The 110600-nt window shown below is 49.4% G+C and overlaps 4 protein-coding genes and 1 long non-coding RNA gene across 19 annotated transcripts; 3 read left to right on the forward strand and 2 right to left on the reverse strand.

The window, feature by feature from the left end:
* The first annotated feature begins 1778 nt into the window (after positions 1–1778).
* SP2 (Sp2 transcription factor) lies at positions 1779–40215 on the forward strand. 9 transcript variants are annotated; one of them, XM_081582374.1, is made up of 8 exons: positions 1779–2697; positions 11213–11255; positions 29103–29179; positions 29998–30972; positions 33435–33747; positions 34888–35062; positions 35292–35485; positions 38981–40215. In XM_081582374.1, exons 2-8 carry the CDS (start codon positions 11231–11233, stop codon positions 39079–39081), a joined length of 1860 nt encoding a protein of 619 aa, XP_081438500.1. In that variant the 5' UTR covers positions 1779–2697; positions 11213–11230; the 3' UTR covers positions 39082–40215. The 9 variants fall into 9 exon arrangements, with proteins under 9 accessions (XP_081438500.1, XP_081438496.1, XP_081438502.1 ...); XM_081582370.1 differs by having other exon boundaries at positions 1785–2697; positions 11213–11551; positions 29103–29183; XM_081582376.1 differs by having other exon boundaries at positions 1785–2697; positions 11213–11551.
* LOC145542799 (uncharacterized) lies at positions 2137–14514 on the reverse strand. Its single transcript, XR_014080148.1, has 3 exons — positions 14445–14514; positions 12328–12478; positions 2137–3395 (listed from the first exon to the last, which is right to left on the reverse strand). It is a non-coding gene; the product is annotated as an uncharacterized LOC145542799 (long non-coding RNA).
* A 6576-nt stretch (positions 40216–46791) lies between the features above and the next one.
* On the forward strand, positions 46792–57659 carry PNPO (pyridoxamine 5'-phosphate oxidase). 4 transcript variants are annotated; one of them, XR_014080149.1, is made up of 8 exons: positions 46792–47065; positions 49156–49280; positions 50329–50428; positions 51281–51334; positions 51585–51713; positions 52118–52188; positions 52410–52628; positions 57499–57659. XR_014080149.1 is itself a non-coding variant. In XM_081582380.1 (7 exons), the coding sequence occupies exons 1-7, from the start codon at positions 46928–46930 to the stop codon at positions 52576–52578; spliced, it is 786 nt and encodes a 261-aa protein (XP_081438506.1). In that variant the 5' UTR covers positions 46792–46927; the 3' UTR covers positions 52579–55284. The 4 variants fall into 4 exon arrangements, 3 of the variants coding, with proteins under 3 accessions (XP_081438506.1, XP_081438510.1, XP_081438509.1); XM_081582380.1 differs by lacking the exon at positions 57499–57659 and having other exon boundaries at positions 52410–55284; XM_081582384.1 differs by lacking the exons at positions 51585–51713; positions 57499–57659 and having other exon boundaries at positions 52410–55284.
* Positions 57660–58343: 684 nt separating this feature from the next.
* PRR15L (proline rich 15 like) lies at positions 58344–58792 on the reverse strand. Its single transcript, XM_081582385.1, has one exon. It carries the CDS (start codon positions 58790–58792, stop codon positions 58490–58492), a length of 303 nt encoding a protein of 100 aa, XP_081438511.1. The 3' UTR covers positions 58344–58489.
* Positions 58793–76160: 17368 nt separating this feature from the next.
* Positions 76161–85408, forward strand: CDK5RAP3 (CDK5 regulatory subunit associated protein 3). Of its 4 annotated transcripts, XM_081582386.1 has the most exons (16): positions 76161–76236; positions 76462–76507; positions 78223–78354; positions 78634–78734; positions 79118–79166; positions 79829–80007; positions 80249–80385; positions 80565–80709; positions 81095–81205; positions 81730–81808; positions 82402–82490; positions 84234–84439; positions 84811–84982; positions 85074–85096; positions 85175–85213; positions 85304–85408. In XM_081582386.1, exons 1-16 carry the CDS (start codon positions 76231–76233, stop codon positions 85314–85316), a joined length of 1527 nt encoding a protein of 508 aa, XP_081438512.1. In that variant the 5' UTR covers positions 76161–76230; the 3' UTR covers positions 85317–85408. The 4 variants fall into 4 exon arrangements, with proteins under 4 accessions (XP_081438512.1, XP_081438514.1, XP_081438515.1 ...); XM_081582388.1 differs by lacking the exon at positions 78223–78354; XM_081582389.1 differs by lacking the exon at positions 85304–85408 and having other exon boundaries at positions 78634–78738; positions 85074–85238.
* The last annotated feature ends 25192 nt before the right edge of the window (positions 85409–110600 follow it).

Here is a 110600-nt window from a genome sequence, read left to right on the forward strand (position 1 = left end):
AAGCTGTTAGATTAGATAAACTTACTCCCTCCTGCTGCAAAAGAGAACACATTCCCCCTTTCCATTCTGAGTTCAGACTAGAAAAACACATCTCCTTATTTCTTTGGACTCTCCTGGTCTAGCTGAGATTCAGTCAGCCGTGCCAGCAGCAGCTCTCCCCTCCCTCCTTGCTGCTGTCCACAGTGTTCCTGTATAGGCCAAATAACTGCCATTCTTGTTCGGGAGACCTTTTCCTTCCCCCCAAGGACTACCACATCTCTTCTTCTTCCTGGAGCCACATTGCCATCCTTAATATTGTGGCTGGACGGGGTTAATGGAATCCTGCATCCATATTGGTTTTCCAGGTGAACACATCCTTGGCACTGTCAGTGGGGGACATGTTGTGCAAGCAGCCCACCCTTCTTTCCTCATGAGTCCTGAAGTCTGAAGAGGCCTGGTAGTGACTGGCATGCTGCTAGAAATGAGGTGCGTCCAACAGGACAGAGAGATTTCCCCAGAACCTTGGCTGACCATGAGCCACCCTCCTTGGTCATGACAAGGATGGCTCTCCTTGTTGCCCTAGGCAACAATCCTTTACTTGGTTTCCGGCTTCTCCTAGACGTTGAGGTCCCTGGCAAGGCCGATTTGGGATGGACAGTGAGAATGTGTGTGTGTGTGTGTGTGTGTGTGTTCCTGGGCACACACGCTTAGGTGGGTCTCGATGTAAAGCAAAGGAAGGTGAGAGTGCTACTTTCACAAATTCTGCCATCACGAATGCCCTGTTGTAACCTCGGCCAACTCCTTCACCTTCTCAGGGCTTCAGTTTCTCCAACCATAAAATAGGGGGTTAATTGTCCCTCCTAGGGAAGCTAGCAGGGTTCATTGGGCAATGGCTCTGAAGTGTCTAGGAGGAAGGAGATCTATAAATAAAAGGGATCATTAGAGAGGATTTCACAGCCATTTTGTGGGCCCCAATGTTATTATTAATATTATTATGGTTATTGTTATCACCACTTCCCGAGTCTCTGCCAGCTGGGTCAGAGCTCCCAAGTGAAGAAGTCATGCTCTTGAGCCCAGTGTTCCAGATAATGGCCTCAACTCAGTGCCCACTGTCCACACTCAGGGGGTCCGGGAGACTCTCAGGAGGCTAGTGACAGAGAAGGAGATGGAGATTTGACAGAAGGGCATTGGGGATCCAGAAGAGAAAATGCTTGCCCAGGGAACTTCACGACTGCTCTGCGTTCCTAGGGATGTTTCCAGTCTGCTGTGGGGAGTCTGGGCTCTGAGAAGCAGACATGGAGCTGTGGTCCCAAGGTCAGGAAGGGTGGGGAGGGGCTGAGCGCAGGCAAGAGGCCGAGATGGAGAGAGGATGCTGTTACCACAGGCAGTAAGTGTAGCTGGTTGGTAGAAAATGATTCCTTGGAGAGGCAAATGGTTCTTTTCAAGGAGTCTCTGTAGAGGCTGGAACGTGCTCTGTGTTCAGGCGAATCAGGGCACAAGCCTGGCAAAGAGTGGGTACTCAATGAATGCTTCTTAAATTGAATTGTCAAGCTTGTCTTTCTGCTCCAATATTAAAAAAAAAAAAAAAACAAAAACCCAGCATCCGCCTTTTGGAAATGCCTTGGACGCCCCCTGGTGGCAACATACAAAGGCTGAGGAGCCACCAGTGCCTTCCATCCTGAAAGGATCCTGTGGGGGCTGCCTTTTGGAGGAGGTTTCACAGATCTCCTCCCAAGGGGACTGGGAGTAGGGAGAAGCCGGGGAAAGGGAAGAACTCAGTGGGGAAGGATGAGTGGAATGTCCTCGCTGGAAGATTCCACGGCAGTTGGTGGAGGACAGCCATAGGTCTGGGCAGGGGAACCAAGGGACAGAGGGAGCTAATGAGTCAGTGTTAGGACAGGCATCTCTGGGTAGTGGAGAAGGAGGGGTCGCTCTGTGTGTGCACCTGGAGTGAGGATGGGGAAGCTGCCAAAGTAAAATCCGGGAGATGCATTTTACAGCCTCTGTTAAATTTTTCATGCTCAGAAAAGACTAAGGAAATCTGGATAATTGAAACCATAGATGGACCTGGGAGAAAAAAAAACAACAATGGTTCATTTAAACTAGGTCTATGTCCCATCAAATCTTTCTCTTGGCATGTAAGAGTGTCAGGAATGGTTTGAAAAGTCTGCAACTTTAATTTTTATGTAGGTGGAAAGAGGAGAGATGAGAATATAGAAAACCAGAGGAGGAAAAGAGAAGCAGAGGCTACTGGGAAAATCCTTAAGGCAGAACGAGCAGCCTGTAAAAGGCTGAGTTGGCTGAGACTCTTCAAAAATAACAATAAAGCTTGGGTTGTAGTGATGAGTGAGGATCAACAGATGGTCAAGTGCTGGGACATTGATATTCTTCTAATTTCTGGACATCCAACAGCAGCTGCATCAGATGGTTCCTTTCACAAGAGGTCCCAGAAGGAATATGGAGCTTCTTGAGGGCAAAGACTGTGGTTCTGCCACCATTCCTCCCTCCCTCTGGTGCCCTCGGCATCCTCAGGGATAGATGCTCACAATCTGGTACTGATGAATCAGATGGGGGCAATCACATGCAGAAAAGAAGGAAAAGGAAAATGTCAGGAAGCAGGAAAAACATGGGGAAATGAAGTGGGAACAGGGTTACGAGACAGAGAGGGAAGGATAAGTGAAGTGGAGGTGGAGGAAGCCGGGACTGGAAGAGAAAGAGGTAAGTACATGAAAAATGTTAAAAGGATGCTGTAAGGTATAGTTTCGGCCGAGGCAGAAAAGGAGAGATGATCTCAATGGAGGGAGGTTACCTTTATTCAGGCAAGGAGGGGTGACAGTTGGCCTAACGACCAGGCTGAGCTCGAGAGGCATCAGGGAGGCTTCATATTTAAAGGGAGGTTTGTGGAAGCGATAAGGGAAACGTTAGTCAGGCAGGACGTTTTGGGTAATCCTTAGTTGAGATGGCATTTGTAGTTGAACAGGGGGTGGGAAGTTTCCGGCAGGGGGTGATAAGTCCCCTGGGCAGGGGGCGATAAGTCCCGGGCAGATGTAGGGGGTGGGAGGTTTTGGGGCAGGGGGTGATAAGTCCCAGGTAGATGCAACCGGCCTGAAGCATCAGGGTGGGACTTAAAGTTCGGTTTTGTTTTCCCCCAAGTTAGATGATTCAGCAAGGGCCTTTGAGACCATTGTTTTCTTTTCTAGGCCCAAGGACTCTTTCATTCCAGACCCTGAAATCATAAAAAATGGGAAAAAGGGCGCCGTATCTCTCTGGCTACTTCCTCTGGATAGTTCTGGGTCTGGAACGAAGGATCGTCCTAGGGCCCAGGGTCTCCTTTTCCTGAGGTCGGGGTGAGGCTCTCGAGAAGAATGGACTTGACCCGGTCTTGAGAGATGACCCGAATCTGTTCTTGAAGAAACCTTTGAAAGAGATTGAAGAGACAGGGTCCAAATAAGAGGAATAAAATGATAAGTACCAATCATCCCAAGAAAGGGAGCAACCAAGGGAGGGCCAGTTGGAACAGGTTTTGGGGAGTGTAAAGGTTTTGTAATTCTTTTCTGAATTCTTTTCTGCGGCGTTTGATTCTGTCTCTAAGTTCTTTGACTCTGCCCTGGACTATGCCTGTTTCGTTAATAAAATAGCAGCAGTCCTCTCCTAGGAAAAGTCAGGTCCCTCTCTCTTCCGTGGTGAGAAGGTCCAGGGCTCGCCTATTTTGTAGGGCCACAGAAGCTAATGAGTTAATTTGTCTTTGGACAAAAATGAAGGACTTCTCTACCTGCTCCATATCCTCATTAAGTTCTAGGGACAGCTTGTAGTAGAAATGGGCCAAGGTCAAGATGTCCCCGGTCCTGGTGCCTAGGGCTGCTGCTATGCCAGTCCCAATCAGGAGGGGGGCTATGACAGCTCGTTTTTTTCTGTGGGAAAGTTCCCCTTGGGGGTAGACTATTTGTTCTATCTCTTCTTCTTTGAGGAATGTTAGACCTGGGGTCAGGAAGACCAAGATGCAAGGTCCAGGGGGGTCAAGGGGGAGACATCAATATGTATAGGTCCCGCAGAGAATGAAGATTCCTGGGTTGGTGCAATTATTTGTGCTGTTCCAGAGAACCCAAGCGGAACAGAAGGAGGGAGCGGAGTTTGTAAGACCAGTGTAGTTGGGACTAGAGTAGTTGATACAGGTTAGGTCTGAAGAGGCTGAGAGGAAGACATTGTCACAGACTGGCCCAATGAGTTGTGTAGTTTTTTGTTGGGGAGGGGAGGTATAGTTGCCCTGTGACGACAAGGTTGAGGGTAAGGGAATTGCTATGTGTGGTGAGAGACATAGTGACATGCATATCCAACACTGGGATGTGTGTTGCGTGTACTGGAAGAATTCGAAAGAAGAGTTGAGAAGGCGGGTAAGGTGTTGGTTGTCTGAGGGAGGTTTTAGGAGAGGCTGTAATTGGGAAAGGAGGTCTAGGCATTTGTAAGGCTCAGGGGTTGCCTGTAACTGGGAAATTATGTTCTTTATGACTTGTTCTTGTTTCTTTTCCCGATATTAATCTAGTACCCCACTCCCATCTGAGTATCCCCAGTGGGTAATGGGATAGAAACATATGTTTCTTCCATTTGGCTTATGGCAGGTGCTCACGAAACTCCCTCTCTTCTGTACTTTAACAGTGAATAGGGATTTGGACTTCCGCCCCCGCCAAGGTTCATGGTGCATGGTCTTGGAGCCATATTATAACCTGAGGAATGACATAGGAATAAATTTCTGAGCAGGGACAGGGACTAGCCAGAAGGCAGGGGAATGCAGCAAGGATAAGGAACAGAGGAGTCATGGGTCTGTTAGTTAGGCAGTGCAGAGGAAATAGCACCCTAGGAGTAGAACACAGCTAACAATGTAGGCGATACCGACGAAATGAAGGATCGGTGACCAGTCTTGAGGGGAGACAGTTACTGGGCCCATAGCAAGGACTAAGATTAAGAGTGCAGTTATAGTTAGAGAGACGGGGAGAGGCCAGTCAGGGCGAGGGGCGGAAGGCCCCAAGTTGGTGGTTGCTTGAATCTGAGGAGGAACAGTGTTCATGTATGAGTAAAGAAATCAATTTCATCTGGACTTAGGCTGTAGAAGGTCCCCTGGAGCCATGAATGAGACACTGGCATGGTCAGATCTTCAAAGGAGGTTCCGGTTGGGCCGCTGGTCCAGAGGTCTTGTAGTAGTTGGGTTGGGAACAGTTGTAGGTTAAGGAGTGTCCAGGTCATTCAGTGTCCTCTCGGATGGTTGACAGGGGTTGTCACTGGGTGATTTTTAAGGAGGTGGATCCTGTGAGGGAGACCTGACAGGTGTCAGTTACAGAGGGTAGCGCAGGATCGGAGGTGACCTGTTTTAGGCGAGAGAGGTGTACCCAGGCGACCTTCTCGAGTTTAGCTGCAGTCGGGGTAAGAAGGATGATTTTGCATGGTTCCTGCCACTTTAGGGTTAGGTCACCCTGGGGATTATCAGACAAGTAGACCATGTCCCCAATTTGTAAAGGGGGCAAGGGGGCTTGGGGATCAGGGGTGGGCAAGTTGTTGTTGACGTATTTCCAGAGGGCATTGCAGAGTTCCATCAGCAGAGGGGAGTGTAGGAAGCTTAGTATGGAAGGGGGTTCAGGGAGAGTCCAGGAGGGAGCATGGGCCTTCAGTACATCACCTCAAAGGGGCTCAGCCCCAGGGGCTTTCTGGGCAAAGCCCGTACTTTGAGGAGAACAATTAGCAATAGTTTAGTCCAATCCATATGTACCTCGAGGGATAGTTTGGTAAGAGTTTCTCTGATTATTCATTTCATCCTTTCTACCTTTCCTGAGGACTGGGGATGATGTGGAACGTGAAATTTCCAGAGTATCTGTAAGAATTGGACAAGTTGTTGGGTGACCTTGGACATAAATTCTGGGCCATTATCAGGCTGTAGGGATGAAGGTAGGCCAAACCTGGGGATAATTTCTGTGAGGAGGATTTGGGCCACGGTGTGGGCTCTTTTGTTTGTGGTAGGAAATGCTTCTACTCATCTTGAAAAGGTGTCCACAAGGACCAGGAGGTATCTGACTCTCCGAACAGGAGGCATGGCATGAGTAAAGTCTGTCTGCCAATCCTGTGCTGGGAGGCTGCCTTGCATTTGATGGGTTGGAAAGGATGTAGGTTTAAGGTTGGAATTGGGATTAGTACATTGACAAGTCTGACAGAAGCAGGTAAGGTTATCTAAATATTGTTGGTCAGCAGTTGATATGGGGAAGTGGTTACAGAGGAACTGCTGGACTGTCTTGGACAAGGGATGAAAGAGTGAGTGTAGATAAGAGGATTTCTCTGATGGTGGGAGGGTCGGATGGAGTCAGGGCTAACATGACTGGAGGGAGGGATGGGACAGGGCTATCTCCTTTGCCTTCTGGTCTGCGGCATTGTTGTAGGCTGATATGAGACTTCCCTTTTGATGTCCCCTACAGTGGAGGATGGCGGCTTTGTTTAGTAAGAGTGCTGCCTCTAGCAGTTTGTGGATCAGGTCTGAATTAATAATGGGGGATCTCTTTTGGGTTAGGAAACCTCTTTCTCTCCATAATAGGATATTTGAGTGAAGTATGTTATAGGCATATTTGGAGTCTGTTAACCCTTATATTTTTAGCCAGAGTCAAAGCTCTGGTGAGAGCTATCAGTTCTGCCTGTTGGGAGGTGGTGTGAGGTGGCAGAGGTGAAGCTTCAATTGTCTGGGTCCCGTGACTGTGACAAAGGTCCCTCAGATGATAGCATATCCTGCCGCGAAGGGTGGGGAATTTTGAAAGCTGCCATCAATGAACCAGTGTGGGGTGTCTGGGTCTAGGATGGGCTGATCTGTTAAATGTTGGAAGGGGTTTTGGGTAAGATCTACTGTTAGGCTGCAGCTATGTAGGAGGGGGTCTGTTGTAGAGGATGTGGGTAATAAGCTAGTGGGGTTAAGGGGAGAGCAGGGGGAGAACGAGAGCTGAGGGTCGAGGAGAAAGGCATGTAGGACCTGTACCCTGGAAGGGGGAAGGGAGAGGAAAGCCTGATGTGATAGTAAGTCTTGGAAGGTGTGTGAAGACTGTTAAAGGGGCATGCCTAGAGAGTTTATTTGCTTCAGGTATGAGGGCTGCGATAGCAGCCATGGCCTGTATACAGGGAGGCCACCCCTTGGTCACCATGTCAAGCTGTTTTGTTTTGATAGATAGGCTATGGGAGCCCAGGTGTCTCCGGCACGCTGACATAGAAGTCCCAGGGCCTGTCCTTGGTTGGAATGGGCAAAGAGAAAGAATGGTCTGGTGTGATCTGGCAGGTGGAGAGTTGGCACTCAGAGGAGGCTCTTGGTGAGCTGGCGAATAGGATTGGCCAGCAAGAAGGGGTTAAAGAGGGGCTCATCCAGCCATCCTTTAGTTGCCTCATAGAGCAGCTTTGCAATGAGGGAGAAGTTAGGGATCCAGATACGGAAAAAGTTTAGGAGGCCGAGGATGGACAGGAGTTCCCTTTTTGTTTTTGGAAGCGGACAGTTAATTAAGGCCTGGATTCTATCTGGGGGAATAGTTCTTTGTTGGTGGGATATGGAGAGCCCCAGGTAGGTGGCGTTGGTCTGTACTACTTGGGCCTTGGATCGGGACACCTGATAACCCCAGGATCCCCGGGCCTCAAGGAGTTTGGCAGTATGTTGGAGGCAGAGTTTTCAGGTTGGGCTACAAAGGAGGAGGTCATCTACGTATTGGAGGAGATGACTCAGGGCTAGGTCGTGTGTCTGTAGGTCCTTTTGTAAAGACTGTCCAAAAAAGTGGGGGCTGTCTCTGAACCCCTGGGGGAGAACTGTCCATGTTAGTTGGTGGGAAACATGAGTCTCGGGGTCTTGCCAGGTGAAGGCAAAAAGGGGTTGGGAGAGGGGGTGGAGAGGGATGGTGAAAAAAGCGTCTTTGAGATCTAATACCGTGAAGTGGGTTGCAGTCGGGGATATGGCAGACAGAAGGGTGTAAGGGTTAGGGACTACTGGGAATGTCGGCGTGACAGCCTCATTGATTTTTTGCAGATCCTGGACGAGTCTCCAAGAGTTTGGTCCCTCCCTTACTGCCAGAATAGGGGTGTTGTGTGGTGAATGGGTAGGAATTAAGATGGAGGCTTGAAGAAGATGGTCTATGATAGGCTTAAGTCCCTTGTGGGCCTCCAGGGTGACAGAGTACTATTGTTGGGTGATTATAGTTGAGGGGTCTTTTAGGGTAATGTGGACTGGGGGATGATGTTTGGCTATCAATGGGTGATCAATGGGTGACCCCCCACCTTGGGGGTCTAAGGTGGGTAGATCCAAGGGAAGGTCAGGGGTGAGGGATAGGGACAGTCCAGGTGCCATCTGCATCCAAAATACAGAGACTGTATGGGGGGGGTATGGTAATAAAGACCCCCAATTTGGATAACAAATCTCTCCCTAGGAGTGCCATCGGGCACTGAGGCATTATGAGGTGTGAGTGTATGAGGGTCAATTTTCCAAATTGACAGAGCAATGGAGGGCTGATTTTTGGCCTTAAGGGAACTCCAGAGACCCCCTTAATTGTAAGTTCTGAGTCTTGAGTTGGGCCAGAGTAGGAAGTTAAATTAAGAGAGAAAAAGCGGCTCCAGTGTCTACTATAAAGGAGGTCTTTTCCCCAGCCACTACCCCGTCTACCCTAAGTTCCAAGCTTGTGTCCAGGACATGGGCCAGGGGCCTGGAACCCGGGTCCCGTCATTGGAACAACTCTCGTAGGGTTGGGCTGGGGTTCCAGGGAGAAGTGGGGATCTCTCCAGGGATGCCAGAGCGTCCTTGGGGACAGTCCACTCTCCAGGTCTGGGAGGTGGGGACCTCCCTAGGGATGCCAGGGCGTCCCCGGGGACAGTCCATCTTCCAGTGTCCCCACTGGCCACAGGTTGGGCATGCTTTTGTGGGGAGCCGGGGGTTTGGGCATGCCTTTGCCCAGTGTCCTGACTGGTTGCATCGGAAGCAGGGCCCAGGGCGGGTGGGTCTTAAGCCCCAGTCTGGGATGACTTGGGCCGGGCTGAACTCTTCCCTTAATTGCTGCCGCCAAAAAGGCATATTTAGCTTTTCTCTCACGGTCTTTTTCTCTCTTAGCCTCCTCCTATTATTGAAGGCTACTTCTAGAAGGTCTCTTTGGGGGGTCTCAGGGCCCTTCTCTAGTTGTAGAAGCTTGCGTCTAATGTTAGGGGCGGAGTGGCTGATGAATTGAACATGAAGGTAGGGTAACCCAGCAGGGGTGGTGATATCTAGGCTGGTATACTTCTGGACTGTCTCTGTGAGGCATGCCAAGAATAAGGCTGGATTTTTGTCCGCCCCTTGGGTGATTTCCCTGACTTTATCACAACTGACATGGATATGAGTATTTTTCTGCATTCCTTCTAGACGGCAGGTAATCATATGATTGAGTCTCCTGATACCTGGGTCACTGGGCTGGTACGTCCAGCGGGGATCTAATTGAGGCACTGCCTCATCAGCAATTGGGCTAGCCAGGTCTTGGTTATGTAAGTGATTCGGCGTGGGCTTTCGCTGCTTGCCAGATATGGTCTATTTCATCTGGGGTGAGAGTGGCATTTAGGATATAATATATGTCACTCCAAGTGAGGTTATAGGTCTGGGAGAGTCTCAGGAATTCTTTTCTGTATCTGGTAGGATTTTCAGAAAATGATCCTAACTTTTCTTCTATCTGGCTCATGTCTGACAATGAAAATGGCACGTGGACTCGGGTGGGGCCCTCTGGTCCTGCCACCTCTCTCAGGGGAAACGTGTTGGGTACGTGACCGTGTGGCGGGGGGAGAGGGGTGGGGGGAGGGTAAGTCGGGGAGATGGGGTAGAGGGGTTGAGGGAGAGTCAGGAGAGGTTTCAAAGTCAGTAGGTGAGTTGGATGAGGGGGAAGGAGAGGGTCAGCAGTGTGGCTGGTAGGGAGGGGGCTTGTCCATGGGATCAAACTCTGGGGGTGCAGAAGGTCGCGATCGGGCACTTAGTTGAAGAAGAAGAGCCCTTTTGTTTGGGAGGCAAGGTGCATAGAAGGACCTCGTGGGTGCACCAGGCCTTGCATAGGGAGGGCTTGCTCCGAAGGGCCCAAAAGGGTTTGGGCATATGGGACCTCTGACCACTTGCCATTCTGTTTAAGGAAGTCGGTGAGATTTTGAAGAATGTTAAAGTCAAATGTGCCAAATTCAGGCCAGCGGTCTTGACTGTCCAATTGGTATTAAGGCCAGATCTGTATACAGAGTTGTTTTAAGAGGTTAGCTTTGAGTTCAGGGAATAAGAATGGTTTGAGATTTTTGAGAACACAGGCCAGAAGGGACTCTTTTGGGACAGATTGGCCAGACCCCATAATTGAAAGGCAAGCAGAGGCTCCTATTGGGAGTCGTCACCCGTAGTCACAATAGGAGTTATGAGAAGAGAGCTCTGTGTCGAGGTGGAGCATCCCCCACCATCGCTTACAGAGTGGCCTTAGGCTGGGGGTCCCTGGGACCCAGAGAGGACTGGGTTCTAGGGCGCCTCTAGAACACCATCCGGATCTTACTTTAATCTAGGGGCCGGCTTGAGTGGAGTGTTGCACGTAGAGTGGTCGAATGGCAAGAGTTCCCTATTCCAGAGGTCGTCAGAGAGAGAAAGTGAGAAAAAGGGATAGAGCCAGAAGCCTGCACCAATAAAGCCTTAGGACAAGGCTTGTACCGCTCTCAAAGGCACTAGGCATCCCCGAGGGGAACTTATGAGCCCTGGCAGAAAGTGAGTTTGGCGGGTGTTCACGTTCCCAGATTCCGGGAAAAGGGAAAACAATGAGAGGGAGAGTGAGAGAGAGAGAGAGAAAGACACACACACATGAGTGCACCAAGAATGTAAGGTATAGTGCCGGCCGAGGCAGAAAAGAAGGAGAGATGACCTCAATGGAGGTAGGTTACCTTTATTCAGGCAAGGAGGCGTGACAGTCGGCCTAACAACCAGGCTGAACACAACAGGCCTCAGGGAGGCTTCATATTTAAAGGGAGGTTTGTGGAAGCGGTAAGGGAAACGTTAGTCAGGTGGGACGTTTTGGGTAATCTTTGGTTGAGATGGCATTTGTAGTTGAACAGGGGGTGGGAGGTTTCTGGGCAGGGGGTGATAAGTCCCAGGTAGATGCAAGTGGCCCGGAGCATCAGGGTGGGACTTAAAGTTCGGTTTGTTTTTCTGGAAGTTAGATGATTCAGCAAGGGCCTTTGAGACTGTTGTTTTCTTTTCTAGGCCCAAGGACTCCTTCAGATGCAGTCATTCAGTCAGTCAACAAGTATGTACCATGTACCTACTATATATCAAGCGATGTGCTGGGAGTGGAAGGTGCTGTGGTGGACAAGACAAATATGGGGACTTGAGGGGTGAAGAACAGGTTAACTTTACAAATTAGAAATGGGGAGAAAGTGACAACTTAGAGCAGGAAGAGGCTGAAAGTGGTTGGAAACAAGGCAGGTATCACCAAAGAAGCTATGTCCAAACACACCCATGGAAGAGATCCTTCTCCTGGTTGATGCTGAGACCTGCAGCTGGAACCACCTGCCTGCCCTGGCTCCACGGAGATCGAAGCAGGTAGGATGGGCAGGGGAGAAATTCAGGAAGAGGAGGGACAGGAATGGGTAGAAGTGGAGGTTATAGACTATTCATAGTGGTTTACCTGAGGACCCCCACCAGAAAACACCTTTGGGCTGACAAGCAGTTCTCTAATTTGGCTGCCTGTTGGAATAACCTGAGGAACTGAATATCACCAGGGTTGCACCCCCAGAGATACTAATTTTCTTGGCCATGGTTTAGAATTTATTAAACAATCTCTAGTGAATCTAAAGAGCAGCCAGGGGAAAGCAGGCATTAGGAGCTAGCAACCTTGCCTGTCCTCTCTGTAGAGTCTGGGGGCCATCTGCGGGAAGCGATCTGTGGGAAGAGAAACTGTGTGATGGCTTTAGTGTGTTGTAAGTGAGGCTCAAAGACTCCAAGGGTCCTGACAAAAGTACAAGGGGGTCCTGTCCTTAGCAGGTGCCCCTTCCTCAGCTGTACCTCTGGTGGAAACAAGAAACACGGTGGTCTTTAAAGGGAAGAACCATTTAAACTACTCAAAACTGCTGCCAAATTCTTGTTTTTGCACCCTGCCCCCTACCCACACATGCAAATCCCTCCTGCTTCTGCTGGTTTCATGATGGAGCTTCTGGGGTGGAAGAAGCACAGCTGCCCCAGCTTTCATCTCACAAGAGGTCTGGCAGCAGCCCAGCAGGAAATTCAACCCCACCTCGCCCCTCAAATCCCTGCACCCTAAAATGGCTGACTCATGGAACCCGGGTGGAGTCCTTGGCTCAACAGTGAAGCAATCTTACCTTGAATAATGGCATGGGAACAGAATGTACAGTCTACATAAACAAGTCCTATGTAGATGTAATTGTATGCAAATATTCACTCTTTAGCTCAGCATACATTTCCTGCCAGTCTTCCAGTACTGGCCTCAAAGCTTCCACTGCAGCTCACAGTCTAGGAGAGAAGTCAGAAGAATGAAAGGGGGTAAGGCAGTGTGAGAGAGTGAAGCCCTTTGCCTGTGCCAAGAACAGTCTAGAGAAGGAAAAGGATCTGGCTTAGCAGGAGATCAAACTTTGAGCAGGTTCTTGAAGAATGCATAGGAGTTTACCAGGAAAAAGGAAGGAAAAAGTAAGACAGGAAATAGATGAGTATGTGTTTAGGAATTGTGGAACCTTTTCTTGAGGAAAAAAGGTAGGATTATGGAAAGAGAATAGGATGGCAGAGGGAGATGAAACATGAAAGGTACACAAAGAGTGTGAAGGCCATTGTTTGCCCAGAAAGGAATATGGACTTTTCATCTAGAAGGGCGAAGGGAGCCAATGAAGGATCTTAACTGAAAAAGTGAATTCTTTTGAAGTCCTATTTTTTCAAAGGGGTAGCCTGGAAGAGACTAGTAACAATTATTCAACAATTACAATATACTGGGCATTCTGCTCTGTATTTTATTACATCAACCCTTCATGATAATGTTGTTCCAACTGCCAGTCATGATCAAGAAAAGAAAGTAAGGGAAGGGATAAAATAGGAGGTTGGGATTAACATATACACACAGGGCTTCCCTGGTGGCTCAGACGGTAATGAATCTGCCTGCAATGCAGGAGACCTGGGTATGATCCCTGGGTTGGGAAGATCACCTGGAGAAGGGAATGGCTACCCACTCCAGTATTCTTGCCTGGAGAATTCCATGGACAGAGGAGCCCCCCACTGGCTACAGTCCATGGGGTCACAAAGAATTGGACACAACTCAGCAACTAACACTTTCACCACTATATATAAAATAACAGCTTCCCTGGTGGTGCAGTGGTAAAGAATCTGCCTGCCAATGCAGTAGATGTGGGTTTGATCCCTGGTTTGAGATCTCATGGAGAAGGAAATGGCAACCCACTCGTCTTCTTGCCTGGAGAATCCCACGGACAGAGAAGCCTGGCAGGCTATAGTCAATGGGGTCACAGAGTCATACACAACTCAGTGACTGAACATGCATGCATATATAAAATAGATAACCAATAAGGACCTACTGTATAGCATAGGGAACTATATTCAGTATTTTGTAGTAACCTATGAGGGAAAAGAATCTGAAAAGGAATACACACACACACACACACACACACATCTATATATCTGAATCACTGTGCTATACACTTGAAACTAACCCAATACTGTAAATCAACTAGACTTCAGTATCAAAAAAAAAAAAAAATCAGTGGATCATGGGTAGGAAGGGTAAGTATTGTTTTTGTAAAATTTTATCATACACTCACAGGAGTATAAGTGTACTGGGTGAGGATGCAAATATATTTCTCACCGTGGGGTTATGATAAAAAAAAAAAAAGGAAAGTCACTGCTCTGAAGTGTAGGTGTGAGCAACCTCATTTCACAGATGAGGACATAAGATGCACGGAGTTTCGGTACGCTGCCTCTCCTGTAAGCAGGCCGTGCGAGTTTCGAACCCAGGCTGGTGTAACACCAGAGTGGATTCCTTCTCACTAACGCGTTCCAAAGTTACACATCTTATAGGGAAGATAAACCTCCTCAGGTCGCGCCTGCCAAGTGCTGTACTCACAGCGCTTCATTCAAGGAGGTAAGTGGGGACAGAGGCCAATTCTGTCCACCAGAGGCGCTCGTTAGAATGCATATTTCTGGCGTGCACCGGACACGAGAGGCAGTCCCAGAATCTTTTAGAAAGCTTCAGGTGATTCTGATGCCCGTGTTGGCAGGTTAATGCAATAACCAGGTGAGGATTATGAGGGATTTGAACTGAGACGGTGAAAATACTTTGAGAGGTGTCACGCAGCCCCAACTCCCGCTATTGTGCCTGCCGCCAATGTCTCACTGACAAAGTCGCCTAGAGGCTCACTTCCCTCTTCAGAAGCGATGAAAGGTAAAAAGTTGAATAAAAGACTGGTGGCTTTCAACTCACCAGGCAACGGGTTGAAAGACCGAAGAACAAGAAGCCCCTACCACACCAGGGCGACGCTGGATTTAGGCTCAAAGTAGATGCTATTTATAGGGCATTTGTCGGCCTCACCCTGAGGACTTTTGATTGGCTTTAGGGCAGATCTATCACTCATCTTCTGGATTAGAGGTGGGTGGAAGGTCAACCACGACCAATACAAAACCACTCCTTAGCTAAGCCCCTCCCCATCTAGCTTCCTGTTGCTGTCCATCAACCACCTGGTAGGTGGGACTTTGCCTCCCTTCAGTTGGCTGGCGGACATGTCGTTCACTCTTCAGTAAGCTTCCGGTTGGTGCCCACTACCGTCCATCAGTGACATTTCACAGGTCTATTGGCCAAGCCAACGTCGCTCTAGATGCCTCTCTTTGATTGGCTGATAGTGCTGTCGGTCCCCAATGTACCGAGCTCTTATTGGTGAACGCTGCCGTCGCTCGGGCGGTGGCGGGCTCCGGGATTGGCGGGTGCTAGGCGGGCGGTGTCAGGCTCTCGGTGGCGGCGGAGGCGGCGGAGGCCAGGGAGGAAGATGTCGTAATGACCGGTGGGTCCTGACCGCTGCCGGCGGGGTCTTCCCGGCTCTCAAGGGTCGGGAAGACGGGCAGAGGCCGCAGGGAGAGGGAGCCGGGACTGGGGGTTCCCCCCTGGGGCCGGACCTGGCGCCGGGGCCCGGCTCCGGTAGGGGCGGGGAGGGAGGATTCCCGCCCGGAGGAGGAGCGGGGCTGGCCAGCCAGGCGGAGGCACCCGGAAGGGGGCGTTCGACTCCCCGCCCCCTCGGAGCCCGCTAGGCGGGAGGGAGGCGCTTCCGGGGGCTGGCGAGAGGAGCGGGCACCCAGGGCAAGCCTGGCACCCCGTCTGCCTGGTCGCCGACCCACCTGAGTGTTTCTCGGCCCGGGTCTGTCTGGGTCGGCTCCCTGTGCGCTTGTCCTGTGTTCCAGGACCCTCTTACATTTTGACTCTAGGTGCCCACCAGCGATTCAGTGTTCTCCCGACTGCAGAAAGGGGCGGGGGAATACTTGAAATTCCGACGGCGCCAACACATGGGCACTGATGGGCGTGGAAGCCAACCTAGTTCTCTGGGTAGACAGTCGAGAGATGGTGTCAGGACGCGAAGGCGCTCCCTAAGTAGATGACCTCTCGCTTTAGACTGAGGAGTGGGCAGAAACCTTTTAATATTTTCACTTGCATCTTTGAGCTTCCAGCTAGATATCTGCCAACGCTTAGCAGAATTGTGAGACGTTTAAGAACTTGTGGACAGAGCTCCCAGCCTGTTGCCTGACATCCCGTGGGGGTGGGGAGGGTGGAACTGCCGAATCCCAAAGGCCGGGAGCAAACCTAATGAATGACAGAAGTAAAACAAAATGGATATTTACTTTCTTCCTCCACCCCACCTCCATTCCCATTGCTAGCTTATGAGTCTCAGCCTCCTACCCATGCTTCTTGGCTTATGTTCCGGGTGGCTTTCTAATTTTAGATGAAAAGGAATTGTGTCTTCTCCTCTGGGCAATTGAGAAACCTGTCCTCACGGCATTCCTTGGTTTTGATTCCAAGATACTGTCATGTTTAATTGTTTCTTAATTAACTTGATCCAGGGGGACTCAGTCTGGCTTTTCGCAGTGCATATTGTCCCAAAGTTTGTTTCTTCTTCTGAGGCTACTTCTTGCTCATTTATTTGTTGCTTTCTTAGAGAAAGGGAGGGAGGAGCTGGTAAATCTTCTTTAAACAGTGAATTGACCCATGGTCATCCATTACACGAGTTTCATTGCAGATAGAAGAGGGATGACTGTTGGGCAGTACACTGGCATGCACTAAACTTCCATGCTGTACCTCAGAAGGCATTAAGTATGACAGTGGAGGGCTAAGTGTTGAGTTGGTATTTTGGATAAGATTTTTCAGGCTAGAACATTCAGGGTGTTGGCCAGCTCACAGAGAGGCTTTGAAGGGAATGATGGTTAGTAGAATCCACACCATAGGAGTAATTTAGATTTGATAGCATAAAGAAACCTGTTGTCTGCAATAATGAATATAACGGCAGTGTCTTGGTTTGTTTTGAATTCTTGTGTGCGGTGAAGGGGGTGAATCTGTCAGACAACCTATCAATTGGGCTGATGATGTCAGTGTTCCAGTGGCTTCTAACAGGTATTAATACCTGTTGGAAATGGATTCTCATTGGCTGGGGCAATTGGTAAGTTTTCTAATTCTGGTTCTTCCACTAGGTTGTACAGAGGCTTAACCTCTTTGTTTAAAAGCAGCAACAATGAGGAAAAAAAAAAAAGATTGTCTGACATAATTATGAACCCCCCAGGCTAGGCTTGTAAAGACATGGTCTCTTTGTCAAGGAGACCCAAGTAGAGTTAGTTCATCATTGGAGCGTCACTTCATAGCTCTTCAGGGAGAACTGATGCCAGGAGGAAGAGTTTGGCCTCACTATTTGGCTTCTTATAGACTGATAGGCTCTTTTCTCTCAGATTCTATTAAGTTTGGGCCTCTGCAGGCCTGTCAGAGGAGAGAAGCAGCATTAAGAAGATTCTGGCAAATGTCTGGGTAAAGGAGCTTCCTGGCATAACAGCAGAGAGGACAATTCATTTTGATATCTTTGGCCTTGAAATTGCTAGTTCTTCTGTTGGTGAATAGTAGCCTTTTGGAGAAGTTGTACAGTCTCTTGTAGCCTAAACAGTTGCTTTCGCTATAGGTATGTGATCATTCACAAGCTTGCTTTACGCAAGGATTGCCCAACCAAGGCCTTTTTGAAAACATTTAAGCTTGTTGCAGCTAACCAGTAGACCCTAGTGTTGGCTTGGGTTTAGCAATCTTATAGACCTTGCTCACCCCCATTTCTATGATGAAATGTAACATATTCTTCTAAGATGTAATGTTACCTCTCACACAAATTGGAAGCTTTATGTCCAGAGATTGAAAAATTTAGGAATTATTTTGCAGGAGATAGACAATGGCACAGAATGAAAGGTTCAGAGAAGAACTGCTTTAAAGGGTGCAGAGTATCAGAAAATGTAGAGATGTGAATACTTCTGAGTTTAAATGATTACACTGTCCAATCTGAAACTTCGTGAGCTGCAGACTTACAGCAAAATCTATTTGGAGGCGCTGTAGTATTTTCTTATTAGTGTATTGGGTGTTATATCTGGAGTTTCCCTTTGAGCAGCTTAACTGGATTTGTGAATGTCTTCCCAGCAAGTTCTAAACCAGCTGGGCCGGAAGCCAAGATGGGCTGAGAAGTGGACATCGTTATGGAATGTATTTGTTGATGCTTTTTTGTTTTTGCTTTGCTTTTGTTTTGAATCCACATGCATCTCCTCGAGTGACTTCCTTCTATTGAAGGAAGGGAAAAGAACTTTTTCTTTATTCCTTTCTACACAGAATCAGCACTTAGATCTTTGTATTTCTGAAACATAGTTCAAAGTCACTTTTCTCTGTTAAGAACTGCTTCCTCGGTTATCAGATCTTTTCTTGGCTAGCAGTATTCTCTTGGAGACCTCAGGATGGGGAGGTCTCACTTTGCTGTTTGTCAGTTACCTGTTGAAGCTGCGTGGAAAGATGAATGAAGAAGGTAAAAACATGGGGCAGTACTAATTCAAGGGCACTATCTGTTTGAGTAGGAAAGAGGTTAGAGATTGCCCTTCTGGAGATGCTCCCACTGGTAGATTTGTTCCAGTTGACAGGATTCTGAAATGGAAAATGGGTTTTTGTATTGCCTCACTCAAGGTGAGAAGAGAGCCCAGAAGCAAGCTGAATCAGCTCTGGCAGCTTGGGGACACTGCCACTTCCACTGCTCGTCTAGCTTACACTCTTCCTGGATGTTCTGAGGCCCCCACTGGCCTGGGGGTCGCTTCTCATCAGCTTGGCCTTCAGGCTGGCGTGCTCTTGGGAGAGGAGTGCCGCTCAGGAGCAGAGGAGTACAAAGAACAAAGTGCTCAGTTTTGCTGCTCCTCAGTTTACCCTCTGTGAGCAACTCCAGGCAACGTTGAGATGTCAGAGCTGTTTGCCACAGGAAGAAGGTGTTTGCAGACCCAACTGACTGCTCCCTTTGCCCATCTCATTTCCCTGAGCTGCAGTTTGTTTCAGCATCAGCACTGTATGCTGTCTCTAAGCCAGAAGCCCCACCTCACTGGATGCATCTGTCCCCAAGCCATGATTGAGGCTGTTAGGTGGTCTCTTCATCTCAGCCACGCAGTGAAAACGGCTCAGGAAGGAGTAGGCACTGGCCTGCACACTCCCACATGTCCTCTTTCTAGAGCTTGCTCTGTGGGGTGTTTGTTATCTCTAGGGGACTCGGTGGAACCACAAAGCCGCCTTTCAGAGTATAAATAGGGAGGAAGAGACGGCAGACAGGGCCGTGTGACTGGATGTGGAGTATTCCTGCCCCCAGCTAGTGGCTAACTGGAAGTCTTCTCAGACTAGCCTCAGAACAGACCAAAACACTTCCCAGCCATTAGAAGAATAAATGGTGAGTCTCTCGTCCCAGGGGAAATGAAGTTACCACTCACTTTAACCAGTCGTATCCCAGATGAATGTGCAGAGTGACTCTCAAATGTGTCAAAGCAGAGAAAGCATGTCCATAAAGTTTGTACATGATGATATTCTTTAGAGGGGAAAAAGTGTGTCTTGGTTTCTTCTTTCCTGTTTTTGGCAGAGTTCTGAGGCCCACTATTTTTGTACCATTTCCTAGGACTGTTTCTCACCATCCCCTGCTGGCTGTCCCGTATCCCCACTCACTTCTCTAGGGTCCCTTCCAGTCTGATAGGATGCAAACTAGCAAATGATACGGTCACGTTTTCAGGAGATAGACGCAGGGTGGAGACAGATAAGAGGTATTCAGACAGCAGGGACCCACATCGGCTTAACTCACTTGGGAAAGAATTTCTCCCCAGTACCTGTTCATTGAAAGAGGCACTGAGATGCGGCACCTGGTGTGTGGTGATAAGGTGTGTGTCTGAGGTTTCTGTCCAGAAGAAAGACTCGACTGTGCTGGTCCACACACAGACTCTTGTCCCCATGTGAGGTGACCGGCAAGGTTGAGTTCCTTCTGGGATTGGATCGGCTGAGCTGACCTGGTGAGTGAATGCCAGCGCCTAGTGCCAGGATATGCAGATCTCCTTTGGTTCTTAAATTTTACTCACACTCTCCTGCTCCCCACCCTCCAGGATTCATTCATTCATCCACTCAACAAATATGTATATGAAACATCTACTGTGTGCCAATAGGTAAGGAAGGTACATCTGGTGGAAGACACTAAGTAACTAGTAGATATCAGACAATAAGAAGTACTAAGGGGAAAACTGAATAGAAGACAGGAGAACATGAGGGGTATGGTTTACATAGGGTTGTCAGAGAAGGGAGTTTGAGAAAACCCTGAAGGAGGGAGAGGAAGGATTGAGCCAGGCTTAATCTGGGGAGTCCATGGGGTCGTAAAGAGTCAGACATGACCTAGCGACTAAACAACAACAACAATCTGGGGAGGGGAGACGAGGTGGGAGTGAGAACTCAAGCAGAGAGAACAGTGAGTACAAAGGGCCTGAAGAGGGGCCTTAGCTGGCATGTACTGGAACAGCAGGGAGGCCAGCATGGCCTAAGCAGTGAGTGAGGGAGAGTGACGGCTAAGTCAGAGAGGTCACATGGACTCCTTATGTGTCATGGTGTGGACTTGGACTCTTAATTTGACTGGGAGATAGGATGTATTAGGGACTCTGAGCAGCGGAGTAACAGGATTGCATTTAAATTTGATGGATCTCTGGATGCTGGTTGAGAATAAAACCAGCAGGGACAAAGTCAGAAGCCCAGCTAAGAGACTTTCACAGTTATCCAAGCGAGAGATGATGGGGACCTGAGCCTGGGTGGTAAAAAGAAGTGGTTGTGAAAGCATTCAGATTCTGTATATATTTTGAAGATAGAGCTCAAGTGTTTCTTGACAAGTATAGAGTGGGCTTCCCTAGTGACTAAGACAGTAAAGAATCTGCCTGCAATGCGGAGACCCGGGTTCAGTCCCTGGGTCGGGAAGATCCCCTGGAGAAGGGAATGGCTACCCATTCCAGTATTCTTGCCTGGAAAATTCCATGGACAGAGGAGCCTGGCAGGCTACAGTCCATGGTTACGCAAAGAGTCCAACAGGACTGAGCAACTAACACAGTGGAAAAAAGAAAGATCGAGATGACTCCCAAGGTTTTAGGACTGAATAGCTGAAAAGGTGGAGTTCCATTCACTGCCCTGGGGAAGGTTGAAGGAGGCACAGAATTAGGGAGATAACAGGAGCCCTTTTTGGGGCTAGGGCAGGTTTGAGTTGCTTACCTGTACATCCAAGTGGAGATAACAATAGGCAGTCAAGATATGCAAGTCTAAAGATATGTTTAGGAGTCATCATGACTGGTGGTTTAGTCACTAAATTGTGTCTGACTTTTGCAGTCCCATGGACTGTAGCCCATCAGATTCCTCTGTCCATGGGATTTTCCAGGCAGGAATACTGGAGTGGGTTGCCATATTCTTCTCCAGGGTATCTTGCCAACTCAATGATCAAACCTGTGTCTCCTGCATTCCAGATAGATTCTTTAGCACTGAGCCACGACGGAAGCCCGGACTAGGTCTGTATGAACCTATATATATTATTGGTTTCTAAAGCTACGAGACTAGATGAAATCCCCCAACAAACAGGTGTCGACAGAAGAAAAACAGGATCTAAGACTGAGCCCTGGAGCAGACTAAGCATTTAGAATTTGAGAGACAGACCCAGCAAAGGAGTCTTAGAAGCAGCAGCCAGAGGGGTAAAAGGCCACCCTGCAATCCAAGTGAAGATTCTATTTCAAGGAGGAAGAGGGGCCAACTGTTAGATAACACAAGCCAAGATCTAGGAATTAACCATCCAACTTGGCAATGTGGAGGTCCCTGGCGGTGGGGGTGATTTTTGTGGTGTGGATGGGAGGGGGCATCCTGGCTGGAACAGGTTCAAGAAAGACTGGAAGGAGAGCAATGAGGGACAGCAAATATGAGTGGCTCTTGCAAGGAGTTTTATTTGTTAAGGAGAGAAATAATGGATCTTGGCTGATAAAGGGAATCTTCCTGGTGAAATTGTGGACACACACCTGGGCTGAGGCTGAGGTCAAAGTTTGGGAGAAGACTAGAGGGCTCAATAAGTGGGTGGAGACAGGATCTGCAATCTTTACTTGCCTCTGGCATTAGTCACACCTGGAACTATTCTCTTTTCATGAAAATCAATGTTATGGATCTCTTTTATAGGACTATTCTAATTGTTGGATTTTTGCTCAGAGTATTTTAGAGTCTTTCCTGATCCTTTCTCTGTCTCAGTCCATTGTCAGCTCCCTTTGGGGTCCAACTTAGTTTCCTAAAACCAGCTATGGTTTAGTCTTTCCCTTACCAGCTCTGAATTCTTCCAGGCTAGGCAACTGGAAAAGACTGGGCTTAGGAACTGTTTTGCTGGCTTCAGGCCCAGCTGAGCTGACCAAAATAGCCAACAGAAGAACTGTTTGCACAGAGTGAAATTCCTCTAGGGGAAATGCCATAGCAGACAGCCAAGAAAGCCATAGTTAGGGTGGTAAGACCCCACGACACAATAAAAACCAAGTACCCCCAAGGCCTGGCTGTGGAGTTTGAGCCAAGTTCTTTCTCAGTTGTGGTGTTTCTTTGTTTCCCTTCTCTCTCATCCCCTGGCTCAAGAGTAGTATTCTCAAGTGAAGGACTAGCGAAACAATCCCCAGTCTGATGACCAGGGCCCCAAGGTCCCGTCTGAAGCCTCTTCCTGTTACGTGGTGCTGCCTGAGTCAGCCTATGGAAAGAGCTCTAGAACGAGCTGCACTCCCTGCCCTGTTGTCGGGGGAAAGTTCTGTGAAGGGTGCCATGGTGCATATACACTGGCACAGAGCAGTGACCCTTGCCTCACTCTTGGGGAGCACTTGCCCCAGACATCAGGAAAGTTACAAATGAGCGCTGAAGAAGGACTGGAGTTGGCCAGACAAATGGGAGAGAGCGTGCTTAGGCTCCAAGTGAGAAGATGTGTTGTAGTTCCTGAAATGGAAAAATCTGAAATGTTTACAGAGAGAGTTGAAAGGGCAAGAGATAAAGTAGGAGAGGTGGGGGTGGGGGGGTCAGGGAGGGGCAGTTTGTTTTGGCCTAAGCTATTGAAGGATTTAATCTGAGGGAGTAGTTGAGTGAATTTACATTTTAAAAGATTCTTCAGACAAGATTGTGGAGGCTGGATTAGAGATGGCTAGGCCAGAGGCTAGGGAGCCATCTTGAAGGCTTTGGGCTATATTTTGGGCTGAGCTGAAGGCGGTTAACTCTAGCATAAGGCAGAAGGAGAGAGGTTCATATTTAGGAGGCAGACCCAGGAGGACTTGATGATTGGATGGTGATGAGGATGGAGCTCCGGTTTCGTTGCAATTGGAAGTACCAGAAGAGGGGCTGGTTTAACCAGAAATATGTATTATTCATTCAGCCTTCAGGCATTGGTGTCACTGTACTGTGTAATAGGCTTGATGTAGCGGCTCAGCAGTGAAAACAGACCTGAGCCCCCTGACTTCCGTGAGTGTGGAAGAGAGACATTAAGCCCATGATGATTTAATGCGTGGTGAGGTACCAGAGGTGTTAACCTCATCTCAAGGCTCCTGGAAGGCCTCTCCGAGGAAATGACATGCCATTTACATAGTGGGCTCTTGGGGGAAAAAAAAACAGCCTGAGACCTGAAGGGTGAGTCGAGTTAGCTAGTGAAGAGAGAAGAAAGAGTTCTGAGCAAGGGCAGGGCAGAGATGAGAACAGGGAAGAGATGGGGGCTCTTCAGGGGTCTAGAAGGAGGCCCGTGGTGACTGGGGACGAGCAGGCTGGGGAGAGAATGGGCCCAGGTAACAGCTCGGCATTGGCAGTTCGGTGGCCAACCCAGGTGAAAAGCCCACAGAGGGCTGAAGGTACTGGTCCACCACTCAGAGGGGAGATGTGTAGGCCATTCATAGACCTGGGACTCATCAGCCTGGGGAAGGTACTTGAAGCCATGTGAGTGGGCACAGTCACTCCTGGAATGGGTGTTGGGTGGGAAAGATGATAGTGAGGAACATCCGTATTGAAGGAGTGGCAAAAGGAGCCCCGCAAAGGGAAGAGGTGGCTGGAGAGGTAGGAGAAAATCTGTGGGGATTTCAAGAGGAGGGAATGGTCAAAGGGTCGGGGGTCCGTTGGATTTAACAATGAGGAGGGCCCTCGTGACTTGGCAAGTGCAGTATCAGCAGAGACCTGGGGTGAAAGTCCAAGTGAGCAGGTGAGAAAGGAGGGGGACGGCAGGGTGCTGGCAGCTTTTCCACTAAGTTTGGCCAAGGAGTGAGGAAGCTGCAGCTGGAGGGATGGAGGTGGAGATGAACCATCGTATGTTCATCCAGATCTGGGACACTCACGGTTTTAAATTGGAATTAAGTTGGCTCCTAGTATTGGGAAAAGGAACATCAAGGGTGGACCTGTCGGGCACTGAACACCCCCCAACCCCTGCCCGGAAGCCTTGTGTGACAGCCTTGGAAATTTTCCTTGGAGCCTAAGAGAGCTGCAATTGCTGGTATAGCAAACCACCATAAAACTTCATGAGCCAGGGAACTGGTGGGAAAGTTTTAGCCAACCCAAATTAATGAACGTCTGAATGATAGCACTCTGAAGGAAATGCAGCCTTTTCTTCCAAGAATATGCAACAGTGTCACTTACCAATGTTGCTAAAGTAGGTTTCAGTGAGGGGCTATAAACTGCTGTTTAAAGCAAATGGTGCGATTGAAACAGTGGCAGTGGTATGAAGCAGTTCCCTAACTGTGCCTTAAGAGTCCCTTTGCAGGCTTCATACATTATTTAGCCTAGCTTTGAAATAGTATGAAGGAAAAGTTAAGCACAATTTATGTCCAGATTACACATTTTAAATATAAGGTTCCAAATTAATGAGGTTCTAAAGTACCTTTGATCCTAGTCCTGCAGTTATGCATCTGTACCACTTCTTAACCACTGTTCATTTCCGAACACCAACTGGAAATGTGTCTTTCCCCTTTCATGAGTAATCCCAGGATGTCATTCTGCAGTGGCAGAGAGATGAGTCTCCATTTTGGTTACCCAGGTCCACAGCCTGGGGTCCATAAAGCTCTGAGAGACTCTAGGAGAAAAACCACTGGTTTGAGATCTAGAGGAATATTTCAGGGGCCAGCGGGGGAGGAAAATGAAACCAACCAAGATGGTGCAGGGGGAACACCCTCAGTCTGCGCTGGCGTCAGGACTGTGCTGTAACTTCCTAACTGAAAAACCACTCAGCCCAGCCAAATCTCTAGACACTTTGAGTCCAGGGTGCTAATGACCGCAGAGGAAGAGAGATGGGAAAGGGAGGTGAATAAGCACTGGGTCAGTTTTTATTTTGTTTGCACTCGGTCCTTTTCTGGTGTCCTCCTGTTTCATAACAGGGGATGTCAGAGGGAGAGTCATTCACCATTTTTAGCTAAGTGAACCTGAGCCCAGGGGAGCCTCCTGAAAGAGCCCCTGCCTGCCCTCCCCAGCCCTGCCAGCAACTAACTCATCCTGTGTTTTTATCGGCAACGAGGTTTGAGGATTATAAAAAAATTTAAATTCTCAGATCAGATCATTTCATCCACCTTCCCACCCCACCAGAGGGACACACATCCCGCCTCTGGCTAAATGACTCCAGAGAAGGGAGAACATTACCTCAGGAGGCAACTGATCCCAGCATTTCAAAGTTCTCCCCTCTAGTAAACTAAAATTTCCACCCCACAGTCTCGGTTCTTCTCATTCAGTACATGTGTGGAGTAAATGTCCTGGTGGATACTGCTGCTCTGGTGTCCTGGTCACCACCACAGCTGCCCTCAAGCTCCACTTGAAAATCCGTCTTTCAAAACATCCCTCAGGACGGAACCTGACACTCCAGGCGGGGCCCAGTACAGAGCAGACGAGGACTATTATTTTCTTCTATGACTGAACTTTTGGAAATGCAGTCCAAGACAGCAGTAGCTTTTTTGGCAACCACATCTAGGTTCTGTTGCTTCCCATTTAACTTTGAGTCAAAACCACTGGGGCTTTTTCACATGAGAAACATGATTAAGCTCTGTCTTCCTGTCCTATATGCATGTGATTTTTTTTTCTTCTTAACTCAAATGCAGTGTTTACTCAACTTCAGAGTTTAAACCACCATTTATTGATTACCCACTCTAGGCTCAATAGTTTTCATTACTGACGCCTCCTAGAATCATGCCAGGATGACATTACCTCCGTTTTACAGGTGGTGCACTGAGGCTGGGAGAGGAATGCCCCAGCCGTCCCACAGTCTGAAGGCTCATTTTGTTCTGGAGCCTCATGCTCTTAAGCACTGCACATACCGGTTTTTTTAAGTTCTCTTTGAACCCTAGTACAGACATCCATTGTGTTTACAATCCTCAGTTTTGTGACATCCATAAAGTTAATTTGCCTTCTAGGTCTTTTTGCATGGTTTCCCTAACTTGGGTGGTGGAGAGACTGCTTTGAAGCCATGTTTCCAGCCTGTAGGGCACAAAACCAATGTAGTGAGTCACAAGTGGCATTTAAAAAAATGAAATAGAGTAGAAAAATATCAAAGCCCATCAGATGTAGCAAGGGCAAATTTTATTTCAGGAAATTCTTATTGCATGAGCACAGGGCAGGGAAGTATGTGGGGGTATATGTGCATATCCTGGGTCTTGATGTAAATTGTTTTTATGATTGTGGTTCATGGTCTAAATAGTTTGAACACTGCTCTAAAGGGAAGATGTTTTTTCAGTCAACTTAGGTTGTTTTCACTGTAAGGCTGCAACCTTACTTAATTATATATACACCTCAATCTGTTTATCATTTCATAGATGTAGTTCCTATAAAATTAATTAAATAACTAAAGAAAAGCCAGTAAAATCAACAGCATCATTTGGTGGGGGGAAAAGTTGACTGAACCTAAATTGCTGCTGTCAGTATACATTCAGCGCAGATTTGACACCCTGGCTCCTTGAGTTCTGCACACCCACCCTGCAGTGTCTAGTGTCCAGCGACGTGGTCCTCCCAGGCTTCTGAAGAGCCATCGTCCCTCACTTTGCACAAATGTGCCATGAATTAAATGTGCAGGATTAAGTTGTCTTAAGCCCATATAGTTAAGAGTGTGCCACTTGGTACCAGTACAGTTGTACACACTCACAGAGGCCCAGAAATGTGCAAATCTTGGTTAAGCAGCAGTTACTCAGTCATCTGTAGTTACATGTTCTTTTTTGGCTGCCTCACGAGGCAATGCGTGATCCTAGCCCTGACTAGGGGTCAGACTCATGCCTTCTGCAGTGGAAGTGCAAAATCTTAACCACTGGACCACCAGGGAAGTCCCAGTATATGTTCATTTTTAAAAACTGATCATCGCAGTGAAAACACAAGAATGAAACATTCTGCCAGAGAAAGCATGAGCCTCCGAGGGAAACCCTGCCAACCCGGTCGGGAGACCCACCTCTAGCAGGAGACCCTGGTTGACCTCACAGCAGCACACTGCTCAGGATAGACTGGATCTCAGCACTTAGGTGGAGGCACGTTCAGCTTAGCCCCCAAACTAGACTATCATCCTGCATGTAGTTCTTTCCCTTCTTGTTCATAAGAATACTATGACCACTTCAGTCAAATGCCCTGTTGATACACAGTGAGCTTTTGTATACTATTCTCTCAGTGTAGCCATCCAAAACCCCATAAAAAACAAACAGGTTTGTTCAGCATGACTTGGTTTTAGCAACCCCATGCTTATTTCTTGAGATAACTGTCTTCCTTACCTTAGTAACTGTAGCGCTGTTCAGTCGTTTGTTCTAGGGTTTTGCTGAGGATCAGTGTCTGTAATATTTCAGGATCCATCTGTGTGATCTGCCCAGAGCTGCCCTCTGGCTCCTCACACAGTTTGCTGCAAAGTCTCTGCTTACTGTGGAGTGCAGCTCATGTGGCCTCAGGGCCTGGAAACCCTTTAAGGCATTGACGAGCCTGGTTACTAACCTGTCCTGGGCTGCAGTTCCCGCTTTACCTTTTTTTTTTTAACCTTTTCCCATTTAAGAATCATTCTCCCAAAGAGAAGCCAGAGACCAGCCACACTGTGAGTGGTTCCCGGGGCTCAATGCCTGAGCCGTTCTGCCTCTTCCCGTCTCTGAGTGATACCCTTCTTGTTTCTGTACTTCCTGAAACCTGCTTTCCAAAGGTCTGCTGTTGCTGCTGCTAAGTCGCTTTAGTCGTGTCCGGCTCTGTGCAACCCCATAGACGGCAGCCCACCAGGCTCCCCTGTCCCAGGGATTCTCCAGGCAAGAACTCTGGAGTGGGTTGCCATTTCCTTCTCCAGTGCATGAAAGCGAAAAGTGAAAGTGAAGTCGCTTAGTTGTGTCGGACTCTTCGCGACCCCATGGACTGCTGCCCACCAGGCTCCTCCGTCCATGGGACTCTCCAGGCAAGAGTACTGGAGTGGAGTGCCATTTCCTTCTCCGTTCCAAAGGTCTGAGGTATATACAAGTCTGACTCTCTGCATGGTGCTCTTTTCCTTGTGATCTATAAACTGTAAGATGGCTTAGAGTCTCAGATTCCCCTGATTTCCATTTTACCTGTCTTCTGTTAGATCAGACCTAAGTTCAGAGTAGAGATTCCTTCATTACTTCCTCAACGTTCTTTATTTTCCTTTATTTAAAACGAAAGTATAGTAGAGTATATTCATTATGGGGAAAATGAGAAAATACAGAAACGTGGGAAAAATTCTTTAAGTGGAGCAAAAATCTACCACCAGGAAATAATGGCTTTTAACATTTTAGCCTTTTTTTTTAATAGATTTTTTTCCTGCTGTATTCATATATAGAATTACATACACATTTAAGAAAAAGTAGGATTTATGATATTTTCATTCTCATTACATTCAGTTATTAACTCTTCTAGTCTTGGTGATACTATGGGGCCATGCCTATCATCCTATGTAAAACTATAAATTCATTTAAAGTAATTACTCATGCGTGCGTGCGCTCTCTTTCTCTCTCTCTCTCTATACATATATATATAGCTCAATACCTAGGCTATTGTGTTCATGTGGTAAAGGCTGAGCGTAAAGCGATCTAGACTTTTACATGGAGTGGGTGTGTCCTCCTTGTCAGAGATCCCAGCTCAGCGATGCTTCTCTCCAGACTGGTTTGGCATCTGGTTACAGCAGGAGTGAGCAGAAGCCCCTGTCAGAGCTACAGGAATAGCTGCGGGGGCACGCCCATGCCCACCATATAGGGGCTCTGGTCTAGCTGGGGAGAGTCAGCAGTGCCTGGCAGAGAGGGCTCCATTAGGTGGCACCACTTAGTTACTGAAGCCCGTGTTTTTATAGTCTCGGTATCTTTACATTATTCTAGACTTTTTGATGGTTGGAAGACGGCCCAGTGGAGGCTGGACCAGCTGTCCTCACAGCCTGGATGGCTAAGTCGGAGAAAGAGAGGTCTTTGTAGGGTTGCTAACCTTGAGTAGGGTAGTGTAGGGAAAGGTCATCAACCTCTCATGGGGAAGCAACAGCAAATAGAGGCAAAAAGAAAATCTGAGGCCAGGGGACTTGGGTTCTTTTCAAGCACCCTGGGTATCACTCCATCTCTTTTCTTCCAACAGATCCACAGACCAGCATGGCTGCCACTGCCGCTGTCAGTCCCAGTGACTACCTGCAGCCTGCCGCCTCTACCACCCAGGCGAGTGGACAGTGGGCTCTGGGGGTTGGGGGCTGCATCAGCCTGGAAGGGCTTGCTGAAGCTGACATGAAACCACAACTGAAGCTTTGTGGTGGCTCGCTATAACTCCCCAAGGCTATGAGACCAGGGAGGGTTCAGTTTTTCACTTTTTCTGACCTAAGAAACCAAGGCAGCTCATCTAAGTTGCAACAATTGAGTCAGGGGGAAAAGCAGGATGCAACTCAAGGTCCTTCCACCTGACCCCACTGACCATACAAGGAAAACAGAGACTGTCCCTGCATCCCAGAGGCTCTTTTCTTGTAGCTTCGAAAGAGCAGCCCTCCTCCATCGAAAATGTCATGTCCCAAGCACTGGAGAACACTTTTCCAAAGGGTTTATTCCTCCTGTCCCCCTCCGTTTGTCTTTCCCTCCTTCCCTTCCTCGGTTCTTCCTCACTTGATGACTCAAGGATCCTTTATCGCTGGGGTGGGGTTGAGGCTAATAGAGCTCCCTCTACAAGCTGAGGGTGATTCCAGGTCCCCATTAGACACCATTAGGCCCAGGGAGTAAGAGGTCAGCTCATGTTGCTAGTTCACCCTGTCAAGGGTTGCTTCTGGGGAGTTCCTTCCTAAGAAGGACACTTCCCACCTTTTCTCCGTTAATTCCTCAGTGGAGAAACCACTGGGGATGGGGATACTGGGCCAACTGCGGGGGAAGGATGCTGGCACCCCACTTGTCAGGTGGGGAGGAGCCTGCCAGGAGGAGAGGATCCTAAAGGGTGGGGCAGCTGGGCAGCAGGCCTCATGTCTCACTCTTGGTCTCCTCCTCGTGTTTTGCAGGACTCCCAGCCATCTCCCTTAGCGCTGCTTGCCGCGACATGTAGCAAAATCGGCCCTCCAGCTGTTGAAGCTGCAGTGACACCTCCTGCTCCCCCCCAGCCCACTCCACGGAAACTCGTCCCTATCAAACCGGCCCCTCTCCCTCTCAGCCCTGGCAAGAATAGCTTTGGAATCTTGTCCTCCAAGGGAAACATACTTCAGATTCAGGGGTCACAGCTAAGCACGTCCTATCCTGGGGGGCAGCTGGTGTTCGCTATCCAGAACCCCACCGTGGTCAACAAAGGGACCCGATCGAACACCAGTATCCAGTACCAGGCGGTCCCTCAGATCCAGGCCAGCAGTCCTCAGACCATCCAGGTGCAGCCCAGTCTCACCAACCAGATCCAGATCATCCCTGGCACCAACCAAGCCATCATCACCCCGTCCCCATCCAGTCACAAGCCCGTCCCCATCAAGCCAGCCCCTGTCCAGAAGTCAAGTACGACCACCACTCCGGCACAGAGTGGGGCCAATGTGGTGAAGCTGACAGGCGGCGGTGGCAATGTGACCCTTACTCTGCCTGTCAACAACCTCGTGAACACCAGCGACCCCGGAGCCGCCACTCAGCTCCTCACAGAGAGCCCCCCTGCCCCACTGTCTAAGACTAACAAGAAAGCCAGGAAGAAGAGTCTTCCTGCCGCCCAGCCCCCTGTGGCCGTGGCCGAGCAGGTGGAGACGGTGCTGATCGAGACCACCGCAGACAACATCATCCAGGCAGGAAACAACCTGCTTATTGTTCAGAGCCCCGGCGGGGGCCAGCCAGCCGTAGTCCAGCAAGTCCAGGTGGTGCCCCCCAAGGCCGAGCAGCAGCAGGTGGTGCAGATTCCACAGCAGGCCCTGCGGGTGGTGCAGGCAGCATCGGCCACACTCCCCACCGTCCCCCAGAAGCCCTCCCAGAACTTCCAGATCCAGGCTGCTGAGCCGTCACCTACTCAGGTACTACACTCACCTTTCTGCAGTGCTTCCCTCTCCTTAGCTCTAAACGGCTGATGCTCCATTCCACTTGGCTTGCTTTCCTAGGTGATGCTGATGCATCTTCCCATCTGACCTCAGTGTTGGGAGTCAGGATCATTTGGGATGGGTAGTAAGGGCCCATTTCTGCCAGATCGAAGGGCCACATACTGCTTATCTTTAGAAATCAGGTACAACATGCATATATACCTATATTTTGAAAACCCCCTTTAGGGGAGTCTTTTGGTAGGGGAATGAGTAGGTGGCAGATATGTAAAGTTCAGGGACTTCCCCTGGCAATCCAGTGGTTAGGACCTTGTGCTTCCACTGCAGGGGGCACAGGTTTAATGCCTCGTAGGGGAACTAAGATCCCACATGCCGCAAGGTCAAAAAAAAATTTTGTTTTTTTTATTCTAGAAGTACATACTCAGAATGATAGTAAGAGTGAAAGAATTCTAGTCAGAACCATAGAATTTGATATAAAGTAAGAAAACTAATGAGAAAAATGCTAATCATTGTTAATGACAAAAGTTCAGAAGAGGCACCCCTCCCTAGCTTTACAGCAGGAACATTTAGGATAGATCCATCTGCAATGCTGACCTAAACAGGAACTTACTTTTGGCATTTATTAGGGGGCTGTAATATTCAAATTTATATGGCTCTGCAGGGCAGCGTTTATACTTTGTGTAAATTTAGTAAAAGCCAGAGATTAGGCCCATGTTGCAGATGGAGAACCTGAAACTCAGAGAAATTATTAAGTATCCAGATCTAATAGAGCACAAATAACTGGATTCAACACAAAGAGCCAGGATTCAACTCAGATTTCAGACCCACACTTTTTCCCCTTATTCCACCCTGGCTCACTGTGTGTTATGTGTGGCAGGGACTACACTCAAAATTGTATGAGGATTTTTTTTTTAATATAAAAAACCAGCTCCTGCCATGGAGGAATTTATAATCCAGCTGTCTGTAGAGAGAACCAGGGCATCAGAGTGAGTGACGACAGTAGGGAGTTGTGCAGGTGGAGAAGCACCCTGGGGAGGAAATCTGAGGCCTGCCCTCAAGCCTCCTCCCTTCTGGTATATTGCACACTGCCAAGCGGCTTTCTATGAATCAGTGTAATTTGTTACAGCACGTGTGAGCCTCCCTTATCAGACCTACCTTGATGGTGAAGAACTGAGGCAATACTGCTCGGGTGCTGCAGCCTCCAGGTGCCTCCCTCTCTTCCCTAAGGTCCCGGGTCTTGAGACTGATGGAGGCAGGGCTTAAAATCAGGTCCTGCTAAGGAAGTAAGAATACATGTGCAGAAAGATTTAGCGCAACAACGTTCTGTTTTAATGATGGTATATTTCCTGAGGTACTGTCTATTATCCAGCTAAAACCCAGCTATTAACTATGGATCTTCTCGGCTAATTCCAATCTTATCACTAAATAAATTCCTAAAAGTGGGTCAAAGGACATGCCTATTTTTAAAAATGTACTGTACTCTCTATGAGAGAGGTTCACAGTCCTCAGTCCTGAGGTCACACCTGGCCAATTTGTGTGGTTATTCAGCATAAGACAGAGACCTCAAGACCTGTGTAGCCTAAAATATGTATTATCTTCCCTTTAGAGAAAAAGTGTGTTGGACTCTGCTCTATATTGTGGGAAAGAAAATGTCCTAGTAACAGAAATTTCAGATGTGCAGAAAATAGCAATGATTTGCAAAAGGGGCAGGCACATACCAGAAAATTGAGGATGAGATGTGTACTTAATAAGAGATAACATGAGGTTTGTTTGCTTTTAACTGAGAAATATGGTCCTAAATAATCCAAGGATCAAGAATAACCCCAATCAAATAAAATAATAACTCCAATCAAAATCATAGCAGAATTTTTTTTTAACAAATCATTTCAGTATAACTTGCCATCTTGCCCCTGTTACCCCCGAATGTTTTATAGAAAGTGTGTAATTCTTATACGCAAGAAGGACATTCTATATAATAACAGCACAACCATCAAGCATAGAAAACTAGCAAGGATGCACACTAACTTTTAATTCAGAGATTCTATTCAGGTCTCACCACTTGCCCCAGTGATTCCTTTGTGCCAAAAGGATCTCCTAAAGGCTGTTTTCATTTGTTCGATGAGCATTCACAGTGCATCTTTTGTGAGATCATCATTTAGCTGCCTTCTAATTCTTCAGTTCAGAGATTTGGCATTATATTTTTCTATGCTAAGTAAACTGTTTTGTTTCAAATCAGCAGATAACATCTGTCAGCTTAGTACAGGGATGCCATCAGCCCTGTTTGTCAGGCATCAGCGGCGGGCAAATGTAGGTCTGGGCTAGTTGAAGAAGACTTGGGTGGACAAAGAGGTCCCCGTTTCTTCCTTGGGGCAGGGAGATGGCATTGCATTGAAAGGTGGCAGGTGCCAGGGCACTGACTTTTTCTCTCTGGCCCCTCCCAGGTCTACATCCGTACGCCTTCCGGTGAGGTACAGACGGTCCTTGTCCAGGACAGCCCTCCGGCAACAGCTGCGACTGCCTCCACCACCACTTGTAGTAGCCCTGCGTCCCGTGCTGCCCATCTGAGTGGGACCAGCAAAAAGCACTCAGCTGCAATTCTCCGGAAAGAGCGACCTCTGCCAAAGATCGCTCCTGCTGGGAGCATCATCAGCCTGAACGCAGCACAGCTGGCAGCGGCAGCCCAGGCCATGCAGACCATCAACATCAATGGTGTCCAGGTCCAGGGCGTGCCCGTCACCATCACCAACACTGGCGGTAAGGGAAGGCCCCTGGGCCGGGGCGTGGGCAGCGTGCCTGTGTGTCCCACACATAGGCCTGACATTTGCCTGGTCCCTTCCAGCTTAAAAGCACGTTCCCTTGGTCCTTACAGCAGCTTTGTGAGATAGCTTAAGACACATGTTGGCCCTTCCTGACAGCTAAAGACCTTGAATATGATGGAGAGCATAAGATACACTCAGGAAAACTCTCCAGCTAAAATATGCATACAAAATAGTTTGGTGCAGACCAAAGACATGTTCAAGTGAGGCTCTGGGTAAAGGAACTTGAAGGAAGGCTTCTTGGAGAAAGCCTTGACTTAAGGTTGATAGAAGAGAAGGGAGCCTTTGGCAGCAAGACTGGCTTGTATGGCACTCAGTTCGTTGGCAATATTTGGTAATATCTTCAGTATGAAAGCCATCTTGCAGATAATCAAACACTAGTTACCAAGCAAAAATGGTGCATTGCATTCTTTAGCTGGGTGAAGGGCACTTTTCAGAGTAGTGGAATCTGTCTGAATCTCCTCTCTTCATCCTTAAATGAATTTTGGGCACTTTACGCCTTTGGTTTAGCAGCTGGCAGGAGTCCACCTGCAGGCACTCCCCTGCTTTGATGGCTTTATGCAGGTCCCAGGGGACTTGATTTATTCCAGAGCACAGAGCAGTGTCTCTCCCTCTATGAACAATAATTCCTGGATGCTTTTCTGGGAGCACAGTTGGTGTCTCACAAGGACCTAAAGCTGGAGGAGATTCTGGGAAAGCGTTTCAAGATAAGACCCAGGTGGGCAGTGTCTGGAAGTGACTTTAGCCTGTGGAGCATAGTGGTTCTGGGCATTGACTCTGAAGTTGACGACCTGGGTTCAGATCCAAGTTCTACAAGTTCTGGCTGTGTGACTGTGAGCCTCAGTTTCTTCATCTGTAAAAGGGGGACTATAGTACCTATTTTGTGGGCTTATGAAGCTTAAATGCGTTAAATACATTTAAGATCTCTCAAATGGTATCTGGCACATAGCAGGCTGAAAGCTGTTAGCCACTTTGACTCTCGACCTCACCCTGTGCAGGAGGGAAGACAGGGGTCAGGCTCCCTCCTCTGCCCCTTTGGGCTTCCTCACCCTGAACTCTGCCCCCGTCTTCCCCACAGGACAGCAGCAGCTGACTGTGCAGAATGTTTCTGGGAACAACCTGACCATCAGTGGGCTGAGCCCCACCCAGATCCAGCTGCAGATGGAACAGGCCCTGGCTGGAGAGGCCCAGCCTGGGGAGAAGCGGCGCCGCATGGCCTGCACGTGTCCCAACTGCAAGGATGGGGACAAGAGGTAATTCGAGGCGACTGGCCAGGTGGCCAGCCCAGCGTGTGCCCTGTTCCCCAAGCCCTCCCTGGGACACAGAGAGGGGACGAGGCAGCGGTTCCTGCCACTGGCCTCCTCCCCTTCCTGTGCTCTCCAGCCTGACCCCACGTCGTCCTCTCTCCATCCTGTCGTGCCCCATCTCTACCTCCCGCTCTCTCTGCCTGTTCCTCTACCCCACCCTCAACCCAATTCCCAGGTCTGGAGAGCAGGGCAAGAAGAAGCACGTGTGCCACATCCCCGACTGCGGCAAGACTTTCCGTAAGACATCCCTGCTGCGGGCTCACGTGCGCCTGCACACTGGCGAGCGGCCCTTTGTCTGCAACTGGTTCTTCTGTGGCAAGAGGTTCACACGGAGCGACGAGCTCCAGCGGCATGCCCGCACCCACACAGGTCTGCTTCCCTCCCCTGCAGCGCCCTCCAACCCACCCCCGTGTCAGCTTCCCACCAGCGACATGGAGATTCCTGGCCTGGCCACGGTACTGCCACACTGAGCGCAGGGCACAGACTGTCTTTTTGGGTGCAGGACTACCCGGGAGGTTCTCACAAGCCTTTCCTTTTTTACAGTGTTTCCCACAGTGAGGTCACTTGGCACTACATGGCCCTGATGACTTCTGCCACAGCTGCATAGTTATTTAACAAGCATTGTGCCAAGCATGTTGTTGTTGTTCAGTCTCTAAGTCATGTCTGACTCTTTGCAACTCCATGGACTGCAGCACGCCAGGCTCCTCTGCCCTCCACTCTCTCCAGGAGTTTGCTTAGATTCATGTCCATTGAGTCGGTGATGCTATCTAACCATCCCATCCTCTGTTGCCCTCTTCTTTTGCCTTCTATCTTTTCCAACACTATCAGGGTCTTTTCCAGTGAGTTGGCACTTTGCATTAGGTGGCCAGAGTACTGGGAGTTTCAGCTTCAGCATCAGTCCTTCCAGTATTCAGGGTTGACTTCCTTTAGGACTGACTGATTTGATCTCCTTGTAGTCCATGGGACTCTTAAGAGTCTTCTCCAGCACCACGATTTGAAAGCATCAATTTTTCAGCACTCAGCCTTCTTTATAGTCCAACTCTCACATCTGTACATGACTACTGGAATAACGTTAGCTTTGACTAGATGGATGTTTATTGGCAAAGTGATGTCTGTGCTTTTTAATATGCTCTCTAGGTTTCTTTCCAAGGAGCAAGTGTCTTAATTTCATGGCTGCAGTCACCATTTGCAGTGACTTTAGAGCTCAAGAAAATAAAAACTGTCACTGCTTCCACTTTTTCCCCTTCTATTTGCCAAGAAGTGATGGGACTGGATGCCATGATCTTAGTTTTTCTTGAATGTTGAGTTTTAAGCCAGCTTTTTCACTCTCCTCTTTCACTCTCCTCTTTCACTCTCATCAAGAGGCTCTTTAGTTTCTCTTCACTTTCTGCCATTATAGTGGTATCATCTGCATATCTTACGTTGTTAGTCTTTCTCCTAGCAATCTTGATTCCAGCTTGTGATTCATCCAGCCCAGTATTTCATGTGATGTCCTCTGCATATAAGTTAAATAACTAGGGTGACAATATACAGCCTTGTACTCCTTTCCCAATTTTGAACCCAGTCAGTTGTTCCATGTCCAGTTCTAATTGTTGCTTCTTGACCTGCATACAGGTTTCTCAGGAGAGAGGTGAGATGGTCTGGTATTATCTTTTTAAGAATTTTCCAGTTTGTTTTGATCCACACAGTCAAAGGAGTAATAGTCAATGAAGCAGAAGTAGATTTTTTTTTTTTAATTTCCTTGCTTTCTCTATGATCCAGCAAAGATTGGCAGTTTGATCTCTGATTCCTCTGCCTTTTCTAAACTCAGCTTGTACATCTAGAAGTTCTTAGTTCACATATTGCTGAAGCCTAGCTTGAAGGATTTTGAGCATAACCTTGCTAGCATGTGAAATAAGCCCAAGTGTACATAGTTTGAACATTCTTTGGCATTGCCCTTCTTTGGGATTGGAATGAAAACTGACCTTTTCCAGTCCTGTGGCCACTGCCTATTTTCCAAATTTACTGACATATTGACTGCAGCACTTTAAGAGCATTATCTTCTAAGATTTTAAATAACTCCTCAGGGAGGAGGAGTTATCTTGTCTGCTTCTGTTAGATCCTGTTTCTGTCCTTTATCATGCCCATCCTTGAATGAAATGTTCCCTTGATATCTCTAATTTTCTTAAAGAGATCTCTAGTCTTTTCTGTTCTTTTGTTTTCCTCTATTTCTTTGCATTGTTCATTTAAGAAGGCCTTCTTATTTCTCCTTGCTATTCTCTGCAACTCTGCATTAAGTTGGGTTTATCTTTCCCTTTCTCCCTTGCCTTTTGCTTCTCTTCTTTGCTCAGCTATTTGTAAAGCCTCCTCAGACAACCATTTTGCCTTCTTACATTTCTTTTTCTTGGGGATGGTTTTGGTCACCACCTCCTGTACAGTGTTACAAACGTTAGTCCTTTAAGCACTGTGTCTACCAGATCTAATCCCTTGAATCTATTCATCACCTCTGCTGTATAATCACAAGGGATTTGATTTAGGTCATACTTGAATGGCCTAGTGGTTTTCCCTACTTTCTTCAATTTAAGCCTGAATTTTGCAATAAGGAGCTCATGATCTGAGTCACAGGCAGCTCCAGGTCTTGTTTTTACTGACTGTATAGAGCTTTTCTGTGTTTGTCTACAGAGAATATATAATCAATCTGATTTTGGTGTTGACCATCTGGTGATGTCCATGTATAGAGTTGTCTCTTGGGTTGTTGGAAAAGGGTATTTTCCTATGACCAGTGTGTTCTGTTGACAAAACTCTGTTAGCCTTTGCCCTGCTTAATTTTGTACTCAAAGGCCAAACTTGCCTGTAGTCTGGGTCTGTCTTGACTTCCTACTTTTATATTCCACCCCTATACTGAAAAGGAGATCTTTTTATGGTGTTATTTCTAGAAGGTGTTGTAGGTCTTTATAGAACTGGTCAACTTGAGCTTCTTCAGCATCAGTGGTTGGGGCATAGACTTGGATTACTGTGATGTTGAATGGTTTACCTTGGAAACAAACCGAGATCATTCTATTGTTTTTGAGGTTGCACCCAAGTACTGCATTTCAGGCTCTTTTGTAGATTATTGAGGGCTACTCTATTTCTTCTAAGGAATTGGTCATCTGAATTAAATTCGCCCATTCCCATCCATTTTAGTTCACTGATTCCTAAGATGTCGATGTTCAGTCTTGCAATCTCATAGACATTTTACTCATTAACAATTTAATTTCCATACGACTCTATGGGAACAGTACTATGATTATGCACATTTTCTGAGGCATGGAGAAGGGGCAGGGTCCCATAGCCAGTGACTGGCAAAGCTGGTTCAACCCAGGCCCTCTGGCTCCCAACTTCCCTATTGTTATTTAACAAATGATTTTCCTTAAATCATTTCACTGTTTTTACTCTTTTATGTCCAGTGAAGGATTACTTTTCACATCACAGGCTTGAGACCACAGCTAAGTGTTTTAATGTACCGGCAAATAAATACAAAACTATAAAGTAGAAAAATGTTCATCCATCTACCACGTAAGATTGTCCTGGCTGCCTCCAGTGGTCCACAGCACATGCTTTGAGAACTGCTGTTCTGGCAGATGCTCCCAGTGAGCAGACACGTGGCCTGGGCCTGGGACATGAGGCCAGTGTGGAGGGGCAGGTCTCACCCACCCTCTGCAGCCTCAGAGTAAATACTCAGAACAGTAGCTAACCCAGCCCGGGTGGGTGGGTGTGATTCGGGCTGTTAGTGCTCAGGCTGGCAGGTCAGAGGGGAGAGGGCTTTTCCTCTGAGGGGGAGGACTTTGAGCCAGGGTTAGGCAGAGGGATACAGATCTGTGAGTGACAGGCATCTCCTCTTCCCAGGGGACAAACGCTTCGAGTGTGCCCAGTGTCAGAAGCGCTTCATGAGGAGTGACCACCTCACCAAGCATTACAAGACCCACCTGGTCACGAAGAACTTGTAAGGCCAACTGAGGCAGGAGGCCCCACATTTGCAGACCTGCCTGTGTCCTGCCTGGGCCCCCGGCAGAAAGGAGGCCCATGCTGTCATGGGCCCACCTCGACCCCCGTTCCTGTTGTGCGACTGTCCCCACAGGAAGGGACTCTGCTGCCCCCATATGCACCTCCTTCTGAAGCCCCTTGGCTCCGCCCTGGCCCTCCCCTCTCACCACAAGCTCCTGGCCTGCCCAAACCATGGACACTGGCCATGCCCAATGAGACGTTCTAAACCAGGACGAGTGGGAACCCTTATTTCCAAAGGAAAAACATGAATTTCACTCCGTCGAGGAGCAAAGTGAGCCCCCTCCCCCCAACACTGCCGGAGTCGCATCGTGCCATGCCCCTCTCCCTCTCCTGCACCTCCCTGGCCCCCTTGGCCACTGCGGATGCCTGGACGCCTGGGGCCCTGCACCCAGGGCTCCACTGGCAGCCAGTCCGCCTCCACTCCATATGCCCCACCCCATCCCGATTCTCCTCCAGCACATTCCAACTTTCTATTTAAAAAGTAAAGCTACCCACCCACTCCCTGATTCCCCTCTTTTTCTATGGAGAACGTTGCCTTATACTCTACTTCCGATGATGAACACTGTGTATTGTGTGTGCTTTAAAGAAGTTTATTTAATTGCTCCCTTCTTCCTGTCCTTTGTACTCACCTCCCCCATGCCTGCTTTTAGTTTAGGGTTTTTGGGGGGCAATGATGAGCATATGAATTTTTTTCTCACTTTAGCAATTCTCTTTTCTAAATGACACAGCATTTCAACTCAAATCTGGATTCAGATAAAACACCTTCCCATCCTGAACCTCATCCCTCTCCCCATCATCTCACCCACCCTGTCCAGCCCAAGCCCTACTTGTGTACAGTGTATATTGTATAATAGACAATTGTGTCTACTACATGTTTAAAAACATATTGCTTGTTATTTTTGAGGCTTTTAAATTAAAACAAAAATCCAACTTTATTTTTAGTTGTAACTGCTTGAGGTATGTTTTATGAATTAAGTGACAGATTTGTTATCCTTTATTAACGATGTACTTTGTTGGTCAGCGCTGGGCTGACGAAAATTTTTTCTTGCTAATAAATTTAGTTGCCTGAGGCAAAATCTGCAGCTTGGCAATGCAGCTTCCTTTGTCTTTTCCCTTGTAGCAGGGAATCCTGAGAAGGGAGCCCTGGTCTCTTCAGAGCAATCCACACTGGGACCAGCGTGGGGCCTTGCCCTGCTGACCTTGGCAAATCCAGGCCACAGCCCAGAAGGGGCCTCAGCCACACGGACCTGGCATTGGCACGAGCCCCCAGAGCACCTCGTGGGACTCCAAAGGCCTGGGCTTGGTGCAGGAGTTTCTGCTTTGTTTTGCCTGGTTTTGCCCAGATCAAAGCAGGCAGACTCTGTCCACAGACTCAAGTCAACAGCAATGCCTTCCTTACCAGCAAGTGAATTCCTCTACTCAACTCTCCAACCCCTGGAGGAGGGCTTTGGCCTCCAAGCCCGATAATAAGAAGCTTGGGAGAGAAACCCAAAGGGACCTCACCTCAGTCACTTGCAGAAGGCTAAAGAATCTGGAGAAAACAATTCCCCAAGACCCCTTCCCAGGGTGGAGGGCCAGGTCAGAACCTAGCTCAAGAGAGAACCCTGGCCACAGATTCTGTTTTTCTTCTATCCCCTCACCCCAGCACCCCAGGGAGGGCAGCAGGCTAATTTTGGTTTCAGCAAGTGCTGCAGATCTGAATTTTTGGAGGGATGGGGATGGGGCAAGGCTATGAGGAGATCAGGGTTCGTGATGGTAGGCAGGCTGAGATTGGAGACAGTTCAGTACCTGTGTTTAAACCTAGGAAGGGCCTAAAGAGCATCTGGGCTGAAGGAAGAGGCAAGTTGTTCTCAAGCATATAGAGAACAGTATGTGCTTTTCTTATATCAACAATTCCTCTTAACCAGCCTCAGAAGGATCCAGCCATGGTGGCTGTTCTGTGCAGGAGTGGCAGGGCTGGCTTGGAGCTCTCCATCCCCTTACTCGGTTTCCTCTGTCACCAGCAGCCTGCATTTTTGTAAACAAACGTCTTTAGAGCCTGTCCACCCTCACATCAGCTGAAGAAATAAAAAGATGGATCATAGGTTTGTCTGCCTTGATCACTTCCTTATTAAGATAGGGAGGCCTGTCCAACAAGCATACTTAAGCCCTTTGAGTGATACCAGACCCACCACTGACTTCCCCAACATGAAGCCTCTTACCTAGCCCAGCAGCTCCACATCTCATCGCTGCACTGGCAGGAGGCAGAAGACATGAGGTATATTCATCCACTCTCAAGCGTGGAATGTGTGACTAGAAAACTGCCTTACTGTGTTCTAGATTGGGACTGGTGGAGAGAAGGGGAATGTTAACAACTGATCTCTTTCTGCCACATGTTCCCCACCGGCTTTGCTCTCAGGCACAAAGAACTGTCCCTTCCTGGGAACTGTGGTTTATGCTTCAAGGGCGGAAGCTGACCTGACTCCTCGGCATCCTTTGGAAATGAAGTGCCAGCCCCTAATGGGCAGAACAGCATGCTGTCACTCAGGGTTTCCCTTCTCCAGTGAGACACATACCTGATCATCTCTGCCTCCTATGGGATGCCTGAGTTAGAAGGGGAGCAGGAATATGTATTCTGCTTGGCATGGCTAATGGCCTGAGGAAAGAACAGAGAGACCCAATGGCTAATTAGCCCTCATCTACTTCAATCTGTCTCTTACTGAGACTTAAGAGTTGCAGAGGTGAGGACTGTTAGAGTGATGCAGCCCAAGCTCACTCCAGGCCAGAGGCCTCCCCAGAACACCTGATTGGCCCTGGTTGAAAATGCCAACTCTAGCAGGCCACCCCCAGCAGCTTGAGAGTGGGGGTCGCACAGTTTGAGTTCCCTGCCCAGGGTCCTGTGCTCCAAGGCCACCTCTCTTGTCTGTTCAGTGATGCTCAACGCTGTGGCTCACCCATCCGATACTAGGATTATGAGGCTGAAATAAAAAGGGCCTGGGGAAGACGCTCCTCTCCTGAAGGCACATCGGGCACTATTTTTGCTTAACTAAACCAGCAAGTAGACCTCAGGAGTCCTTCAAACTACTCAGCACATCTTAACAATCACCCTTTGAGGCCCTGCACATGAGTTAAATGACGGGAGCCACCTGCAGCAGCTCAGGTCACTGGATCTGGCTCGTGGCTGAGGTCTAGATGGTGGTGGATTCAGGGAATCTAACTTGGGGGTCAGAGACCTGTGACCTGACCAAGGTCTCTGGGGCTGGAATGAAGCTACTCAAGGAACTGCAATAATCTCAGGACAGGTGACAGTTGGGTTTCCTAGTGAAGGGGCCCTCAGGGAGTAGAAGAGCAGGAAGTGATTCTGGGAGGATGGAATGAAGAACAGGGGTGTGGATGAAAAGAAAGCAAAGACTGGAGGGAGAAGCAGAGAATCAGGGCTTGGAGAGGAGCAACAGATATCTGCTCATCGGGATCGTGTGACAAGAGGAAATAAGAAATGACCACAGGTCAGGTCAAGACGATCGACCAGGAGTCCTCAAATGAAACTAAGGAGCCACCAGGTCACATCCTTCAGGCCTGCTGAGACCCCATCAGGCCTCCTCCCGCTCCTGTGGCTCACTCAGTGCCGGGGCTAAGATAGATGCCCCAGAGCTCACTCAGCCTTGGAAACCTCAACATCCCTCCAGTCCTACCAGGTGCCCAAAACCCCAAGCTCCACTCACCAGGTTCAGAGAAGCTTTAAAAAAGCAGATTATACATAAATACTACACATTAGCACTTCCTGGCTGGGATTGTGAGAAGGAACCAGGGATATTAAGGAGTCCTTCCCATGAAGGAGCTTCTCATGGGGTACACATATGAAAACAAAGGGACATATTTGGGGAGCAATCCATGAGCACGTGCAAAGGATCACATGAGGAGTTAACTCCATAACCGCAAGCGGGACACTTGGGTAAGGGTCGGCCTCCTTGCACCCCGCTCTGGGTCCCCTGGTAACCATACTCAGGGTTCAGGCATCTGCTGACAGAGCACCAAGTACCCATCTGTGTGTTCTGAGGCTCCAGGCTGAGTTCACCCAAGGCCAGGCCAGAGAATTCCTGAGATTTGGGCCCCCAGCACACCTGGGGTTGCTTCCAGCCTGCTGTTGGTTCCCTGGAAAGCTGGGGGCTGTACAGCAAAAGCATCATTAACTACTCCCCCAGGTTCCCTTCCCTTCCCAGACATTCTCATCCTCCTCTATGGCTTCAAGTGCCACCTTGGAGGCTCATGACACCTAAACCATCCCATCAGTCCGGACCTCTCCTCCAGCTTCAGAAGTGCTTTTTCAACCTGACCACACATGGTTGTCCCATAAACCTTCACACTCAACAGGCCTGATGGTGACTTCATCTTTCCCTGAAACCTCTCCTCCAACACGCCCTCACTTTAAAGAATAGCACCTTCCCTGGTGGCTCAGACAGTAAGGCGTCTGCCTACAATGCGGGAGACCCAGGTTTGATCCCTGGGTTGGGAAGATCCTCTGGAGAAGGAAATGGCAACCCACTCCAGTACTCTTGCCTGGAAAATCTCATGGAGGGAGGAGCATGGTAGACTACAGTCCATGGGATCACAAAGAGTCAGATACGACTGAGCAACTTCACTTTCACTCACTGCTCAGCTCACCTAAAGGCATGCTGCTGAGTTAAATCGTTCCTCTCCACCTCATACCCCCCAAACTAAGGCATCAGGCTCCCCACTCTCAGCTTTAGTTTAGAGAACAGCATCTCCCAATGTCTCCCTGCCACCGCCTCACCCTCCTTTGCCCATCACCTATTGGTCACCAGAGCCATGTCCCCAAACAAAAATCCAGTCACCAAGATATAACTGAAATGTATAATTTAATCAAACAATTAGACTAAAAATGGTGATTTAAGAACATAAATGCAAAAGTATTAGAAAACAGGCAAGGCATAGTCCCCAAACAAAGTCTCCAGCCTTTTGCTGCATATTGAGAAACTGGAGTGTCTCTGTACAATGCAGTATTACAATATAGCTTCTATTCATTAAAGACCTCCAAGAAAAGATTAGTAACTTTACAAAGTTGGGGGGTGGTGGGCAAAATATTTAAGAAAAGCAGTAAAAAAAAAAAACCCTCATTTCTCCCAAGCAGTCAAACCCCTTGCTGGGGTTGCAGCAGGAGCAGCACCCACAGCAGGCGTCATGTTCCCCCTCTGGTTTGCACTGCAGGGCCCCTTGATGATCTGGACACCAAATTCCACTAGGCAGAAAATCACAATACAAGCCTACTGATTATCTTCAAGACAAAGGGGAAACATAGAAAGGCAATCAGTTGCAAATTTCCACACTAACAGCCAAGGATGTAAGAGGCTGTCAGAATCTAGTACTTTTTCTGCTATCTGGCCTTAAAAAACCAGAAATTAGACACCCTAGTTCGACAGCAGCACAGTATGAAAATTGAGAAGAGATGTCTAAAGCTGGCCCTCACCACCTGTCTGATCTTTAGCAGTCACCTAGCCTCTGCCTCCTTGCCTGGCCTGTTTTCTCACCACCTCGCTTTGGCAGTATCACACTCAAGTTGTTCCCTCTTCCTGGAATGACTGTTCTTTGCCCATCTGGAGAACACTTACTCATTCAGTTCAGTTCAGTTCAGTCGTTCAGTTGTGTCCAACTCTTTGCGACCCCATGAATCGCAGCACGCCAGGCCTCCTTGTCCATCACCAACTCCCGGAGTTTACTCAAACTCATGTCCATCGAGTCAGTGATGCCATCCAGCCATCTCATCCTCTGTCGTCCCCTTCTCCTCCTGCCCCCAATCCTTCCTAGCATCAGCGTCTTTTCCAACTTACTCATTAAGACAAATCAAATGTCTGCTCCCTTTATGAAGCCTTTTCTGACTGTGTGACCCTTGGAGACCACATTCTCATTTTTGCTCCCCTTTACCTCGGAGATACATCTGTTCAAGTTCCTGTAACTCCTTAGTTTACAGATCTGCCTCCCTCTATAGAGTGTAAGGCCCCTGTGGGCAGGAACCATGCACCTTTATGTTCATATTCTCAGACTTAGCTCAGTGCCTGGTCTTTAACACATGTCTTCCCCACTACACTGAGCCCTTGGTTTTTAAATTTTAAGCAAACCATTCAAATGATCCTAGTCTTGGTGCCCCAGAATCTGGGTCCAGGTAGCATAACCCAGCAGTGCTAAGAGTGTAGCCCCACGAACAAAATCATGTGAGCTGAAGAGTACTAATCACTGCTTACCCAGGTTCAAGTGTAGGGCCTTGGGAGGAGGGAAGCAATGGTCATATGTGGAAGAACAACCTCAACAAGAAAGAAAGTCCAGTCAACTCTCTCTCAATTGTGTCGATAGAGAAAAATGATGGCCACACAAAAAAATTTCAACCAGTAGAAAATCCATTGATAAACATCATTAAACCTTGAAATGAATTATTTCTTTGCAGCAGATTTGTCTTCCAGTTGCCATTTGGCTCAAGCTATGTGCACATAATAAAGGATGACAGTCATCTAATGTAGGGCTTAATGAAGCTCGGCAGTAATGCAAACACCTGGGCAGGGCAGGGAAGTTCCCTTTACCTGACACAGTCCTGGGGTGCCTGCCTAAAAGGCTCTTGCAGCTCCCCTTCTTGATGTTCAGGAAGGACTACAGAATGGCCTTGACCCTAAACTGCCCAGCCAAATCAAAGCTGGAATGGGCACTGGCAAGAGTCCTATTATTCAGCCCCTAATCCACAGGCTGGAAGTGACTTTGCATGGCAACCTGCTCCCCTGTGCCCTTAATTATGGTTGGCACTGACCTGGGAACTAGACTCCAACTACCTAGAAGGGGCAAAATGTAAAAAAGGGGAAACAACAAAGGGGGAGGTGGCCCTGGAGCGGTGGGGCAATCTTTCTATCTACTGGAACACTGGGTAGTATGAGCTCTGCTGCAAGTACAAAAGAGGAAACCATGAGGAAAGGGAGGAGCATGCTCTGACCTGGATTACAGAAATGAGGCTGGAGAGCGGGATTCAAAGCTGAAAGAGGAAGATGGTTCTCATCTGGGATGGTTTGATCCCAAATTTCCCTCTTCCCCTTTCCCATTTGGCCATCTGCTTTCTTACCCATAGTCTCCTCCTGACCCAAATGCTCCTCTCAGAAGCCAGAGTACCTCCCCATACTCACACACTACATTCACACACCTATCCCGCGAGACCCGAAGTCACATTTCAACCTCTCCCACTCTCGAGCCCAAACTTCATCCCCCCACCAGATCGCCCCTTTCTGTGTCTCCACTTCACCTTGCCTCAGAGTCTGGCCCCTAATTCCATTTTCCGTTTGTCCTTTCCAGGCTACCAATCTCTAAGCTAGCCTTCCGGCATCTGCTAGGGGCGGGCCTCTTAATACTGACTATCTCCATAAGCCCCCAGCGGCTCCTCCCTTGCGCCTCCCGCCTGGGCCGCTGCAGTCCATATACCTTTAACAAACCTCCACGTGCATGTTAACCGCGGTGACAGCATTTCCTTGTCTCTGTTCCCGCCCCGGGAGGCGCCGTCCATTGGCTGCCGGGTTCCTCTGTTCTTGTTCTAATTGGCCTCGCTCCTGGTAAACTCCAACCAATGGCCTCTCCGCTCCCGGCTCCCTCCACCGACTCTGGCTTCCCATTGGCTCCATTGGCTCGGAGAACTTAGGCTGTCCGCTTGGCTTGGTGACTGGTAAATTCTTCCATGCCGGGAGGTTCCCCCGCTAAGAAACTGGTTCCGAACCCAACGGAACCCAGCGCGGAGCCACGCCGGGTCACGTGGCCAGCGGCCCCATGACCTTCGGGCTGCGGAGCGTCATCGTGACGTTTGGACGACTCTCCGAGTGGCCCCGCTGCCTCCGCCACCTCTGCAACCGCGGTGCTGCCATGGACCTGGGACCGATGCGCACGACTTACCGCGGGGACCCAGAGGTGCCGCTGCCCTGCAGGGCCTCCGCAGTCATCTCCCGAGGGGAGGGGCATGGAAGGGATCCCCTGGGGTTTCTGATCCACCTCTTGGGGCTCGGGGTTACCCCTGTGGGAGAAGCGGGGGTTCAAAGACAATCAATGGGGGAGGGTTTCTGGAGAAACGAGGATGAAGGTGGACTCCAGAGGCAGCTCGTTATAGGAACTCAGGGCGCTCACTCGGGGGCTGCCTGGGAGGAATCCTGCCGGTCGCTGGGCGCACTTCTTGGGCGGGTTACTCACCTCTCTGGGTCTCAGTTTCCTCACTTCACAAGTAATATCACTGACCTCACGGGGATGTTATAGACTTTGATATTTGTAAAATGCCTCTGTTGTTCAGTCGCCAAGTTGCGTCAGACTCTTTGCAACCCCATGGACTGCACCGGGCCAAGCTTCCTTGTCCTTCAATATCTCCCAGAGTTTGCTCAGGTTCTTGTCCACTGAGTCGGTGATGCTATCTAACCATCTCATCCTTTGCTGCCCTCTTCTTTTGCCCGCTTTCTCCTTTCGCCTTCAGTCTTTCCCAGCATCAGGATCTTTCCCAATGAATCGACTGTTCGCATCAGGTGGCCAAAGTATTGAAGCTAGTAAAGTGCCTAGAACAGTGATAATCAACTTGTTTAGTCGCTGAGTCGTCGCCAACTCTTTGCGACCCCATGAACAGGCTCCTCTGTCCATGGAATTTCCCAGGCGAAAATACTGGAGTGGGTTGCCATTTCCCTGTCCAACGTATCTTCCTAACCCAGGGATTAAAACATGTGTCTCCTGGAATGGCAGGCGGATTCTTTACCACTGAGCCACCTGGGAAGCTTATGTTTGTTGTTGTTGTTTTTAATGTAACTAGTTAATTTATTTTGTCTATTTTTGGTTGCTCTGGGTCTTCCTTGGGCAAAGGCTTCTCTCATTGGAGAGCGTGGGGCTCTAGGTGTGCGGTCTTCCTATAGCTGCAGCGCATGGGCTCAGTAGCTGTGGTCCTCAGGCTGCACCCCGGCATGTGGGATCTTCCCAGACTAGGGATCAAACCCCAGCGCCCTGCTTTGGCAGGTGGATTTTAAACCACTGGACCCCAAGGAAGTCCATAAATGTTTGATAAATAAATAACACTTTGAGGAGGTGTAAGAAAAGGCAGTAAGAGCCAGGAGCTCCTGGCTCTTACTGCCTTTTCTCTTCTCAGAAGAGAAACCAAGAGAACTACTTTGGAATTAGGGCCCAGAGCCTGGTTACCAAATCTAGTTGCATGTGAGCATTTCCAGAAATGCTTGTTAAACATGCAATTTTTCATTAAATCTCAGACTTGTTAGGGGAACCACTGACCCAAACTGCCTGCCCTGGCCAGGCCCCAAAGTAACCACTTGCATGAGTTATCTTAAACCAGAGGTCCTGGGAAGGAACATGGAACTAACAAGCTAACACCAACTAGAAGAATTTGAGAAAGGTCAAAAGGAGAGAGGAGACAGTCTGTATGTCCTACCTACCTCCCAGAATCCTTCTGACTGGAATCCATCTTGGCTGAGCAATGCGCGTGCCACCAGGAAGGACCCTGAGTCAGAATGATTGGCCAGAGACAACCCGGAAACCAACAACATCACCATAAAACCTGAAACTGCAACCCATGTGGCAGAGCAATCCTCCTGGGTTCCCTTACCCTGCTGCTTTCCACCCGGGCACCCCATCCCAATAAAGTCTCTTGCTTTGTCAACAAGTGTACCTCCTCGGACACTTCATTTCTGAATGTCAGACAAGAGCCCGCTCTCAGGCCCTGGAAGGGGTCCCCCTTCCTGCAATTGACCTGCTGAATGAGAATTTACTGGGTGGAGCCCAGGAGTTTTTTTTGTTTGTTTTTTAGGCTTCCCAGGTGATAGGTTTGACACCCGTGACATGAAACCCTGATTTGTCAAATTATTCACCATTTTGTACCTGTTTTCTCACCTATAAGATGAGGCTAACAGAACCTTCCTGGGGACGGGTTTTTGTTATGAGGACTAAATGAGTTAACACTTGAAAAGTGTTAAATACTATATGTGTTTGTTAAATGAAATAAAACTCTCTCTTCCCAGGCATTTGAGGAGACTCATCTGACCTCCTTGGACCCTGTGAAGCAGTTTGCTGCCTGGTTCGAGGAGGCTGTTCAGTGTCCTGACATAATGGAAGCCAATGCCATGTGTCTGGCTACGTGTACGAGGTACACAGCCGTGGGCCCTTCTGTAGGTGGGTACAGATGAAGTAGGAAACTTAGGAAACTCTCAGTTTGATGGATGACAACTTTATGATTCTAGTTCTATTATTAATATGTGGTGTGGCCTCAGGCAAGTAATTTGTCCTCTTTGGGCCTCAGTGTCCTTAACTGTAAACCAAAGACTAGACTTGACTCAGTTCCATTTAGTGATAAAATGTAGTGCCTCATTCATCTCTGCCCTTGATGCTTCCACCTCCCAGTACACACACCCTTGTCTCCCTCAGCTCCCAGTCTCCCCAGTTCCCGTCTGGGGAGGTAGATCTCCATAAAGCCATTTCCCTCTCTTGATATCTGGCACAATGCTGGTTTGTATCATTCATTTGACAATCAGTCATAAATCCCTTGAGACATAACTTGTGTTAGCCTCTTATTCAACTCTTCTTCCCCCTCCTCACTAAAGTGTAAGACTTTGGAGGCAGGGCTCTTATACTATGCCCCTGGATACCCCCCAGAGCTAGTTTGCTTGGGCCACTGTAACAGAGACTGGGTGGCATAACAGAAACTTGTTTTCTCACAGGTCTGGAGGCTAGAAGTCCAAAATCAAGGTGCTATCAGAGTTGGTATCTAGCAAAGCCTCTCTCGAGTCCTGGCTTGCAGATAGCTGCCTTTCTGCTGTGTTCTCACATGGCCTTCCCTTTGTGTACACAGGGAGAGACAGAGTTCTCTGGTGTCTCTTCCTTTTCTTATTATAAGGACACCAGTCCTACTGGATTAGAGTCCCACTCTTATGATCTCATTTAACCTGAATCATTCCCTAAAGGTCCCATCTCCAAGTATAGTCCCATTGTGGGTGAGGGCTTCAAAAATGTTAGTGGAACCCAGATCAGTCCATTATAGGGCCCTAGGCCACGGTGTCATGCTTGCACTTCTGGGACAAATTCCCATGGGCAGCTTGAGTGCCCAGAGAGTGCAGAATAAGGGGGCACAGGTGTAGGGGTGCTCAGACATCCTGTGGGGAGGGTCTCTGACCATGGTGCTCTGCTCTTTGCCCCAGAGATGGGAAACCATCTGCCCGCATGGTGCTGCTGAAGGGCTTTGACAAGGATGGCTTCCGCTTCTTCACTAACTTCGAGAGTCGAAAGGGAAAAGAGCTGGTGAGGGTTCATAGTAAATCCTTCCTGGGCCTGCAGGGTCCAGCCCTGGCTTGTTGGTCTCCTACTCATGCCACCCCTGCCCCAGTCCACCTGCCAGCCGTGCTGGGGCACTGTCCTGACTAGAGACCTTTGTACTTGCCTTCTCTCTGCTGTGAATGAGGGCAAGCTTTAAGCACTGCCACCTCCCTAGCTGTTTACCTGAGTAGCTCCTGTTTCTTTGGATCTCAGCCCCCGTGTCACCTCCTCACGGAAGCCTCTGGACTCCCAGGCTGAGCCAGCCCCTCTCACTGTTTGCAGTCACTATAATTTACAAATTTCCTTTCTGCCACTGTCTTAGTTTCTAACTGCATGTATTTGGGGGATTATGTGATTAATGTTTATGTCCTCTACTAAACGGTAAGCTCCGTGGGGGCAGGGCTGCCTCTGAGGTGTCTCTGTTATACCCCCAGCACCTCTCCTGGTGTTGAGCACAGAGCTGGCACTTCATATGCGTTCAGTTAATGAATCCAAAATGAGTAGCCCTCCCCGAGTCCAGTGCAGTCAAATGTGCATTTCAGAGGATTTGCAAATCTGAGGGTGAGAGAAATGGCAAGCTTCACTTTGGAGTCCATCTGGCTGAGGTTTTCAGTGCCAGGTCTTCCATTGACTCTGTGAACCTGGTCATGTTACTGAACCTCTCTGAGCCTACCTCCACACCTATAAAAGTAGGCCTACCTTTGAGAACTTAATGAGATGCTACAGTAAATGCATCTGCAGTGGGCCTGTGCGGTGCAGACCCCCTTCCTTCCCCCTGTGCTCAGGCATCCTCTCTCCTGTCCTGATGACTGTCTGTGGATTCTCTTCCATTTCCAGGACTCAAATCCCTTTGCTTCCCTTGTCTTCTACTGGGAGCCCCTGCACCGTCAGGTGAGTGAGCATTCCTGGGGCAGCCGGGGGTGGACTGGAGGTCAGAGGGGCCTGAGTTTATGGATGAACCTGGTGAAGGTCCCCAGGCTGGGCAAACATCCTGCCTTTCAAATGGTTCTCACTTAGCTGGGCTAACTGGAGTCAGGCGGTGGGGCAGTGGTAAAGAGAAGAACAGAGAAGACCGGGGCCAGTGCTGGTCGGGAGGGCAAGTGGCCTTCAATGCTATCTACCCAGAGCCATCCCTGGGCAGGTGCGTGTGGAGGGGCCCGTGAAGAAGCTGCCTGAGGAGGAGGCTGAATGCTACTTCCACTCCCGCCCCAAGAGCAGCCAGATTGGGGCTGTGGTCAGTCAGCAGAGTTCCGTGATCCCTGATCGGGAGGTGAGTGGGGCTTCTCCTTAGTCCTTTGAGTGGTGGGTGCCTTGGCTCAGCCCCAGAGGCTGTCCCCAGGGGATGCCAGGGCCCTCTCTCTCCAGCAAAGTGAAATGGATGGTCTCCCTGGGGGATGTGAATATGGGGAGCAGGGAACAGGCCTCCTGTGTTTGTCTGACCCTCCTGTTGAACTGTGCCCCCGGAGGTCACAGGCCAGTAGCTTTGCTCATCTGTGTCCCCAGCACCTGGCACAGAGCACATGCCCTGTAAGTGGTGATTAAATGAATCACTGACTGAGTCTGGCCCTTCATCTGTGTCCCCAGCACCTGGCACAGAGCACATGCCCTGTAAGTGGTGATTAAATGAATCACTGACTGAGTCTGGCCCTTCCTTCATTTCCTTCCCCTGGACAGTATCTGAGAAAGAAAAATAAGGAACTGGAGCAACTCTACCAGGAGCAGGAGGTGCCGAAGCCAAAATACTGGTGAGTGATACTGGGGGTCACCTAGAAAGGGACACTGGGACCCTCATGCTTCCTGGAAGCCCTGCTGTCCTTGGAATTACAGATATACTCCTCCCTGGCAACCCTTGTCAGATGCATGCCAGCAGCTGCCTTCACGGGACCCTGGGATGGCGTGGAGGGTGGTGGGGGTTGCCTGGCTAGAAAAATGCACAGAACACCAAACTGTCTACTTCTCCTTGTAGGGGTGGCTACATCCTGTACCCACAGGTGATGGAGTTCTGGCAAGGCCAAACCAACCGCCTGCATGACCGGATCGTTTTTCGTCGAGGCCTACTAACCGGAGACTCCCCTCTGGGGCCCATGACCCACCGAGGGGAGGAAGACTGGCTCTATGAGAGACTTGCGCCCTGACTCCCAATCTGTTGGCACTGAGTGGAGCTGGGGCCAGTGCCCCAGAGAGGGTATGGGATGTGGGGCCAGACCCTTCTAAACTCAAGCCATTTCCCTTCCTGCCTCTTATATTCAGGGCTCTTCAGTGTTTACCCTCGGAATTCTCCATAGTCAGCTAGTCTAGTGGAGTTTAACAGTGGCACAGACGATCACAAACGGAAAACCTTGTAATTATCTTCTCGACCTTAACTATGATTTATTGGAATAACTCCCTCTAGGAGTGGAGCTGTTGTGATTCCCCTTTCTGGTGACAGGGGGTGGGCCCCCAGCAGTCTCGTCTGTTATCACATGACAGAGTCTGGCCAGAGCCGATTGGTCCCAGCAGAAGCACCTGAGGCAATCTAGCCAATCGGTTTTTCTTTTCTTTCAAATTTGAAATTTGAAATCTAGAGCCTCAGAGCATAGGAGCTATTGTAGCCAAGTAAATAATGGCAGCCTAGAAACAGCAACTTCTGGCTGCTGCTCTTGCAATTCTCTGAACAATCCGTGGATCCCTCCTTCCCACTCCTGGGGTTGTGCAATTCATCCTTCTACCTCAGAAAACCCATTGTCTCTAAAAAAAGAGAGAGAGATTTTTTTTTCTTGGCTTAAACCAGTCAGAATTGATTTGCTTGCAACGAAAAGAACCTTAACTAACTCATTTACTAATAGGATATTTTTAAACCTCTTACCCAACTGATAGCTGCCCTCCATTATCTGAAGAAGAGCTATGTGGAAAAGAGACTAAATTTATTCTCTGTAGCTCCAAAGGACCCATAGGTGGAAGTTACATGAAGTTAGATTTCATCTCAATATGGGAAGAAATTTCAAACAATTGGGGCTGCCTAAGAGGGAGTGTTCTTGCTTGGAGAATCTCAGGGATGGGGGAGCCTGGTGGGCTGCTGTTTATGGGATCGCACAGAGTCGGACACGACTGAAGCGATTTAGCAGCAGCAGCAGCAAGAGGGGGTAGGTTAGGTAGTGAGTGTTCTGTCCCTGTCAGGCAGGAGTTTTGTAGAAGGAACTCATGCTAGTACCTGTGGGACAGGAAGATTTTCATCAGGCCTTACTTTCCACATTTGTTTATAAAAACTCGATGTATGTGAGGGCTTTCCAGGTGGTACTAGTGGTAAAGAACCCACCTGCCAGTGTAGGAGATGTAAGAGACGTGGGTTCGATCCCTGGGTCTGGAGGATCCCCTGGAGGAGGGCATGGCAACCCTCTCTAGTATTCTTGCCTGGAGAATGCCATGGACAGAGGAGCCTGGTGGGCTACAGTCCATAGGGTCTCAAAGAGTCAGACACGACTGAAGCGACTTAGCACAGCACATGTGTATGTGAAATACATATATACATACATTTATATGTATTTCACTTTCCAGATATAAAATTAAATAATAGAGCTTATACTTTTCTGACACACATCCCTTTACCTCCCTCCCACCCCTACTGATGATGACTCCTAGGTCTCTGGTTTTCACTGGAATTACCCAGGAGCTTTAAAAACCCTGCTGCTCAGTCCCACGAGGGACTTCACTTTCACTTTTCCCTTTCATGCACTGGAGAAGGAAATGGCAACCCACTCCAGTATTCTTGCCTGGAGAATCCCAGGGACGGCGGAGCCTGGTGGGCTGCCGTCTATGGGGTCGCACAGAGTCGGACACGACTGAAGCGACTTAGCAGCAGCAGCAGCAGCTCAGTCCCACTCTCAGAGGTGATTTGACCAGTGTGAGTGCAGCCTGGACTTGGGGAAATTTCAAAGGTCCTTGGGAATTCTGTGCAGCCAAGGTTAACAGCCCCTGTTAATAGATCCTTGCTACTTGCAGTGGGGCTTCCCTTGTGGCTCAGGTGGTAAAGAATCCGTCTGCAATGCAGGAGACCTGGGTTCGATCCCTTGGTTGGGAAGATCCCTTGAAGAAGGGAAAGGCTACCCACTCCAGTATGCTAGCCTGGAGAATCCCATGGACTATATAGTCAACGGGGTCGAAAAGAGTCAGACACGACTGAGCGACTTTCATTCACTTGCGGTGTAGTCCACAGGCCAGCAGCTTTGGCTTCCCTTGGGACCCTACCCCAGACCCATTGAATCCCATGCTGCTTTAAACAAGACCACCCCCACTTCCAGGTAACCAGATTAGCCTCAACCTCTAAACCAACCACTTCTGCAGCTGGATTCTTCGGTAGCACTTGGCTGAGGCCTGTGCTAAGCTATAGTCTTTGTCTTCTTCGAGCACAAGCCTGGTGACCAGGGGTAACGTGGGTGAGTGGCCTCCAGGCTGTGGAGAGGAGCTAGGCTGGGCAAATGTTTGCTGTGACTAAGCCAGGATCAGAGAATTGACTGTTTGCATACATTGGCCATTGAACTTGCAACTCTGTAAACTGTGCTTCATTCCACTGTATGGGTGCGTGCTTTGGCGTCTGTTACTGACCGCCTCCTCCAAGAGCGGCCCTCTGGGTGTTGACCACCCCCACCCCCACCAGCTTCCTTAAGCTGGGGTGCAGGAAGGCACAATGCTAGTCTTGTGGCCACTTGCAGGAGAGGGTGCTGGAGTGCCCTTCCCTACCTTGTCCTGTTATGTTATGGGGTCTGTGTATACCCCCTGCTTTGAGCCTGGTCTCAGCTGTTCCTTTCCTTTCCTCTGTCTGACAGTCCCTGTGCCAAATCTAAAATAAAAGCTTATCAGCCATGCATGATGTAAATATTCAATCTAGCCTGGTCTCGTCCCCCGCCCCCCATGTTTGAGGGGAGTTGAAGAATTTAAGCGACTCCTCCTACCTGGCTTCTCCACTTGGGGAGGTTGGGCGTCCAGCAGGGGGAGCCCGATGCCCAGGGTTGGCCCCTACTAGGCAGCACAGGCCAGTTCTAGTCGGCCCCTCCTGGCCCCCTCTTTCCCCTCTTGGGTCCTGTCCCAGTGAAACTGTGGTCAATAACCATAGCCTCTCCCGCTCCTGCTCATATTTTCATATTTGCACTCTCACTTCCTCCTCCTCTGGCCTGGTGAACACTTGCAGCTGCCTGGGCGCTGACTTCCTGGGCAGCCAGATCTCCTTTGGCTCTTATTACCTGCCCCCAGTCCATCCGTCCATCCCTGAACTTAGGGATATGTGTGGAGTTTTCGTGGGAGATTCTGTGGCCATCATTTTGGGTCTGTGGCATGCACAGGGTTGAGGAACGCGCAGACCCTCTCACCTAAGAGGGAAAATAGTGGTCTGGTGGTTGCCTGTATGAGACAGAACCAGAGGTCAGTGGCCTGGGGCCCAGCCTCTCGCCCCTCCCCACCCCTTGCCTCAGGGAACCTCAGGATGGCTGAAGCAGCAGCTCCCTATGCTTTGAGGTCTCACCCTTGAAGCTGGTTGACTTTTCCTCACTGGTTCCAGATTCTGGGCTGCCCCCTCAGAGGATGCTAGCCTCCCAGGACCCCAAAGCCTAGGCATGGCCCTCTCTCCCCACCTCCCCACTGCAGAAGGTGACTGTACTCCTTTCCTTGTTCTGAGCCTCAATTTCCCTTCCCTGTTGTTCATTTGCTCAGTCCTGTCCGACTCTGCAACCCCATGGACTGCAGCACGCCAGGCTTCCCTTCCCTGAGCAGATAAAAACCCAGTGTGAAGGGGTCTCTGCGGTCCAGCAGCTATATGCACAGGTCTGGCCTCAGTCCCAGCTCTGCCACTGGGAGCCCTGACCCAGGTCTGGTGACTTGATCTCTTAGCCTCACCTAATGCAGCTAGAAAACTAGAAAATGGCGATAATGACAGCACCTATGATGAGAGGGTTACAGGAGGAACTTAGTGGGGTACTCGCCACAGAGCTGGCTGATTATGACTCCTCTGAGTATCAGCTGCTAACTCTGGGCAGAGCTGCAGTGGGCAGAAAGTCAGCTCCTCCATGGGAGGCTTTATGGACTGAATGATTGTGGGGACCCTAGAAAGTTCCATGTGGTGGAGAGGGATGGGGAAGAGGCTTGGGGGAAGGCCATATACCTGAGCCCGCCTTCCCTCCCTCCAGTCACTGATCTCCCTCCCTCTTCAGAGTTCCCTCTGGCCTGGGTGAGGCCAGCTAACAAAGGCCCCCTTGTACAGGTCTGTTTGTTTTGGTAAATGTCCTGAGTAACCTCCCTGGGGTGGCCCAGCAGCCTGCGAGGAGCTGACCTGGAAGCCACAGAATCACATTGTTTAGTTGTCACCTTGGTCTCTCCGTGTTCCCACCACAAGCTCCAGAGATTTGGCCAATTTTTTTCCAGTTCTCAGCTCCTGGGGCTTGAGGAGGGTCTAGACCTAACAGCATAGGGAGTAAGCTCTCTCTTCATCCTTAAATGGAAGCATGAGCTGTGGTGGAGTTCCTTCATAAAAGAAAGGGAAGGAAACCGATATTCATTAGGCACATACATAGGACTACTTATGGGTCATGTAATACTGACCATGTACGTGTGCTAAGTTGCTTCAGTCATGTCTGATTCTTTGGACTGTAGCCCTCCAGGCTCCTCTGTCCCTGGGATTCTTCAGGCAAGAATCCTGGAGTGGGTTTCCATGCCCTCCTCCAGGGGATCTTCCCAATCCAGGGATTGAACCTACATCTCCTGTGACTCCTGCATTGTAGGTGGATTCTTTACCCCTGAGCCACCAGGGAAGCCCTATACTGGCCACTATCTGTGAAATAGATATTAGTACAGCCCCTTTTACAGAAGAGGAAGCTGAGGCTCAGAGGAGATTTTGTTTTTGCTTTTTAATGTTCCCCAAATCACCCAGCTGCTAAAGGAGGAACCAGAATTTGAATCTGGATCCCAAACTAAACCCCTGAGATTTGGGGGTCAGTCACCAGAGGTCTGCTCCATTCTCTTGGAGCACCTGAAAACCCTTCTGTTGCTGAGGTATAACTAGCTCCTTCCTTTGCTCTCTCCATCTCCAGATGCTAAGATGGCTTGGTGGTGAAGTTAGTGCCCCACGCACTATATTTTTTCACCTGGGGACCTTTCCTGATGCTCAAAAGGAACAGTTTGAACACAAAGTAAAAAAGAGTAAAGTCATGAAAAACAGCATCTCAGTAAATGTAAGACAAGAGCATACACAGTTTCTCTGCTTTTGCAGCATTATTTATTACAAAAAGAAACCTACAATTTTTTTTTCTTTTAAACAAAATTCAAGGCTCCAGGACTCATTCTGGGGCTGATCCATCTTAAATACTAGTAGGGGTAGGAGGACTCCTGCCAGAACTTCCCACCCCCTTTCCAAGTTTGGACCCAAGGGGCAGTGTACTTCCCCTTTGAGGGTGCATGCAGAACTTGTGGGGTCCCTGGTCCGGCCTTCTGCAGCACCTCCTAGGGAGTGCCAGGGTCCCCTCCCTCTTCACACCTGGGGGCAAAGTTCCAGGAAGTTTCTCACTTGAATTAGGAGGTGAGCTCAAGTTCATCATCTCCACCTCAGCTCCAGGAAACCACCCCCATCACGTGGCTTCTGGAAAATGCACTCAGAATTGATCCAGAGAATAATCACCGGTAGAGAAAGTAGAGGGAGCAGTAATTTAAACTCACCCTTGACCCTGTGCCTCGGCAGGGGGTGAGGTCTGTCCGGATCCCTTGCTCCATTCCTTCCACGCCCACCTCTCTGCGGGCGCTGCCAGTGCTTCGAGCAGGGCTGTCCTTCCCAAGTGGGACTTTTCAACCTTGAACTGAAGTGCCTTTGTATATGGTGGGGGAGGGCAGGAGGACCTGGGATCTCTCAGGCCTTCCAGAAAGCCAGAGCACATAAATACAAACCTAAAACCAGACATTTCCTGCCAGCAGGCATCAGGTCCCCCCACGGCTTCAGCTGTGGCCAAAGAGGCGAGCATGGCGAGCTCCTGTCTCAGACCCAGCTGATGGCAGGGAGCAGGAAGGTGCTAGTGTCCTTCTTGGCCCCCTTCACTGTCCTTTGCCCTCCCTGTCATCAAAGAGGTTGGGGTTCTCCGCCAACGAGGCTCGGACCTTTTTCTTCTCCTTGAAGCGGCCCGAGTTGGAGACTTTGACGTGCTTGCCCTTGGTGTTCTTGTCCACAATCTTCTCCAGGCGGGTGTTAAAGTTGCTGTTGGGGCTCCCACTGTCAGGTCTCGGGGGCTCCGCATCACCCTCACTCTGAGTGTAGGTGTCAGGGATCTCATACAGCACTTTGGGAGTGGATTTCTTTTTCCGCAGGAAGGTCAGCTTCCACCAACCAACTTCGGTCATGGCTTTCCCAGACCTGAAGGTGGGGCTTCCTGCAGGAGCAAGGGGTGTAAAGAAAGGGGGTCAGTGGGGAGAAGGGGTAGGGGCCTTGGAGCAGCCCTTTCTAGTCTCCCAACCAGGCTTGAAAGAATTGAAGGTGGGGCCAAGTGAACCCAGGATTCAGGTAAGCGATGCAATCCTTTCGGTGAACATGAGGAGAGAGAGGGGTCTGGGGAAGAGGCGGTCAAGAAAACATCCACGGGGAAGCCATCTGAGCCAGGCGGACGGGACAGTGGGACAGCTACACGCTGCTGCCGGGCAGCTTGGCACTCCAAGCCCCTGGGGCCGCAGGAGGGTGAATAGCTTGCTGGGTCATACAGCAACTAGGCCTTGGCCACCTTCCCAAACTCTTCCCGCTATGCCTCCAGGCCCTGCTGCCAGGAGCAGACAGGTGATTAGCTGGTATCAGACAGACAGAAATACACTATGCATTTTCTTTGGAATTCATTACAAAATTAAACAGGATTTGTGATGTTCAGAATAATTTGGACTTCCCTGTGGTCACTACCGGGGCTGAAGGAGCAGCTAGGGTTTTTGTAAGGGAGAGAAACATCAGGCTGGGAGTGGGAAGTCCAGAGAACTGTTCCAGCCTCGTGACCTCTGGCAAGGTACATCTTTGGACCTCAGAGTCCTCACCCGTCCTTTCCAGACCTAACGTTCAGCTCTATTGTTCATCCTTCCCCATAAGGCATATGTGCTTCGCAAAGTAAAACTTATTGAGGGGTGGTTCCCTTTCCCCATACAGCTTCCAAAGGACAGGAGTTCGAAGGGAACCTGAACATTTGGAAGGAGGTTTGGTGGGGCCAAGAGGTACATGTGGGGTCTGGTTATCACAGGCTGGACCCTCCATAAGGATACCCCATGAGAGGTGGGGCAGGGGTCTGAAATCCAAGCTTCTCCACTGACAACATGATGTGTCCTGACACAGTAGTGGCCTCACCTTTTACTGTTCCATGAAGTTGCTGCCTGAGCTGGTGGAAGTTTTGGCAGATGAAGTTATCTGGACACCACAAGAAAAAGAGAGTATGGGCTAGAGATACTAAGATCAATGAAAGAGCAGGCAAAATGATGAGAAATGGAGACATCTTTGGGCCTGGAGAGGTTGGTGGTCTGATTTTCAGAACTCCGTGGTATTGTTGCAGGGAGAAGTCAATTCTGGCTCCATGTTGAAACTGTTTCCTTGACTTGCTTTCCATTGCTTTTGTTATTATAATCATACATAATGGCCTGTCTCAGGGAATCCTGCCCCTCTGCCTGACTGTTAAACTAAAGTGCCTTTGTTCAGAACCCTGTCCACCCATAGATGGCAGGAAAAGAGACGCTAACACATCCCCCTGCCTGAGGCTTGCCATTCTAGGAGATACTTGCAAAATTAATGGCCTTTTTACTTTGTTTCCTCCTCCCTGCCATCTCTGATCCATAAAAGAACCTGGCATTCAGACCCCGAAATGATGGTTATTTTGAAACATTTGTCTGCCATCTTCTTGGTCAGCTGGCTTTCTGAATAAAATTGTATTCCTTGCCTCAACACCTGGTCTCTCCAATTCACTGGCCTGTCACGTAGCGAGCACAGCAAGCTTGGACTCGGTATCAGTGTGAGCTGTGCAAGTCCTGAGGAGGAGGGTGCAATAGCCACAGCACACCAGAAAGCTAGATGATCAACCAGACCAAGGTCAGGCAAATGTATCACCTACTTTTAAAAACTGATGGTCTTAACTACATTTTCTAAAAAGACCTGAAGAAATATGCAAATGGTTAATATTGGTTTTCTTTATGTAGTAGGAATATGGGATGTTTTTTCCTCTCTCTCTCTACATATATATATATTTTTTTTAATTTAATTTTATTTTTTTGATTCCCAGATTTTCCATAATGAGCCTGGAGTTGTTTAGAGGGGCAGCAGGTCAAACTCATAAACAATGAAAGAGGGACTTCCCTGGCAGTCCAGTGGTTAAGACTCCGTGCTTCCAATGCAATGCAATTTCTGGTCAGGAAACTAAAATCCTACATGCTGTGCGGTTCAGCCAAAAAAGTATTTTGGAAGAAAGAAAAAAATGAAAGCAAATGCTGACCTAAGCTTGAAATGAAGTGAGTGCCTGCATCCATGGCGTCTTTGTTGTGGTTGTCCCCTGGCCCTGCATATATCCATCCGCTTGCCCAGAGCAAGGGGATTCCTCCCCACCTCTCTGTCCAGGAAGCAGATCCTACTTTGCCAGCTCTGTCCCTCGAGCTGAGCTCAAGAAGCAAGAAAATCCCAAGGAGATCTAGTGCAGCTCCCACTTAGAAAGTGAAGGAGGGGTGAGTGGTTAGGTAAATACTTTCAGGGCACCCTGGAGAGGTGAGCGCACCAAGGAGACAGCCTGAGAGCTTTGCTTTGGCAGCCTGCCCTACCTGGGCTTAGCACAGCCTTGCACAGAACTTGGTGTTCCAGAATGGGTTTCTGGAAGGAGCCGTGGGGAGGGCCAGGAAGGATGGACAGGGTGCTTGCTTGGCCTATGGGTGCCCCAGTCACCACCTGGTCTGGGGCAAAGCCCACAACCTCACCACGGCCCATCTGGGACTGCTAAGGAACTTGGGGAATGGAGGATTCAGCTCCTGAAACAACAGTAACCACCAAACTGCCTCGCTCCATGAGAGTACCCTCTGCTTGTGCCACTTAAAATATGCCACTTTAACAGGTCTTTGAACTTGGCATGCATGAGTCTTAACTCTCCTTGGAGTAAAGGGAGCCACTTGTCAGAAAACCACAGAGAGAGGTCAGAGTAGCCCTTGGGCCCTGCCCTGGAGCCTCCACCATGGCACCAAGTTAGTGCCCTTGGCTCCTGGCCTTGAACTCTGGTCTCTCCAAAATGCTTTCTGCTAATCCTTGCTGTCCCTTCTGTCCAGGAGGACATGACACACCAGTAAGCAGGTGTTTAGCCTTTAAGCAAGGCTAATCTATGGAAATCTGAATTTGCGGGACTAGTCTTTGTTTTTCAAAACAAGGGGGCTACATACAAGATTCTTTTAAATAGTGAGCTACCTCAAAATAGTGTAAAATCTGATTTGTTTTAGAAAAAAAAACGTGACACAACAGTCAAACTTCCCAGGTATCCAAAGTTGCAAAAAGCCAGAGGCCAACAGTCACATGCCCACGCACAGTCACAGGAGGCTAGAGGGACCTGGGGGAGGGGATGTACTTGGAATTTTGAACAGATTCAGCAGTTGGTGATATATCTGCTTCTGCAGGGCCTGAGCAGGCGCACTGAGGGCAAGGCCCTTGCCCCAGGGCCTTGCAATCCATCGGATGACAGAAATCAGCCCTGAAGATGCAAGTTACACCTCCACTGTTTGCACAGCTTGGGAATCCACAAGGCCCTCACAAGATCGCCTGCCATCCCCTGCCTATTGTGATCAGCACCCTGGCATACATGTGGGCACCCCAGGACAGCTCCCACCATGCCAGCTGGGTTCTGTGAACTGCCCTAAGGGCCTTGCCCAGACTGGGTTGAGCTCCTTCTGAGCTGGAACAAGTTAACCATTGATTGGGGTGGAGGTGGAAGGCTGGAGGGGGGTTGAAGGGGCGAGTCGGCTTCCATGTAGTAAGACAAAACTCAGAACCTCCATTCCTTGCATCTCTGCACGGTGCCTGTGGTACTTCTCCACTCTGCATGACACTCAAGTACCCTGGAGAGGACAGGGATATATTCCTACCAGACAGCCAGAAACATCCTCCAGCGGAGGGAGGAGCGGGTAGCAGGTGGTAAGCTCCTCTCCAGCAAGAGTTAATAGATCACTGCTCTGGAGTAAAACTTTCCCAGAAGGAGCTCTGTTGGAGGCCTGGATTGACTCCAAGAAGCCAGTGGGATGAGTCGAGCTCTGCCTGCCCACCTAGAGAGAGATGGGAGCCAGCATGCCTGGTCCCCCTTCACAGCTGGGCATATCAGCCGTGGAAGCAGAACTGAGGCCCCCAGACAGAGGTCCATGCCTTGGTTTCCCCTCCCGCTCACCTTCTGCTGGTACCTGTGAGCCCGACTGCTGGAAGGCTGGAGGCGAGAGCGTCCCTAGAAAAGGAGCTGAGTGCAGGAGGAGGCTGGCGGAGGTGGGGGTGCCTCCGGACTGCCTTGCCAGGCAAGGCTCAGGCTGGGAGAGCTGGGTAGGAGCAGCTGTGCAGCAGGTGCGGAGAAACAGGTGCAGGAGCGGTACCTACTCCGCTGTGGCTCCGGGAGTCAAGGTGAACCTGAAACCCAGCCCCTCCCGGCTAAGTAAACAGAAGCAGAGGCCGGCTCAGCTGATGAATATTCATTACCCCAGAAATCCAATCCCAGCTCCCCTGCACCCACCCAGAAGCCAGGGTCCTCCAGGGACTGCCTGGCCAGGAGGAGGAAACCCCAAGGGACGTCAGGGGTGGGGAGAACCCGGGAGCCTCTTGCCTCATTCTGCCACTCACAGGTGCCTGGTTGCACCCCCAACCATAAATGAGGTCACCCCTACCTGTTTCATGCCCCAAAGAGGCCAGACCCTTCTCCAGCATGAACTGCCACCTGGACATTACCCCAGGCACAATCCGGAAAGGGTTAAGGGCCGCTGCTCCTGTTGGCGGGAGAAACGGGTGCACCCAGCTCCTTTGAACTCCAGAGTCGAAACCAGTCCCTGGTTAAACTGGTTGGCAGACCGGTTCTCAGGCTGTCTGCTTCCACCCCAAGCCTCAGGCGGGTGCTGGGTGGGAGGCTGTAGGTTCCCTCCTGACCCGAAGGCTTTTCCTCAAGTTCTCCCTAGAAGGGGGTTGAGTGGCACCAGCTCCTCCTTAGGCCAGGTGCTCCAGACCCACTGCAACCTCAAGTGTCTACATTCCGTCCTCCCTTGCTTAGAAGCAGTCTTCAAAGACCTTGAAATTCTGCCTTCCGTCATGGACTGTGTCCCATTCCAGGACCGAGGCAGGTGGGCACTGGGTAGAGGAAAATCATACAATTCCCCCATCCTCGGCACTCCCTCCAAGTTATATTCCAAATTCTAATTAACCAACTCTCAAACCTGCCCACATCTTCAGCACTGAGTCTACTTGGTTCAGCTTCTCAAGGCCTCTTGAGTTCATGTTTGCCTCCATCCTAAACAGCCCCTGTGTCCCTGGGCCTCAGGTGGACAGTCCTGCAGAGGCTCCCCATGGCCCATAGTGGAACCCACTTGCCCTGGCCCTCCTAGTCTGCACTTTCTCTTCCAAACTCTCCCTGAATGTGCACACAAGGCCTTTCTCTGCCTACCTTCCTTGGTATGGAAGCTGTCTAAGAGGATGAGATTAGGAATGGTCTCTCCACCCTCTGAGTAAACCAAGACAAGCTCCTATTCATCCTTCAAGGCCTAAATTATTATGCCCCCTACTCCCCCGAGTCCTACTGGGCTTACTCACATGCTTCTACTTAACATGCCATATACCATAATTGATTAAGTGTGTACATACACATATATACATACATAGTAATGTAATGATCCAGTCACATATTTGCCTCCCTTAAAGAATGTTAGCTCCTTGACAGAAATATCCTATGATATCCCTTATATGTAGAATCTAAAAAGAAATGAAACAAATGGACTTATTTACAGAACAGACTCACAGATTTAGAGAAGGAAGAGGATGAGGGGAAAAGATAGTTAGGGAGTTCAGATTGACATGTACACACTATATTTATTTAAAATGGATAACCAACAAGGACCTGTTGTACAGCACAGGGAACTCTGCTCAAAGTGATGCGGCAGCCAGATGGGAGGGAAGTTTGGGGCAGAATGGATACATGTGTGTATATATATACGTATATGTGGTTGAGTTCCTTTGCTGTCCACCGGAAACTGTTACAACATTGTTAGTCAGTTATACTCCAATATAAAATAAAAAGTTAAAAAAAAAAGAATGTTAGCTCCTTGAGCCCAGAGTTGTCTGTCACTGATACAGACTTGGCATATAGTTAGTACTTAATGCAAACTTTAAAATACAAATAAGAAACAAAAGTATTGTCTTTAAGAAATTCTTAATGCAGCCACTTGTCCCAGGTAAAAGTGAGAGAAAAGCCATTTATTTCACTTCTGGTGGTTTCAGCTACAGCATGCTTGCTGATATGTTATCAGCTCCCTGGGGATCTACGAGAATTAAGGATATTGTTTTGTAAGGTTCTCCTAAATCTTGTGAGAGGTATACACAGCTGTCCCAGGAAGGTTTCTAGATCTGTCACTTTCTCTGAAATCCTGGTTGAGAGTCGGTGTCCAGTCCAGAAGATACCCAAAGAGGCTAAAAACTTAACTGAGGTGTTGGGAAAATAGTAGAAGGATGATGGGATGAGCACTAGCCTGGGGACTGTAACCAAGGGTCAGGACACTGTTTCCATCTGTACAGGAGGAAGGGGCTTGTGCTGAAAACACTCACTCCCTTCCCCACTCTCACCCCACCCCACCTTGCTTCAAAATCCAGACCTTTCTGATGTGTGAGATCCAGAGGGGGCATAATTCTGTTTTCTCAGCTCCACTCTGGAGGAGGAACCCCAGTGGGTGGGATTTAAGCGGATGCCTACGTGACCTGTCCTTCAGAGAAGGCCAGAAGGGCCAGGTACAGGCGCAGAGGCCCGCCCCAGCTCCATATCCTGGAAGGGACCAGCCTGGGAAGTTAGGCCCAACCCCTGACCTTTGGTAGGTTTATTTCTGGGAGGAGCAGGGTTGGGAGGGGAGTTTGAGATAAGGCTATAAACTATGACTATCCCTTAAACAGATCACCCCCACAAGGCTGCTGTATTGTTTTCTAGAATTTTCCACCTTTTAACACACCTTCTTAAAACTAGGTTCAAGTGTGATATTTCAAACACGAACATGAAATGTGCAAGTTTTCAGAAATGTGTCCTTGTTGGGTCAAGCAAGTTAAAATACACCTAAGGGAGTCTCAAGGACCTTGGTGCCCTGTTAGACACGCAGCCATGGGGCCCCATTGGGTTGCAGATCTAATCTGGCCCAAAAGATCATTCCTAGTTTATTGACCTCTGCCCAGGGAGTAGATCTAGGCTCCAGAGATATTTATTTCCCAAAGCAGGGAGACGAGAGGGCCTGCCATCCTCCTCAGCATTCCTCTTCCTCTGGAAGGCCAGGAGATGAGAGAGTCTGTGGGAGGCCAGTCTAGTTGAGGGGCAAATGGGGCAAGGCCACAGACTGGTCTCCGGAAGCTATACCAGGTGCAGCCGGGAAGAGGGCAGGGCAGGTCTGAGGTGGGTGTCGAGGCTGCCACCGGAGGGGCTGCCATTGCTCTCCTTCAAGGAGAACTCGGTGAGCAGTGGGAATATGAGCAGCCAGTATTCATGCGGACTATGCAAATACTTAGAACTCTAAATCCTCATTGCACCCTAAGATAGAGCCTCTGGGTGGGTTCACCAGCTTGCATCCCCATCAGCACTTTTCCTATTACTCTTTGTATTAGTTCCCTGTGGCTACTGTAACACATTACTACAGACTCGATGGATTTAAACAACTGAAATGTATTCTCTCACAGTTCTGGAGGTCAGAATTCCAAAATCGGTTTCACTGGCTAAGACCAAGGTCTTAGCAGGGTCATGATCACTCTCGAGTCTCCAGGGACAGTCCGTTCCTTGCCTCCTCCAGCTTCTGGTGCCTGTAGGCATTCCCTGGCTTGCGGCCACATCACTCCCCTCTCTGTCTCCATCCTCACGTCACCTTCCCCTCTTCCATGTTGTCTAATCTCTATCTGTCTTTTATAAGAATACTTGGGAGAAGGACTTCCCTGGTGGCCCAACGGTTAAGATGTGTTCAGTCACTCAATTGTGTCCGACTCTTTGCGACCCTATGAATTGCAGCACGCCAGGCCTCCCTGTCCATCACCAACTCCTGGAGTCTACCCAAACCCATGTCCATTGAGTCAGTGATGCCATCCAACCATCTCATCCTCTGTCGTCCCCTTCTCCTCCTGCCCCCAATCCTTCCCAGCATAAGGGTCTTTTCCAATGAGTCAACTCTTCGCATGAGGTGGCCAAAGTATTGGAGTTTCAGCTTCAACATCAGTCCTTCCAATGAACACCCAGGACTGATCTCCTTTAGGATGGACTGGTTGGATCTCCTTGCAGTCCAAGGGACTCTCAAGAGTCTTCTCCAACTACAGTTCAAAAGCATCAATTCTGCGGCGCTCAGCTTTCTTTACCGTACAACTCTCACATCCATACATGACCACTGGAAAAACCATAGCCTTGACTAGACAGACCTTTGTTGGCAAAGTAATGTCTCTGCTTTTAAATATGCTATCTAGGTTGGTCATAACCTTCCTTTCAAGGAGTAAGCGTCTTTTAATTTCATGGCTGCAATCACCATCAGCAGTGATTTTGGAGCCCCCAAAAATAAAGTCTGTTTCCACTGTTTCCACTGTTTCCCCATCTATTTCCCATGAAGTGATGGGACCAGATGCCATGATCTTAGTTTTCTGAATGTTGAGCTTTAAGCCAACTTTTTCACTCTCCTCTTTCACTTTCATCAAGAGGCTCTTTAGTTCTTCTTCACTTTCTGCCATAAGGGTGGTGTCATCTGCATATCTGAGGTTATTGATATTTCTCCCGGCAATCTTGATTCCAGCTTGTGTTTCTTCCAGCCCAGCGTTTCTCATGATGTACTCTGCATATAAGTTAAATAAGCAGGGTGACAATATACAGCCTTGACATACTCCTTTTCCTGTTTGGAACCAGTCTGTTGTTCCATGTCCAGCTCTAACTATTGCTTTCTGACCTGCATACAGGTTTCTCAAGAGGCAGGTCAGGTGGTCTGGTATTCCCATATCTTGAAGAATTTTCCACAGTTTATTGTGATCCACACAGTCAAAGGCTTTGGCATAGTCAATAAAGCAGAAATAGATGTTTTTCTGGAACTCTCTTGCTTTTTCAATGATCCAGCAGATGTTGGCAATCTGATCTCTGGTTCCTCTGCCTTTTCTAAAACCAGCTTGAACATCTGGAAGTTCACGGTTCACGTATTGCTGAAGCCTGGCTTGGAGAATTTTGAGCATTACTTTACTAGCATGTGAGATGAGTGCAATTGTGCGGTAATTTGAGCATTCTTTGGCATTGCCTTTCTTTGGGATTGGAATGAAAACTGACCTTTTCCAGTCCTGTGGCCACTGCTGAGTTTTCCAGATTTGCTGGCATATCGAGTGCAGCACTTTCACAGCATCATCTTTCAGGATTTGAAATAGGTCAACTGGAATTCCATCACCTCCACCAGCTTTGTTCATAGTGATGCTTTCTAAGGCCCACTTGACTTCACATTCCAGGATGTTCCACTGTCTATTGCAGAGGACACAGGTTGGATTCCCAGATTCCCATGAAGCAGCTAAGTCCGTGTGCCACACCTGCTGAAGCCCAGACCCTAGAGCCTGTTCTCCGAAACAAGAGAAGCCACCACAGTGAGAAGCCTGTGCATCACAACTAGAGAGTAGCCCCTGATTGCTGAAACTAGAGAAAGCCCGGGGGCAGCAACAAAGACCCAGCACAGCCAAAAATAAATTAAAAAAAAAAAGGAATACTCGGGAGAGTATGTAGGGTCCACCCAGATAATCCAAGATGATTTTACTTAATCACATCTGCAAAGACTCTTTTTTCAAACAAAGTCATGTCCACAGGTTCCAGTGATTTGATGTGGACATCACGGCAGGGGGCGGGGGACGGACTGGAAGATGATTTTTTATTCCTACCACGCTCTTCATTTTAACATTTCTGTGGTAGTGAGTGTGCCAGCCAGAATACCCTGTGAGGAAGGACTTACTGCCTTCCTCAGCTGCTGGCCTCCGGCTCTCAGCTCCTTCAGGGTCCACCTCAGCTGCAGAGAGCATCTCTCCCAAGGGCCTGCCCTTCTAGGGATGTAAGGTCCAGCCATTTCAGTCCCACGAAGGACACGTGAAGGGGCCGTATTCTCTTAACCAAACTGATGGAAGTTCTGCAAGGCCTGCGTTACAGCTGGATTTCTCTCTCTGCCCAATCCTACTTCTGTCTGGTTCCTCTCTCAGGAAGTGATCCCTAGTAAGCATCTTGCCCCCTAAACTTCACCTACTCTGGAGAACACAACCCAGGACAGAGACGTTAATATTTTTGCCAGTGCGACAGAAATGAAGTAGTCATTTTTGTGTCATATATTTGCCTTTCCCTAGAGCACTGGATTGCAGCTTCCCAGGTGGCTCTAGTGGTAAAGAACCTGCCTGCCAATGCAGATGACATAAGAGATGTGGGTTCGATCCCTGGGTCAGGAAGATACCCTGGAGAAGGGCATGACAACTCACTCCAGTATTCTTGCCTGGAAAATTCCATGGACAGAGGAGCCTGGCAGGCTACAGTCCATGGGTACGCAAGGAGTCAAACACAACTGAAGCACCTTAGCATGCTCTAGTGCACTGGACTGAATAGTGTCTCTCAAACTCAGGTCCACCTGGAATCCCAGAGTGTGACCTTATTTGGAAATAGGGTGTTTGCAGATGTAATTAGTTAAGCTGAGAACATACTAGATTAGGGTGGGCCTTAAATCCGAGGACTAGTGTCCTTATAGGAGGAGAGACATGCAGGGAGAATGTCATGCGATGACAAGAGCAGAGGATGAAGTGATGCAGCTGCCACTCAAGGAACAGCAAGGATTGTCTGCAGCCACCAGAAGCTGGGTGAGTGGCAGGAACAGATTGTCCCTCAGAGCCTGTGGAAGGAATCAGCCTTGCTGACACCTTGATGTTAGACTTCTGGCCTCCAGAACCGTGAGAGAATACATTTCGAATTTATTTTAAAATGTTTATTTTATTTTATCCATTTGTTTTTAGCTGCACTGGGTCCTCACTGCTTTGTGTGGGCTTTCCCAGTTGCAATGAGCAGAGGCAATGCCCAGGCTTCCCGTTGTGGTGACTTCTCTTGTTGTAGAGCATGGACTCTAGGCACATGGGCTTCAGTAGCTGCAGCGTGAGGGCTTGGTGATTGCAGTTCATGGGCTCTAGAGTGTGGGCTCAGTAGTCGTGGTGCACGGGCTCAGTGGCTCCAAGGCATGTGGAGTCTTCCCGAACAGGGGATCAAACCCATGTCTCCTGCATTGGCAGGCAGATTCTTAACAGTGGACCACCAGGGAAGTCCTTATTCTATTTTTCAATATTTACTTATTTATTTATTTGGCTGTGCTGGGTCTTAGTTGTGTCATGCAGTATTTTTAGTTGTAGCATGCGGGATCTAGTTCCCTGAACAAAGATTCAGCCCGGGGCCCCTGCATTGGGAGCCCAAAGTCTTAGCCCTGGAATACCAGGGAAGTCCTCATTTCTATTATTTTAAAGCACCTGAAGTGCAGCGCAGTGCTTAGTCACTCAGTCGTGTCTGACTCTTTGTGACCCCATGGACTGCCCACCAGGCTCCTCTGTCCACAGGGATTCTCCAGGCAAGAATACTGGAGTGGGTTAGCAAGCCCTCCTCCAGGGGATTGTCCCAACCTGGGGATCGAACCCAGGTCTTCTGCATTACAGGCAGATTTTTTACCATCTGAGCCACCAGGGAACCCCTTTAAAGCACCTGTTTGGTGATAAGTTGTTACAGCAGCCTCAGTTAACCATACACTGAGTTTCTAGTAAGACGGAGAGTCTTCACACATGTATTGGCTATTTGGGTTTCCTGTTCTCTAAAAAGATCCTTTCTCAACACAGAAAAACTTTTCCACCTGCCCATTGTTGTCCTTCTAGCGCTAAAATAATACAACTGCTTTTGTGGATTCTTGGGCTCTCTTCACAACTTTATAGCTTGACAGATATCGACTGCCTATTGGTTGGGAAATCTGATCTACAGGATAAAATTTCAACCCTTTGTCAGGGACCTGAGTGTTCCTCGTGGTCTCATCTTGCCAGTCTCTTCAACCTGATTTCTCTTCCCATAAATATCCCACAATAGACTTCTTGTGGAACAGCCATGCTGTCTCTCACCTATGTGCTTTATCCATGTCACTTACTCCTTCTTCCTAGAATGAAACCCATCACTTACATGCCTCTCCTCCCTCCTCTTCCTTCTACCACAGTTCATTCCCATCCTACCAGACTCAGCTCAAGTATTACTTCTCCCAGGAGTCTGCTCTGATGGTTTTCCATCCCCATCTCATGCCTTTACCCCCCAGTTGAGATGGATACTCCCCTTTTCCTGTTTCCTTAACCCTCTAAGCATCCCTCTTATTTTGTCTGTATGGATTTTTTTAAGCACTTACTATGTATCAGCACAGAGTTAGATGCTGGATATGCTGTAATGGGATTTAGAATGTGGTGGGCCTCTCACATGTCATACAGTCATTTGCTTTGAGGGCTGAGACTGTGTCTTCATGTTAAGGTCTCCAACACCTTGGCAAATGTATTCAGTCACTCATTCGCATCTGACTCTTTGTGACTTCATGGGCTGTAGCCCTCCAGGGTCCTCCGTCCATAGAATTTTCCAGGCAAGAATACTGGAATGGGTTGCCATTTCCTACTCCAGGGGATCTTCCCGATCCAGGGACTGAACCCATGTCTCCTGACTCTCTTGCATTGACAGGCAGATTTTTTTTTACCACGGAGCCACCTGGAAGGCCCATCTTGGCAAATAGTGCTTGACAAATAGAGGGTAACTAACACTGAACAGAATGGGAAGGGAGGCTAAGAGGTGAGAGGTTTGGCAATGGACTTGGTTTTCCTCTCCATGAAAGAGAAGATTCCCTCCACCTGCCATGATGGGGTTGAAGAAACCATGAAAAGCAGGGGCATCCTCAGGAGATAACACCTTGAACCCAATTCACATAACTACCCGGTGAGTTATTTTCCCTTAGATGACTAACAAAGGTGAAGGGAAGGAGAGGGCGTGGCGGCCAGGGTTTACCATGGGTCCCAGAGCACCACCCAGCTGACTGGCACCTCATGGGCCTTCTGGCTTATGCTTATTTTATGAAGCTAACGAGCCCTAATATATTCGCTTCAAATTCCTCCCTCGGGCTCCAAGTGACTCCAAGTCCTGAGCTGTAGGGGGAGGGGTGAAGAAAAGAACTGGGGAATGCACAGCCCTCCCCCAGGCCAAGTGATCATGGTCCCCCTTCATCACTAAATACCTTCCTGCACCTGTGGCATCTTCTCTCCTTCCTTCCTTCACAAGCATCCATTAAGCACCTGACACTCAGTGTCAGGGTCACACAAGGGGCTGGGGTCACAGAGATGAACAGGTCTGTCCTCCCTGCCCTCAAGGGGCTCACTGACTAGATGGGGAGACAGACTGCAAAAACCAACCCAGAGACTACACTGCAACCAGCAAGAGGCCCAGCTGAGAGTGATGAGTTGGCATTGAATGTTTCCAGAAGGCTCTGAATGTTTCCAGAGCCTTCAGCCCAGCAGGCAGATACACCACACACACACACACACACACAGAGAGACACACAGCACAGTCAGTGTTGCTGTGAGCAAACACACATAAGACAAGGACCATAAAGTCATAAACATATGGTAGATAAAATAAATGGATTATTTGAATGTCAAGGGTAAGCCTTCCTTTTATAGATATTGCAAGAACATAAGCAATGGACCTTCTTGCCCAGAATGGGGCGTGGTAAGTAAGAACTTTGGTAAAGGCCAGGAATTGCTAGGGCGGGGGTGCTGACTGTCTGACACAACATCAGGGGAGAAAGTGGAAATCAGGCTGAAGAGGAGGGAGGAAGAGGTCTGTGGCTGAATGCAGCAGGCAGGGCTGCTGGAGAAGCCACATCCCACGGAGAACAAGAATGCGGGCTGGGGAGCCAGACAGGCCTGGGTTTGGATCCCAGCCTCACCGACTACCAGTTCTATGATCTTGGACAAGTTACTTAATTACCTGAGCTTTGGCTCCCTTGCCTTTAAAACCTGGCTAATAACAGTACCCAGATTATAAGGTTGTTTGGAAGGATCAAATTAGATAAGGCTTGTAAAACATTTAGATCTACACTGGCACACGGCACAGACTATCACTTAATAAGCAAGCTAACAACAAAGGATGGCAAGGCAGCCTGCATACACAGCACCCCGGGGCCCTGTGCTTTCCTGTCTAAAGCCGCCACAGGCCTCTTTTCTTCCTCACCTTGCTAAGTGCTACCCCTCCCCCGACAGCACCCCACCTGCTAAATCAGCAGAGAATTGAGATTCACAGTCAGAGCCTTTCACAGCCTCTCCCTGCCACTTTCCAGGGGATGGGAGCCGCGAGGACCTCGATGCCCTAGAGGCCAGACCACTTGTGTGCTTGCCTGCCCATCGGCCCTGAGCATCTTGATGGCCTCAGAAAAGGACAAACAGCAGATACTGTGCAAAATCTGCACCCCTATGCTCTCCGGGGCCACCACCCTGACACTAGCACCCAGGCAGAGCTGTTCTCAAACACCCTTCTTTCCGTATGAGTCACCTGGGGTGCTGCGGGGAGGTGGGGGTGAAGTGCTGGTGGTCTCTGCCTCCACCACCTTACCAGGGCTGGGCCCTCCAGACTCATCCTGGCCTGCTCTGCCCTGCCTGTTGGTTCAAGGAGGAGAGATGCACCGTGAGGGTGGGGCAGGGCCGTGCTTCTTGGGATGTCCCAGGGAGCCAGGAACACATAGTTGGAACCCAGTAAGTTTGTTTAATCATGGGGAAGCTCCAGCCATTCCTATAGCCTGAGTCAGGACTCTTAAGATGGGAGCCAAATTCCCATGAGAGAGCCCTGAAGAGGCCCTTAGTTCTGCCCTATGAGCCATTTTTATGGAAGACTTTTAACCCCTTCTATAACAATAATGATTAATGTTTCATAGACACACGCAGAGAGTTTGCAAATAATGAGGAAAAAAATCTGTGAAAGCATGTTGTAAACTATAAAGAGTTACATACATCTAGTGTGTTTGTTTATTTAAGCTTGTAAACAGAAATACCCTGAAATGGTCGGGATGTTTTATCTCCATGTTGAGGAAACCGTGGCTGGCAGAGAGCTTATCAAAATGGTCCAAGATCTTATTGGGCAGGAATCTATGTCTTCTCACTGCCCTATTACATCACACAGCTCAATAAAAAATTTACTAAGCCCCAAGTGATGTGCTGGGCAGAGATGCTGGGGGTGAAGTTCACTTAGAAAGACTCAAGCAGAGCCTCCTGGAGGAGCTAACAACCTGGAAGGGGAAGGGTGCAAAGTGGCTCATCCAGCCCTGTGAGATCCCCTGCCCACCCTCTCTCCTCTCTCCTCTCACCCTCTCTCCTCTCACCCTCTCTCCTCTGCACTTCTGGACCCATCTCATGCTCTCCCTCAGCTTCAGCCACAACCTGGACCACAGATGAGTCAGCCTACAGCTCTATCTCCAGCCCCCTGAACTCCAGAGCTGCAGATCCAAGTGCCTCCTGCACACTTCTCCCAGGGGAGTCTCCCTGGGCCACCAACCTCACAAGTTCAAAGCTGAGATGCCCTCCTCCTCACCCCCTGCTCAGCATCCTGCATCCCTGAATTAGGTGGAGCACTCCCACTCAACCACCTATGTGTCATCCTGTTGTCCCACTCCCCACCCACACAGCCAACCAACTGCCAAATCCTGTCCATTTTCCTCCAAACCATCTATGAAATCCAGTCCTTCTCTTCCTCCTCCTGCCTCTGTGTCAGGTCAAGCTCTAACTCTTGCATAATAACTTTTAACAGCCTCTTTGCCTTCAGCCTTATCTCCCAAGAATCCATCTTCTCTGCAGTCAGTTTGTACAGGTCTGTCTTTGCCTCAAGCCTCAAAGCCTTGAAACCCTCCAGTGGTTCCTCTCTCCCTGCAGGGGTGAAGTCCAAGTTCCTTCCTGAGATGATATGATATGATACCACCCTTCCGCCTTTACAGTCCCTTCTCCAACCACCCCCCGCCTCAAACATTTCATGGCACAGAGGCTGGCCTGTCTGAAAGGCTGGCCTGTCTGAAGGGCCGGCTTCATAAGTGTGAGACCTATGCAGTACATGTATATACGTTTGGTTGCACTGGGTCTTTGTTGCTGTGCACAGGCTTTCTCTAGCTTCAGAGAGCTACTCTCTCCAGTTGTGGTGCAGGGGCTTCTCATTGTGGTAGCTTCTCTTGTTGCAGAGCACAGGCTCTAGGCACACAGGCTCAGTCGCTGTGGCTCCCGGGCTCTAGAGCACGGACCCAGTAATTGTGACACATCGGTTAGTTGCTCTGGGGTATGTGGAGTCTTCCCAGACTAGGGATCAAATCCAGGTCCCCTGCAGTGTCAGGTAGATTCCTATCCACTGCACCATCAGGGAAGTCCAGTTCATATTTTTCAACAAGGGCATTATACACTGCATTCCTGCAATTATCTTGCTAGTCTTGCCCGCCTGTTGTTCCCTGCACCTCGTTGCAAAGCCTGCAAAGCTTTGTACAGTCTACTCCACCCGGAATACCACTCCCACATCCCCCTCTTTCTGCAGCTCTTCTTTTAACACTCAATTTAGGTGTTATCTTTGGGATGCTTCCTTTGACCTTCCTCCCTCCCCATCTCTGCCCTAATCACATAACACGCAACAGGTGTTCAACACTTGTCTATTACATAAATTCAGTGAGAAGGTAATGTGTGACGAAAGTGCCACAAACGACTTTTAAACCATGATCCACGGTAAAGCGAGGCAAGGAGGGCGTTTCTAAAAAGACTATTCCTGCGAGTCTCTTGGACTGCAAGGAGATCAAACCAGTCAATCCTAAGGAAGTCAACCCTGACTGTTCACTGGAAGGACTGATGCTGAAGCTGAAGCTCCAATACCTTGGCCACCTGATGCGAAGAGTTGACTCATTGGAAAAGACCCTGATGCTGGGAAAGACTGGGGGCAGGAGGAGAAGGGGGCGACAGAGGATGAGATCGTTGGATGGCATCATCGACTCAATGTACACAAGTCTGAGCAAACTCCAGGGGATGGTGAAGGTCAGGGAAGCCTGGAGTGCTCCTATTCATGGGGTCGCAAAGAGTCGGATACGACTGAGCATCTAAACATCAAGGACCTCTAGGTTTCTCAGTGGGCTTTAGGACCCTGTCGGCAGACTCGTTAATCTTTACGCAGAAGGCTCCGCGCCTGCCTGGCCGGAAGCGACTGGGACCGGCTCTAGAGCGCCGCCTGCCGGGATCCCGCCGCCGCAGCAGCCTTTTCCTGGCGTCCCGGCTCCTGCCCGGTCTTGAGCCCGCCTCGTGTTTCCCATTGGCTGGCTCCTCTTCTCCCGCCCTTCCAGGGCTCAGCCACTCGGAACCCGGGGGTGGGTGGGGCTTGAGGCCCGGGATGGAGCGCGCGCCCCGATTGGCTCTGAGGAAGGCGGTGACGTGGCCAGAGAGAAGACCCGTCTGTGCCTAACCCGAGGCTCAGCCACACCAGCACTGGATTAGTGGCAGGCGGGGCGGGCCCCGATCGGAGGCCGGAAACGGAAGTGGGAGAAAGATGCAGGTGGGGGAACAGCAGCTGGGGAAATGGGGGGCTGCCCTGGGACCCCTGGGCTGAGTTCAGCTGGTCCTTTCCTGACCTACTTCCTCAGGCTCTCTCCGGGGGGCGGCCCTCCCCGGCCCGTTGTGCTGGCCCCGCAGGGTGGCGGTTGGGGGGATGAAATGAGCGCGCGAGTGGCTTGTTCGCTCGCAGCACTCATGCACCTTTCCCCGTCGTGTTTCCCGCCAGGACCATCAGCACGTCCCCATCGACATCCAGACCAGCAAGCTACTCGGTAGGAGGGGCGCCCCCGCTCAACTAGCTGTCAAGGGGAGACCTGGCCCCCTTGCCCTCTATCACCAACAGCGGTAGCGCAGACCACTCGCTCTGTTCTGTGCTCCCATCTGTGGCTGGACCTGCCTCAGTAAAAGGAGCGGGAAGGAACCATGCATAGAGTCTATACTTGACCTGTGTTTTCTATTTTAACGTATATAACATGTTGTCAGTCATATCTTTCAGGGACAGAGGAGAGTTGAAGGCTTACCTTAAATACGGTCAGCTGCTGAATGGCAGATCTGAAGTTAGAACCTAAGTCTGTCAGGTTCCAGTATTGTATTATGCTGGAAAAAAAAACTTTCTTCCTTTTCATTTTTTCCTTTGATTTTAGGAAGAAGAGGCACGTAGGTCCGGTTGAAAAGAAAACCATTTAGTGGCCAGGCTGTCTCCCTACTGTCTGTATCGGGTCTATATACCTCCTCTCCAGTTCAGAGCCAGGGAAGGGCCTCTTCACTCTGACCCCTCCAGGGCAGTGCACAGCTCCTGGATTTTTAAATGGTCTTTGAATTAATTGTTTTGATGCCAGTTGTGTCATTAAGATGACATCTGTTTGACTGTGTCATCCCTTTGCTTCTACTTCTGTGACATCTACATAATTTTTGTTTTTGAAGATTTTAGTGGAGTGCAGCGATGGGAATATAACTGATAACTAGTGTGAGCTCCCAGCATTTGACCTGTTAGCAGATTTATTAACAAGGGCAAGGTGGCCACTTAGTGGAACATCTTTAGCTTCATTTCAGATTTGTCCCAGCTCTTCAGGACATGTAGACTCTTGATGTATATGCTTGTTATTGGTCGTGAAAAGGACCAATAAAAACCCAACCATTTATTGAGGGTTTACTCTATACCAAGGGCTGTTTTATGTGCTTAACATTATGAAAATGAAGATCACTACAATTCATTGAGCCCTTGCCATGTGCCAGGCACAGCGTTCAGTGTTTTACCCTTTGTATTCAGTATATTTATCATCCCCATTTTACATGTAGAGAAACTGAGGCACAGAGAGGTTGAGAGACTTGCCCAAGAAAGTTGGTAATTAGAGCCAGGACCAGCTGACCACAAAGTCTAGGTCTTAGCTCTCTCCTATGAGGAAATGTGCATGGCTCTCATTCAGCTATACCCTCAACTAAAAACAGATCTGTCCCAGAATCCAGAAGGTCAGTCACATTGGTATTCATGTGTGCAGGATGGTGCTTCAGTGGTAAGAGTACACCAGTGTTATTTAGTCCTTAGGGGCTTTGCAGTTGTTCATCTGGTATTTAGTGTAACCATCTTGTATTTTTCATTGTCATGGTTAATCCCAGCCCTGAGAAAGTAGAAGTTGAATGGCATCCTCTGTCAGTAAGAAAGATATAATTATCCATGGAAGCAAAAATATCATGGAGAATTTAGAGTGGTCTAAAGTGGCACTTTGATGTCAGGACCAATTGAAAGCTTTACTTTACCCTGTGTTGAGGCAGTTACTTTATAAAAGTCACATTGTGGATAAAGTTAGGTTGCTGGAATCTGTTTAGCCCCAAGCATCCCTTTGAGCCTGTCTTCATTTCCATCTTCCCGGACCCCACACCTTAACCAATATGAGTACAACTTTTAGCCAATGCCTTAGCATATTTCACTTGAATCAGTGATGGAATTTTGGCCATGGGAATGCTATGATTTGGATTTCTGCCATAGACTGGCTGGTAGACAGAAGGCACTGCAACCTGAAATGGCAGAGTCTGGTATTGACCATCCGAGAGAAGATCAATGCTGCCATCCAGGACATGCCAGAGAGCCAAGAGATCGCCCAGCTGCTCTCTGGATCCTGTGAGTGCTTCAGGGCTGCATTACTGGACCCCCTTCTTTCCTGGAGTGGTATATATCTGCTGAGCTGTTCCCTTTCCTTTAGTCATAGGACTGACCTCTAAAGAAAGAGAGGCTTTTATTTGGGGTATAGATGCTGGTTTATTTCAACACAAAATGATGCAGGGGAGAGCTGTGCTCTCCAAAGTTACTGGCATATACATGAGTCGGCCATATGTGGTGGCCGCAGTGGTGGGTTAGAGACTATTATTTCCAAAGTCTTTGTTTTTCTTTGCTTTCCAGACATTCACTACTTCCACTGCCTAAGAATTGTGGAGCTTCTTAAAGGCACTGAAGCCTCCACAAAAAATATTTTCGGCCGGTACTCTTCACAGAGAATGAAGGCAAGTGTGGGTGACGGTGGTAACGTGCAGCTGGAGGCATCCAGTCCAGGGGGTCAGAGGCTGTCTGTCTTGCTGAGGATCCAGTGGCGATGCCCCTATGGAGTATCTCCTCAAGTTTCTCTCTGTCCCCATAGTTTATGCCAAAAGTAGATCCTGAAAGTGAAAGTATCAGTCACTCAGTTGTGTCCAACTCTTTGTGACCCCTAGCCCTGGGTTGACATTTGCTTTGGGACTCGCTCGTTGGCACCATCCTCTTAAAGTGGGTGGTCCAGCCAGCATTATGAAGGAGAATGAGGATGCAGAGACTGGGAGAGCATCCCCTGTTGGGGGATTGAGCTGGGATGTGGCTGCTCTTCTGGCTCACTTCCGGTTTCTTTTCTTAGGACTGGCAAGAGATCGTAGCTCTATATGAGAAGGACAACACTTACCTAGGTAAGGGGCCCAACCCGGGAGTCCCAGTGTCCACAGGGAGGCTCCCTCTTCGAATTTTGAGACACTGGGCTTCTAGGAGGTACAGTTCATGTAGGGGAAGAGGCTGGTGTGTAGATGTTTTTGAGGTGGGAAAATAAATTTCAATGAGTGTTGGGAGGAGGATGACCACCAGGCAGATTGTGGGCATTTGGACAGGTGCTTATGGGTCTTCTGCCAGTCACCTCTTGATGACTAGCTCCCCCTGCACCCCTCTGCTCCACTGGGCAGAAGAGGCACAGGTCAACCTGGGGCCTGTATCAAGTGCCTGAGAAAATAATTAAAAGGCTGACTGTAGTTTGGGTTGTATTTGCTAACAGTGTAAATAATTATAGTAGCTAATATTGACCAAATATTAATACTTACTAAATGCAAGGAATTATACTTGTGTCTTATATGGATTTTCTTAATCCTCATGATAAGTATTACTACCCCTGTTTTATTGCTGAGGACTGGATCGGAGAGGTTAAATGACTGTCTTAGGTTCCACAGCCAGGAAGGAGGAGCTGGGAGGTCAAGCCCGTGCTCTTCGCCACCAGGCTAGGGTATATTTGCGCATGTCCTTGGGGCATGCCTGCCTTAGGTGTGGGGGTCTGGGATGAACTTCCTGGGCCCATCTTTCTCAGTGGAACTCTCCAGCCTCCTGGTTCGGAATGTCAACTATGAGATCCCCTCCCTGAAGAAGCAGATCACCAAGTGCCAGCAGCTGCAGCAAGAATACAGCCGCAAGGAGGAAGAGGGCCAGGCAGGGGCTGCCGAGATGAGGGAGCAGTTCTACCACTCGTGCAAGCAGTACGGCATCACGGTGAGCAGGCGTCACGGTGAGCAGGCCGGGTTTCCTGCAGCAGGAGGACACATGCCTGGGGCTTCTGTCTGTCTTCCTGGGCCCAGTGCCTTTGCTTCTGGGGAGGGGCTTTCCTTCTCTGCCGGTTGGGCCCTTCTTGGGCCAGTTTCTTGCCCATCTTTAATCTTCAGGCATTTTCTTTAATCCGCTGGACTCCACTTCCACCACTTCTGTCTAAGCCCACCTCGTGGATCCTCTCTAGGGGGACAATGTCCGAAGAGAACTACTGGCCCTGGTGAAGGACCTGCCAAGTCAGCTGGCCGAGATCGGGGCGGCGGCCCAGACCCTGGGCGAAGCCATTGACCTGTACCAGGCCTGTGTGGGGTTTGTGTGTGAAAGGTATCGAGGGCCCTGGCTTCTCCCCAGTGGAGGAGGGACGGGGACCATTGAGCTCCTTCCCTGGCTGTGCTCTCTTCTCCGCTTGTACTTTGCCCACGTGACACTTGAGTGCCAGGCCCAGCACTGGGCCTGGCCTCACAAGTGGGCAGCAGGAGGGTCAGCAGCATGCTCCATTGCAGCCCCACAGAGCAGGTGCTGCCGATGCTGCGGTTTGTGCAGACGCAGGGGAACTGCACGGTGTATGAGTGGAGGACGGGCTTGGAGCCCTCGGTAGTGGAGAGGCCACACCTTGAGGAGCCCCCTGAGCAGGTGGAAGAAGACGCGGTAAGACGGGCTGAGTGAGAGCCACTTCCTCCCCTCGTACACGGTTCAATCCTCCTCCATCCCGTTTGAACTCAGTCCAGAGGGAAGAAAGGGATGTTCTTGTGAGAGAGACTATAGGTGGAAGGGCCCAGAAGGCCCTACTCCTTTGCTTTTCTGGCTTTCTTGAGACCACAGAGTAGATGAGCGCTGAAGAGGCCCAGGAGGCTGGTCAGCTTTGAACTGGGAACCCTTCAGTCCCCTAAGCTCTCTGAAGACAGATTCTCCTTTGGGAAGCTTGGAGGCCATTATGTTTAAACAGTGCCGGTGCTCCCTACTGAGACCTAGAGGAAGGCAGGCCCCCTTTTCTCACCCATCTTCTTTGAGCTAATACTTTTTTCCCTTCTAGATTGACTGGGGTGACTTTGGGGTGGAGGTGGCCTCTGAAGGGGCTGACTCTGGCATCTCTGCCCAGACTGCTGGAATTGACTGGGGCATCTCCCTGGAATCGGATTCAAAGGTTGGGATGCTCTCTCGCTCCATCTCTCTTGAGAACTTTCTGTGATTGCTATTTTGGTGATAAGAAATATGTTGGGAATTTCCTGGTGGCCCAGTGGTTAAGACTACACACTTCCACTGCAAGGGGCAAGGGTTCAATCCCTGGTCAGGGAACTGAGATCCCGGGTACCTTTCAGTGTGGCAAAAGTAAAAAAAAAGTTTTCTCTCTCTCTCTTTAAAGACATCACTTGAAGTTCATAGCTCTTGGACCACATACAGTTTGAGGGGAGGCAGAGTTTCCAAAGTGACATGTCAGAGTTTTGACCTCTTTCTTTTGGTGTTTGGGGCAGGTGTGGGGGTGTAGACAGGTGGTACCTATATGCATGGGCCCACACTGCCATCTTTGCCACCTCCATCAGGGCTGCAGGTCCTTCATACAGTTGAAATGTGCCATCATTGAGCTTATTGAGCGCTTTAGTTTATTCTGGCTCCCTTTGCTGGGGAAAGTTCTCCCAACACTGCAGGGGTTCTTTGCTCTCCACCCAGGAAGCTGAGGGTGATGATATAGACTGGGGAGATGATGCCACTGCTCTGCAGATCACCGTGCTGGAAGCCGGAACGCAGGGTGAGTGCATCGCTCCCTGCAACCCTGGCAGAGGATACCCCTGTGTCTCTAGAAGCAAAGAAAAAGTACACCGCCACGACTGCACTTCTCATACAGTTACCTGTCCTTTTCAAAATCTTGTTGATGATGTGAGTGTAGCGGATAGAGAGGAGTTCTTAAAATGAAGCCTAGAAACTCGCAATGTTTTGGATATTGAATGTGGGTCAGCCTTTGTCTGGGATGTTCCGAGAGGGCTGACAGGCTCTGAAGCCTGACCTGGCCCCCCTTCCCCACGAGCCGAGAGGCTGTGATCGTGAACTGAGCCACTAGAGGGCAGTGCAGGATGAGACTTGATGCCCACCAAAGTGAAGGAACTCTTGGTTCTTTGGAACTCAGCTCTGTGGTCCTCCTCACAGACTGCATTTGGCTTTTGGTGCCTGATTAGGGCACCAAGATGTGACAAATGGGAAAGGGTGACCCTTCCCTCTTGGGTTGGAACAGGAAGTGGCTTTAGCATTGTGTCTGTGTCCATATTAACGCACCAGGACTTCTCAAATCAGTGGTCTTCTTGTGTAGTCTTTAGCCACTTTATCACTTCTCTCTCTTCCTGGCAGCTCCCGAAGGTGTTGCCAGGGGCCCAGATGCTCTGACACTTCTTGAATACCCTGAGACCCGGAATCAGTTCATTGATGAGCTCATGGAGGTACTTTTGTCTCTGGATGATGTGCGGGGAGGCCCGGCACCAGCATAGGCGGTATTGCCCTAGACACCTGACCTGACCCTCCTGTTTGTGTGAAGGATGCTGAGTGCTTTCAGTATTCTGGAGCAGGGGCACTCCCGTTCAGTCTGGAGCATTAGGATGCTTGCCATTCATTCAAAGGGCTTCCCCGGTGGTTCAGTGATAAAGAACCCACCTGCAATGCAGGAGCCCTAGATCCCTTGGAAGAGGGCATGACAACCCACTCCAGTATTCTTGTCTGGAGAATCCCATGGACAGAAGAGCCTGGCTACAGCCCATAGCGTCGCAAAGAGTTGGACACAACTGAAGTGACTGAGCACGTATTCATTCAGCAGTGTTTATCATGTTTATCTTCCTTCCTAAACCCCTGGCACTGTCTGAGGAGACTGAGCAGAAAACAAGACAGAATCCTTGACCTCATGGAGCTTGTAGTCTAGTGGGGAACGCAGGCAAGAAACAAGGCAAACAAGTACAATATACAGCATGTTAGGTGTTAACATAGTGCCATGGAGAAGAAGAGCTGGAAAGGGAGATGGGGTTGCTGGGAAGGCCTGTGTTTTTATGTTGGTGGTCAAGAAGGCCTTGTTGCAAAGGTGACCAGTAAGTCAAAACCTGCAGGGGGTGCAGAGAGAGCCACACTCATGTCCAGCAGAAAAGCCTTCTAGGCAGGGGGAACAACGTAGAAGCTTTGAGGCAGAAGGTGTGTCCTGCACACGTGATGAACGAGGAGGCCGAGCAGGCGAGCTGGGGGAGTAGAAGAGCTCAGAAAGCTGAAGGGAACTGGGAGCTGTTGGAGGTTTGGAACAGCACGTTCTCATTTGTGGTTCATGTCATCTCTGTGGCTGAGGTGTCTGGCAGCCCACATTGTAAGAAGCTGGTGTTCTTGGACCTTCTTTGTGGGACTGCGAAGCTGGGGGCCTGCCTTTGTTAATTTCTGAGTCTGTCGACTTCTCAGGGCTGCTGGCAGGGGAGGGCCTCATGGAAGGTCTTGTCCTCACCAGTCTAGTTCAGGTTTCCATGGTTGAATAAAAGTGACGAGATATGTGACTGGTTCTCAGATTCTGCCTAGCCTTTTCTTAATCTAGGGCTTCTCAAGCATGGATTCCTGTTCTTTGGATCTCTGCTTCGTAGTTATCTGATCCATGGCCTGGGAGGAGGAGGGGGTGGTCCTGGGTTAGGTAAGGCCTGAGACAGCAATGAAGGACTGAAAGTGGATGGTGGAGGCTGCCCCAAACTCCCACCTTATAGTTGGCGAGTTTCTAGCAATAAAAATGCTCAGAGGAAAAACTTCTCTGTTGTTGTTTAGTCACTAGATGTGTGTTAGTCGTTCAGTCATGTCTGACTCTTTGTGACCCCATGGACTGTAGCCCACCAGGCTCCTCTGTCCATGGAATTCTCCAGGCAAGAATACTGGAGTGGGTTGCTATTCCCTTCTCCAGGCGATCTTCCTGACCCAGAGATCGAACGTGGGTCTCCTGCATTGCAGACAGACTCTTTACAGTCTGAGCCACCAGGGAAGCCCCATCCATCTGCTACGTGGTGTCCAGCTCTATACGACCCCACGGACTGTACCACATCAGGCTCCTGTGTCCCCCACTGTCCCTCCTCCGGAATCCAGCCCTTACCTTATTCTTTATTTTGAGCAGGCTGAGGGCCTAGCTTCTGAGTTCTTTTCTCAGTTTGAACCAAATCCTCTTCTGTCCTCAGCTTGAAATCTTCTTGTCCCAGAGAGCAGTGGAGATGAGTGAGGAGGCAGACATCCTGTCTGTAAGTCAGTTCCAGCTGGCTCCAGCCATCCTGCAGGGCCAGACCAAGGCAAAGATGGTCGCCATGGTATCGGCACTGCAGGATCTGATTGGCCGGCTCACCAATCTTCGAATGCAGCACCTGTTTATGATCCTGGCCTCACCAAGGTCTGGCTTTCCCCTTGATATTGGGCTATTCCAGAGCATGTGGCAGGGCTCTGCCATCTTGGGCGGCCCTGCCTCCTTGTTTCCTCCTCTCCGTGATCTCTTGGACCTCATCCCTGCCTCCCATAACTGCACCACCCCAACTGGGGTTAGGGGTTCTCTTTGGGGCAAGATAGGGTGGCTTGAAATATGCAGGCAGAATCTGCTTCCTGGGTAGGATGGGGAAGTGGGAATGGCATTCCATACAAGGAAGGACTGAAGGATGTGGAGGCTGATAGGCCGACAGACACTGAGCCTCCACTGTTCCAGCAGTCGGATGGGGACATCCAGGCTGCCCAGAGACACCGAACACTTAACGTGAATGCCCTGCCCAGGTATGTGGACCGAGTGACTGAGCTCCTCCAGCAGAAACTGAAGCAGTCCCAGCTGCTGGCTTTGAAGAAAGAACTGATGGTGCAGAAGCAACAGGAAGCCCTCCAGGAGCAGGCGGTTCTGGAGCCCAAGCTGGATCTGCTGCTGGAGAAGACAAAGGAGCTGCAGAAGCTGGTGAGACCAGAGAGGCAAACCTGTCCAGTTTCCGCAGAACGAGGCCCCTTTGCCTTCTGCCTCCCGCCCACTCGGTATCACTGTCTTTCAGATTGAAGCTGACATTTCCAAGAGGTACAATGGGCGCCCCGTGAACCTGATGGGAACCTCTCTGTGACCTACTGCCGTTGTTCTTCCTGCCCATCTTCTCAGCATTCAGGATGGAGGAGGGACAGCATGGGGCCCTTCCTGGTGAGAGACTAAGCCAACTGGAGGACAGAAGGCCCTGTGATGGACCTGTCACCCGGATGGTGATCTCAGCACTCTCTGTACCCTCTGCAGGAGGCTGTCTTGATGGTCCTGCGGCCCCTCAGCCTCAAGTCACAGCTTCTGCTCCTTGTTAATGTAGCTGGACTTTAATAAAAGAGAGAGATTCTTGTTTCCCTACTGACAGTGCCCGTCTCTGGGCCTGGGGTTGAGGCTGTGTACCCATTTGCATGGGGTTCTTGATCCTGTAAGGTACCAGGTTGGGGACTTTTCCTCTTTGCCTCTGGTGGCAGGGAGGCCCCACAGATTAGTATCTACAAACAGTTCAGCAAGGGGCTCTGGGGTGGCTGAGTCAGCCGGGCCCCTTTCTCTCCACAGCCAGGCCCAGACTGCCCCACTCAGGCCAGAAGCCCAAGGGGAGCAGTCAAGTGGCAGCCTTGTTGGAGCCAGCAAAGCTGTATTTTCCTTTTAATCACAGCTTACCTCCAGGCAGAGGGAAAATGCGGTTTGGGGAGGAAGGGTCTGATCAACAAGGTGGAGACAGGAGTTGTCACCTTCGCTAGCTGCCTGTCCACTTCCCACCCATAACTGCCTGCTCTGTGATTGGGTACAGCCCACCCCAGGCCAGCACCCCTCTCCCCGGCCACCTACCCGTCCCCATTTCCCAGGAAGGGTAGGGGTTGGGGGTGGCCAGCAATTCGATTTTAATTTCATAGCAGAGCAGTTGATTCATGGCTCTTTGTCGCTGGCGTTGACTCCCGTAATGACTTTCCATCAAAATGAAAAGTGGAGTGACACCACTCATTATTCCTGCTGCTTGTTATCTCAGTTCTGGGGAGGGCCGCCCCCTCCCTGCTGCCTTTCAGCCGTCCTGGACAGTGAGTGATGGCCCCTATTAATCACCGACCCCGCGGACTCCAGCGGACACACGCTATCCAGAGGAGAGAGAGATAAGGCCGCATGAACTGCTCGAAGCCGCTCCTATCAATTAATGTCAGCCCATCGCTTCCCCCCAATCTTTGCCTGTTCACCTCCTTTTCGGGGGACTGGAAGTCTAGGAATTGAAAAAGGAAAGACATCAGTGTGGAATGTCGAGGCACAACTGTCCTTGGAATAGAAGGGCACTGGGGCCCGAGCGGGCCATGTCCCACCCTCAGGTGCTATGAAGGCTCGGCTAGGGAGCTGTCTGCGGCTCTGGGGTCCTTTCTCTCTGAGAGAATGTCAGCTACCTCCTGCCCCACCTGTTTGGTTGCTGACTCCACTGGCCTGACCTGCCCCTTGCGGCCGCCATCAGCTCGCTGAGGCATGCTACCCTTGCCCACTCTAATGCCCCTCATCCAATCACCAGCTGTTACACAGGCTCTTTGCTCACAGGCACTGGGCTTTGGGGAGAACCCTGTGGTCATGTGACCACAGCAGGCTGGGTTCAGGCCTCCTAAGCTCTTGCTCCTGCCCTCGGGAGCACCTCGCTGGCCTTCTCCGCCCTGCTTGGGGCCAACAGGGGGTGTTGGATGTGCTGCTGTTTGGCCATAGGAGACAAGAAGTGGGTTTAATAGGTTTTCTCAGCAGATTTTGGTCACCTTGGTAAGCAGTGTGGCTAGGGGACTTCTCTGAGGGGGTACTGGGCCCATTTCACTGCTTATCTGGTGAAATGAAGGCCCATCCAGCTGTAGGTTTATGTAACTGATTTCTTAACCATAACATTGGGTTTGTTCTCCAGAGCCTTTAGCCCCATTTGCCTGTGACCCTGTGCTTTGCTTCCCGGGTCCTACTTTCCCCAATGGCATTGAAGAGCCCCCCTTGCTGTTTGACCCTGCAGAAGGGCAGCTCTGTGTCCTTGCAATCTGCTCCCAGATTTCCCGGAGCATCACTCTGATTGCATTTAGCTTCCTGCCTGTACATCTCAGAGGTGGTTGTGAGGATTAAATGAGTTAACATCTGCAGAGCTCTTAAAACAGTGCCTGGCACAGTGTATGTGCTCGCTGGACATATGTGAGCTCTTTTTTTGGGTTTGTGAGACAATGTTAAAGATGCTTCCTCCTGTCCTAACTTCCTCCTTTAAGTGGGGTGAGGTGGGGGGAAAGAGGCTCCTTGTGGAGCTTGAAGACCAAGTTCTGAGCAGTCAGGTTTCTGGAGCTCCCAAAACAACCTTCAGGGAGAGAGAGGAGATGGGCCCAGATCACCCTCTCAGAGTCCTTAGATGAGAATTGTATTGCCAAGAGCACTCGACTTTTATGTTTGCTTTTGCACCACCTCTTTCCAGAGAAGATTTAAGGTGCTCACTGCTTAGCTAAGACCTGCTTCAGATAAGGAAAGCATCACCTTTCCAAAATCCTTTCACCCAGCCAAATCCAGGCACTGTCAAGCCCACTCACCATGACTCTGTTCAAATGAAGCCTTTCTTCCTTCATAGACTCTGTCCTTTCCAAGTCTGGTTCTCAAAGTGTAAGATCCGTTTGCACTGCAGCCTGTGATGGCCGACCATGAAGGTGGGTTAAGTAGAGTGCTAATGATTGCTCCTCTGGGTTCTGGCCACTCAACTAAGGGCTTGACAGGGAGATAGGTCCTACACATCCAGAACTAGTGTCCCAGGGGCTGTGTGGGGTAGGGGTTATCTGTATCATTCAGACCAAAATCTCACTCCTCTGAGTACGATCTGCTCCAGAGGACCGGCCCAGAGCGGGGGACCAAAGAAAAAGCAGGCCCCAGGCCCTAGGGGAGCAGGAGCTAATTCTGCCTGCTCGTGACTGTCTCCCTTGTTAATTCCCCATGTTCCTTACAGTTTCTCCCCTGGAAATGTGGATCCTGCAGCTCTTCCTGCTTTTTCATTTACACTTGCCTGTCCTATTACTAAGTCCTATTTCATCTCCTCCCTGCACCCTACCCCTGCCTGGGCCGCCACCAGATCTTAGTTCCCCGACCAGGGTCTTGGCCCTCAGCAGTGAAAGCACAGAGTCCTAACCCCTGGACCGCCAGGGAATTACCATTTCATCTTTTAATTGCCATTTGTTTATTTTCCTCTCCCCACTACTCCTAACACATACATGAATGTGCATACACACAATCTAATAACAGTAACAGGAGGATAACAGGCAAAGCAATGTGGTGGTGATTGACATCTGCTCTAGAGCTAGACTGTCCAGGTAAAATCCCAGCTCCACTCTTGCCACCTGTGTGGTCTTGGTTGAGTCCCTGGACCTCTCTGCACCTCATTTCTTCACCAGTGAAATGAGGACAAAGGAAGACAGCCTTGGGGTGGGTAGCTGTGGTGAGTATGGGCAGCACCCAGAGGGTACCTAGTGCAGAAAGACTGCTGGCAGCTTGTGAGGGGTGGTGGATGCAAACATCCTGGACTTAGGTTAGAAACTTTCGTTCAGGTCCTGGTTCCATATGTCCTGGATATTCCGACACATCTCAAACCACCCCCATCAGCATCTCCATCCCACCCTGCTTCCCTCTCTTATCTCCTATCTCTGTTCTATTAACAGGCTCTCACCCTCTGCTGGTTCACTTCCAATCCACTTTTTCCATGTGCTTTGTCGACCTAATCATTTCCCTACTTAGAAACTTGGATGCCCCCTCAGCTCCCCAGATTCCTAGTGTCACAGGGCAGCCTTTGACACCCGTGTCCACCTGCCTTTCCAGTATGGGTATCCACTGAAGACACCAAACCCATGTATGTCCCCAAACCCTTTCTGGGCTCCTTTTAGCCCTTCTGACCCAGCTGATGAGACCCACACTCATTTCAAGTTCTCAGGCAGAATGAGTTCTGCACCCCCCCTAACCCTCCCCAGCAGCATCCCTGACGCTGTCTAGATGTCCTGAATTCAGGGAGCACCTCTCAACTACGTGACTCCCTTCCCATGGGCTGAGCCCCAAACTGAACTGCTTAAGAGCAGGGACTGGCTTTCGCTCATTTTTGCTCCCTTGCCTTTTGTGCCCTTCCTTTGAAATCTTGTGGGCTTCCCTGGTGGCTCAGATAGTAAAGAATCTGCCTGTAGTACAAGAGACCTGGGTTCGATTCCTGGGTCAGGAAGATTCCCTGGAGGAGAAAATGGCATCCCACTCCAGGATTTTTGCCTGGAAAACCCCACGGACAGAGAAGCCTAGCAGGCTGCAGACCATGGGGTCATAAAGAAGTGGACACAACTGAGTGAGCACGCAGCTTTGGAATCTCAAACTTAACTTCTCTGAACTTTGGTATCTTAATGATCTCTCAATTGACTCGGACTTCTAAAATGTCAGATCATTTATGACATTGTATGATTATATGACATGTTATGACATGTTACGATCACATGGTGCACAATTAAGTAAAAAAAATAAAGAAGTTTGGGAAGAAAATTGGATTTAGTTAGGCTTTTAAAATGAACCAATGGTTAGATTAAATCCGATCCACAGTTGTCTAGTGACAGTGCCTGCCCTGAGGATCTTCTAGGCTGGTCTGTCCTCTCCCTGTTTGGTTGAGGGCTCTTCCAGAGAAGAGAGCTGCTGTTCAGCCTCTGGGAGGTTTCATGGCTTCATTGACCCAGGTCTGCCGCTGCTTACTGAATGTTGCCCACGTGCCACGTTCTGAACAAGCTGATCTGCACCCCGAGTCATCAGTCCCCAGGCTCTGCTCCCAGGTTCCTAGCAAATCGGGGTGAGGGGTGGGCAGCAGGAGGGTGTTGAGCCTGCTCCAGGGCAAAGAAGCCCAGGATGCCAGCTGACCCTGACAAAGATCTCTGTGTCCTCCAGGTGCCCTTCCTCTCAGGTGGTGGGCAGGGCCCCTCTGGGTACATGGGCCCTGAGTAAACTCATACCTGCCCTGCCTGCCACCCTTCTCTCCTCCCCCAGGTTCCAAAGAAAACCAGTGTGAATATTTAAACTTCTCCCGTGTGTCTAATAAAAAGTTCTGCACTATTTAACGCCCCAGCTATCCATTACTGTCGGGAGCTGCCCTCTCCCTCCCAGCCTTCCCCTCCCTCCCTCTCGCCCAAACCCTGTGCAGCGAAGCCATTTGTCAAAGCCCTCGCCGCAGGCTGCGCTTGGCTGTGTCTGAAAGGACAAGCGCCCCGCAGGGGGAGGCGGGGATGAATAAAGGGGCTATGCAAATTGCTGCTTAATCTGCAGAGAAACACCCAGGCTTTGGGGAGACGCTCATTACTTCTTTTAACTGTGATTAACGGGCAAATTAAACCGGAGCCCTTAACTCTCTCTTGGCAGAGGACTCGAACGCAGAGCCCTGGGCCATGCAGGTGGAGGGAGGCACTGGTGTGGAGCTGCAGCCCCCAGGGGTGGGATCGAGGAGAAGTCTGACCCTTAACCCCTGTCGTCATCGCCATCATGGAGTAGGAGGGAGGGGAGCCCCAAATTGTGTAGGGGGGCAGATCCAGCACAACTTAACACACAGGGAAGGGAGCACTCCATGCCCTAAGAATGAGGGAGTGGCCCTGGATTGCTGCCCTCTGTTCCTGAGACAACAAAAGTGTGAGGACTCTCTGGCCTCCCCTGCCAGGACCTACTGTTGGTGTGACCACAGTGCCTTTAGCCCCAAACGTGGGGCTGAAAATGTGTGTCTGAGGAACCTCCAGAAGTTCAACTCCAAAAATGACCTTGGGCCCAGGGAGGCGGGAAGAGGCAAACAAGCAGAAGGAGGTCAGGGACTGTTTTTATGGAAGTAGAGCATGCTAAGTCACTTCAGTCGTATCTGACTCTTTGCAACCCCGTGGACCATGGACGGTAGCCTTCCAAGTTCCTCTGTCCATAGGATTTCCCAGGCAAGAAGACTGGAGTGGGTTGCCATGCCCTTCTCCAGGTGATATTCCCAACCCAGGGATCCAACCGACATCTCATGTCTCCTGAACTGGCAGGCGGGTTCTTTACCACTAGGGCCACCAAGGAAGCCCCATTTATGGGAGTACAGACCATAGAAATAGTCTTGCTACAGGTTATAAGCTTAGAGAGTCCAGCACCCAAATCAGAAGGGCTCAAAGGTCCAAGGCAGCCCTCTCTGTTTCTTACCCCGTCCGAGTGTGTGTGTTAAGATATCTGACCCCGCTCAGAACATACGATTTATCACTTCAACCCTTTTTGTGGGCACCATTCAGTGGTGTTAAGTTCATTCCCATTGCTGTACAACCATCCCCACCTCTCATCCTGTCTGATTTTTGAGCCATCCTGTCCCCTATAGAGCCAAAGACCAACCACTTATAATCACCTCTAATAGACAACAACAAGTGAGGCAGAACTGTGGGTAGAATAGTTTTGTTTGAAATGCAGAAAACTGGGTAAGGCCACTGGTGCCCAGCACTCCAGGTGAGTGGAATGGAGGCCTCATGCTCTGGAGGTGGGTTGGGTGGAAATCCTGTAGGAATTCCCTGTTAAAGAAGGTCCCCTAAGCCTGAGTAAATAGGAGGTGAAAGATGACATACAATGGTGACGGACTGTCTGTCAAGTTGACGGGGCCGAGGAGAGACACGGCCCCGTATTTTATTTTGTCGTCGTCAAGTGGATCAGTAGGTCTGTCATAGAAACCAGGCCTGACAGCTCGCTCAGCGACTCAGCTCTCTTCTCTTGACTCCTGCAGCCCAGCTCCACCATCTATTAAAACATCCCGGGCTGTCAGGGATATTAAAAGGCTCTGTCATTCCTTCTTAAAACAGTCATAAATACAATCTGGACATGAGCATTTGGGCAGGAGCCCCAGTGCTGAATAGGAAGAGACAACAGCAGGGACGCCTACCTTCCTTGACAGCCAAGGCTCAAACAGGGAGCCCGGGATTCCTCTCCTTTTTCTCTCGAATGCAAGAATCAGAGCCATCTCCAACATCTGTTGAGGACTGGCATCTTGAAACAACTGTTGTCAAACATAGAATGTGGCCTTTGTTAGCATGACCACAGCCTCAGCTTATCTCTGGTGCCCGGCGCACCCAAACGGCACCTGTTCTACATGTCTGCCTGTGCACCTGCTTCCTAGGCCTCCCCACGTGGCACAGTGTGGGGAGGAACCAAAAGGTAACGAGAGAGCCCCATGTTCTTTTTCCTCCTCTCCCTCTTCTATTCTCCCTGCTCTGCACAGCCTCATGACTGACCCACCTTGGAACAAGGATCTTAGACTAGAGGCTTCCCAGGCAGGCTCCCCAGAGTGCCAGATGGAACTTGTAATCGTGCCAATTGGAAATCCCCAGTCAGCCCGGCATCCTGAGTCTCTTCAAACTATGGGATCACAAATCTTCGTGCCTGGAAACTTTCAGCTCTCAAAGAGGGCATTCCCTTCCTTTCTACATAAGCGTGCATGGCCTCAAGCTTCTTGCTAGGAGCTGGCCTCTCTTTTCAAGAGCCTCCTATTTGGGATAGAGGATGTTTCTCCAGCTTGCAGCTTGCAGCCCTATTCCTCTATATTGAGGCATAGAGCCAAAGACCAGCCACAATCCCCGGGCAAATTCTGACTCTGGGCTCCATCTCTGTCTGTTGGGCTATGTTGTCACCAAATGCCTAGTTTCCTGAAACATACAAAGGCCCTGTGTTGACATCAGGATAGCATGCCGGACACTGGCCTCTTGAAATGTCCTGTCTTCTGCCCACTCGGTGTTTGAAGGCTGGAATCACTTTCCATCCCAGTACTTCTAGTTAGCTTTGGATATTTTTCTAAACTATGGACTGATTTTTTTTTTTTTTTGATGTTTGTTCATTTGTTTTCAAAGAAATTACCTTCTCAGCAGCTTTCCCCAAATATTTCATGTCAAGAAATGTCAGACTTTTATCCTTCCTTTCTGCAATATTTATTACATGCCTACCTTATTCAGTTTTCCAGCCCCAGAGGACAGAACTAGGTCTGTGTGTGGAGGTAAGAGGGAGGCAGGTTTCTGCCTAATATATGGAAGCCTTTTATGACAACCAAAGGTGCTCCACGGGGCACAGGTGAGATAGTCATCATCACTGAGGACCTTAGACTGGCACCGGGTCAGTATCTGGTGGGGACACTGCAGAGGATGGGAGGTTGGTGGGATGATTCTGAGAGTCAGTGACTGGGGCACTTGGTATGTCTGGAAGCTGGACAAGGCCTAGCAGCTGTTCACCAGCTGCCTTCCATGTGGCCATCTTGCCATGTAATCCCAGATGGTCAGGGCCATCTAAGGTCACAGGGCCAGCGGCAGGGTAGTAGGCAAGTCCTTTTTTGCTCTGGTAGCCCCAGGCTGTGTCTGTGATGGCCTGGGGAAGGCAGGATGTGAGAGGTAGTGATGAGAAAGAGATCCCACCAGCCGTCGGGGTAGTGAAAGGCTCAGAGCCCTCTCTTCTGGCCCGCTCCCCTCCTACTGGCTTCCACTCCTGCTCTCCTCCTGCCATGTCTCCCTTTCCACCTGCCTTGGCTTCTCCCTCCCTCCTTTGCTCTCCTAACCCCCTTCCCTCCTCCACAGCCTCCCTCATCTCCATGGCGATAAAAGGGGAGGTGTGGTGGGCTGTGCCCTGTATTTTGAGTCGCTCCATAATAGCCCCTTTCTCTGGAGACACAGGGGCTGCCCGTGGAACTAATCTCCCCCTGCCCATCAGCTCACAAAGGCCAGGGAAGCCCCTCCCTCAGCCGAGCCGCCCTGGTGACCCCGAGCTCGTTTCCGGTGCGCTTCCAGCCCTCCGGGGCCTGCAGCTGGGCCTCTCTCATGGGATTCTGCACACTGGCAGGGTCACCCCAGCTGACCTCCCCCGAGGACAGGGGTCAAGCCCCCTCTGGGGTCTCCAATGTGATTGGAAGGGAGCTAAGGCGGGGGGTGGGGGGGTGGGGGGGATGTAGAGGGAGGACGGGCATGGAGGAGGGAACCTTCTCTTTTAATGTAAAATTAAAAGACTCCCTGCGTCTTCCTGTCTTTGCAGCTCTGGCTGGGTCGCCTGGCCTGGGACCCCACCCCTGGGAATCTGGGCATCTTAGAAATGAGTTAAACTCCTGCCAATGGGGCTTGGTCAAACCTGATCTGGAATATTGGAATCATAAAAATCCTAGTGTGGGAAGTGGGAGAAGCTGTCTGTACAGGGCAGCCAGGTGTGCAGAGTCAGCCTGGTTTTGACTCTGGTACTTGCTTGCTTAGACCCCTGTGGGCGTTGATGTGCTTATTTGCAGGATGGGAACACTAATAGAACCAACCTCATGGGTAACATGCTAAGTGAGATCACGCACATAACATGTTCCTTAGCTTAGTTTCCGGCTCAGAGGAGGTTCTCCGGGTAGTAGAGCTGTGATTATATTAGGCAGGAAGGAGTCCTCAGGCTTCAGGAATGATCTACTTGGCTCAAGCCAGGAATTCCCATCCCTGGAGAAGAATATTCAAGGCAGTGGATCTGGTGGAAACACAGACTAGGAAGTCAGAATGGCTGGGACTCGATCCCAGCTCCACCACCTACCGACTGTAAAACTTCACATGTGGAATAGGATAATACTGCCTAGAGTTATAAAGATCAAATTGTTTAACACATCCAAAGTGCCCAGAGGGAAACTAGCTTGTTGTCCATGTTACATAAATGTTAGTTATGAGGGTTATTGATATTATTATTGGGTCTCTATGGACCTGATCTTCCCAAACAGTGCTTATTTCAAATATTCAAAGTCTTTGTCCCTACAAGTTCCCTCTCTTTTCTATGTCATACAGCACATTGTGATTTCTGGCAAGGAATAATATACGGTCACTCTCATTTGCTTGTTGATGAAAAAAAGGCATATTTTGCCTATATAGACAGCAGCTCTAAACAAGGGACACAGCTAGGCCAGAAGGGAGTCATTGGCCCCTTATAAAACAAGGCCAAGTAAAAGATAGGAGTTCAGAAAGGTTGAAGGAGGTCTGATGGGAGCTGCCAACAGCTCTCCTAACCCGCCCAACTTATTACTGGAATCATTTCAAGAGATAATTTAATGTTCTCCCTCGGTGGCCCTGTTTGCTCCTGCAGGGAAAAATAAATAAATAAACAAACCTAACCACCTCAACCAACTCAAGCTTTATGAGAACATCACTTGCAAATTTTTAATGACACGGTTATTAATATAACTGTCCTGGCACCTCCCCTACATCTGATCACTGGTGAATTATGGGCCTTGAGTTCTGACTGCTGCTCCCATTACTGCAAACAGTTCCACTCTGTCCTTCCACACGCACAGAGACATCAGATGCTGGAGCAGGGCCTGCTGCCCCAAAGTTGGGAGCAGGAGAACTTGGGGAGTCTGGCTGAGGGGTGGGGCTGGAGGGTGAGAAAGAACCAGCTGAGGCGGGGTAGGAAGGCAGCCATTGGGTGTGGTGGTGGTGAGAGCGCTTGACTGAGAATCCAGAGGCCTCACTTTAACACCATCTTTAGTTCTACGATTCAGCCCAATCTTTCAGTTTCTGGGACCTCATTTCTTCACCTATTAGATAAGGATTTTTTTTAATTATTTTTTTCTCTTTGCCATTTTTAAGGATGTATAATGTGCCAGGCACTGTGCTAAATGCCTTATATTATTATCATTATTATTCGGCTGCACCACACGGCTTATGGGATCTTAGTTCCCCAACACAGGGATTGAACTCCAGTCCTTTGGCAGTGAAAGCGCAGAGTCCTAACCACTGGACCACGAGGGAAGTCCCAGTATTGTCTTATTTAATGAATTGTCAGGAGTGTGTATGATAATACTGGTTTAATCCTCATTTAGTAGATAAGGAAACTCAGGTTCTCAGAAATTCAAAAGCTTGCCTGAGGTCATACAGCTGGTAAGCAGGGATACTGGTCTGCAACCTCAGTCTGCCTGACTCCGGGGCCAAAGCTCCTCACTGTCAGGCTACGCTGCCTGCTGGGGACAGTGACACCTGTCCTCCCACCTGGGAGGGTGGGGAGACTCAGATGCGCCCCTGGCGGTGGAAGGGCAGTCAAGTGCACAGGGGTCAGACGTGGTGACATAAAAGGCTTTCCCAAAGGAAGGCAAAAGAAGAAGTTGGGGTGGGAGGAACTAAGATTAGAGGCATGGGCAACCGGAAGAAGCTGGCAACATTGTCAGGGGACTGGATTTAGCAGTGAGCAGGCCCATCCTGGCAATACTGCCTTTGGAAGAACACGGGATAGTTGATTTCACTTGACAATGAAAGGGGAGACCCTTCTCATGTTCTGAGTCTTCCCACTCTTACCAAGGTGTTTTTGATTCTGGTCTTGCTGGGTCATCCTCAGAGGCTCTGAGCTGAGCAGAGCTGTGGTCCAGCTGAGGGGGCAGATGCTGCTGTTTCCTGCCACCCAGGATCTGGTACCACAAAGGACTGATGGGCCTGGAGAAGGTGGGGCCCCCGAGGAGAACTCCCCCCTTAGGCCCTAGGAGTTCAACCATAGTGGGTAATTGGTGGAGCTGGCACGAGGGTAGAGAGGTGGCCAGGGACTGTGGACAGTGGGGACAGACTCCCCTTCCCCTCTCCCCCCCATCCCCACTCCTTGCCTCTCCTGGCCTGGCCCAGGTTTGCTGGCCGGCAGGCTGGCTGCTTGGTATTCTGCTCAGGTCCCTGCATCCGGCCTCCTGGCTCCCCTGCCAGAGGGGCCTCCTCCCCCAGCCCAGCCTGGGCCATGCATTATCCTCGCAAGATTGAGGGCCTAATGGAGGTAATCAGCACCGGGGGAGCCACTCCATCCAGGCTTAGGAGGGAGGGCAGAGACGTGTTGGTTGGTGCCTTTGCCCAGCCTGAGATCTGGGTATACTTGAGGGGGCCCCTGGAACTGAGGAGGGGCTTGCAACACCCCCTCCAGGAGGACTCTGGACAACTTCAACCCAGGACGTGGTGCTGCAATTACCCCTCTCTTCCTCTCCCTACCATACCCTTGACATCTGGGGCCCCCGTGAGGAGACCCCAGCCACCACCAGCTCTCCTGAAGGACTTTCCACTTGCTGTGGGGAGGGCAAGCTCCCACACCCACCCCACCTGTCGCCTGAATGCCAGCTGGCCGGCGTTGGAGCCAGTGTTCCACGGCCCATTGTTCCTTGACTCTCCTCCCACGGTGGGAGGTGGGGGGGCTGAGACTGGCCCCCCAGGTCAGGAGCACAGGGCAACCCCTCCCCTCCCCCTGCTTCAAAGGCCTGGAGGGACAAACCCTTGTCCCTTGCAGGGCCTCTCCTCTGGCAGCTGTGAGGGGGGCAGCTGCCCCCAAAGCAGCATTCAGGAGCTCCCCGAGAGTGAGTAGAGCAGGCCAGGAGGTGATCCTGGGCATGCAGGAGGTCGCGCGAGGGGAGCTCCCGAGGCAGAATGCCTGGGAAAAGCCTGGGGGTGGAGGAGGCCGCAGAAGTGATAGCAATACTGTAACAATACTCTTACTTACTACCAAGGGCAACTAAAATTTTTTTGAACACTCAGGGTGGACCAGGTTCTGTGTTTTCCACGCATCACATTATTTCATCCTCACAGGAGCTGGGTACATTACACAGCATGAAGAAATCAGGCTCGGAGAGGTTAAGTAACTTACCGGGCCTCACAGAAGGAGGATCTAAACAGGGTTTGGACTCACTCTGTTTGACTCTAGAAGGCTGCTCCTAACCACAGTGCTGGGCCATGGTACCAGGCGGCTGAGAGGGAAAGCAAGGTGGGTCACAGGCAGCCACTCCAAACAGTCACCTGACTCCAACCACATCGGCAAGATATGCGTTTCTTGCCAAGGAGCAACCTGGGATCCAGGAAGCAACGTTTTCACTGAGCCCACATAGATAGAGATTCTCTTTCCTCTCCTGCTAGCCCGTCTCCCCTTTCTATTAATAAGCTTCTTACTCCTCTTCCCAGGCTAAGGGGCTCTCCTCCCACCATCTGCTCCCAAGATGGCCGACACCGTCCACCTTGCTTCCCCAGGGATGGATGGTCCAGGACTCATCCCTCCCCCAGGTGCTGTAATTCGAGGGGCTGCCCAGCTGGAATGGACCCAGGGCCTCCCCAGGCTGCCCTCCCACCCCTGTGAGCTGGCTGGCCTCTGCCCTCTGCCCTCTTCTGCCATTAACCCTGTCACCTGCCGGACATCAGCCCCGGGGCCCAGTCTGTCAACCGTAGCCAAAGATGGATGGGGGGCGGCTGGGAAGCATAGGCGGCGACCCCTTAATGAGATCTGCGGGGGGAGGGCTGGGCTCTATCAGGCAGCGGCAGGGCCAGGCTGGCGATAAGGGCCTTTGCTGGGTATGACCCGCGCTCTTTCTGTGGAGGAACCATGGAGGGAGAGGCTGCAGGACGGCCTGGAGGGCACAGGATTCTGTTGCTATTTCCCCCCGCCCTCTCTCCCCTCCACTGGCAACCAGACTTGACGTGGGAGAGATGGGGAGAGTCTGGGGAAAAAAAGAGGATCCACCACCTCATATTCTTTCTCCTTGGCGTCGTGACCCCTGCTCCTTGGGAAGAAACACAGACACAAAGAATCTCTAGGAAACAGGAGACCAGCTGCCTGGCTGGGGCAAGCCCTAAGGCAGCCCCAGGAGACTCCCAGTCTCCTATCCAAGTACAGAGAAATGAGGGTGGGAGCCTTTGTGGGGTGTTGCCTATAGTAGGTTTGGGAGTGAGATTGACTTGGGGAAAGGGGTGAAGGGGCTCCATGTGTCATTCTGATGGGGAGTGGGGAGAAATTCACTCCCTGAGGACAGGAATGAGGTTGGATGAAAATAGGGCTCTTTGAGTTTGAGGGGGGTCTTTTATAATCCCATGAAGACTAAGGAGAAGCTTAGTCTTCACTGGATACCCAGCAAAGGTTGGCTGCAAGACCCTATATAGAGTGGGGAGCATCTTCAGAGATGCAAGAAAAGGGCCCTTTTGAAGCAGGGAAAAGAGTGGGATGATGGGTGGGGGTGAGGGAGAAGAAACAGTGGAGGGGGTCTCCTATGCGTTTTTCCTCTTAGTGATTCATGGAATTTTATAAGCAGGAGATCCTGGAAAGCATCAGCTCTAACCTTGCATTCCACAGCTGGGGAAACTGACCCCTAGAGAGGGGAAGAGACTCACCCAACGAGTAGTGGAACCAGAGCTAAAATCCAGGGTTTGAGAAAGCTGAGGCCCTTAGCTTGGCATCGCACCACACTCCCTCCTTGCTTCGTGCCCAGGAAGAACATAAAACAGCTGCTTCAATAATCATTCCTGGACTTGTCTGAAAGCACTTGCTTTGCCCAGTTCCTCCTCCATCCTGCTCAACACACGACGTGTTGCCCAAAGGTTTTCAGTAGGTTTGGGAGTTAGACTGACTTGGGGAAAGGGGTGAGGGTGCTTCGTGTGTCATTCTGGTGGGGAGTGGGGAGAAATTCACTCCTGGAGGACATTAATGAGGCTGGTTGAAAATAGGGCTCTTTGAGTTTGAGGGGGGTCTTTTACAACCTCATGAAGACTAAGGAGAAGCTTAGTCTTCACTGGATACCCAGCAAAGATTGGCTGCAAGACACTGTGGCCACCATTTTGACCTTGTCTGTCCCCAGAGTGACCACCTGCAGTGATTTCTGGCTTCCCTCCCAGCTATTTAGTTCAGGCTGAGCAGGTGTGTGGTGAGGCCTCAGGAGGCTTGGACTCTGGTTCAGGTTAGCTGTATGAGCCTCGGCAACTCCTTTTCTGGGCCTCAGTTACTTTATCTTTAAAAGGTAGTGCTAGACAATGGTCTTTATACTTCTTTTATTTATTTATTTTTAAAATTTTGTTTATTTATCACTATGCTGGGTCTTCGCTGCTGCGTGGGCTTTTTTCTAGTTGCGGTGAGTGGGGGCTACTCTCTAGTCGTGGCGTGCGGGTTTCTCATTGCAGTGGCTTCTCTTGCTGCGGAGCACAGGCTCTAGGGCGTGTGGGCTTCTGTAGTTGTGGCTCCTGAGCACCAGAGCACAGGCTCAGTAGTTGAGGTACATGGGCTTAGTTGTTCCACGGCATGTGGGATCTTTCCAGATCAGGGATGAATCCGGGTTTCCTGTATTGGTAGGCAGATTCTTTACCACTGGACCACCAGGGAAGACCCACACTTCTTTTAAATATTAAGAGAAGGCCCAAAGCTAGTGCTGTGATTGGCTAATTTGCACTGGCTCTCAAGGGCTTCCCTGGTGGCTCAGTTGGTAGAAAATCTGCCTGCAGTGCAGGAGACTGAGGTTTAATCCCTGGGTTGGGAAAATTGCCTGGAGAAGGAAATGGCAACCCACTCCAGTATTTTTGCCTGGAGAATCCCATGGACAGAGGAGCCTGGCAAGCTACGGACCATGGGATCGCAGGAGTCAGACACGACTTAGCGACTAAGCCACCACTCAAGGGCTCTACGAGCCTGTTATGTGCATTTCTAACTTTGCACTGGGTTACTTCCAGTCATTAGCTTGAAATGGGCTTTGGTGGGAGAATATACACCATGGAAACCGGCAAATGCTACAGATTGGAGCATGTCTATCACTGCTTCAGTAAGAACTGGCTGTTAAACTTTCACCAACACACTACGGAATAGCACTCCTATGTGGCAGGTATGAAAACAGAGAGGAGCAGAATCACTTTGGTTAAAGCAGGAGTGCCCTCTCCCCCCCAAACTTGCCCCAATCCAGGTCTCGCAAACTGTCACATCAGAAGGATGAGATTTGTTCCAGCTCTAAATGCTGTGAGTCTAAGTGACAGGCCACAGAGGCGACACAGGAAGGAGAAAGTGGAGCAATTAAGAGGTTTGGAGTTTACAGCTGGATTTGACTAATCAGGGCTGCCCTTGTGGCTCAGCTGGTAAAGAATCTGCCTGCAATGCAGGAGACCTGGGTTCTATGCCTGGGTTGGGAAGATCCCTTGGAGAAGGGAAAGGCTACCCACTCCAGTATCCTGGCCTGGAGAATTTCATGGACTGTATAGTCCATGGGGTTGCAAAGAGTGAGTGACTTTCACTTTGACTAATCAAGACTGGACTGGGTAGGCAAGTTGACTTTGATGAGTCGGGAAGTAAGTTGGGAAATTGTTTAACGCTGCAGGTCCCAGGCCTTTGGCGGCCTCTGGAGCAGTCTCACAGTAGGAGATCTCTCACTGGGAAGCTGGAGGATGAGACTGCCTTAGGGAAAGGCATATCACCCATCTCCTCTCCCTGCCTCCCCTCCCTACCCTTGCCTTCCACCTCCTGGGGGAAAGGAGGTGATGTGGCACTTGGGTCCACTCAGGTACAGAGAGAGCGGGGGCACCTAGGGGAGGTGCAATGGGCTTCGTCAGTATGTGGCAGGGACCTGGCCAACAAGGAGAGACAGAGACCAGAATTCAAGTATAGGGCTCAACCTGTAGTCCTGCAGCCCATGACAGTTTTTGCATTTTAGTACTGTTTTTGTGGAATAGGGCTACTCATTTCCACGTTAGTCTTTTTGATGGAGAAAGTAAAGTGTGGTCAGCAGGGACCAGAGCCTCATTCAGCTTGTGGTGAGAGGGCCCACCTGACAAGCAAGCTTCATTCCTGCATTCACCTAGGTTTCATAATGAACACAAAAGTTAATATTCCCAAAACTGGCTCCCTTTCCACTCTTAGAATCAGCTGATTCATTCTTGTAGGGGTGGAAAGGTGGGGACAAGCAAAAGCGAAACAAATGTTCATAGCTAAAAGAAATCTGGTATTTAATCTAGAGGTTTCTAAATCATCAGAATTACCTGGGAAGATTTTAAAAATAACAATTTCTTGCCCCTGCGCCTAGATCCACTGATTTCAAAATCTCCAGTCCGGGAGAGGTTTTCTCTCTTGGCTGCTATAGTGGAGACAGAGGGCTACAATCAGTGCTGAATCATCAGTTAGACTTTATTGTCTTTCTAAAAGAGATTTCCTCATTCTCCCTTAGCAAAGGAAGATTTTTAAAGTGCTTTCCCACAGCTAAGCTAAATCTCTGCTGCATTTCTAGCCCTCTCACCTATATAATGGGCTTCCCAGGTGAAAGTGAAGTGAAAGTCGCTCAGTCGTCTCCGACTCTTTGTGACTCCATGGACTATATAGTCCATGGAATTCTCCAGGCCAGAATACTGGAGTGGGTAGTCTTTCCCTTCTCCAGGGGACCTTCCCAACCCAGGGATTGAACCCAGGTCTCCCGCATTGCAAACGGATTCTTTACCAGCTGAGCCACAAGGGAAGCCCAAGAATACTGGAGTGGGTAGCCTATCCCTTCGCCAGTGGATCTTCCTGGCCCAGAAATAGAACCGGGGTCTCCTGCATTGCAGGTGGATTCCTTACCAACTGAACTATCAGGGAAGCCCCAGGTGGTACTAGTGGTAAAGAACCCACCTGCCAATGCAGGAGACATAAGAGACTCAGGTTTGATCCCTGTGTCAGGAAGATCCCCTGGAGAAGGGAATGGCTACCCACTCCAGTATTTTTGCCTAGAGAATTCCATGGACAGAGAATTCCATGGGGTCACAAAGAGTCAGATACGACTAACACTTGCACTTTTTCTTTCATCTATATAATAACTTGGCTGATGACTTTCAGAGTTTGCCTGCATGCTGAATGTTCTGGGTTTATTTCTTCATTCCACAAAAATTCAGCACCTACTAACTGCCAGGACCTATGTTTGGTGCTGGGGAGACAGTGATGAGTGAAATGGACTTGATCCTTGACCTTTGAGCTTACAGCCTTGTGAGGGAATCAGAAGGAAACTAGCAGTTTTAGGATGCGGCACAAGGGAGATGTTGGGGTTGAGAAGAAGGAGTGAGGGAAAGCGTCCTGAAGGAATGAGAGTAGGGTTGTGGCCTTAAGATAGTCTAGGAAGGAGGATGGAAGGGTGGGGAGCATTGTTTTCAGCAGAGAACAGCATGTGTGGGGCTGAAGGTAAGACAGCAGAGTGGGCCTCAATTGACCGAGTGAATGTCCACACAGCTAAAGTTTTCTGTCATTTCTATGGCCCTTCCCAGAAACCCCTCCAAGCGCCTCCATGACTGTCTGGGCTCCATGGAGTCCAGAGCAAGACAAAGAACTTTTGTCTGATCAGCTGAGCTATAATGAGAGAATGACCCCCAGCTTCTTTATTTATGCATCCGGCACGGAGCTTGCTTTTGTAAGAGCAGCACTCTATTACTGTCTCACAGTCAGCCATGCATTTTACAATAATTCCACATTGTCTACCCTGGGTTTTATTTCTGCCTAACTTCCCTTTCAGCTTTCTTTTTAAAAGCCTTGCCTCTTGGCTCTCTTTTTACTTATCTCTTTCTTTGAAGTGGAACACGTAGAGAACATGTGGGTTTCAGGGAAATCTGCCAGCCCAAGGGGCCTTCTCCAATGAAATGCAGGTCAGCCTGAGATTTGGAGTTGAAAGCTGATTAGTCTAAATGCTCACATCTTAGAAAGTCTAACCAATCTGCCCATCAAGGCTGCTGATCCCATCCTGTCTTATTCGCTGCTGGGGCAGAGTCAGCGCCAGACAGTGATGTGCCAGGCAGAATAGCATCTTTGCACAGCGCCTCCTGGAAGGGAGGGCAGTGGGGAGGGGGCAGATGCTGAGAGGCTCATGGGAACCATGCCAACAGATGGGTTTGCCTGGGTGCCTGACTAAACCAACGAACCCTTCCCAAGCCAATCCGCATGCGGGGCCAGAGCCCATTCTTTCTCTGTGAGATCCCCAGTGAAGCAATTGGGGCCACGAAGGAATTCATCGGTGGGTGGGAGCAGGGAGGTCAGCAGGGGCAGGCTGGGGGTGGGTCTGCTTGGATTAGCCCGTGGGAGCTGAGCCAGCCCTGGCGGGCGGGGCTGCTTTGGCACTCTCCTGCAGTTACCGGGCCTCCCTGCCCGCCTGGCTGCTGGTGTGCAGAGCTCAGCCCCCTCCGCAAAGAGCCCCTGAGAGGGGCCGGGAAGGGGGGAAGGCCACCCGTGGCCTTGTGAGGCTGAAGCACAGGCTCCTTCCTCAGCTGCCAGGGAAGAATTTAATTACCAATTAAAGCCCCCTCCATCTGTTTCAGGCCTGCCAGAGAGCTCTCTCTACCCTTTAATTACATCTCTGACAACAATTTAACTCAATTAGCTGGTAAACACAGCAGAATGCAGGCAACCCAGGGCACCCTCTCATCCCTGCCATCTGTCTGTCTGTCTTATGCTTTCCCCACCCGCTCTCAGTCTGTCTGTCCTGCCCCTACTTCCCCATCTCACTCTGATCACCCTCCCTGTTTTCTCTATTCCTTCTGTCACTCTTCTCCAGCACCTCTTGTCTGCCTCACGCCAGCTGGGTTTTTCCCCTGGTTTTTGTCATTATATCTTCCTTTCCCATCTGTCTGTCCACCCCTATCTGTTGTCTGTCCGTCCCTTTCCCCGGCTCTATCTTGTTCTGTTCATTCCAACTTGCCCTCCTTCTCTGCAGGCCAGTCTCCAGAGAGCCCTCCTTTTCCTTTCCTTCTCCCAAGTTTCTTTCTCCTTCTTTGCCATCCCTCCCATGTTTAAGCAGATCCCTCCCTTTGAAGGTCTCTTCTTTGAGCCTCCTTCCGGGTTTGTTTCCCTAACCTTTACCATCTCCTTTTGTTTGGGCCACTTAACACAGACAAATGTCAGCCAGAGGATCTGGCCAGTGACTGGCTCAGAACTTTAGGTATATTATTTGGTTAAATTGTTACTAAAATTCTGTGAAGTAGGTTTAAGTATTCCCATTTATAAGTATAATAATTGATGCTCTGAGAAATTTTTACAACTTGCCCAAGGTCACAGGGTTCGCAATGGATAGAACAAGGATTCAAATCCAGGTCTGTTGACGCTGATGCTGAATAAGCGAGCTGGCGCCTGTGCGGGGAGCAGCTTTGTGGATAACAGAGAAGGCCTGAGTATGGGGTGGGTGGGGGGAGGTTTTGTGCTTCTCAAATGAAGGGCAGAACCAGAGACTACCAGTTAACACTGGGTGAAAATTAGGGATGATTTCTGGGAAAATAACTTCACTATTTCTGCTGGAAAGAATCTTCTAGATTCTAAATGGCTACAGTGTTGAAGAAGTTTCTCAGTACCCTAAGAAAGAAAATTTCTAAGACCCGGAGCAGTTGGGGAGAAGGAGAGAAACAAGTAGGCTATAATTATCCTAGCAACCCTCTCCTGGAATGAGGCGGGGGGAGGGCAGGAGAAGGGCAGCCTGATCCGTCTTGTGGACAGGCAGGGACATGATGGAGACCCCAGGTCGGCCAGGTAGTCACATGGCTGCGGTCAGGCAGACCCCAGCCAGATAAAACTCATCTGCTTTCTTCCCCTGTCCTTCCTCGGCTGACTAATCATTCTTCCTGTGATTAAAACAGGAAAGAATTGAGGGGCAACTACAGCAGAGAAGGGGAGCCTATTTCTTATCTCTATTTTCTACCTTTCTTTGGTTTTAAGATTTGCAGTCCATCCAACAGGGTTAGGTCCACTTGGGGTTGAGAACCCACTTCTACCCGGCTTTCTGCCCCCTGAAGCAGGAGTGCTGGGACTCCCCCTACATTCTTCACATACAGGAACTGTCTCTGAAAGCAATTGGAAATGTGGGTTAGAGTCAGCCTAGGTAGGGGGACTGGTACTTCACCTAAAATTGTCATCATTACAAATCTCTCAAAGGAAATGCCATTCTGTAGGCAGTTATGAAAAGTCTGGGCAGAGGCAACCAACTGCAGATGAAGGGTTGGAATAGAGGCAGGGGCAGAAAAGCAGAACTCAGAATGTGGAGGCTTCTTGTCCAAGCTTCCCCAGCCTTCTACAAGCAGTGGGTTTGCGGGCAGTTTCTATAAACATACTGTAATAAAGACCACAGAATAATGAGGTTGCTGGATTGTTTTTTTCTAAACTTGATTACCTAGAATTTAAGATATCAAGGGACTCGAGAGGTCTATCTAACCCAGAATCCTTCCTGCTGCAAGAATTCTTATTATAGTGGCCCTGATAATATATTTCTTTGAATACTTCCAATGACAGGGAACTCACTACCTCACAAGATAACCCTTTTCTATCTTCAGACTATTTTAATATTTAGAAAATTCTTTCTTGTATTAAGTCTCCCTGTAATTTCCAATCCTTCTGTCCTATTCTTACCTTGTGAAGCAATGGAGAATGTGTAAACTTTTCCTCCTCAGTTCAGATGCCAATCCAATGTCTAGAGAGCAACCAGTAGGAATCCTTGAGAATTTAAACATCCCTAGTTCCTTCAGCTCTTCCTCAACTGCTCTCATTTCAAAATTTCACTGTTCTCTTTCTCTGTACCCCTTTTCATTAGCAATGCCTTTCTTTATAAATACTGCCCCAGACCTAAACTGGATGCTCTAAAGTCCAATGGGCACAGGCCAGAGAAAGACTATTACCTCCCTTGTTCTGGATACTGTATTTTTATTAATGCAGCTCAGAATCTATAATGTTTTATGGCCACTACAGATCACAGTAACCTTTCTATCCTATCAGCATACCGAGGTGGCAGTTGAATAAATTGATTTGTTAGGGGATATGCCACCCTTGGACCATGTCGTCCTCACTTCTACTGAGTTAACGTTTTTAGTGATAAATAGAAAACTTACCATTTAACCCTTTAAAATTTCATCTCACTCAATTCAATTTAACACTGATAGAGCAATACTGTGTTTTGCTGTGCTCGATTTTGGACCAATGTTCCCATCCTACTGAGGTCTCAGATCCTGAACCTGGCACCTAAAATATTAACTAGCTCTGTATCAGCCTCAGATCTGATGAGCTTGTCTTCCGTGTCTTCATCCACCCTCCGTGAAGTGCTGATAAATACTGTGCCTCCTGAGAGGACTATTTTGAAAGAATCAATATCTAAATGAGTCTCTCCTTCAAATGGAGGATGTAGTTGGTTTTCTGGTAACTGTTAATTTTAATCAAATTCAAGTACAGAAGACTATCAAAAATAGTACAAAGAATTCCCATTTGCCCTTTACCAGATTCACCCACTGTTTACATTCACCTCCATTTGTTTTATTCCTCTCTATCCACATGTTTATATATGCATAATTTCTCTGAGTTTTGGAGAGAAGTTGGAGACCTCATGTCCCTTTTTCTCTACTTGAGTATGTATTTCCCAAGAACAAAGGCATACTCTTATACAAACAACTTCAGTATAGTTGCCAAAATTCAGAAATTTAACATTGCTGCAAGACTATTATGTAATTCACAGTCCATATTGAAATTACATCAACTTCCTCAGCAATGTACTTTACAGTGATTTCCACCCCCACTCCCGGTCCAGGAGCCAGTCTGGAATCATTGAGTAGCCAAGCTCTTTATAGGAGGCTGTGGTTTCATTTCAACATTTTGCTAAACGCAGTTTGGAAACTTTTTTTTTTTTTTAAATGCCAACCTACGAAAAACAGTCAAAACATCCCACCTTCCAAGGATGGAGATCTGGTACCTCTGAGGAGAGCAAAACAAATGTGCTGCAGACTCTGAAGGTAATTCCCATGAAGCCATCACAAATGTTTCAAGCAATGGAAGCATTTGTAACAAGTGCAGGCACCTGGTAAGATGGCTTGGGAGGAAATTTCCTCAAAGAGAGGAATGACTCCTAGGACATATGCTTATAAATTTGCCTCATGACTTGATAGTCAAACTGCACACCATCTTAGAGTTTCAGCTCCCAGAGAATAAGGCCTCACGATAGACACATTCTCCCTGGCCCATTTGTTACAAGTCCTGGACCACTGGAGCTGAGCCCCAGGTTTTGCTCCCCAAAACAGCTATTTATATTTGCCATAGGATGAACCCTTAACCTTTAAGGTCAGGCATGAGGGAGGTAGGTGAATCAACGAAGATGTACAGGGTAATCAATTCCCAACAACTCAAAATGTGGTCACACTGATGGAGGATGGATAACATTGACTTCCCACCTACTTGCTCCATCATGGACACCCAATAAATATGAAAGCACATTAACAAGCCTGTGGCAGCATGCTGTACAGGATTTGCTAAACTAAGGCATCTTGGTCTCCAACCAGAATTCAGGTTAATGATGACCAAATGATGCTTCTGTGGATTTCCTCCCTTGCACCTAGGTTCTCAGCCTTAGAGCTTAGTGCCTCGTTGCTCTTCTTCTCCTTGTCTGTTTTCCTAATTTCAGATCCATCATTAAACTACTTCACATTTCTCACGTTTACTCTTTTCTCTCTTTTTTTTTTTCTGGCTCTGCTGGGTCTTTGTTGTGGTGTGTGGACTTCTCCAGTTGCAGCATGTGGGCTTAGCTGCCCTGTGGGATGTGAGATCTTAGTTCCCTGACCGAGGATGGAACCAGTGTCCCCTGCATTGGAAGGTGGATTCTAAACCATTGGACCATGAGGAAAGTCCCTCTCACATTTACTCTTTCCTCTCCGTTCTGGTCCAGATCCCACTTTACTGGTTCCCTGCTTTCCAGTCTCTTTCCTATTGATTCATTCTATGTACATCATTAGATTAATTTTCCCTGTAAATATATATATATATATATATATTTATATACACATACACTGACACACACAGTATATACATTTCCCCACGAGTCTGTGCTTAATACTTTCCTCAGGTTTCCATTTGAGATCCAGCCAAACTCACTCATCCACAAACATCCTTCTTCTTGGCCTTTGCTCTTGTCATTCATTCCCTTTCCACACCACTCCACTCCGTCACTCCATCAGTCTCTTCTTTAGAGACCTGGGCTCCAAGGCTTGGGGGACCCCAAGCTCCAAGTCCTACAACTCTTCTCTCTTCTCTCAGAGCTCAGTGTTGAAAACATTTGGTATCTATACTACTTTTTTGGCACTTGGCACATGACTCCTTAGATGATTCGTAAATTTAATGTATCCACTCTTTCTCCTAGGAAAGACTGTAAGCCCTTGAAGAGTAGACATCATGTTTACCTATCTTCTTATATTTAATGTGTGTGTGTGTGTGTGCTAAGTTACTTTAGTTGTGTCTGACTCTTTGCAACCCCATGAACTGTAGCCTGCCAGGCTCCTCTCTCCACGGGATTCTCCAGGCAAAATTAGTGGAGTGGGTTGCCATGCCCTTCTCCACGGGATCTTCCTGACCCAGGAATTGAACCTGGGTCTCTTGTTTGGCAGGCAGGTTCATTACCACTAGGGCCACCTGGGAAGCCCTATATTTAAAGTGATGCCATTTATATAGTTGGGACACTACATGTTCAGTATTGGTGATCATGGAGTTTGTTTGAAAGGGTCTATAACCAAATAATATAACAGTCAACATACATTGAGCACACACTAACCATCAGACACAATGCTCTACACTTTATGTGGATTATTTAATTTATCCCTTCCACAACCCAGTGATCTAGGAACGATTATAATCCCCATTTTAATGATGAGAAACTGGGGCTTAGAGAAGCTGACTAATTTTCCCATGGTCATTCAGCTAATGAGTAGAATAACCAAGATTCAACCCAGATGGTTTGATTCTAGAGCCCTGGCTCTCAACCACTATGCTACAGCCACAAAGAAGGTAACCGTCCCACCCCAAGACTTTAAATAATAATTTTTATGCTGATGATAATAAACATTTTTTCCAAGGAAAGTGGGGCTCTGATCTGCTCAAACAGCTTTTTAATGTTTAATAACTTCACTCTTGCAAAACTCTTTGGGTGTACACATTCAATCCTTTCATGAAAAGAAGATAAAATAAGCTGCAAAGTCATATTTGAATTTTGCCTGGTCTTTCAAGGGCTACTTTCTTCTTTTTATTTTGTTTTTTGGCACAGGATAGTAGAGAGGAAGTCAAACCTCAGAACAGTCTACATTTACAGACCGGCTCCAGTGTTTCTGAGTCCCAGGCCTGGCTAGAAATCTAGTTTTCAGCTTCCACCCAGCATTCCTAGTGGGTTGGGGCTGAGGAGGATTTGGTGGGGAGGACGGAGGAGTAGGGTTGTGTTTTCTCATAATTTAGGTCAACTCTGGGGTTCCAATGGGGCATTCTGTTCCTTCTCCAGAAAAGAGGAGACAAAATAGGATGCATTGTGTGTGTTCAGACTGTTGTTCACAGAAGACATCTCAGCAAGGCAGGCCCTATCACAGCCAGCTGATGTCACCGAGAGGAGGGGAAGATGGAGGAAAGAAACAATAGGAGGAGAGACAAAGAGAGAGGGAGGGAAGATGGAGCAAAGAGGAAGATGGCAAATACGGCTGAGGAGGTGAGAGCACAGCAGGGGAAAGAAAAGAAGGCTATGGAACCTATTCCCTTCTCCCTTCCCTAACTGACGGGCGAAAGCTCCCCTGCCTTCCATGCAATCCAGAGGGGACATCACCCTCACCCTTACCCTCCCGCTCGGTGTTGTCTCGGGCCCGAGGTTGCAAACAGGGCAGACTTGTAAACAGTTGATGAAAATTTCCTCGGGTTTCTCCAGGAGTTGCCCGTTTCCTGGGGCCATTCCTTTCCTTGCAACCCTCCGGGAGACCCCTCCCGGCAAACCTCAACCAGGCTCCAGCAGCCCCCCTCTCTCCTCCATTCCCCCAGCTCTCCAGAGGGGCTTGCGTCTCCCTGATGCGCT

The sequence above is a fragment of the Giraffa tippelskirchi genome, chromosome 3, assembly GCF_054371585.1.
Source record: "Giraffa tippelskirchi isolate mGirTip1 chromosome 3, T2T-mGirTip1v1.2.pri, whole genome shotgun sequence".
Taxonomy (NCBI): Eukaryota; Metazoa; Chordata; class Mammalia; order Artiodactyla; family Giraffidae; genus Giraffa; species Giraffa tippelskirchi.

Excerpts from the sequence above, each read along its gene's own strand:
- CDK5RAP3 (XM_081582386.1), top strand. Across the intron at positions 80,008-80,248 it reads GCAAGCAGTACGGCATCACG|GGGGACAATGTCCGAAGAGA; the intron begins GTGAGCAGGCGT and ends GATCCTCTCTAG. Across the intron at positions 84,983-85,073 it reads CAAAGGAGCTGCAGAAGCTG|ATTGAAGCTGACATTTCCAA; the intron begins GTGAGACCAGAG and ends ACTGTCTTTCAG.
- PNPO (XM_081582380.1), top strand. The coding sequence starts at position 46,928 with ATGACCTTCGGGCTGCGGAGCGTCATCGTGACGTTTGGACGACTCTCC. Across the intron at positions 51,335-51,584 it reads GGGAGCCCCTGCACCGTCAG|GTGCGTGTGGAGGGGCCCGT; the intron begins GTGAGTGAGCAT and ends ATCCCTGGGCAG. Across the intron at positions 51,714-52,117 it reads CCGTGATCCCTGATCGGGAG|TATCTGAGAAAGAAAAATAA; the intron begins GTGAGTGGGGCT and ends TCCCCTGGACAG.
- SP2 (XM_081582370.1), top strand. The coding sequence starts at position 11,468 with ATGGAAGAGATCCTTCTCCTGGTTGATGCTGAGACCTGCAGCTGGAAC. Across the intron at positions 29,184-29,997 it reads CGCCTCTACCACCCAGGCGA|GACTCCCAGCCATCTCCCTT; the intron begins GTGGACAGTGGG and ends CGTGTTTTGCAG. Across the intron at positions 33,748-34,887 it reads CACCATCACCAACACTGGCG|GACAGCAGCAGCTGACTGTG; the intron begins GTAAGGGAAGGC and ends TCTTCCCCACAG.
- PRR15L (XM_081582385.1), bottom strand. The coding sequence starts at position 58,792 with ATGACCGAAGTTGGTTGGTGGAAGCTGACCTTCCTGCGGAAAAAGAAA.